Source organism: Bombina bombina, chromosome 1 (genome assembly GCF_027579735.1).
Source record: "Bombina bombina isolate aBomBom1 chromosome 1, aBomBom1.pri, whole genome shotgun sequence".
In the NCBI taxonomy this organism is placed as follows: Eukaryota; Metazoa; Chordata; class Amphibia; order Anura; family Bombinatoridae; genus Bombina; species Bombina bombina.
Genome location: NC_069499.1, coordinates 798,670,717 through 798,814,895, shown reverse-complemented (window position 1 = coordinate 798,814,895; position 144,179 = coordinate 798,670,717). Strand labels below are relative to the sequence as shown.

Sequence of the window (144,179 nt, the reverse complement as noted above, 5' to 3'; positions counted from 1 at the left end):
TTGTCGCAATAATAGATATACAGAGACAACAAAAGAACTACATAACAGGCGCAATTAGCAGCTAGCTCCCACTATTGTAACTTTAAAATAGTGATAGATTTCAAATAAATACATATTATACTCTGATTACGTTAAATTTGCAACTTATATGTGTGTATATAAATACTAAAATACGTATATACAATTTTGAAAATAACTCTAATTCCCTCTCCAATATGTCGCTACTTGCTATCTTTAAAAACTAATTTACAATATCTAGATACAATAATGTGCTGACGAGAAATGTGTTATGTTTGTGGACTGTACTGAAAAGATATAAATAAAGCTGGGAAAAGCCCGAATAGCTGCGACATCAATGACTGTTAGTTAACACCAGTCCGATCCTCTTCACACCGTACTTGACGCACATGTTTTTGACGGGTTTTTTGATAATTATGGAGAGCGTATTTAGATCCGCGGCCGCGATGTGTAGCGAAGTTTGGTGAGCGTATTGACGCCCGCGAATTCACTATAATTGACGCTTTGATAAATAGATGCCATTGTCTCTATCCTTTGAGACTCTTCTATATATTTTGGAGTACCTGTGTTCCTGTGTCCCTGTGTTCCAGTGCCTGTGTTACCATCATAACAGTAAGCTGGTTTGCTGCTAAATATCCAGCGTGTGCCTAATAGCACTGTCTGAGTGCTCTTCTTCACAAATGTGAGTATCCTGAATGAGAATCTACACTGATATCTTTTTGGTTTATTACTGGTACACACAGGCACCCTGTTTTGTCTTATCTTCTCCAGATTTGATGTCATTTTGTTCCTGCAATCAGTGAACTGGGTTGCTGTCAAATATCCAGCCTGTTTCCAATAGCACTGTCTGAGTGCTCTTTGCAAATGTGAGTATCCTGAATGAGAATCTACACTGATATCTTTTTGGTTTATTACTGGTACACACAGGCACCCTGTTTTGTCTTATCTTCTCCAGATTTGATGTCATTTTGTTCCTGCAATCAGTGAGCTGGGTTGCTGTCAAACATCCAGCCTGTTTCCAATAGCACTGTCTGAGTGCTCTTTGCAAATGTGAGTACCCCGATTAGGGCTCTTTGAAAATTATCATTTGGTTATCTACTGGTACACACAGGCGTCTCTCTTGTTTCTTTCATCTTCCTATAATTTATGCTTACCTGATAAAATAATTTCTTACTCCATTACTCCTGGGAATTATACTTCTGGCCACTAGGAGGCAGCAAAAATTCCAAAACTCCAAGAGCCCTTAAAACCCCTTCCACCTTACTGGAAACTATTCTATCGTATAGCCAAGCCAGAAAAGAAAAAGGCAGTAAGAGAAAATAAGAGCAATACAAAAAGGAGCAGGGAAAAAAGGTGCATACTTGAACTGTCGCCAGAAAAAAGCAACCACTGATAGAAAGTAATGGGCAGATGTCCGTGGACTCTCACCACCATAGAATAAATTAATTTATCAGGTAAACATATAATTTTTTTTCATACAAGTGGTGAGAGTCAATGATCCATTACTTCTGACAACTAATACCCAAGCTGTGGAGTCCAAAAGTAATCTGGGTGGGACCAGATTTATACAATTCCAATTAGGGGGTTAGAAAAGTGGAAAAAACATAATTTATGCTTACCTGATAAATTTATTTCTCTTGTAGTGTGTTCAGTCCACGGGTCATCCATTACTTATGGGATATATTCTCCTTCCCAACAGGAAGTTGCAAGAGGATCACCCAAGCAGAGCTGCTATATAGCTCCTCCCCTCACATGTCATATCCAGTCATTCGACCGAAACAAGATGAGAAAGGAGAAACTATAGGGTGCAGTGGTGACTGGAGTTTTAATTAAAATTTAGAACTGCCTCAAAAAGACAGGGCGGGCCGTGGACTGAACACACTACAAGAGAAATAAATTTATCAGGTAAGCATAAATTATGTTTTCTCTTGTTAAGTGTGTTCAGTCCACGGGTCATCCATTACTTATGGGATACCAATACCAAAGCTAAAGTACACGGATGATGGGAGGGACAAGGCAGGAACATTAAACAGAAGGAACCACTGCCTGTAGAACCTTTCTCCCAAAAACAGCCTCCGAAGAAGCAAAAGTGTCAAATTTGTAAAATTTTGAAAAGGTATGAAGTGAAGACCAAGTTGCAGCCTTGCAAATCTGTTCAACAGAGGCCTCATTCTTAAAGGCCCAGGTGGAAGCCACAGCTCTAGTGGAATGAGCTGTAATTATTTCAGGGGGCTGCTGTCCAGCAGTCTCATAGGCTAAACGAATTATGCTACGAAGCCAAAAAGAGAGAGAGGTGGCCAAAGCCTTTTGACCTCTCCTCTGTCCAGAATAAACGACAAACAGAGAAGAAGTTTGCCGAAAATCTTTAGTTGCCTGTAAGGAGAACTTCAGGGCACGGACTACATCCAGATTATGCAAAAGACGTTCCTTCTTCGAAGAAGGATTAGGACATAATGATGGAACAACAATCTCTTGATTGATATTCCTGTTAGAAACTACCTTAGGTAAAAACCCAGGTTTAGTACGCAGAACTACCTTGTCTGAATGAAAAATCAGATAAGGAGAATCACAATGTAAGGCAGATAACTCAGAGACTCTTCGAGCCGAGGAAATAGCCATCAAAAACAGAACTTTCCAAGATAACAGCTTAATATCAATGGAATGAAGGGGTTCAATCGGAACACCTTGAAGAACTTTAAGAACTAAGTTTAAGCTCCACGGCGGAGCAACAGTCTTAAACACAGGCTTAATCCTAGCTAAAGCCTGACAAAAAGCCTGAACGTCTGGAACTTCTGCCAGACGTTTGTGTAAAAGAATAGACAGAGCAGAAATCTGTCCCTTTAACGAACTAGCAGATAAACCCTTTTCTAAACCCTCTTGTAGAAAAGACAATATCCTAGGAATCCGGACCTTACTCCATGATTAACTCTTGGATTCACACCAGTATAAATATTTACGCCATATCTTATGGTAAATTTTTCTGGTAACAGGTTTCCGAGCCTGTATTAATGTATCAATAACCGACTCCGAGAAACCACGCTTTGATAGAATCAAGCGTTCAATCTCCATGCAGCCTCAGAGAAATTAGGCTTGGATGGTTGAAAGGACCCTGAATTAGAAGGTCCTGCTTGAGACAGAGACCATGGTGGACAGGACGACATGTCCACTAGGTCTGCATACCAGGTCCTGCGTGGCCACGCAGGCGCTATCAAAATCACCGATGCTCTCTCCTGTTTGATCCTGGCAATCAATCGAGGCAGCAACGGAAACGGAGGAAACACATAAGCCATCTTGAAACCCCAAGGGGCTGCTAGAGCATCTATCAGCACCGCTCCCGGGTCCCTGGATCTGGATTCGTAACAAGGAAGCTTGGTGTTCTGGCGAGACGCCATGAGATCCAGTTCTGGTTTACCCCAACGATGAATCAGTTGAGCAAAAACCTCCGGATGAAGTTCCCACTCCCCCGGATGAAAAGTCTGGCGACTTAGAAAGTCCGCCTCCCAGTTCTCCACTCCTGGGATGTGGATCGCCGACAGGTGGCAAGAGTGAGACTCTGCCCAGCGAATTATCTTGGAGACTTCTAACATCGCTAGGGAACTCCTGGTTCCCCCTTGATGGTTGATGTAAGCCACAGTCGTGATGTTGTCCGACTGAAATCTGATGAACCTCAGAGTTGCTAACTGAGGCCAAGCTAGAAGAGCATTGAATATTGCTCTTAATTCCAGAATATTTATTGGGAGGAGTTTCTCCTCCTGAGTCCACGATCCCTGAGCCTTCAGGGAGTTCCAGACTGCGCCCCAGCCTAGTAGGCTGGCATCTGTTGTTACAATCGTCCAATCTGGCCTGCGAAAAGTCATTCCTCTGGACAGATGAACCCGCGACAACCACCAGAGAAGAGAATCTCTGGCCTCCTGGTCCAGATTCAGTAGAGGGGACAGATCTGAATAATCCCCATTCCACTGACTTAGCATGCATAATTGCAGCGGTCTGAGATGCAGGCGCGCGAATGGCACTATGTCCATTGCCGCGACCATTAAGCCGATTACTTTCATGCACTGAGCTACTGATGGCCTTGGAATGGAATGAAGGACACGGCAAGCATTTAGAATCTTTGATAACCTGGACTCCGTCAGGTAAATCTTCATCTCTACAGAATCTATCAGAGTCCCTAGAAAAGGAACCCTTGTGAGTGGTAACAGAGAACTCTTTTCCACGTTCACTTTCCACCCATGGGACCTCAGAAATGCAAGAACTATCTCTGTATGAGACTTTGCATTTTGAAAACTCGACGCTTGTATCAGAATGTCGTCTAGGTACGGAGCCACCGCTATGCCTCGCGGTCTTAGTACCGCCAGAAGTGAGCCCAGAACCTTTGTAAAAATTCTCGGGGCCGTAGCTAACCCAAAGGGAAGAGCTACAAACTGGAAATGCCTGTCTAGAAAGGCAAACCTTAGGTACCGATAATGATCTTTGTGAATCGGTATGTGAAGATAGGCATCCTTTAAGTCCACTGTGGTCATATACTGACCCTCTTGGATCATGGGTAGGATGGTTCGAATAGTTTCCATTTTGAACGATGGAACCCTTAGGAACTTGTTTAAGATCTTTAGGTCCAAGATTGGTCTGAAGGTTCCCTCTTTTTTGGGAACCACAAACAGATTTGAGTAAAACCCTTGCCCTTGTTCCGTTCGCGGAACTGGGTGGATCACTCCCATTACTAAGAGGTCTTGTACACATTGTAGAAATGCCTCTTTCTTTATTAGGTTTGTTGATAACCTTGACAGATGAAATCTCCCTTGTGGAGGAGAAGCTTTGAAGTCCAGAAGGTATCCCTGAGATATGATCTCCAACGTCCAGGGATCCTGGACATCTCTTGCCCAAGCCTGGGCGAAGAGAGAGAGTCTGCCCCCCACTAGATCCGTTTCCGGATAGGGGGCCCTTCCTTCATGCTGTCTTAGGGGCAGAAGTAGGCTTTCTGGCCTGCTTGCCCTTGTTCCAGGATTGGTTGCTTTTCCAACCCTGTCTGTAACGAGCAGCAGTTCCTTCCTGTTTTGGAGCGGAGGAAGTTGATGCTGCTCCTGCCTTGAAATTACGAAAGGCGCGAAAATTAGACTGTTTGGCCTTTGATTTGGCCCTATCCTGAGGAAGGGAGTGACCCTTACCTCCAGTAATGTCAGCAATAATTTCTTTCAAGCCGGGCCCGAATAAGGTTTGCCCTTTGAAAGGAATATTAAGCAATTTAGATTTAGAAGTCACATCTGCTGACCAGGATTTAAGCCATAGCGCTCTGCGCGCCTGGATGGCAAATCCGGAGTTCTTAGCCGTTAGTTTGGTTAAGTGCACAACGGCGTCCGAAACAAATGCATTAGCTAGCTTAAGTGCTTTAAGCTTGTTTTTTTTTTTTTTTTTTTTGTTTTTATTAAATTTTTCAAAAAGAAAAAAAGTAAAATAAACAAGTACAGCAATTAGTACATCCAAAACGTACAGTTTCAATTGCAAAACAGACATGAAAAATAAATAAAGAAGTGCATTCTATACGTTAAGTATTCATAATCAGTAATTACATGACATGGAAACAGCCAGAAGGAAGTAAAAGAAAACAGAAGAAAAATATACGGTTTCTGTGACATTCGAAAGGCCGTTCTTAGGCCTTTTTAGCATCGACAGTAATGATGCTACAAAATAAGATGTACAAATATATATGAAAACAACTTTACAGTAGATAAGCGACTATCCCTCGAGGCTATCCAACAAATTGTTAATAAAATTCTTAGATATAAATGATACATCACTCTCATTGATTAGTCATACTATTCTTGGATATAAAATCATTATATATATAAGAGGAGGAAAAAGAAAGAACAATCAAAAAAGAAAAAAGAAAGAGAGCACACATAACCAAGCAAAGTTAGCTTTGCATTATGCTAGTTCAAGCTGTAACCTAAAATTACTACCAGTAGTTTTCTATATCAAATATTTATTTGAACTCAAAAAAAAATATTTATCGGCTAGTGTCTTCTAGTCATATTCAAGCTCAAGCCATTATAAAGACGGGCTTGGATCCCGGGGGGGGGATGGTGCCCGGCCGGAAAATAAGAAGGAAAAGGAGGAGAAAGAAGGGAAAAAAAAAAAAGAAAGAAGGGGGAGAAGAGATGGGGGAGAGATTTTTCAACTAGTTATCTGAACTGTTTCTGTAGCTTCTAATAAAATCTAACCACTTGCATTCAAATCTGTGCTGATGACTTATTCCATTATTAAAACTATCCAGCTGTTCTAATGTATATTGCGAGTGTAGCAGGTAGGTTAGGTTATTAATTGTTGGTGCTCTGCTGGATTTCCAGTTTTTCAAAATGAGGTATCGCCCCCCCAGAATTGCAGTGTTAATTAGCTCAATGTTAGGGGCATATTCTACTATGTCGTTCCGATCTACTAGAAAGATAACGTGTTGTAAATCCAGAACTAGATGGATATTAAGTACTCTATTCAACCAAAATTGGATTTTACACCAGAAGTGTTGGATCTTTGGACATCGCCAAATCATGTGGACCAGGTCGGCATCAGCTGAGCTGCAGCGAGGGCACAAGTGAGCTGAGTTTCCACGCCATCAATTTAAATTGGCCGGAGTTATATGGATACGGTTTATAAGTTTAAAATGTGACTCTCGCCATGACGCTGATAAAGTAGCGCGTTCCACCATTACTATGCTGTGTTTAATTGTAACAGGCTCTAAGGTTTGAATGTCTCTGCTCCATTTTAAATGAATGTCTGACAGATTTGTTTCACCGGACTCGAGAAGCATCATTTTATACCAGTAACTAATTGCGTGTTTGCCTGCCTTAAATAGGGCAAGACCCATTTTAATGCCTGGATGTAGATGATCTCTAGCTGGATCTTTAATGGTCTCAGTGTACCAGTGCCGCACTTGTAAGTACGCATAGAAGTCAGTATTTTTAAGATGATATTGATTTTTTAAAGTAGCGAAGGTGGATACCCCAAGCGTTTCTGGATCCCTAAGTTGTACTAAGTGTTTCAACCCCAATCTGGACCATCTACTGAATAATTTGTTCCTGATGCCTGGGATGAAGCACGGATTCCCTACAATAGGTACATATTCTGAGATTTGTGGGATGTCCATCATGCACATCCTAATAAATTGCCAGGCTTTGATAGTATGGATTATTGTAATTTTCGTTTTAACCTTATGTGGTAGGTCCTTGATAGGGCAGTGTAGCAGCGCCACTAGGTTGAATGGAGTGACTAGATTTTGCTCAATTTCATAGGAAGCAACAAATGATCCAGCAGTGAGCCAATCCATGGCAACTTTGGCCAAGCATAATTTATTATAAATCAGAAAACTAGGGAGTGATAATCCTCCGCTTTGCCTGGGGAGCGAAAGTTTTTGTAAAGTAATGCGTCTCTTGCCCGTACCCCAAATGAACAACCTGATAGCACTTTCCAGACGTTTTAGGTCGTGCTTTAAGCTTGTTCATGATCTCATCCAATGGTGCTGTGCGAATAGCCTCTTCTAGAGACTCAAACCAGAAAGCCGCCGCAGCAGTGACGGGCGCAATGCATGCAAGGGGCTGTAATATAAAACCTTGTTGAACAAACATTTTCTTAAGGTAACCTTCTAATTTTTTATCCATTGGATCTGAGAAAGCACAACTATCCTCCACCGGGATAGTGGTGCGCTTAGCTAAAGTAGAAACTGCTCCCTCCACCTTAGGGACCGTCTGCCATAAGTCTCGTGTGGTAGCGTCTATTGGGAACATTTTTCTAAATATCGGAGGAGGGGAAAAGGGCACACCGGGTCTATCCCACTCCTTGCTAATAATCTCTGTAAGCCTTTTATGTATAGGAAAAACGTCAGTACACACCGGCACCGCATAGTATTTATCCAGCCTACATAACTTCTCTGGGATTGCGACCGTGTCACAATCATTCAGAGCCGCTAACACCTCCCCTAGCAATACACGGAGGTTCTCAAGCTTAAATTTAAAATTTGAAATTTCTGAATCCGGTCTCCCTGGATCAGATCCATCACCCACAGAATGAAGCTCTCCGTCCTCATGTTCTGCAAATTGTGACGCAGTATCGGACATGGCTCTCGTGTCATCAGCGCGCTCTGTCCTTAACCCAGAGCTATCGCGCTTGCCTCTTAACTCAGGCAAATTAGATAATACTTCTTTCATAACATTAGCCATATCTTGCAAAGTGATTTGTAAGGGCCTTGATGTACTTGGCACCACAACATCACGCACCTCCTGAGCGGGAGGCGCAGGTACTGACACGTGAGGAGAGATAGGCGGCATAACTTCCCCCTCGATGTCTGGTGATAATTTCTTTACCGGTAAAGACTGACCTTTATTTAAAGTAATATCAATACAATTGGTACACATATTTCTATTAGGCTCCACATTGGCTTTTAAACATAATGAACAAGCAGATTCATCTGTATCAGACATGTTTAAACAGACTAGCAATGAGGCTAGCAAGCTTGGAAATTACTTAGCAATGTAAAAACGCTGCTGCGCTTTTAAAAACACAAAAAGACAATTACAGTTTAAATAACAATGATTAACCCCTTAATACCCAAAAAACGGATAATCAATTTAACAGTTAACGTTTTTATCACAGTCAAACACACTGTCACAGGTCTGCTGTGACTGATTACCTCCCTCAAATATAAATTTTGAAGACCCCTGAGCTCTCTGGAGACGTCCTGGATCAAGGAGGAAGAAACAGGAAGACTATGATTGAATTTTAACTGCGCAACAAGGCGCTAACAAAAAGCCCCTCCCACTCATATTACAACAGTGGGAGACCAGCTATAACGGTTTCTATGCAGAAATATACGTTAGCCATGTGGAAAAAATCATGCCCCAAGAGATTTATCACCAAAGTACCTCACAAAACGATTAACATGCCAGTAAACGTTTTAAAAAACAACATTTCAGATGTTGTGTAATGTTATCACTAAGCCTGCTCCCAGTCGCTTCTACTGCAGTTAAGGCTCATACAGTATTTCAGTATTAACAGTATTTTTTCAGTCAAATTCTATTCCCTAGAAAAAAACTCTACTGTGCATACATTTACCAGCCTGATACCAGTCGCTACTACTGCATTTTAGGCTGTACTTACATCATATGGGTATCGGCAGTGTTTTCTTAGTCAATTCCATTCCTAGAAAATATTTTACTGCACATACCTCATTTGCAGGGGACCCCGCATGCTATTCCCTTTTCTGAAGTTACCCCTCTCCTCAGAATGTGCGAGAACAGCCAGTGGATCTTAGTTACGTATGCTAAGATCATAGAAAACGCAGGCAGATTCTTCTTCTAAATACTGCCTGAGAGAAAAAACAGCACACTCCGGTGCCATTTAAAATAACAAACTTTTAATTGAAGAATAATTAAGTAAAAAACTCCTAACTCCTCTCACGACCTCCTTCTTTGTTGAGAGTTGCAAGAGAATGACTGGTTATGACATGTGAGGGGAGGAGCTATATAGCAGCTCTGCTTGGGTGATCCTCTTGCAACTTCCTGTTGGGAAAGAGAATATATCCCATAAGTAATGGATGACCCATGGACTGAACACACTTAACAAGAGAAAAAACACCCATACTTGCGCGCAAACCCAATCGCGTTTAACCACGCGCGCTAACCCTACAGGAAATATGAAGTCCAATATTCTTCACATAGCAGAATATGTTTCAGCCCTTATAACTTTTTATACAATATTTTTTTAAATAATTTTTATTACATGGTAATATGAGTTTAACTAATGTACTACATGTTTTGTAAAGCTTTTTAGTCAAGCGTAACAGCTAACCAAAGTTCTAAAGTTGCCCTAACCCAAAGAGCATAAACTGTGATTCCACTCACACGTTTGCATTTACTTTCAATTCGTCATACGCATGCTATCCGACATGGGCACAGAGTCGCAAAATAGCCCTTATAGAGCGCCACTCGTGATCTAGCCCTAGATTGGATTATTAGTTTTTTGTTTTTTTAATGCAGAAAAAATGTATACAAAAATATTTAATGCCCAGAAACAGCTGCCCAAAGGACTTTCCTACAAAAAGCTGCTTAAGAAGAAGTGGTAGATGGTAGATTTAAGAAAAAGCATGTAAGAAAGAGCATGTAGCTACCTTACAAATTTGATCATCCAATGATCCAAGGTCCAAGAAGTACCAACTGGTAGAATGGGCAGTAAATCCGTTTAGAAGAAGACTGACCTGTCTCCAAGTAAGCTTTATGAATCAAACGTTTCAACCAAGAGGCCAATAAAACACCCTTCAAGAGAGGCCAAAAACTGAAGGGTCCTGAGGGACTGCCTCCTGAAGTAACTAAACTTCCTGTGTTCTCTGGAACCCCAACACTGCACCCCAACCTGAAAGACTTGCATCTTTTGAGATCACTGTCTAAATTGGGCGGACAAAAGATGCCCCCTAGAACAATGGTTCAATGATTAATCCACCAGGAAAGGGGTTGTCTTGTTTTGGCATCGAAAAGAATCCCTTAACGAAGCATACAAATCTTCAGAGGCCGCATGTGAAACCAAGCAACAGAATAGCATCAAAGTCAGCTATTATCAGACCTAAAATGTCTATACAAAGAGCTACATAAGGAGAAGGAACTGGCTGAATATTTACACAAGCTAAGAGTAACTTCAGTCAATTATTACACAGAGAAAAGTAATCCTGGACTGAAGAGACAACTTTATGGAAAGTTTCTAACCATGCTCTTGAAGAAACAACAAAAGTCTATTGATATGAGAGACTGCTAAATGTAAAGATGGAGCCTGTACCAGGATATCATCCAGGTAAGGAACCACTGACACACCTTGAAGGATTATCAAATATTAGAGAGTCCCCAGAACCTTTGAAAAGATTCTGGGAGTGGTAGCAAGACCAAACGAAAGAGCAAAAAATTGAAAATGCTTGTCCAGGAATGCAAACCTTAGAAACTGATGATGACCCCTGTGAACAGGGATATGAAGATAAACATCCTTCAGAGCTATAGAGGACATGAACTGTCCTCTTTAAATAAGAGGAAGAATAGTCCGAATAGTTTCAATCTTGAAAGAAGGAACCCTAAAAAACTTGTTTAAAGTTTTCAAATCCAGAACAGGTCTGTAAGTTTCTTCTATCTTGGGAGCAATAAAGAGGTTGGAATGGAAACCCTGACCCTGTTCCAATTCCAAAACCGGAACTATTACACCCATAGACTTCAGATCTGAAATCGACTGAAAAAAGGCTCGTCTTTGCAGGATTCCTTGGAACATGAGACAGAAGACACCTTTCCCTGAAAGGCCATGATCTGAAACCTATTCTGTATCCTTGGGAAATAATGTTCAGAATCTGGATCGAGGGGCTGAATCTTCATGCAGCCTTGGTAGTGGAAAAAGGCATTTTGGACTATTTAGATCTGTTCCAATTAGGGGATGGCTTCCAGGGAAGGAACCATGTTTCTGTGAAGAGATGGAGGACTTCTGGTTCTTAGATTCGCGAAAGGAACAAAAATTGTAAGAAGCCCTAGATTTACCCTTAGACTTCTTATCCTGAGGGAGAAAAGCTCCTTAACCCCAGTCACCATAGAAATAACACCATCTAGACCAGACCCAAACACCTTTCCTTTTAAATAAGAGACAGAAGTCTAGATTTAGAAACCATGTAAGCAGATCATTTCAACCACAAGGCCCTCCTACTCAAAACTGCCAGTGCCATATTCTTAGTAGTGATCTTAATAATATCAACAATAGCATCACAAATGAAAGCATTAGTTGTCTTCAAGAGTTTCAATTGATTAGAAAACTCTTGAGTATCAGAATCCTCATAGAGTTGCTCAGATAAAAAAGCGCTAAACAAAAAGGCAACATGCGGATAAACCGATGCACACTAAGTAAAACTGAAAAACAAAAAAAATGACATACGCATAAGCTGACCCACGCTGACCAAGAAAGAGCACAAACAATAACCTAGTTCATTAAAAAAAACGTGCACAAACAAGCCGACACACTAATAAAAAATAAGCCCGAAAGAAAAACTACATGAGCTATAACTTTGATCTCAGTATAATCCCATAATATGTATCTCCACTTGAGGAAAGCAGACCGGCCAAATAAATAGCAAATTAATTACAATTATAAAAACAAGGACATACTATTACAGTGGTCACCAGAGGTGGGTCCAAGTCATTGGTTTGTAAGTCACAAGTAAGACTTGAGTCTTTGTATTTAAGTCATAAGTCAAGTCCTGAATCAAGACCGGCAGTTCCTGAGTCATGTCCTGAGTAAATACAAGCAAGTCCAAGTCAAGTCCTGAGTCAAGACAGCAAGTCCAAGTCTAGTCTCGAGTAAACAAAGGCAAGTCTAGGTCAAGTCCTCAGCTTTAAGCTTCAAGTGTTCAACAAGTCATTAGTACTCTTTCCAAAACATAGCTTTGGAGTATTAATTACTTTATATAATGTATACTAATTCATATCAGGAAGGTGTTTAAAATACAGTATGTTTATTTTTTCCCCAGTTCAATTTCATGTGAGATTTAAAATTTGAAATTTTGACATAAGGATAACAGTGGAAAAAACTGTATTTATTGGTAAATGAGAGTAACAAAATTATTATAGAAATAACACAACTGCCAAGTACCCAAAAACCAGAGAAACTGAAAAATGCTGTGCTGTCACACTTGGAGAGAGAGTCAATGTGTGTGAGGGTTCTTTTCTTTGTACCCTATAAGGCATTGCACTTGCAAAAGATTAAATTGGCCAAAAGTCTAACAGACATTTGTACACGATGGGGCAGTGGCAATATGCCTCCATGGCTGAAAACAAACTCCACCGGAGTACTAGAAGCAGGCACTCCCAAGACCCTGATGGCCACTTTAAATAGTGCTGGAAGAGTCTTCATGTTCATAGCCCAGAACAAGAGAGCATTCTGACCTTCAGATATGTCAAGGTTGTGACTTAGCTGATGTGCTGGAGTGGGCAGTCTGCAGAGGCTTAGATACAAGGTAATTACAGAGATAAAATGTGTATTATTATAACTGTGTTGGGTATGCAAAACTGGGGAATGGGTAATTAAGGAATTATCTATCTTTTAAAACAAGAAAAATTCTGGTGTTGACTGTCCCTTTAAGGCTGTTGAACCTCTTTCTTTTCATGCTCAAAACAAGAAGCAGCAGATACATCCTGAACAGCACCTTGCAAGATCAGTTACAGCAAAGAGTAAGCACAGCAGAAAGTAACAGACAAATAATACTATTACAACTAAAGATGCAGTAAGTTAAACTAAAATCTGTATGCCACTACGGGAAAAATGTTTAAAGGGATATGAAACCCACATTTTTCTTACATAATAGAGCATGCAATTTTAAACAACTTTCTAATTTACTCCGATTATCAAATTTTCTTTGCGCTTTTGGTATCTTTATATAAAAAGAAGGAATGTTAGTTTAGGAGCAAGCCCATTTTTGGTTCAGCACCTGGGTAACCAAAAACGGGCTGGCTCCAAAGCTTATATTCCTACTTTTAAAATGAAGACACCAAGGGGCCGATTAATCACGGCCCGAATGGGGCCGTATACACCCTTTTCCGCACGAGCCTTCAGGCTAGCCGGAACCAGGAGTTAAGAAGCAGCTGTCTTAAGACCACTGCTCCATAACTCGTCTGCCACCTCAGAGGCGGCGGACTGCAATCAGCCAGATCGGATACAATCTGGTTGATTGACATCCCCTGCTAGCGGCTGTTTGTCCGCAAATAGGCAGGGGGCGGCATTGCTCAAGCATTTCACTAGAAATTATTGTACAATGATAAATGCCGACAGCGTATGCTGTCTGCATTTATCGATGTACGGCGCACATGGTCCGCTGCACTTTGATAAAATCGGCCCTATGTACCCAGAGAACGAAGAAAAATAGCAGTAAATTAGAAAGTTGTTTAAAATTGCATGCTCTATCTGAATCATAAAAGAAAAAAATGGGTTTTATATCCCTTTAACCCTTTTCGGTCCTATGTATGAATGAATATGTATGAATATATCAGACAAAGGGTTTTACTGCTTGCGGTCCAATGTCGGATATATTCCGACATTGTACCGGAAAGGTGACGAAGTTCCCATTTACATTACCAGTGATCGGTGCACAGCTAGGCTAGATATGGCGCTGTGCACTGACCACTGCTACTAGACTGTCGGCGAAAGCACGGGGACCGATGCAGGAAGCGGAATGACCCAGACGGCAATGGTCAGCAGCCATCAGAGATTCCCCGCTGTCCTGGCTGAATGGGGCGAAATGAGAGGCAGGGAGGCGTCGGGAGGGAGGAGCCTGGCAGCACAACCCTGATGTGTGCAAGAGATTTGGATATGCTGAGCCTAATAATCTGTCAGTCTGTGGATATATATAGCTATAGCTAAATATATATATATATATATATATATATATATATATATATATATATATATATATATATATATATCTTCATTCATTACTATTGGGAATTAAGAACCTGGCCACCAGGAGGAGGCAAAGACACCCCACCCAGCCAAAGGCTTAAATACATCCCCCACTTCCCTCATCCCCCAGTCATTCTGCCTAGGGAACCAGGAACAGTAGGAGAAATATCAGGGTATAAAAGGAGCCAGAAGATGATAAAATTTAGGGCCGCCCAACGGAGATACAGGCGGGAGCCGTGGACTCCCTCCCCTCGATGGAAATGAAATTATCAGGTAAGCATAATTTATGTTTTCCATCTAAAGGGCTTCACAGCTTCATTCATTACTATTGGGAACATATACCCAAGCTCTAGATGACACTGAATGAAACTGGGAGGGCAAAAGGCGGGCCCTAATCTGAGGGCACCACAGCCTGTAAAATCTCTCTCCCAAAAACAGCTTCCGCAGAAACAAAACGTAAAATTTGTAAAACTTTGTAAGGAGGACCAGGTAGCCGCCTTACAAATTTGCTCCATAGAGGCCTCATTCTCGAATGCCCAAGACGAAGCCACAGCTCTAGTAGAATGAGCCGTGATTCTCTGAGGAGGCTTATGTCCTGCTGTCTCATAAGCCAAGCGAATCAAGCTCATCAACCGAAAAGACAAAGAAGCAGCAGAGGCCCTTTGCCCCTTGCGCTTCCCAGAATACACCACAAAAAGAGATGTAGACTGTCTGAAATCCTTTGTAGCCTGAAGATAGAACTTCAAGGCACGAACCACATCTAGGTTATGAAGTAACCTCTCCTTTGAAGAAGAAGGGTTAGGACACAAAGAAAGAACAACTATTTCCTGATTGATGTTACGGTTAGACACCACCTTGGGGAGAAACCCCAACCCAGTGCGAAGTACAGCCTTATCCGCATGAAATACCAGATAAGGAGGATCACTTTGCAAGGCAGCCAGCTTAGATATTCTGCATGCCAATGCAATAGCCAACAGGAAGAGAACCTTCCAGGACAGAATCTTAATATCCAAGGAATGCATGGGTTCAAACAGGACCCTCTGCAAAACCTTAAGGACTAAGTTTAAGCTCCAAGGCATAGCCGACTGTCTAAAGACAGGCCTGATTCTAGACAGAGACTGAACAAAAGATTGGATGTCAGGGAGCTCAGCGAGTCTCCTATGTAACAAGACTGATAATGCCGAAATCTGTCCCTTTAAGGAACCAGCGGCAAGACCCTTCTCCAACAAGTCTTGGAGAAAGGACAGAATCCTGGATACCTTCACCTTGTGCCAAGGATATCCATGCTTCTCACACCAGGACAAGTAAGTCCTCCACACCTTATGGTAGATACGACGAGTGACTGGCTTCCTTGCCTGAATTAGAGTATCAATCACACTTTCAGAAAAGCCTCTCTTGGCTTAGACTAGGCGTTCAATCTGCACACTGTCAGCCTCAGAGAATCTAGATTTCGATGTTGAAAGGGGGCCCTGTGAAAGCAGATCCCTGCAACAGGGTAACCTCCATGGCGGAGAGGATGACATCCCCACTAGATCAGCAAATCACATCCTCTGGGGCCATGAAGGAGCAATCAGAATGGCCGAGGCCCGCTCCTGTTTGATGCGTGCCACTACGCGATGTAGAAGTGGTAACGGTGGAAAAATGTAAGCTAGGCTGAATCCCCATGGAATCACCAAGGAATCTATCAGCTCTGCCTGGGGATCCCTGGACCTCAACCCGCATTGGGGTAGCTTGCAATTATGTCTGGACGCCATGAGATCTATCTCCACCGTTCCCCATCTGTGATAAATCTCCGCAAACACTTCGAATGGAAGGATTTTCTGCTGAGAAAGTGCACTTCCCAGTTGTCCACACCTGGAATGTGAATTGCTGAGAGCGAGCAGTCGTGGGACTCCACCCACTCCAAAATCCAAGACACCTCCCTCATCGTGAGGAGACTCCTCGTACCCCCTTGATGGTTGATGTAAGCCACCGAGGTAATGTTGTCGGTCTGGAATCTGATTAAACTGACCAACCCCAGAGAAGGCCATGCCCTCAGAGCATTGTAAATTGCTCGCAGTTCTAGGATGCTGATCAGAAGGAGAGACTCCTCCCTGGACCACTTTCCTTGTGCCATCCTGGCACCCCAAACAGCTCCCCATCCTATCAGACTGGCGTCTGTGGTCACAATCTTCCAGGACGGTCTCAAGGAGGATGTCCCTATGGACAGTTGCTCCGGACGAATCCACCAAGAGAGGGAGTTCCGAGTCTGAGCATCCATGGATATCAGCTGTGATAGATCTGAATGATCGCCGTTCCACTGTCTCAACATGCACAATTGAAGAGGTCTGAGATGGAACCTGGCGAATGGGATGACATCTATGCTTGAAACCATAAGACCTATCACCTCCATACATTGAGCCACCGACAGGCTTGTGGAGGACTGAAGTGCAAGACAAGTGGACGCAAGCTTCCTGCGTCGCTGATCTGCGAGAAATATCTTCATGGATAGAGTCTATTATCGTGCCCAGGAACTCCAGCCTGTTGCTGGGAACCAGGGAACTCTTTCCTTAGTTGATCTTCCAACCGTGAGAATGGAGCAAAAAAAGAAGAGCTCTTGAATGATCCTCTGCAAGGCTGATCGACAGCGCCTGAACTAGGATGTCGTCCAGATAAGGTGCCACCGCAATGCCCCTGGATTTGGCCACAGCAAGCAGTGCCCCCAGAACCTTCATGAAGACACTCGGGGCTGTCGCCAGACCAAAAGGAAGGGCCACAAACTGGAAGTGTTGGTCCAGAAACGCAAATCATAGGAACCTGAAGGTAAGCGTCCTTCAAGTCTACAGTTGTCATGAACTGTCCCTCTTGAACTAGGGGCAGAATAGATCTGATCATTTCCATTTTGAGCGATGGAACATTTTGAACGATGGAACCACAAAAAGGTTGGAATAGTACCCTAGACCCCTTTCTGCTAGGGGTACTGGTACTATAACCCAGAGAGAGGCGAGATCTCACACACACTCTAGAAAGGCCTCTCTCTTCTCTGGTCTTGAAGACAGGTTTGACAGGAGTTATCTGCCCTTGGGCGGATGGGATCTGAACCCTATCCTGTAACCCTGGGAGACAACTTCTAGAACCCAAGAGGTCCTGAACGTCCTGCAACCATGCGTCTGAGAACAGAGATAAACTGCCCCTACATGATCCGGAGACAGGTCGGGGGCCACCTCTTCATGCCGATTTCGTCTCGTGGGCTTCTTGCTCTGCTTAGACTTGTTCCAAGATTGAGCCGGCATGCAAGATCCCTTGGACTGGTCCGCTTTCGCAGTGGCTTGCTGGCGCTGGGCCACGAAAGGGACGAAAAGTAGATCCCTTAGGCTTAGCCTTCTTATCCTGCGGTAGGAAAGATCCCTTGCCTCCCGTAACCTTGGATATGATTGAATCCAATCCAGGACCGAACAGGATCTTTCCTTGAAAAGGCAGGGACAACAGCCTCGATTTAGAGGTCATGTCCGCTGACCAAGATTTTAGCCACAGATCCCTGCGTGCTAAAACAGAAAAACCTGACAACTTAGCATTCAGGCGAATAATTTGCATATTGGCATCACAAATTAAAGAATTTGCGACCTTCTCCTGTATCTCGTCGATGGACGTCTCCCCCTCAACCATTTCACACAGGGATTCACACCAATATGTCGCAGCTCCAGCGACCACAGCAACGGCCGCTGCTGGCTGAAAAACAAACTGTGTGCTGAAACATCTTTCTCAACATGTTTTCCAGCTTTTTATGCATGGGCTCTTTAAACGACGAACTATCCTCAAGGGGAATAGTCGTCCGCTTTGCGAGGGTAGAGATAGCCCCATCCACCTTAGGGATGGTCCCCCACAGCTCAAGCTGAAAGTCCGGAACGGGGAACAGTTTTTTTAAAGGAAGAAGAAGGGGGAAAGGAAGAACCTAATCGCTCCCATTCGTTCTTAATAATATTAGCCATTTTAAAGGGAACCGGGAAAGACTAAGGTAATACCCTGTCCTCGTATACCTTGTCAAGCTTAGGAATCGCAGGTTCCTCCGGTATCTTAGGTTCCAGAACCTCTAGAGTAGCAAGCACCTGCCGTAGCAGAAAGCTCAAATTCTCCATCCTAAACCTATAACAAGGCTCCTCCGCCGCCGGAGGTTTAGATGACACGGACTCCGACAAAAAGAAGGGGCCTCCTCCGAAGAGTCGTAGTGGGCCTCATCATCGTATAGAGTCTCGGGATCAACCATTGGCGAGGACAAACCCTGGGCCGGGTCGCTATGATAAACCCTACGCTTGGGCTTAGCAGAACGTGGTAAGGCATGGATCACTTTCGAAACTGCCAATTCCAGTTGGTCCGCAAAGTCTGACGGACAACGGATCTCTCCCGAAGGAGTAAAGGTTGGACCCCGTGGCGCTGCATGTGCAATCGGAGATAAATGTAGGGACCGCACCTCCCAGGACGAAGAACCTTCAGAGGTGGACGGCTCAGTAGTATTAGACATCCGTTTACATTTAGATGTTGTAACTTTATCAAGGCATGTGGAACATAGTTGAGCAGGCTGATCTACTAGAACCTCCTTACAATAAACACAGGAATGAGACTTTGTTAAGGAGGGAGAGCCCTCTAACGCGTCAGAGTCCTCCATCACTTGCGCTTTTGGGTAGACTAGGACCCGGACTACAGAAACCGTTATGTCCCCTGCGCCACAGACCAACAGAGGATAGACACACCCAGTCACGTGGAATGCCTGGCAGGACCACCCCTGCACTAGGGAAAGATGCACCAAAAAATGGCTACGCAAGATTCCCGCAAGTAACCTGAAAGTTCCACACATTGCCAGAGCATCATCTCGCACATAACGCAGCAACGATACAAACAATATCATGTATAAACTATCCCTGTTCAATAATCCCCCTTCCAGGAATATTATCCCTTGATTCTGTAGAGATAAAAAGGCGCAACACTGTGAGCCTGTCTTCTATGTTATTATTAATAAAAAAAAATGAAACAATCTTACCAGGAACACGGCCCTTCAAGTGTGATAGGTTAGTATCCTTGCTCCTGGCATGGCTCCTGGTATTTAAGCCTTTGGCTGGGGTGTTTTTACCTCCACCTGGTGGCCAGGTTCTTAATTCCCAATGAATGAATGAAGCCGTGGACTCTCCTCCCTTTTTGATGGAAACTTACCCTTCACTTTTTGTGCAACCACTTCTTTGACTTCAGGGCTGACAAGCACGCAATGCTCTACCCACTTCAGTGAAAAAGCTGGATCCAAGACAGCTGCTTTTAGGTAGATTGGGTCTGAAAAGGTGCAGTGCTTTCATATTTTTGTACTTGCCATTTTCACATTGGCAAAGATGGCAAGGAATCTTTTGGCCAGGGATGACTGCAGACTTCTGACCAGGCTAGTTAAGAAACATACATGAAACTTAAGCTTTTTCAAGTGGTGATTCAGAGCAAGAAGCAAATTCAGAGCCGATTGTCATGATTTTCTCCCCTGGGTCAAATCTGTTGCCTCTGCAAATGGCTTCAGGATGTCCCCTAACTCCTTCAATTGATGCCACTCCTTTGATGTAAACAACAGTTCCTTATGTCCAGACTTTTCCAGAAACAACAGACCTTTTGATGATCACATTCAAGTACTGCCCATTCCTGTCAGTGTTGAGTTTCATCTTGTGTTAACAGCAGCTGGAATGTTTCTGTCTCCAAATTCAAACTGAAAATTTTCTTTAAATTTTGAGCTTTCATAAAGCAATGAGCTGATTTTGGCGCATTTTGAGAGAGCCTGCAACATCACATTTGTTTCTTTCAAGCCGTCCCCAACTGCGAGCTGAAGAGTGTGGGAGAAATACAGAAGCTGTTGTTTACTTGCCATAGCAGCATCCAGGGATTGCTGCTCCTCTTGGCTTAGGTCATTCCAGATAAACAGTCACAGCATGTGTGTAAAGTGTTCACATAAGGGTCAGACTTTAACAAATAACCTTAGTTAGTGACATTCTGAGATTTTGTATAAACTTTTTGATTACTATTTTTTAGCTATCTCCTTCTCACTCCAAAAATAAAAACAACAAAAAAAGAAGATAAAAACGTGACACTTTCCAATGGCATTTTATCATATTTTATTGTTTGACCAAAAATAACTATCTTGGGATGTAATTAAAACAAAAGTGAGTTAGGTATTTTAAATATATTATTTTCTTTATCATTCTCCGAGGACTATCCTAGGTCACAACGCTGACCTTTAGAATGTATAAAGACTTGGCAAGTCATAGGGCTCAAGTCCAAGTCAAGTCTTGAGTCATTGCTGTCAAAGTCAAGTCACAAGTCTTCCTTGATTTTGTCGAGTCAAGTCACAAGTCATTAAATTTGTGATGAGTCCAAGTCATGCGACTCAAGTCTACATCTCTGGTGGTCATAAACGGAAGCTGTACTTATTAACACCATACACCAAGTTAAAAAAAAAATTAAAAAAAATTAACAATGCAGTTTGTAAGTAGAACAACAAAAACTACCTTTCTCAATCAATTCAATTTCAAAATGAATAAAAAGGAGAGTAATAAGGCAGATAAATATATGTTTTTGAGGGGATAACAATTTCTAGTTTATGGGGCATTACCACCAGTAGAAGAATTTAGAATTATGATCACTGGAAAAAAGACTGACAATTCTAACTGAGGTACAGAACACCTAATCGGTCATAAACAAGTGCAAGATTGTGATTTGACACATAATTACCTAGGGTCAGTAATGTTAAATTAATGTAATTAATTAGAGCATGATGTTTTTTATTGGACTGTCTTTTAATGACTTTAAGCATTCTCATTGGTAGCAGAGCATCATGGGTTACTTTTATAAAACTTGTCTTTCAGTTAAAAAAAAAAAACTATCAGCAGGACGGATCATAGCAAAGCCTAATAAACCAATTATATTTTCAGCATAGGCTTTTTAAGCAAATTACTTCTTTGTGATCACAAATCTCTGTAAAAAAAAAAAAAAGTTTGTTCCCCCCCATTTCCCTTGTATTTATACTATATAAAATGGACAGTAAAGTAAAAATTTAAATTTATTGCTTCAGACAGAGCATGCAATTTTAAACAACTTTCCATTATACTTCTGTTATCAAATTGTATTTGTTCTCTTGGTATCCTTTGTTAAAGAGCATATCTAAGAAGTCTGATATAAGTGTGCATGTTTCTTTAGCATATGGCAGCAGATTTTGCAACAATGTAGGATGTTGCTATAAACATTGTTGCAAACACTGCTGCCAAATGGCTAAAGACATGTGCACACTCCTGAGCTAGGATCACTCTTTAACCAAGGATACCAAGAGAATTAAGCAAATTTGATAAAAGAAGTAAATTATAAAGAGGTTTACAATATCATGCTCTATCCAATAGCAAGCCATCCGGATGGAGGGAGGGACTAATGGCACTATTAATGGCACACAACCCCTTAACGACCGGTAATGTACAGGGTACGTTGCGGACTCGTTAAGGGGTAAATTCTATTAATACATGGCACTTGACTTCCAGTTGCAATGATTTGGTGATATTGGGCTATTAAAGAGACAGTAAAGTCAAAATAAAAAACTTAAAGGGACACTGAACCCAAATTTTTTCTTTTGTAATTCAGATAGAGCATGCAATTGTAAGCAACTTTCTAATTTACTCCTATTATCAAATTTTCTTCCTTCTCTTGGTATCTTTATTTGAAATGCAAAAATGTAAGTTTAGAGGCCGGCCCATTTTTGGTGAATAACCTGGGTTAATCTTGCTGATTGGTGGATAAATTCATCCACCAATAAAAAAGTGCTGTTCAGAGTTCTGAAACAAAAAAGAAGCTTAGATGCCTTCTTTTTCAAATAAAGATAGCAAGTGAACAAAGAAAAATTGATAATAGGAGTAAATTAGAAAGTTGCTTAAAATTGCATGCTCTATCTGAATCACGAAATAAAAAAATTGGGTTCTTGCTGATTGGTGGATACATTCACCCACCAATAAACAAGTGCTGTCCAGTGTTCTGAAAAAAGAAAATAGCTTAAGATGCCTTCTTTTTCAAATAAAGATAGAAAGAGAACGAAGAAAAATTGATAATAGGAGTAAATTAGAAAGTTGCTTACAATTGCATGCTCTATCTGAATCACAAAAGAAAAAAATTGGGTTCTGTGTCCCTTTATGTCTTATTTTGACTTTACTGTCTCTTTAATAGCCCAATGTCACCAAATCATTGCAACTGGAAGTCAAGTGCCATGTATTAATACAATTTACCCCTTAGCGTTTTTTAATAGCGTGGTCTGGACTCGTGCTATTATTACAAAACAAAACAAAAAGTATTGTCGACATACCTTGTACGACGCTGGTCAATAAGGTTTTTTGTTTCTCATCTCCAGTCCTCAGGACCCTTAACAGGCCAGATATTCATTAAATCCCAACTAGAGCACAGGTGACATAATCATCTGATCAGTAACCAAGGTTACTAAGCTGTTCTCACCCTTCAGCTTATTATTACACCTGTGCTCTAGTTAAGAAATAATGAAAATCTGGCCCGTTAAGGATCCCGAGGACTGCAGATGAGAAACTGCTTTAAAGCATTATAGATCACTCTTCCACTGCTGATATTTATTGACCTGCCTTAACACATCTCTTCGCCAGTATCCCATTTCTCAGAAGACCAGATGACATCAATTTTTTTTTTTTTAAAACCAGGGGACGTATTAACAATAAATTACATACTCTAGTTTGCATTACTAATCCTAGTTTATTATGAGTCCCTCTCAATGCAGCACACAGGCATAACACAGGAGGGTCAGTTCCACGTAGCTATCAATCACAGTAGGCAGTGTCCTGCTCAGGGGGTTAAATGCATAGCAAGTCATTATTTTGCTTTAGTATGTTCCTTTAATTACAAGTTGACCTCTGTCTTTCCTCTTGCGCAGTATTTAAAAACCCCTCAATACCAATTGAAATCACAAGCTGAAATGCTTTTAGATCATTTCTGGACCATGTATTTTCTTTGGGTTGTATTCTATTTGTAATTTATTTATGTGTTGTTTTTTTTAAACAGGAGATTTAAAATCATGTTCAGGATAAATATGAATACATTGATATAAATAAAATCACATCAAAACATATGCATTAATAAATTATCAGGAAAAGTAGCCATGGCAAATCTAGAATAAGATCAGTTAAAAAGGTAGTAACCGCTACCTTCCAATTATATTAAAAAGTATATATATATATAAAAAAGAAAACAAATCTGGCTTCAACAGAATTTATTTTGATAAGTAAATATTTTACCAGATAATTTACAGGAAAAAAAAAATACACAAAAAATGACAAAGGCAAAAAATGTATCAGAAAATACCAACTTTGTACAGTTTTTAAAAGGGTATCCCTAAAACAGGGCATGATAAACCCAAAAGGTCATAGATTTTACTCCAGGCTTCTTGTTTATTACTATTGCACATATTATCATTATGCATAAACCATTGTCCAACTCCTAGGGAAAAAACTATCTACAATTTGAAGTGTATTAGTCTACCTCTGTTTTAAAGATACCCCTTAGAAACCAGGTTTCTATAGAAACAGCAACCAAATCATATTAAAGGGACAGTAAAGTAAAAAATTAAATCTTTACTATTCAGAAACAGAAAATGCCATTTTAAACAACTTTCCAGTTTAATTGTATTATCTAATATGCTTTGTTCTCTTGGCATCCTCTCTTTATAAGTATACCTAGGTAGGCAGCAATGCACTACTGGAAGCGATCTGCTGGTTGGTGGCTGCACTTATATACATGTCATTAGCTTGTAAAATGTGTTCAACTAGTTCCCAAAGTGCACTGTTACTCTTTCAACAAAGGATTCCAACAGAATGAATCAACGTAGATAATAGAATGTTAATTGGAAAGTTGTTTAAAACTGTATGATTCACGAAAGAAAAATGTTTTGTTTCATATCCCTTTAATTATACAAGCTTTACAACGTGGCGATAGTTTATTGTGCAAGTGAATTGTATAGCTGTTGGATGCTGCAGGCGCCTCCGACCAGTAAACCGGTATCTCTTCTACATTATGTTAACTTGGCACCGCTCCTCCAACACTTTAGAGGATACTGGACACAAGGCAGCAATAGGATTTAACTGAATCAGTATTTAATGGGTATAAAACAAATAGAATCTTAGTGCTCTACACATAAGATGGAGACCAGACAATCACTCTAGCTGCACACACTGCAGTTATCCATACTGCAGCCATACAGATAACAATAAAATGTAGTGTGACCAAGGCTGCAGATACTGGCTTGTAATGTTGCAGACTGACACATTTGCAGATTTTACCCATTAGTAAGAAGCTATACCTTTTCACCACTGAGCGTCACTTATGGCAATTAAGTTTTTTATAGAATCTATCAGGAAAATGAATTTCCAATTTAAGGCTTAAACAAGAAACACAATCCAAAATTAGCAACAAGTAAAATAATGGATAAAATCAAAATTGCTATAAAAGTAATTTCTACACCAATAAGATAGTTTCTGACAAAACATAGGGAAGGAAGTGCTTGTAATGAATACACAAAGGAAACGGAACAAAATGTTTTGTTATATACCCTGCCAAATTACATCTCCAGAGTGGCATTTCATGTGCTGGCTCAGTTGACCCATACAAAGTTATATTTTGAAGAATTGTTGAGCACACAAAGGCCTATGCTGAACATGATCAGTGTTTATATATTTCCTATTGAGGCTTCTTCAGTGTCTAATCCCAAATGCCATAATCCCCTGGTCCAGTGTGTGCTTAACTCATATGAAGTCAAGTCTTCCGAAGATACAATTAACAGATTCAAAGACAGGAAGTTCAGGGTAGAATAGGTTTCATTTGCACTTTAAATGGGGTTACATAGCACTGACAAAGAAATGCTGATCTTTTCTGCAGGATCGCAGATCCACCAATGGCAAGGGATCTGCAGTGAGACTAGATCCACCAATGGCAAGGGATCTGCAGTGAGACTTTGCCACAAGCTAGGCCAGCCTCCAGATCAAGCACTGCTGAGAAACCGTACAGCAGCAGAACAAGCCAAGGCTACAGCATCCTCCCATAACGGTATCTGAAGGCCACAGCGTGATAAAGTGACCCCAGCACTCCTGAAGTTCAAGAAAGGGGACTGAGCTGCAGAGTGTAGGTGTTTAATTCCTCAAAGCAGCCAACCTAAAAGAGAAGAAGATAAAGTGAGAGTGATATCAGATATCCATGCGCTACATTAATGAATAATAAATGTAAAATATCATTACTACATCACTATTATTACCACAATGTAACAACCAGTATTGCACATATCCTTCATGTTCTGATAGCATTAAAAGGACATTAAATAGCTGGGTGCAACTACAGCAGTATGGTTACTAGCTACTCACCATGTTATTGTTTTTCCTCCCGTACCTGCAGTTCTCTTTAAGAACTATGTCGCTGGTCTTTCTATGGCGATTGCATTTTTAATAGCGCTATTATAACCAAGAAAACCCTTAACGACCAGTAACATACAGGGTACGTCGTGGTCATTTTAGGGTTAAAACTACTCTTATTTTTACCCAATTACGGAAGCCATCTGGTAAAGCTCTGAATCTTTATACTGGGCGCTGCCATCTTGTTGCATCCTGTGACAGAAGCAGTGCACTTTCAAAGATCAGTGACATTGTACTCTGGATTATCTTGCTCAATACAAAGCAGAAGAGTTATATTTTTGCACTTTAACCCCTTAACAACCAAGGACGTGTCAGGTACGTCCTACAAAAAAAAATACAGTTAAGGACCAAGGACGTGCCTGACACGTCCTCTGGGGTTTCAAGCACTGGAAGCGATGGTGATCGCTTCCAGGTGCTTTCAGGGTATTGCAGTGATGCCTCAATATCGGGAGTGCGTGCCACATTTACATTAATATATTGTAAATGTATGGGAAGGAGGGAGAGGGAGGGGAAATAAATGTTGGGCAAGGGATCTGGGAGGTGGTAGGGTATTGAGGAGATACAGAAAATGTTTTATGGTGCATATAAAAAAACACATTTTTTTGGGCAAACTAGGTACTGGAAGACAGCTGCCAGTACCCAAGTTGGCGGCAAATAGGTAGAGGGGGGAGGGTTAGAGAGCTGTATGGGGGGGGGGGGGGAATCAGGGAGGTTGGGGGCTAAGGGGGGTTCCAACACTGCAGAATCAATATCAAAAAATAAAAAAAATGCTTTTTATTTTAGTACTGGCAGACTTTCTGCTAGTACTCAAGATGGTGGTGACAATTGTAATGTGGGGGAGGGAAGAGAACTGTTTGAGGAGGGTCAGGTGGGAGGCTGATCTCTACACTAAAGTTAAAATTAACCCTACAAGCTACCTAATTAGCCACTTAACTGCTGGGCATAATACAAGTGTGGTGCGCAGTGGCATTTAGTGGCATTCTAATTACCAAAAAGCAACGTCAAAGCCATATATGTCTGCTATTTCTGAACAAAGGGGATCCCTGAGAAGCATTTACAACCATTTGTGCCATAATTGCACAAGCGGTTTGTAAATAATTTCAGTAAGAAACCTAAAGTTAGTGAAAAAATAAAAATTTTTTATTTAACCGCATTTGGCGGTGAAATGGTGGCATGAAATATACCAAAATGGGCCTAGATCAATACTTTGGGTAGTCAACTAAAAAAAAAAAAATGTAGGTACAAGTGAAGGGTTATTCAGGGATTCCTGACAGATATTATTGTTACAATGTAACTATCGCTAATTTTGAAGAAAAAAAAAAAATGGTTTGTAAATAGCAAAGTGCTAGTTGTACTTATTGCCCTATAACTTGCAAAAAAAAAAGCAAACAACATGTAAACATTGCGTATTTCTAAGCTCAGGACAAAATTTAGAAACTATGTAGCATGGGTGGTTTTTAGTGGTTGTAGATGTTTAACAGATTTTGGGGGTCAAAGTTAGAAAAAGTGTGTTTTTTCCAATTTTTTTCATCATATTTTAACTTTTTTTTTTTTTTATAGTAAATTATATGATATGATGAAAATAATGATATCTGTAGAAAGTCCATTTAATGGCGAGGAAAATGGTATATGATGTGTGGGTAAAGTAAATGAGTAAGAGGAAAATTACAGCTAAACACAAACACCTCAAAAATGTAAAAATAGCCCTCACCTCTGCATCACTTATTTTTGATAAGTACCAGTCAAACACATACCATGGTTATTTCTAATGAAATAAAAATGTCACTGCACTGAAAATGTGGTATTTAAACATCACAGATTAATGTTATGACTAACCAATTGGCTGCCAAGGAAACTATAAAAGCATTGTATAGCAAAGCGCTAAAGCCCCTCTTGCAGTCAAAGGTTTACTAAAACTCTGCCACATTTCCATAATAGACATTTTAAATCCCATTTACCACGCTGCAACATTTGAAAGAAATTTGTACCAATATCTGTACAGTAACCCTCCTTATACATAATTAATTATTCTGTTTTAAATGGATATTAAACAGTATGAGATTGTAATATAAATGTTTATGTGTAGTTAAAAACTTTTGGAATATACTTTTATTATTTATTTTGTTCCTTTTTCCTGTAATTGAACGCTGAAAATTGTTTGTTTTCTAAATTAAACGATAAAGTAATGGGTGATTCCATGTTTGAACTTAAGCTGCCCTTTATCGGTTTCCCCTGCTGAAGACAATAAAAGGGACACTGAACCCAAATTTTTTCTTTCATGATTCAAATAGAGCATGCAATTTTAAGCAACTTTCTAATTTAATCCTATTATCAAATTTTCTTCGTTCTTTCGCTATCTTTATTTGAAAAAGAAGGAATCTAAGCTAAGGAGCCAGCACATTTTTGGTTCAGAACCATGGACAGCACTTGTTTATTGGTGCTGTCCAATCAGCAAGGACAACCCAGGTTGTTCACCAAAAATGGGCCGTCATCTAAACTTAAAACTTACATTCTTCCTTTTCAAATAAACATACCAAGAGAATGAAGAAACTGATAATAGGAGTAAATTAGAAAGTTGCTTAAAATCGCATACTCTATCTGAATAACAAAAGAAAAAATTTGGGTTCAGTGTACCTTTAAGGACAGATATAAAACAGGTAATCCATTACTTTATAGAAACTAAACCTTTACACTTATATGTTCAAAGAACTAAATACATCTACATATTATTCTTAGGCTAATCTTAGCTTTGAATACATCATTATGTCTAGCATGTATTTACTGTTTAACATCCTTTTATAATGTTTATATACAGAAACGTCTATTACAGCATAGTCCACAAAACTCCTAATCATAACATGTGACTAGAGCACACCCTGCTGTTGTTACACATTAAAGGGACACTATACCCAAACATTTTCTTTCATGATTAAGGTAGAGAATACAATTTTAAAAAACATTCCAATGTACTTCTATTACCTAATTTGCTTCATTCTTTAGATATACTTTAATAAAGAAATAGCAATGCACACGGTGAACCAATCACAGGAGGCATCTATGTGCAGCAACCAATCAGCAGCTACTAAGCATATCTAGATATGCTTTTCAGCACAGAATATCAAGAGAATGAAGCACATTAGATAATAGAAGTAAATTAGAAAGTTGTTTATAATTGTATGCTCTTTCTAAATCCTGAAAGAAAATAATTGGGTTTCATGTCCCTTTAAGGAAACCGTGAAGTCTCTTACCTGCGAGAAAGTTGGTCTTCCTGGGGGCGGGTGGAGCTCTCTCCCACTGAAGAAGCCCCTTCAGGGAGTTGGTTAAGCTGATCCATCACCTCCAACCCATTCTCTTCTGCTATCTGTACAATCAAGGAGTCAACTTGCTCCTGCGGTGTAGTGAGTGTCATTGCTGAACCCATTGAGTCCTCCATCACCTGCAGAAGAAAAGGAGAAGTTTTTTAGTCCAATGAGGTTGTGGGAGGGGGGGACCCAATATCAGGTGGAGTAAGTTTTAAGAACATTTTTTTCAAGCTCAAAGTATTCTTGAGCTATTCAGTTATTTCAGCATTGCTTAAGATCAACTCTGTAAGCTATTTTATGGAGTGTGCCAACTGCTTTATAGCATGTACAAAGAGGACCTACCCACTCTACATATTTATTTACATTGTAAAACCACTTACCGAGGTGTGGACATCCAAGTTCTGAACCTGTTGCTCAAATTTATCCATGACAGCCGACACTTTCTGAAGATCCATAGATCCCAGGGCTTTGTCCAACGCTTTTGTCACCTGAGCCATGTTTTTAGTCACCTGTTAAGACCATAATAAAATAAAAAGTACAAAATCAGATTTATGGCATAGTGTCAACAGGGCCATCCAAGTTGTGGAATACCAATACATTTCACTTTTTGCTGTCCTAGCGCTACAGACTAAATTTTACTATGCACTTTTTTTGTTTTTGTAATTTTGTTTAAAAATAAAAAGGTGAAAGGTTACAAAGGGTGGATTTGGTTGAAGTTATGCATTGAGCTGTGTTGGTAAATAGAGTTTATTAACTACAAAGTGTTTTTATTATATTATATGTATTCAAACCACTAGCTAGGTAAGTCTATAAAAATGCATTAAAGGTAAAAATACAGCATCATGTAAATTTAAAAATCACATTATTATAATCATTTAACAAGCCTGCTTAATAAATGATAAGTGTGTGGACTGCAATACACACCTTTTGCTGAATAATTGTTATAATTATTTACTTGTAATATGTCAGTAAATTATATAGCACTGTATACATTCTGAAGCCATTTGGAATATTAAGATGTAGAAGCAGACGAGTAAATAGAAGGAACTGTGTGTATACCTACAATTTCTTATATGCACAAGTGGCCAATTATAACTTTTGTGGTTGAATAGAAATTATTATATATTACCACTCTATAGCGGTTTTTGTGTCCTTCCCCAAAGTAAAAATTTAAGTTGAAAGAAAATTCCCATTATAAGTATCATTTCTCAATTGGTCATAAAAATGTACTGAATAAAAAAGTAATATTTCAGATTTCAAGGCTTTAAAAAGGAAGTTCTTTGGTGTCACAATATGCAGCTATGGTAAAACTGTGTTACACACAAAGCCAAACTGGAGCAATAATTTAGCTTGAAAAAAATTGATGAAAAAATTAGGTGGATCTAGAATTGGCTTCAATGAGATGGCTCTAGAATTGGCTTCAATTAGATGGCTCTAGATAACCTCTACAAGCTACGAAAAAAGAAAGCGCAAGCATTTTTTTCTGGATATATTTCTCAACAGAGTTTCATTTTTATATGCGTTTCTCAAAGCAAATGAAGGAAATACAACAGTTATCGGTTTTCAAGCAAGTGCTATAGGGGAGTTACTTGTACTAGAACATTATTACAGAATATGCAATAACTTGTTTTAGAAGCATTTTTTGCCAAATGTAAAAATCTCAGCTGGTTATAATGCATACATGTATTTACATTTATAGTGCACTAAGGGGTTAGCGATTAATGTAAAAATAAATAACTAAATGATCAAAAGTGTAGAGACTTTAAAGTGATGGTAAACTCCCCCCTTTTTAAAATCATATCTGGAATGTTAGTGATATTTAAGATGGAGTTTCATTCGTCAGTTGTAATGAAGACACTTCTCAAATTTGCTGTTAGCTACTATCCAGCTTTATATAATAGTGGATAAAGGTCATTAATTTACAGCAACTAAAGTGTTTATTTGCAAGACTGATTAGGTTTTTATTAGCTGCCACATACCCCCTTCATAGTGACTGCTGTCTGGACCTTGGAAGCCACTGCATCAACACGTGATGCCATCCGCAACCAGTTTAGACCCTCGTTCTTCTTTCGGATGGCATTCTCAGCGTATACTCTGGCAACATCCACATTCTTCTGCGTAAGAGCCTGAGCAGATTATATAAGAAATCTTATTAGCAATACATATACAGACAGACTGTTGTACACTGAATGTGCCATACTGAAAATTAAATAAATGCACAACATTTTGACAATCCTACACATTTTTCATCATTTCCGATTTAAATCTTGAGGATAAATGTGTGTGAACATTGAGAAACTAAAGCAAACCAGCTATTTAATATAGCTTCAAAAGAGAAAAAAAAAAAAGTCAGGTTTCAATATCATTTGTAAATTGTTAGTGTTTTCTGGTCATGTTTTTTTTTTTTTTTTTTTAAATTGTTCAGTACTAAGCACAAAACATTTCATGAACACGGCACACGTCTAAAATGCAGATAAATGCAGGTGAGAAATCATATCTCAAAACATTTGCAATAAACACATGAATAGTACAAATAATTATGTGTGTGTGTGTGTGTCCTTGAGCAAAAAATATTATGAGCAAAAAATGCCTAAAATAGGTGGGGGCAGCAGAATTCTGAGTGCCTAGGGCAGCACAAAACCTAAATACGCCACTGATCTGGCAATATGAATTCATATGGTAATGGAGCACAGATTGTTACCATGTGAAGGCAGATGCTGGAAAGCCACAAGTAGTATCGGTTGTCACTTGACAACCAAGACTGCTTGGGCTTCCTGAAGCTGCGATGTAGATCTAAGTTATGCGATACTCGACTATGTACTTCATGACATAGATCTAAGTTTTATTGGCTCAAGGGGTTAAAATTGTATGCTTTGCCTAAAACATGAAAGAAAACGTTTGTGTTGTATGTCCCTTTCATTGTGGATTTTCTAAATTCTGGATGAAGTGCATACCCCAGACTTCACAAACCTAACTATTACATTCTATTCCGTGATTACACGGTCGGTGTAGAAGCTCCTTAAAGAGACATTGTACACTAGATTTTTCTTTGCATAAATGTTTTGTAGATGATCCATGTATATCGCCCATCTCTGAGTGTTTTTGTAACGAAGCATACTTTTGCTTATTTTTTTTTTTAAATAACATTGTGCTGATTTACAGACTCCAAGCCCCAAAGTATCAGATGCAGACTCAATTCTAGATCCCTGCTTGCTCTTGTTTGTGTAATGAGTCTATTCATATGCAGGGAGGGGGTCTGATCTTACAGATTTCTCAGTCCATTCCAATGGGTGTACTAGCCTAGCCTCATCAACAGTGATAAACTGAGAGCTTCTAAGAAAGTTTTTAAAAGATTTTATACTGGATTTTAGATCAGTATCTGTGCATATTATTCTTTATAGCAGTGTCTATTATTATTATCAGTTATTTGTAGAGCGCCAACAGATTCTGTAGCTCTATAAACATAGGCTTGATATACAAGGAAACATTTATAAGGATCAAGTGGGTAGAGGGCCCTGCTGAGAGTTGCATTGTTGTATTCAGATCTTATGAAGGTGATCTACAAACAGCTAGGCTCATAGGCTTACATGCTAAGGGGGTTCAAGGGGATAACAAATGAAAGAAACTGAGGTTAGGAAAGGTTAGTTTAGGCTATATGCATCCCTAAACAGTAGTGTTTTTAAGAAGCGCTTGAAACTTTCAAAACTAGCGGAGAGCCTTGTGGAGCGAGGCAGAGTTCTCTACAACAGTGATTTTTAACCTTTTTTTTGCCGTAGCACACTTTTTTTACATTAAAAAATCCTGTGGCACACCACCATCCCAAAATTTAAAAAAAATCACACATTGTAGCCTAATACAGCATATATATATATACACATACACACAAACACACACATACTGTATGTATTGTGCTGTTATGCCATGCCTCCTACAAACTACCCCTGCACTGGGAGTAAAAAACAAGCAAAGTTTAAAAAATATGTCACACTGTTGTCAGTCTTCCGTGGCACACCTGAGGATCTCTCACGGCACACTAGTGTGCAACGGCACACTGGTGGAAAAACACTGCTCTACAAAATAAAGGCCAGTCTAGAGAAGTCCTGCAGATGGAAATGTGAGGAGGCAACAAGAGGAGAGGAGGTTGTAAGCAGAGTGAAGGGAATGGGAGGGAGAGTATCTGGAGATAAGGCCTGAGATATAGGTGGGAGCAGTGCAATTGAGGGCCTTGTATGTCAGAGTTAGAATTTTGTGTTTAATTATTGAGGCTAGAGGAAGCCAGTGCAGGGATTGGCAGAGAGGTGCAGCAGATGAAGAGCGAGAGTAAGGAAGATGAGCCTGGCAGAGGCATTCATTATGGATTGTAAAGGAGCTAGAAGGCTGCTAAGGAGACCAGATAGGATGGAGTTGCAGTAGTCAAGGCGGGAAAGGATGAGACTGTGTATTAAAATCTTAGTTCTGTCTTGTGTAAGGAAATGTTGAATTTTAGAGATGTAATTAAGGTTGAAGTGGCAGAACTCGGCCAAAGAATGAATGTAAGGAGTTAAAGATTTGAGTCAAGTGTCACCCCAAGACATCGGGCATGTGGGGTTGGGGTAATGATGGAATTATCAACAGTTATAGAAAAATGGGGAATGGAGATTTTGGAAGAGGGGAAAATAAGAAGCTCAGTTTTGGAGAGATTTATCTTAAGGTAGTGAGTGGATATCCTGGATGAGATATGAGAAAGAGTTAGTAAAACAGGTTAGCAAGGAAACAGATAGGTCTGGTAGATTTTGGTGTCATCAGCATAAAAATGATATTGAATTTTCATATTACATGCAGTTATATGAAAATTTGTGTATACTGTCCCTTTAATTGGCTTCAGCAGAGGAAATAAGATGAAATGCCTATAAGGGAATTTCTAGCAATGCAAAACTATGCAAGTTTTACTTAGTAAAGTTTTACATAGTAACATATTAGATGAGGTTGAAAGAAGCCAGAAGTCCATCGAGTTAAACCTATAGCGATCCTACCTGATTTCAGTAAGCAGCTCCTTTATTGTAACTTACATTAATACCTTTAGTACTTGCATTAATACAATTAGAAAGTTGATACATTTACCCAAGCAATCATAGCCAGAAATGTATCTAAGCCATTCTGTGAGTACCTTTAGGAATTGCAGCATTGCACTTCAGCACTGACAGGATACAGTGAGAATTTGGTTTGTACAAAGATACTTGATTAGCACCATTTTTCTACAGTCTATAATATTGATGAACATACTGTCAAATAAAGACTTGATTCTAACTGACCCACTAATTTAGTTATTTTGATTTGTTCTTTACCAAGGCAAAAATGTGCATCAGGACATAAATAAGGAGAACCAGTATATATTTTATTTATATTACTACGTCCCTGCTTCGTTGATTAATAGACTGGCACAAAATAATGTTCACTATCAGCCAGAGAGGAGCTACAGCATATAGACAAGGTAACATAGTGTAGCTAATTAATGCTCAATCTCGATTAGTCAACATGACATAAGACTTAAAGGGTCTGCAGACACTTTCTAATTTAGATTACCTTAATAGGTGTATTGAGGGATAGGGTCCAAGGGAGCCACCACTCTCCTTCACAATGACTGCCCCTAATAGTGATTATACATTTTACTATGGTGACATTTTCCCACTGTATAGTTACCTTTCAATACAATTACTAAAGTTACACAGTATTAGTGATTTTTACACCATTTTTAACGCACAACTATTTTTGCCACAAAATTTAATGCACTTGAGTCAGTACAGAATTTAAAATACAATTAGTATATCCTCTGTGCAGTTGTCCCCCTTCTTCTCACAAAAGTCAAAAACTATCATTGTCACCTTTTTCACTTTGGCTTGCTCTGTCTTGGAATCCTTCTCTGCCTTCTTTGCCAACTTTTCCAGCTGTTTTGCTGTGAACTGAAACACAAGGACAATTATTAGTCACCTCAACAAGCACTCACAACATTGTGATCAGCACTATCCACTAATTATTTGTTCCTGTAATTAATCAAAATATTGCTACTGTCATTTTATAGCATCCTACGGTTAACAAGTTACCTATTAGCTTTCTTTTAAAATAACATTGATCAATAATTCCCAACCCTGCCGTGAAGAAATCCAAAAAGAATAAGATTATGGACGTGGCCTGCTTCAGTACAAATGGTTTAATGGGACATTAAACACTAAATACATTTTATAAGTCTGCCTCCCTCTAGCCATGTTTAATGGCTTTCACTACATTGCAGTGCTGACAGGTGTTTGCACATGTGCAGCAACTCCTTCAGATATCTACAGTGAAACTTAGTTTACAAAATGGCAGCAACTATAATTAGAGGGAGGAGCATGTAATGTACTTTTTGTTTAATGTCCCTTTAAAGCAATTGCAGTCAGTTTGATTGAGTCATGAGGACTCAATAAAAATATACCGAGAATGCTGAATGTTGGTGGTCCCTGATACTGGTCTGGGAAAGTGCAATGTAAAAACAAACAAAATAGTTAAATAAAGTTGTTGGTTTTTTTTTAAAAAAAACAGATCATAAACCAGCTACTTTTGCTGGATGCATAGCTGGCTCAGTCAGCAATCTAAAAATATAGGGTCATTAAAATATCAACAAGATCATTCAGATCTGAAATCATAAAATGGATACCAGTGCTGGGATTAAATGGACTTTAAGTTATAGGTTTATACCCTTAGACTATACATTAATACAGCAAGCTTGTGAATAAATGCACAAAACATCCCAAGCGGAACATATATTGTGTGTGTACGCCCTTTGTGGGGGTTAAATACACAGAAGATTAAACCATGTCATTTTTCTACTATAACAGCTTTTTAATTCTACATTATAGGTACTTCCTTTCATGGAATTCTCTAAAGAATGATAAACATTTTAAGAAAAAAAAAGATACTTTACATTTGAGAATTAAAATAACCCAAGTACTTAAAAGAAAAATATTCTGTTTAATAATCATTTACACTCACCTTTAGCTGAAACAGGGTGTCTGCAAACAAGAGGGAATATATTAGTGATAGTATCATATTTGAATCATACAAACACAAATGACAGAACAAAAAATATACAGTGTATTATATAATCTAGGGTTGATGAATTTATACGGTAAAATACAATACACTACACATATATATATATATATATATATATATATATATATATATATATATATATATATATATATATATACATACATACATACATTGGATATAAAAAGTCTACACACCCCTGTTAAAATGTCAGGTTTCTGTGATGTAAAAAAATGAGACAAAGATAAATCATTTCAGAACTTTTTCCACCTTTAATGTGACCTATAAACTGTACAACTCAATTGAAAAACAAACTGAAATCTTTTAGGTAAAGGGAAATAAAAAAAATTAAAAATAAATAACAACTGGGGATGTAGCTGTGTTCAGAATTAAGCAATCATATTTAAAATCATGTTAAATAGGAGTCAGTACACACCTGTCATTTAAAGTGCCTCCGATTAACCCCAAATAAAGTTCAGCTGTTCTAGTAGGTCTTTCCTGACATTTTGTTAGTCGCATCCTACAGCAAAAGCCATGGTCCGCAGAGAGCTTCTAAAGCATCAGAGGGATCTCATTTTTAAAAGGTTGTTAAGAGGTTTTTCAGGAGAAGGGTACAAAATAATTTCCAAGGCATTAGGTATACCATGGAACACAGTGAAGACAGTCATCATCAAGTGAAGAAAATATGGTGCATCAGTGACATTACCAAGAACTGGATTTCCCTCCAAAATTGATGAAAAAACGAGAAGAAAACTGGTCTGGGGGGCTGCCAAGAGGCCTACAGCAACATTAAAAGAAGCTGCAGGAATATCTGGCAAGTACTGGCTGTGTGGTACATGTGACAACAATCGCCCGTATTCTTCATATGTCTGGGCTATGAGGTAGAGTGGCAAGACGGAAGCCTTTTCTTACAAAAAAAAAACATCCAAGCCCGGCTAAATTTTGCAAAAACACATCTGAAGTTTCCCAAAAGCATGCTGCAAAAGGTGTTCTGGTCTGATGAAACCAAAGTTGAACTTTTTGGCGCAAAAACAACACTGCATATCACCAAAAGAACACCATACCCACAGTGAAGCATGGTAGTGTCAGCATCATGCTTTGGGGCTGTTTTTCTTCAGCTGGAACTGAGGCCTTAGTCAAGGTAGAGGGAATAATGAACAGTTCCAAATACCAGACAATATTGGCACAAAACCTTCAGGCTTCTGCTAGAAAGCTGAACATGAAGAGGAACATCATCTTTCAGCATGACAACGACCCAAAGCATACATCCAAATCAACAAAGGAATGGCTTCACCAGAAGATTAAAGTTTTGGGATGGCCCAGCCAGAGCCCAGACCTGAATCCAATTCAAAATCTGTGGGGTGATCTGAAGAGGGCTGTGCACAGGAGATGCCCTCGCATTCTGACAGATTTAGAGTGTTTTTGCAAAGAAGAGTGGGCAAATCTTGTCAAGTCAAGATGTGCCATGCTGAAAAACTCATACCCAAAAAGACTGAGTGCTGTAATGAAATCAAAAGGTGCTTCAATAAAGTATTCGTTTAAGGGTGTTCACACTTATGCAACCATGTTATTTTAGTTTTTTATTTTTATTTCCCTTTACCTAAAAGATTTCAGTTTGTTTTTCAATTGAGTTTATAGGTCACATTAAAGGTGGAAAAAGTTCTGAAATTATTTATCTTTGTCTCATTTTTTTTTACATCACAGAAACCTGACATTTTAACAGGGGTGTGTAGACTTTTTTTTATATCCACTGTACATATATACACATACACATATATTTTGCGCGCGTGCGTAAAAGTAGGAAAGAAAAAAAAAAGGGGGATTTGCAATGTGTTATAAAATATTAATAAACTAACTATCCATACATATTTTAGGAGCCTATGTACTATTTTATACAGAAAAGTAAAACATAAAAAGTTAAAACAAACTTCCTTGTTCTAATACTTTTTGTGACATCATCAATGTCCTAACACAAAATCAAAGTCATACACATGGCACCACACATAACATGGCATAAATGGCATTGATGCTAACATGATAAAAACTATTAATTTAAAATGACTAAAATGTTATAACTAATATATTTTTTGGATAAGGAACATTATCAAACCATTTTAAACTCAGAAAATGTTGAATGAAAGCTACATTATACTACATAGCTATATTCTGATTTTTACATTAAAACAAATGAGAACAAGAAATATAAAAAATGTATATATGCTTACTTATTATTTATTATTATTTATTTATGACACCAGTTTATAGATATTTTTTTTTAAATGAATAAGAAATATGGAACTAAGTAACCTATTTATTGCTAATTGTCTGGCATCCTCAACAGACATACAAAAAAAAACATTTGAGGTCAATTTATTTTTAACACAAGGGGCGCCGTGTACTAAGGCGTCAATTTTTTCGCACAGACCGTATCGAAATAACCCGCCGGCATTCGCACCATGCGGATGGCACTTTGTTACATGAATGTACTAAAAACCAAGCCGTAAAATTTCGCGTCTATTGTGTGTCGAAGACAATCGGATTATTGATAACTTTGAAGCTTCGTTCGGCGCGAAAGAGCAAAGTTAAGAAGCAGTCTGCGACCTGATTGGTTTAGTTCTTTACCCACGTGACGTGAGCATCAATAACTTTGCTTAGGTGCCTCGAAAAAGCAGACTGGCGGATGCCAATTATAACGCTAGACACAGCTTGGAATGAACCGGTGGCAAAAAAGTGTAAGGCTGCCAACAGTTTTAATAGTCCGGGTATGGCTTGTGAATAGGTTCCAGGTATTCTGCTATTTCATAGTAAAGTTCCATAATAGTTTCTCTGTCCAAACGGAATCTCTGGATAATCTCTCGATCAGAAATGCTTTCCAAACCCATACGTGGAAGGAAAACTCTAGGGACTCTGATTCTTCTACCTCTCCTTCTTTGCAAGTTGTTAACCGGTGCCTGTATAGCCCTTCTTCCTCGTAATTGAATTAATCGGAAAAGAAACATGTGTAAAAGTGTCTCCATCTTCATTCACTGATCCAAAAACCAATAATGCTACAATAGTAGTCTAGTCCTTTCACTTAAGTACTTCTACCTGGCGTCAGGTTGATACCCCCTATAGTTTTCTATTGTATTCGCTACCTAAATGGTCACGAAGCAAATCACGCGAAGTTACAGTGAAAGTTGGAGCGGGCGGATTAGTTGTAACATTCATAATTTCCGATTACAGCGAATTTACGTGCGATCGAACATGTAGTAAGTGGAAAAAGGCTTCGGAACGATGAGTTGAGTAAAATTACGATCGCTGATGAAAATAGTGGTTTTTCGAGCAGATCGCAGATTGATACATACAAGAAGCAGATTGTGAGCGAATTTTGACGCGGAAATACAGACGGACGGTCACTTCGAAGCTTAGTACATGGCGCCCAAGGCCTGGATTGCAAGTGGAATGCAATATGGTTCTTATTACATAAACTGGCACAAAATCAACAGCATTGCTCTTACAAGTATGCATGGTCAAAATATGATGTTCCATAGTGCAGATGCCAAAACCCATTTCAGCAAACTATCCTCCCTCAGGTAATGGTCTTATATTATGGTGCTCACTAAGTCCATTTCTGCTGAGCAATGCAGATGCCAAAAGTCACTCTAGCTAGATACTTCAGTTTAGGTAATGGAGTAGTTGATATTTCTTTGCTATATGCTTTCCATATTAGTTTACTTGTACATGTGTAGATTTAAAGTGAAGGTAAACTTGCCTTGATCTCTATCTAGTATATGATTATTTGTTGCAAAATAAATAGGACTTTAATTCATCAAAAAAAAATTTTTAATTTGCATGTAAATCAAGTTATCAGCGTTATAAATCAATTTCTTAAGTTCCAAAAAATCAACCAGTATCTTTATTTATTTATTTTCTGTTTGGATCACGTTTTTCAGTAAACCAATTGAAAATCTGTCCGTTAGGCATCCGTAACCCCACGTTATCCGCCTCCTTGCACATATGCGCAAGTGGTATTCTTTTTTTCTGAAGCTATTAATCCAGGCTCGCTCCCGTTTTGCGCATTAGTATTTAGGTATTGGAAAGTTGTGAATGGATTCGCCGACTAGCCGTTGAACTACGCATGCGCTAATCAGCGATGTCACTTTCTTCTGCGCATGCGCAGTTCAACAGACGCATTGTGAACGCGCTTTTGAGAGAAGTAGATAGCGGGTAGAACCGCTCTATACGTCACAGAACACAAAACCAGGAAATAGGGGTTGGGAGGATTAAGAATATAAACGGTAGGGATATATAGATAGATATATATATATATATATATATATATATATATATATATATATATATCTCAATTTAAAATATGGGGAGGCGAAAAGTGAGTTTAAAATCCTCCACTAAAAACAAAATGTAAAGAAAATAACTCATTGTGTAAACTATTTACAAATCTAGACAAGTCAGAAGACTTGCAAGTCTTCTGACTTGTCTAGATTTGTAAATAGTTTACACAATGAGTTATTATATATATATATATAAATTCAGAATATTTTTTAAGAAGAAAAATATTATGACATAGCAGAACTATATGAGAATGCTATGTATAAAGTAGGGGGAAGCAGCACTCAGCAAAATCCTGATTTTGCCGAGTACTGCTTCCCCCTACTTTATACATAGCATAATATTTTTCTTCTTAAAAAATATTCTGAATTTATATAATTATTAGGGGTCTGCACCAGGCCTATGATCAGCCAATGCGATCTAGGCTTTAAATAATTATGTTTTCTACTTTTTAAACACCAGTATTCAGGTGTTTTAGAAAATACCAGTTTCTCTCCCTAACTTTATTATTATTGTTAATATATATATTGAAAAATAGAAAAAGTATTAGAAACAAAAACTTAGCTATTATCTTATGTTAATATTTGCAAATGCATTGATGTGTAACAAAGTTAAAAACTTTACCTTCACTTTAAAGGGACATTCAACACTGCCCACAACATTAATCTATGTTGAAAAACTATAAATAAAGATCAAGCTGCAACGTGCCCCCTTTCTCTTACTTCCTGCCTTCACTATTGAATCGTCTACGATAACTTCAAAATTGGTGTCCTGATATGGCTGCTTAACTCCCCCCACCGTGACGTATAGAGCTTCTTCTTCAAACTAGCTGCCAGTGATATCCCATCTCTCCTACTTCAATGCAAAGTGCGTTCACGGCCGTTAGCGCATGCGCGATACACTAGGAACACTAAAAGCGGAACCATAACAAGCCAATTTGTTTCCGTTCCACTTATATTACGCATAGTACTCTATTTCGTTCTATAAGGTAAAACCCGATCCGATAGGCAGCATCGCCCTCAAATGCCGGCGACGCTGAATTTTGCGCTGGTTTGGTATCCTATATACGGCGTAACCTAGAAGGTACGCCCGTATATTTCTGCCGTCGCACGTAGTTTTTTGGGCCATAGGCAGGTATACCAAACCTGCGCAGTTTGGTATCCAATATACAGCGTAAGGACTTACATGGCGAAAATTGAGAAATCTTACTCCATTTTCACCTCGCCACAAAAAGCAGCCGTAGTAAGCCTTACGCTGTCTATTGGAGCCCCGTAACTCCCTAAACTACCTGCCAAATAAACCTAACACCTAACGCATGCGCAATGTCTATCTACCTGTCAACCGCGATCCTCCGCCGCAATCCCTAATAAAATATTTAACCCCTAAACCGCCGCCCCCTACATTAACTACCCCCTAATGTGATCCCCCTACACCGTCGCCAACTATATTAAAATACCCCCTATTTACCACTAATTAATTACCACTAAACCTAAGTCTAACCCTACAAATAGCCCTGAAAAGGGCTTTTTGCGTGGCATTACCCCAAAGTAAACTGCTCTTTTACCAGCCCTTAAAAGGGCTTTTGGCGGGGCTTTGTCACAAAGTAAACTGCTCTTTTGCCTACAATCTAAATCCCCCTACACCGCTGCCACCTATAATAAATGTATTAACCCCTAATCTAATCCCCCTACACCGCCGCCAGCTATATTAAACACATTAACCCCTAATCTAATCCCCCTACACCGCCGCCAGCTATATTAACCCTAATTATATTAGGGTTAATATAGTTAATATAATTATTATATTATATATATATATATTAAGTATAATAACCCTATCTAACTAACATCCCTAACTAAACTCTTATTAAAATAGATCTAATATTAATATTATTAATGAAAATATTCCTATTTAAATCTAAATACTTACCTATAAAATAAACCCTAAGATAGCTACAATGTAATTAATAATTACATTGTAGCTATTTTAGGGTTTATATTTATTTTACAGGTAACTTGGTATTTATTTTAACTAGGTACAATAGCTATTAAATAGTTAATAACTATTTAATAGCTACCCAGTTAAAATAATTACCAATTTACCTGTAAAATAAATCCTAACCTAAGTTACAAATACACCTACACTATCAATAAATTAAACTACAAATATCTAAACTAAAATACAATTAAATAAACTAAACTACAAAAAACAAACACTAAATTACAAAAAATTAAAAAAAGATTACAAGATTTTTAAGCTAATTACACCTATTCTAAGCCCCCTAATAAAATAATAAAGCCACCCAAAATAAAAAAAAATTCCCTACCCTATTCTAAATTAAAAAAGTTCAAAGCTCTTTTACCTTACCAGCCCTTAAAAGGGCTTTTTGCGGGGCATGCCCCAAAGAAAACTGCTCTTTTGCCTGAAAAAAAAACACAATACCACCCCCCAACATTACAACCCACCACCCACATACCCCTAATCTAACCCAAACCCACCTTAAATAAACCTAACACTACCCCCCTGAAGATCTCCCTACCTTGTCTTCACCCAACCGAGCCGAACTCCTCATCCGATCCGGGCGGTCTTTATCCAAGCGGCAGCAAAGTCTTCCATCCGGCGGCATCTTCCATCAAGCAGCATCTTCAATCTTCGCTCCGCCTACGCGGAGCATCCATCCCGGCCGACGACTGAACGACGAATGAGATACCTTTAAATGACGTCATCCAAGATGGCGTCCATCGAATTCCGATTGGCTGATAGGATTCTATCAGCCAATCGGAATTAAGGTAGAAAGATCTGATTGGCTGATTGAATCAGCCAATCAAATTCAAGTTCAATCAGATTGGCTGAACCAATCAGCCAATCGGATTGAACTTGAATTTGATTGGCTGATTCAATCAGCCAATCAGATCTTTCTACCTTAATTCCGATTGGCTGATAGAATCCTATCAGCCAATCGGAATTCGACGGACGCCATCTTGGATGACGTCATTTAAAGGTATCTCATTCGTCGTTCAGTCGTCGGCCGGGATGGATGCTCCGCGTAGGCGGAGCGAAGATTGAAGATGCTGCTTGATGGAAGATGCCGCCGGATGGAAGACTTTGCTGCCGCTTGGATAAAGACCGCCCGGATCAGATGAGGAGTTCGGCTCGGTTGGGTGAAGACAAGGTAGGGAGATCTTCAGGGGGGTAGTGTTAGGTTTATTTAAGGGGGGTTTGGGTTAGATTAGGGGTATGTGGGTGGTGGGTTGTAATGTTGGGGGGTGGTATTGTGTGTTTTTTTCAGGCAAAAGAGCAGTTTTCTTTGGGGCATGCTCCGCAAAAAGCCCTTTTAAGGGCTGGTAAGGTAAAAGAGCTTTGAACTTTTTTAATTTAGAATAGGGTAGGGAATTTTTTTTTTATTTTGGGTGGCTTTATTATTTTATTAGGGGGCTTAGAATAGGTGTAATTAGCTTAAAAATCTTGTAATCTTCTTTTTATTTTTTGTAATTTAGTGTTTGTTTGTTTTTTGTAATTTAGTTTAGTTTATTTAATTGTATTTTAGTTTAGATATTTGTAGTTTAATTTATTGATAGTGTAGGTGTATTTGTAACTTAGGCTAGGATTTATTTTACAGGTAAATTTGTAATTATTTTAACTGGGTAGCTATTAAATAGTTATTAACTATTTAATAGCTATTGTACCTAGTTAAAATAAATACCAAGTTACCTGTAAAATAAATATAAACCCTAAAATAGCTACAATGTAATTATTAATTACATTGTAGCTATCTTAGGGTTTATTTTATAGGTAAGTATTTAGATTTAAATAGGAATATTTTCATTAATAATATTAATATTAGATTTATTTTAATAAGAGTTTAGTTAGGGATGTTAGTTAGATAGGGTTATTATACTTAATATATATATAATATAATAATTATATTAACTATATTAACCCTAATATAATTAGGGTTAATATAGCTGGCGGCGGTGTAGGGGGATTAGATTAGGGGTTAATGAGTTTAATATAGCTGGAGGCGGTGTAGGGGGATTAGATTAGGGGTTAATACATTTATTATAGGTGGCAGCGGTGTAGGGGGATTTAGATTGTAGGGAAAAGAGCAGTTTACTTTGTGACAAAGCCCCGCAAAAAGCCCTTTTAAGGGCTGGTAAAAGAGCAGTTTTCTTTGGGGCATGCCACGCAAAAAGCCCTTTTCAGGGCTATTTGTAGGGTTAGACTTAGGTTTAGTGGTAGGGATAGTTTAGTATTTTAGGGGTTAAATAATTTAATATAGGTGGCGGCGGGGTAGGGGGATTAAATTAGGGGTTAATAATTTTAAAATAGATGGCGGCGGGGTAGGAGCTCACTTTAGGGGGTAGGTAAGGTAGATGGCGGCGGTGTAAGGGGCTCACTTTAGGGGGTAGTTTAATATAGTTGGCGACGGTGTAGGGGGATCACATTAGGGGGTAGTTAATGTAGGGGGCGGCGGTTTAGGGGTTAAATATTTTATTAGGGATTGCGGCGGAGGATCACGGTTGACAGGTAGATAGACATTGCGCATGCGTTAGGTGTTAGGTTTATTTGGCAGGTAGTTTAGGGAGTTACGGGGCTCCAATAGACAGCGTAAGGCTTACTACGGCTGCTTTTTGTGGCGAGGTGAAAATGGAGTAAGATTTCTCCATTTTCGCCATGTAAGTCCTTACGCTGTATATTGGATACCAAACTGCGCGGGTTTGGTATACCTGCCTATGGCCCAAATAACTACGGGCGACGGCAGAAATATACGGGCGTAACTTCTAGGTTACGCCGTATATAGGATACCAAACCAGCACAAAATTCAGCGTCGCCGGCATTTGCGGGTGACGCTGCATATCGGATCGGGTTTTACCTAATAGAACGAAATAGAGTACTATGCGTAATATAAGCGGAACGGAAACAACTTGGCTTATTATGGTTCAGCTTTTACTGTTCCTAGTGTATTGCGCATGCGCTAACGGCCGTGAACGCGCTTGAATTTCAGTCCGAGGAATGGGCTATCATTGGCTGCTGGTTTGAAAAAGAAGCTGAATACGTCACGGTGGGGGGAGTTAGGAAGCCATGTTAGGACACCAATTTTGAAGTTATCGTAGACGATTCAACAGTGAAGGCAGGAAGTAAGAGAAAGGGGGCACGTTGCAGCTTGATCTTTATTTATAGTTTTTCAACATAGATTAATGTTGTGGGCAGTGTTGAATGTCCCTTTAAGACACATACATAAACACTAGGTTTACGGATATTAATAGGGCACACACAACCCTTGAGCTTCTCATATACCCCTACACCCACTTTTTTAACCCTTTGTTCATAATTTGCTTAATTTCTATGGTATTTTCAGATGTATTGAAAAACACAATATTTAAAATCAGGTTTTCAAAAGAATAAGGAAAGTGGTATTCTGGATAGTGCGCCCTGAACTACACTTATCCAGTGACTTGTAATATGTGTGAAAATGTATAGGGAATGCAAAAAAATGCTTTTTAACAATTTAACCAACAGCTTAGAATACCAGACCAAGCACTGTTGAGTGTGTGAGGCTGAGCATTTATGAGTTCACAAAATGCAATCAGCAACCCTTGACTTACAACCAAAACAGGAGTGGCTGTAATACATTTTAATTTTCCTGAATCCAAACTGGATACCACTTAAACCCAATAGGAAACACTATTGTGTGTATTTGTCTTTTTTTTTATTCTCTCTCATTTATTTTTACTTTTGTACCACCTTCACTCATTTTATGGATTTCTATTTTTTTTATTTGCACTACCTTCACTCATCATATACTTTTTCATTGAAGCTCCTAACCAATGTTATTCCATCACATGAAAAAAAAAACATTTTATAGTACAACACTTTTTACCTTTAGTAAATATATTTAGTTTGCAGTGTTTGGTTTGTTTGGTTTTTTTTGGGGGGGTGGGTGTTTTTTCCCCCCATTTGAAAAGGTTGGTATAAAATAAATTCACCGATACATTATCAGTTTCGAAAGTGTTATTAAATATATAGACACACCCAAAGCTGTCACAAGATGAGGAAGAAGGTGACATCAGCACTTAGTGACTTCATATGCATCATTACATAGAAACGTCTAATATTAAACAGAAAGGGCTGTGTCTGGAAATCTGTCAAGAGAACGGACCAGATGAGCTGCTTCTAGATATGATGCTTGTTTTTAATGTAGTAAATACTAGGTTAGAGCACAGGGTAAGAATAAAGCATTACAATAGTGAGATCATTTTGCTTATACAACGATTTATATTTGCTACAAAACTTTGGGCTCGTTTTGTACTGCGCATAGTAGCAGAGTCTGAGGCGCTGGAGGCAGAATCTAGACAAACAGTAAGGGACAGTAGGGTCTACACTTTTTGACGTGATACAGAAATAAGAGTTAAAAAAAAAAAAAAAAAGGAAATCATAGTTTATTCCAATAAAATACAATCTCATATTACACCCGGCATTTAATAATTTCCTTGTATAGATATAAAAAGATGGGCAGCACAGTGCCAGAAGAATGATCAGATATGCCAGGCCTTCTGTGTATGGGCTTTATTTTTTTTTATATGAGCTATTTGTCTACGCCCCACCAAGCACTTACCGTCCATGCTGCCCTCAGTAGGTATTACAGACACCGAACAACCGAATTGTGTGTGAACCTGACACTTCCGCGTCCTGACACCTGCAACAGCCCAACCCTCCTCTCGCAAAACCCAACCTGTGAAGCCAAGCTGGGCGCTGCCATGACAGATCATGTGATCCTCACTTACGTCATCAAGCGGTGTCACGTAAATAAACTCCGTGGTCAGAATACTACTTTAAACACTTTAGAATTGTAATTTAAAATGTTTAATTATGTATACTGATAAAATGCAGTTTACTTTAATTATTTCTTTTTTCCCTTTCCTGTAATTTAAAAATGTGCCCCCCCCCATTTCTAATAAATAATGGGTATCAGGCTGTCAGCATGTTGAAACCTAGGTTTCCATTATCTATTTTCTTCTGCTGAGGACAAAAAAGATACAGTGTGAAAATGATGAATGTGGGATATCGCAATATTAAAAGGAGTGGATGTTAAACCCTAATAAATAGTATTATTTTCTCAAATGCATATTATTTTACACAGACATTGCACCTTTTTATGTACTTAATTGACCTCAGCAATCAGAAGAGATCAGATATGGGAAAACTAGGTTTCAATATTGCGGTGCCCAATTTTTAATAGAAATGCAAGTAAAGTGATGTTTCATTACTTTTGTATTTTTAGAAATAAGTAGGCTTACCATAATTTTTAGAGGAGAAACTGGGACCACCTGGTGCGGTGCCAGTGGGGGTGTGGTCAAGGGGGCGTGGCAATTACCGGTCCTTTTAAATGAGTAGCTTTTATGTGTGTAATGTTTCGTGGATACTCTACCCTTCCTCAGTCAAACAAGTGAATCACACAGTTTAAATAGACCATAACACCACCCCCTAGTGAAAAAGGCACCATTACGTTGTCATGGTAAATAAATCATTAATCTAAATAATATCTGCAGTGTAATATGTGTTTTATGTGTCTAATTCAGTGTTTTTCAACTAGTGTGCCGTGAGAGATCCTCAGGTGTGCCGCGGCAGACTGACAACAGTGCGGGGGTGTTTGTGAATGAATGTCAATATGTCATGTATAATTTGTAGGAGGCATGGCATGGCATGACAGCACAGTACAGTGTATATATATATATATATATATCCTGTATTAGGCTACAATGTGTGATTTTGTAAAATTTTGGGATGGTGGTGTGCCACAGGATTTTTTAATGTAAAAAAGTGTGCCACGGCAAAAAAAAGGTTGCAAATCACTGGTTTAATTAAGGAACAGAGCCTAATACTGATAAGGCACAAATACAACATTGAATGAAAGTAAAAAAAGAAACACGTACCTGCTAAAGCTGTTTAAGAGGCTACTCTATACCATAATGCAGGAAGATTATAGCCAAAATGCTATCCTGCATGAAGTAAAGCAAGATCCAGGCCAAAAATTCTGCCTGTCTGCACTTCCTAGTTATACCCATATGATTCCCCTAAAGGTGTATCACCGGTGATGTCACCAGGGGTCGGGGGGTGTTAAATTCTTAGAAAAATAAACCAAGTAGTACTACAAAATTAAAAAACCCTATGCTGTTCACTCAGCCTGTATTACTAAATGTAAACTTTGAAGGACACGAACGTTAAGCTAAGCAGGGCTGTATGTAACAAAGTACCAGCATCCAACTATGCTGGAGAGCCACAGTCCAGTCATTTTGAATAATGTGTCTGGGTTTCAGGCGGTCTGAAACCTGGACACATGATATGAAACCTGGAGGTGGCAACCCTACTGGGACAGAATGAACAACCGGGTGGGACACTGGGACAGCGCCTCGAAACCGGGACAATCCCAGTAAAAGTGGGACTTCTGGTAAGCCTAGAAATAAGGATATTAACCCCTTAATGCATACCTCCCAACATTTCAAAATTCAAAAGAGAGACAACCCCCCCCCCCCCGCAAAAATTTTTTAAATGTGGTGGGCGGGGCTTAAAAATCATAAGACCAAAGTAATATAAATACAATTCTAAATAAATAGATTTTAATATACTTAGGCAACAAATCAAACACAAGCTCAAACCACTGGTATGGCTATGTGAGCTATGTATTGAATTATCCTTTGCAAATACATTGCTAAATATTTTTTATCTTAATTGGACATTTAATAATAAATTCTTTAAAACTACTCTCTGCATTCCCCATTAATATTCTAAATTCTGTCCTTTAAAGTCAGCAAAAATGCACAGTAGCACACTACATAGCATACACTTACACATGCAGATACACACACACACACACTACATAGCATACACTTATACACAGACATCCCAAGTCTCCCTGAAGTTCAGGGAGTCTCCCTGATTGTAATAGCGGCTCCCTGATGCCAGCAAATGGAGTGCAATCTCCCTGAAACTCCAAGTACTATGATCCAATGTGGCCCAAATCCAGAAAAGTGTTTCTTTAAGGAATGCCTTTAGTTGCTGGGACGTTATAGAACCCTCAAAGCATGCATCAGTAACCAAAAAGCACCCACTTATTTTAATAAAATAAAACACAAATACTACCTTATTTACTGCACGTAATTAAACTTCATATTCTAAAATATTTGAGCATTCAACAAGCATATGATGACTGGAAAATAGGTTTGTTGTATGTGGTTGAGCAATAAAGCAACTTTTTTTTATTGTGACTTTAGTGGGAAGCTACTTTAATGATAAGTCTCTATCTTAATTAGGGTTTCAAGGTGTCCAATATATAACTGGAAGTGGGGGCTGTGGCGGCGCAGTAGCGGGAGAAGGCACCTCCCTGAAATTAGTTTTTGCAGGTTGGGATGTCTGTATACATGCAGATACACACACTACATAGTATACACTTATACATGCAGATACACACACACTACATAGCATACACTTACACATGCAGATACACACACACTACATAGCATACACTTATACATGCAGATACACACACACTACATAGCATACACTTATACATGCAGATACACACACACTACATAGCATACACTTACACATGAAGATACACACACTACATAGCATACACTTACACATGAAGACACACACACACACTACATAGCATACACTTATACATGCAGATACACACACACTACATAGCATATACTTATACATGCAGATAGACACACACTACATAGCATACACTTACACATGAAGACACACACACACTACATAGCATACACTTATACATGCAGCATACACTTATACATGCAGATACACAGACACTACATAGTATACACTTATACATGCAGACACACACACACTACATAGCATACACTTATACATGCAGATACACACTTATACATGCAGATATACATACACACACTACATAGCTTACATTTATACATGCAGACACACACACACTACATAGCATAAACTTATACATACAGATACACACACAGTTATGGATACAGATAGACACACACACACACACTACATCACATATGGTTATCTGTTATTCATTGTATGGGGTCCTGGGGTTGGCAGACACATTAGCTGGCAGTCTGCGGCTGCCACTGTTCGTTACCCTGGTATTAGCACTGCTCATTGTATAAAACTGAAGGCATGCTAGTATTATCACCAGGGGTCAGACATCATCACTACCAGAGGTAGGTTAGAGAGGTCACCATTACCCATGGTCAGAGTGTATACAGCCTTCTTACTCCTGCTTAACCCACACACCATTCCTTTTCCACAGGGAATCTAACAGGTATCTTACCCTGTGAGAGCAAAGCCAGCTGCTTCTGAGTATGGGCCCAATATAATTTAATTTTTTTTTTTTTTTTTTTAATTCCTGGGGCAAATCGGGACAGATGGCTAGCAACCCGGGACAGGGGGACAGACCCCTAAAATCGGGACTGTCCCGCGAAAATCGGGACAGTTGGGGGTAGTGAGGTACCCTGTACACCCCTGTTCTTTCTATGAGTATTGTGTAATTAATAGCGTCCTCGCCATGCTATTTCCAGTGACCAGAAGGGAGGGTATATTAGTAACAATAAAACCCTTAACGATTGGCAACATAGATGGTATGTCGCGGTCATTAAGGGGATAGGCTTCTTCAGTGACAGTACATAGTTTATAAGCCAATTATTGCCTTTCTGTACTGTTAGATAATTTATCTATTGAGAATTATAAATGCTTAATGAGTGACTTATAGTACTGTGCAACTGACGTATATTTTTGTGTTTTATATATACCCTATAATTATTTTTCCTACATTGAACTCAAGAGTGGGGTTTTATTTTTGAGACTATATATAGTTTAGTATGCATTATAGAATTAATCTATGAGTCATTTACTTTCATTAGCAAAAATGCTTCAAGTAAAAGTTATTACTATTTCAAGCACATATGCTATGTGTGACTAAAGCATCAGGGTTAGGGTTGCCACCTTTTGCCCAGAAGATTCCTGGACACTTTCTAAATGGGGGTGGAGGGGGCGTGGCTTCTCGCGGCCTCAAATTCAATATGAAATCAAATTTATATATATTATATATATAACATAATTTATGTAAGAATTTTTTTTTTTTAAATCTTTTTTTTATTGGATTTTTCAAACAAACATTAAACATTAAAAAAAAGATCTCATTTACTGTTATTACATTTTTACCTTGAACAATACCATACAATAATAATATTCCAGCATACAAATCATATTATCATCATATCATTACAAGGGTTACTTAATTATCTTCAATCGTCTTGTATCTTGCAAGAGTAAGTTCTTCATCACATCATACAGTTTACAACAAACAATATTTTAGCTTTTGATTACCTATTATGATATACTCTTCAAGTGCTACCTCTTAATAGACAAGGAAGGAGGTAAAATAAGGATGGAAAGAAAGAGGAAAAAAAAAAGTCACATCATGAGGAATGGGCATTATCTTTACATTAAACCCCAAACTGAGCTATATCTATGTAATTTATGTAAGAACTTACCTGATTAATTAATTTCTTTCATATTGGCATACGTCATGAGCTAGTGACATATGGGCTATACAATCCTACCAGGAGGGGCAAAGTTTCCCAAACCTCAGAATGCCGATAAATACACCACTCACCACACCCACAATTCAGTTTAACGAATAGCCAAGTAGTGGGGTGAAAAAATAAGGATTAAAAAAGCATACAAAAAGAGGAACTGGAAACAAAATTGTGCTTTTTATACAAAATTTATAACCACCATAAAAAAGGGTGGGCCTCATGGACTCTTGTCAATATGAAAGAAATGAAGTTATCAGGTAAGTTCTTACATACATTATGTTTTCTTTCATGTAATTGGCAAGAGTCCACGAGCTAGTGACGTATGGGATAGAAATACCCAAGATGTGGGAGACCACAGAAGAGTCACTAGAAAGGGAGGGATAAAATAAAAACAGCTATTTCCACTGAAAAAATAAATCCACAAAAAATAAGTCTTTCTTATAAATTTCACATAAATGTAAAAAAAAAACTTAAATCATAAGCAGAAGAATCAAACTGAAACAGCTGCCTGAAGAACTTCTGAAGACTGCTTCAGAAGAAGTAAATACATCAAAATGGTAAAATTTAGTAAATGGATGCAAAGAAGACCAAGTTGCTGCTTTGCAAATCTGATCAACCGAAGCTTCATTCTTAAAAGCCCAAGAAGTGGCGACTGATCTAGTAGAATGAGTTGTAATTCTCTGAGGCGGAGACTGTCCCGCCTCTAAATAAGCCTTGTGAATCAAAAGCTTTAACCAAGATGCCAAAGAAATGGCAGAGGCTTTCTGACCTTTCCTAGGACCAGAAAAAAACAACAAATAGACTAGAAGTCTTCCTGAAATCTTTAGTAGCTTTGACATAATATTTCAAAGCTCTTACAACATCCAAGGAATGTAAAGATCTTTCAAGAGTATTCTTAGGATTAGGACACAAGGAAGGAACAACAATTTCCCTACTAATGTTGTTAGAATTCACAACCTTAGGAAGAAATTTAAACGAAGTCCGCAAAACAGCCTTATCCTGATGGAAAATCAGAAAAGGAGACTCACAAGAGAGAGCAGACAATTCAGAAACTCTTCTAAATGAATAGATAGCCAAAAGAAACAACACTTTCCAAGAAAGTAGTTTAATATCCAAAGAATGCATAGGCTCAAAAGGAGGAGCCTGCAAAGCCTTCAAAACCAAATAAAGACTCCAAGAAGGAGATATTGATTTAATAACAGGCTTGATATGAACCAAAGCCTGAACAAAACAGCGAATATCAGGAAGTTTAGCAATATTTCTGTGAAAAAAACCAGAAAGAGCAGAGATTTGTCCCTTCAAAGTACTTGCAGACAAACCTTTATCCAAACCATCCTTAAGAAACTGTAAAATTCTAGGAATTCTAAAAGAATGCCAAGAGAATTTCTGAGAAAAACACCATGAAATATAGGTTTTCCAAACCCGATAATAAATCTTTCTTGAAACAGACTTACAAGCCTGTAGCATAGTATTAATCAATGAGTCAGAGAAACCTCTATGACTAAGCACTAAGCGTTCACTTACCATACCTTCAAATTTAGCGATTTGAGATCCTGATGTAAAAACGGCCCTTGAGACAGAAGGTCTGGCCTTAAAGGAGGTGGCCAAGGTTGGCAACTGGACATCCGGACAAGATCCACATACCAAAATCTGTGAGGCCATGCTGGTGCTATCAGAAACACATGTGATTGTTCCAATATGATCTAGGAGATCACCCTTGGAAGAAGAACTAGAGGCGGAAAAATGTAAGCAGGTTGGTAAAACCAAGGAACTGCTAACGCATCCACCATCTCCGCCTGAGGATCTCTGGACCTGGACAGGTACCTGGGAATCTTCTTGTTTAGATGGGAAGCCATCAGATCTTTTTTGTGGAGACCCCACATCTGTACAATCTGACAAAATACATCTGGATTGAGAGACCACTCCCCTGGATGTAAAGACTGACGACTGAGATAATCCGCTTCCCAATTGTCTACACCTGGAATATGTATCGCAGAAATTAGACAGCAGTTGGATTCCACCCAAGAAAGTATCCGAAATACTACTTTCATCGCTAAAGGACTGCGAGCCCCCCCTTGATGATTGACATATGCCACAGTTGTGATATTGTCTGTCTGAAAACGAATGAATAATTCTCTCTTTAATAGTGGCCAAGCCTGAAGAGCCCTGAAAATAGCACGGAGTTCTAAAATATTGATTGGTAACCTCGCCTCATAAGGATTCCAAACTCCTTGTGCTGTCAGAGACCCCCAGACAGCTCCCCAACCTGTGAGACTTGCATCTGTTGAAATCACAGTCCAGGCAGGACGAACAAAAGAGGCCCCTTGAATAATCCGATGATGGACTAACCACCAGGACAGAGAGAGTTGAATTTTGGGATTTAAGTATATCAACTGTGATAACCGAGTATAATCCCTGCACCATTGATTCAGCATGCAAAGCTGCAGAGGTCTCATATGAAAACGAGCAAAGGGGATTGTGTCCGATATTGCAGTCATGAGACCTAAAACTTTCATGCACATAGCCACTGAAGGGAATGATCGAGACTGAAGGCTTCGACAGACAGAAACCAATTTCAATCATCTCTTGTCTGTTAAAGACAAAGTCATGGACACTGAATCTATCTGGAAACCTAAAAAGGTAACCCTTGTCTGAGGAATCAAGGAACTCTTTGGTAAATTGATGCTTCAACCATGTCTTACGTTTATTTAAAGGTGGTATAGCAGCCATAGCCTTCTGTATCGCATCAGCAATATCATTTTTCATATCAACAGGGATATCATGTACTTTAGATGTTGAAGGAACAACAGATACTGTACTAGCACTAATAGAAACCTTGTCTGCATTCAAAAGCTTATCATGATAACTGTTACATACTACAGCTGGAGATATAATCTCCACTATCTTACAACAGATACACTTAGCTTTGGTATACTTGTAGACTTGTGTTCAGGCAGCATGGTTCCTACAGCAGCTTCTGAGACAGGATCAGATTGAGAAATCTTGTAAAATGTAGAAAAACAAAAATAACATTAAACAGAAATGAAATGCAAATTCTAAAATTGGCAAAAAAAAAGCAAATAGCATAGCTCTCTGAGTATAAAGAAGGCAAGGAGCATATAGGAAGTGAGGTAAAATAAAACTACATTTTTTGGCGGCAAGTATGACGCACAATGAAAAAGGAAGTTGAGAAATGTTTTAGCGCCCACAAACATCCGGAAATGACGCAACTCATGTCATAACACAATTTCGCACCAAACAACTTAGCGTCAACTAAGACGCAGGAAATGACGAACTTGCGTCATGACAGACGCACATTCACGCCCAAAAAATGTATCGCTCCAAGAATGACGCAATAAATAACAGCATTTTGCGCCCAAGCAAAATTAATTTGCCCGCAAGTTTTCCAAGAAAGTCAAAGTGAAAAAAGACTATACCCCAGGTAAGACAAACTTTCTAAACATGATTCCCATAACGAAACTGCAGGACTGCAAAGGGAAATACACATAGACCTGACTCATGGCAAATATAAGTAAAATACATATATTTAAAACTTTATATTAATACATAAAGCGCCAAACCATAGCTGAGAGTGTCTTAAAATAATGATACATACTTACCGAAAGACACCCATCCACATATAGCAGATAGTCAAACCAGCACTGAAAGCTATCAGCAGAGGTAATGGTATGTAAGAGTATATTGTCAATCTGAAAAGGGAGATAGGAGATGAATCCGATAACAGAGAACCCTTGAAAAAATTTCCTGTGAGGAAAACCATAAAATCAAACAAGAGATACTCTTTTCACATCTCTCTGACAAACACTGTACTCTGAGAGGAATTGGGCTTCAGAATGCTTAGAAGCGTTTATCACAGAAGAAATCATAAAAATCAAGCATAAACTTACTTCACCCCCTCCATAGGATGCAAAGTTTGTAAAAACTGAATTGTGGGTGTGGTGAGGGGTGTATTTATAGGCATTTTGATGTTTGGGAAACTTTACCCCTCCTGGTAGGATTGTATATCCCATAAGTCACTAGCTCATGGACTCTTGCCAATTACATTAAAGAAATATATATTATATTATATATATTATGTATATATATATATATTATGTATTTACATATTTTATATATATATATATATATATATTTATTTTATAGCTATATATATATATATATATATATATATATATATAAAAGCCACAGCCAGTACATTACATGAGAACACCCTGACTTAGAGCACAATGTCACCCTGTAGTATAAGAAGCTAGTCTCCAGGTAACGGGTTTGTAAATTGTACCTCTGTGCTGTTAGTTACGAGACCGGCTGCACACACCTCTGCTGCGCTAATAAATCTGCGCATCACAGCTGCGCAGCGATGGATGGACGTGACCCTCCTCTTCCCCCCTTACTCCCACATACTCCAGGCTCCATCTTTCCTCCTGGGCTAAGAGCTTCCTTGGCCAGCTATTTATTTTTTTTAAATCTGTGCTCAATGCTGCGCCAGGAGAGCTCTCTTAGCCCGGGGCATTTGACGGTAGTTCCGGGACATGGGACAATCAATACAGTCCCAGACCGGGACTGTCTCGGTAAAACCAGGGCAGGGGGCAACCCTAATTAGGGTTCAAACAGCATGTATGCTCAGAGCGTTAGTGGTGGTGTGTATATTGTGTCAGTGAATACTTAAAAAAACATGAAACTCAACATATTTATTTAATTATTCAGACAGAGAATACAATTAAAAAAAAAACGAATTCCAATTTACGTCTTTTATTTATTTTACTTCATTCTTCAGATATCCTTTGTTGAAGAAATAACAATGCAAATGGGTAAGCCAATCAAAAGAGGTATCCATGTGCAGCAACCAAACAGCAGCTACTGAGTTTATTTAGATATGCTTCTCAACAAATGATATCAATAGAATTAAGCAAATTAGGTAATAGAAGTAAATTGAAAAGTTGTTTCAAATTGCATTTGCTTTCCACGTCATGAAACGTAAAGGGACATTCCAGTCAAAATATAAATGAACATAGATTTATTACATCTTTAAATAGAAACATATTTGCAATATACATGTATTGGCAAAAATGCTTCTAATACAAGTTATCACTGGTTTAGTGTTAAAAAAATTATCCGCACATGCACGAAAAGCATAGCTAGTTATTGTCACTGCACCCACATTTTAAATAATGCAGCTGCTCAGATCATCAGTGGGGCTTGTATCATGTCAGCAAATAACAAATTGAGTCATTACCAGATGGTACAAGCACCTTAGGCTCTCTGAGCAAGTGTTGTGTTTAAAATGTTGGTGCACTGTGCATACTTAAATATACTTTTGAAACAGCTATACCTTTTATTAGAAGCATTTTTGCTAATGCATATATATTACAAAATTTCTTCTGTTCAATACTGAAATGCACCCATCAGGTTTCCAATTTTGGCTGGAATATCCCTTTAAGAAAACAATTTAGGTTCCATGTCCCTTTGATTTGTGTCATACAAGCCACTGCTAATTCTCTGGTGTGGTGTTTGAGAACTGGCAGACAGGCCTCACCGCATATGTGTGTATGCTGCTTAAAAACAGTAATAACTTTTGCTTTAATATATATATATATATATATATATATATATATATATATATATATATATATATATATATATATATATATATATATATATATCATGCATATGTATACCATGTGTCTAATGAGCTCCCAATAGTGCATAGCTGCATCTTCAACATAGGATATCAGGGGAATGAAGCAAATGTGGCACATCCAAAAGTTTACAATGGCATGCTCCATCTGAACCATGAAGGAAATATGTGGGGTTTCATTTGCTTTTAAAGAAGCTGTTACTGTTCAGCAAGAGCTTCAACTGTACATGAGCATCAGACAGCATTTTTTACAGCATGGTTTCTTGTACAGGCATGAACTTATGGGGTCTTAAAAGGATGGTCGTATGCTGGGCCTGGGCTTTTTTGGCATCGTGTATATTTGCGGTGCGCAATTGCGCATCTCAGTGCTAATTCAGGAGCCCAACCAATAGGTGGCAATTAGAGACGTTGCACTGCTATTATGCACATACAGCACCTAGTACTATTAAAGTATTTATAAACATTGTTCATTGAGCTCGATCATTTGCTATCCAGCAGAAAATAAATAAAAAAAACTATATGATGTATATGGATATTTATATCCCTGTAATGGATATACACCTATTCAACTTTCTTTTGATTCGCAGCTTTTCAATCAATATTGTGTATTGTGTAATAAAAAGTATTTAGTACAAATTATCCGTTAGCTTCTGCTCAGTCTCTAATAGTCAGCAGTAATTTATTTCACAGCCAGCAGGGGGCGCGATTCGGCTATTCTCAGTACCTAGGCCTTACAGCCTCGGCTTTTCCTGTAAGCAGAGCCGGAGCTTTAGCTTCTAGAGTACCGACTCGGAAGTGGACGTCTACAAGGTGTCCTTAGGATCATGGCAGATGGCGGTGGTGAAGCCGAACAGGAGTTGGTGCAACTTCGCTTGAAGAGCATGAAGGAGGAGAAATTTATTTTGGTGCCTGAGGAGGACCGAGTGAGTCCCAAAGGCTGGGGATAGGCAGGCACTTTGCTGCATGAGACATTAGCAGAGTGTGGGTGCTGCTGCGTGTGGAATCAGATATGGTGTCCACAAATTTTGTTAGAGAAACTAGCTATTATATTAGCCACATACATTTAAATATATACAGATAAACATGTAATAATAATAATTAAAAAAAAATCAATGGATACAAAGTATGGAACGTCCTGATGCAGCCATATTATCTAAATTATAAGCTTTACAAATACGTTTCCCCCCAAAATCACATTTCCCTGAGACATTCCTAGCTTTCCACTACTGAAGTTATGGGTATGTCACAACATGGGTTCCATCTATCAAGTGCCAGGCGGACATGGTTCGCTAGTGACAGCCGGGCGGCATTGCACAATCAGAGAGGATGAGGTTCGGTATCACAAACCAAGTCCATAAATCATTGTTCGCTGCTTTTGCAATGCTGCGCAGCTGTCAATCCTAATTGTTCAGGATTATTGAAATCCGCCACACAGTCTAGTCAAAATTAAGCTTTCATGATTCAGATAGGACATGCAATTTTAAACAACTTTCCAACTTACTTTTCTCATCAAATTTGATTTGTTCTTTTGTCATTTTTTGTTGATGGCTAAACCTAGGTAGGCTCATATGCTAATTTCTAAGCCCTTGAAGGCCGCCTCTTATCTCAGTGCATTTTGACAGTTTTCACAGCTAGATAGCCTAGTTCATGTGTACTGTATAATATAGATAACATTGTGATCACTCCCATAGAGTTATTTATGGGTCAGCACTGTTTGGCTCAAATGCAAGTCTGTTAAAAGCACTGAAAATAAAGGGGCAGTGGAGGCTTAATCACTTGTAAAAAGTATATTAATATAACTGTGTTGGTTATGCCAAACTGGAGAATGAGCAATAAATGGATTATCTATCTTTTTAAACAATACACATTCTGGAGTAGACTGTCCCTTTGAAGTGGAGGAGAGGTTAAAGGAACATGAAACCCACATTTTTCTTTCGTGATTCAGATGGAAAATACAATTTTAAACAACTTTCCAATCTCTTCTTCTATTATCAAATTTGCTTAAAGGGACATGAAATCCACATTTTTTCTTTCATGATTTAGAAAGAGAATGCAATTTTAAACATCTATCTAATTTACTTCTATTATCTAATTTGTTTTATTCTCTTGATATTCTTTGCTGAAAAGCATATCTAGATATGCTCAGTAGCTGCTGATTGGTTGCTGCACATAGAAGCCTTGTGTGATTGGCTCACCCATGTGCATTGCTTTTTCTTCAACTAAGGATATCTAAAAAATGAAGCAAAATAAATAATAGAGGTAAATTGTAATGTTTAAATTTTCATTCTCTATATGAATCATGAAAGAAAGATTTTGGGTTTAGTGGCCCTTTCATTCTCTTGGTATTCTTTGTTGAAGGAGCAGCAATGCACTTCTGGAAGTTAGCTGAACATATTGAGTGAGCCAATGAAAAGAGGCAAATATGTGCAGCTACCAATCAACAGCAAGCTCCCAGTAGTGCATTGCTGCTCCAAAACCTACCTAGGTATGCTTTCCAACAAAGGCTACCAAGAGAACAAATAAAATGAGATAATATAAGTAAAGTGGAAAGTTGTTTAAAATTGGATGTATTGTCCTAATGATGAAAGAAACATGTTGCATTTCTTGTTCCTTTAAGTAGTATCGGTCTTAAAACCGCAGCTACTTAACTAGCATTTAAGGTTCCGAAGCTGCATTCCAGTGAGTTAATATTAGACGTGTGCGTTCGGCAGCTTTGTTAGCTTCCGAATGTGGAAGAAAGTGTCCGCTCTCGGGCTTGTTTTGGAGACAAATTTCTTCATGTGAAAGTTTAACACACAAGATCTGGATTTGCAGAGATCTTAGTGTGTTGCACTGCTGTAAACGTCCGCCGCCTTCTGCATTCGGCAGCTATCAAAGCTGCAGAATGCCCATGTCTAGTTAATATTAAAGGGACACTAAATTCATTGTAATTGGATTTTTTTTTCTGCAGTTTTGCTATAAAGTAACATACTAGATGATTGTGAAAATGTTTTGCAAGCATTAAAGGGACATGAAACCCAAAATATTTCTTTCATGATTTAGATAGAGAATACAATTTTAAACAACTTTCTAATTTACTTCTATTATCTAATCTGTTTTATTCTCTTTATATCATTTGTTGAAGGAACAACAATGCACTACTGGTTTCTAGCTACTAAACACATGGGTGAGCCAATGACAATCGGTATCTATATGCAACCACCAATCAGCAGCTAGAACATAGGTTCTTTGCTGCTCCAGAGATTACCTAGATAAATCTTTCAGCAAAGAAGATAAAAAGAGAAGGAAGCAAATTAAATAATATAAGTAAATTAGAAACTTGTTTAACATTGTATTCTCAATCTGAATCATGAATGAAAAATGTTGGGTTTCATGTCCCTTTAACATCATATTTGTTGCCTTTGTTTATCAATAGTTAAACCAACTCTCCTACAAGTAGGAATTTTATGAGGTATGTGGAATATTAGGGACTATTATGATCCTACTTTTTTGATACCTCACCCCTACTAAAATGTCAAAAAGTTGATAAGCTTAAAGGGACACTGAACCCAAATTTTTTATTTTGTGATTCAGATAGAGCATGCAATCAATTTTTCTTCGTTCTCTTGCTATCTTTATTTGAAAAAGAAGGCATCTAAGCTTTTGTTTGGGTTCAGTACTCTGGACAGCACTTTTTTATTGGTGGATGAAATTATCCACCAATTTGCAAGAACAACCCACGTTGTTCACCTAAAATGGGCTGGCATCTAAACTTACATTCTTGCATTTCAAATAAAGATACTAAGAGAATGAAGAAAATTTCATAATCGGAGTAAATTAGGAAGTTGCTTAAAATGTCATGCTCTATCTGAATCACGAAAGAAAAAAATTTGGTTCAATGTCCCTTTAATGCTTCCAAAGAGGTGAAAATGTTGTAGAGCTATATTGGTGAGGAAATGTTAAAGGGACATGAAAACCCCACAATGTTTCTTTCATGACTCAGATAGAACATACAATTTTAAACATCTTTCAAATGTACATCTATTATCAAATTATCATTGTTTTCTTGTTATCCTTTGTTGAAAAGCAGGACGGTAAGTTCAGGCGTGTGCATGCGTCTGCAGCACTGTGCAACATATTCTACATGTTATACATTAGCAAAAGCACTAGATGGCAGCACTATTTCCTGTTGTGTCGTGGTCTAGACGTGCACGCTACCTATCATACTTCTTCAACAAATAATAATTGATAATATAAGTACATTTAGAAACTTTTTTTGAATTGTAAAAAAAAAAATGTTTCATGTCCCTTTAAGTTCATATATGTGAACATTAAAAAATAAATTTACTGGGGTTAAAGTGAAAGTAAACTATACTGAACCTCTAAGTCACAACTGAAAGTACAAATCAATTAAGGTGGAGTTTAATTCATGAATTTCTTTTGTTATAATAAAACTATAATTTTACCTTTCGATCCGTTAATCTAAACCGCCGTCACTCCGCCTGGCTCTAAAAAAAATAATATTTTTACATGACGAAGATCATCTTCTACATTCTGATAGGTCCCCCAGTGGCGTCTGAATTCTAACTTTACGCCCCTAAATTAAAGTGCGCATGCGTGTCTCATTGAATTGAATGACAACAAACAAGTGCATTCATGAGACACGCATGCGCATTGCAGGTGGGGCCGCTCTTACTATTGAAAATGGAAAATCCGGAAATGAGTGGGTGGGTGGAGCAACATAAATATCGGTATGTTCATACAATACTAAATAAAAAATAAATAAGAAGGTATTTCTTTAAAAAAAAGGTAGCGATTATATAGAGGTTTAGGAGATGAATAGATGTTATTAAAGTTTAGTCTGAAAACTTACTTTCACTTTAAATTGACATAAAAGTTTAAAAAGAAAATATTGTAATGAGTTAGAGCATTTTATTATTGCACTATTGCTTGCTTATAACTATGTGTTCAAATAGTTAAAGGCCACTCTAGATTAGCAATGCAGTAATGGAACCTAGCTGAACACATCTGGTAAGCCATTGACCAGAAGCATATCTAGGTATGCTTTTTAACAATGGATGCCACAAGAAAAAAGTAAAGTTGATAATAGAAGTAAATTGGAAAGTCTCTTAAAATTGCATGCTCTATCTGAACCATAAACATTTATTGTTGATGTTCAATTTTAATTGTTATAAAAAAAATCTATGAAACGGCACCATGTCCCTATAGTTACAAATAAAAACTTATACACTCTCCAAATTGTTTTTCCTCCTAAACTATATTTATCTGGTTATCAATTTCGTTTTGTAGCTTGGTCGATGTCGAAGTGTAAAAGAATTTGAAAAATTAAATCGTATTGGAGAAGGAACATACGGTATTGTGTGTAAGTATCACATGGAGAGCCTAAGGAAATATGCTAATTTCTAAACCCTTGAAGTCCGCCTGCATTTTGACAGTTTCTCACAGCTAGACAGTGCTAGTTCATGTGTGTCATATAGGTACCATTACGCTCACCCTGTGGAGTTATTTATGAGAGGGCATTGATTGGCTAAAAATGCAAGTCTGTCAAAAGAACTGAAAGAAGGGGACAGTATTCAGAGGCTTAGATACAAGGTAATTACAGAGATAAAAAAAATGTAGTAATATAAACATGTTGGTTATGCAAAACTGGGGAATGGGTAATAAAGGGATTATTTATCTTTTTAAGCAATACAAATTCGTGAGTAGACTGTCCCTTTAAAGGAATACTGAACCCAAATATTTTTTTTTTCATGATTCAGATAAAGCATGCAATTTTAAGCAACTTTCTAATTTACTCATATTATACATTTTTCTTCTTTCTCTTGGTATCTTCATTGAAAAAGCAGGAATGTAAATTTAGGAGCTGACCCATTTCTGGTTCAGCACCCTGGGTACATTCATTTAACCATCAATCAGCAACCTTTACCCAGGTGCTGAAAATGGGCCGTCTCCTAAGCTTTCATTCCTGCTTTTTCAAATAAAGATATCCAGAGAATGAAGAAAATTGATAATAAGAGTAAATTAGAAAGTTGCTTAAAATCGCAGGTTCTATCTGAATCATGAAAGAAAAAATTTGTGTTTTGTATCTATTTAACATGCCTTTAAGTGAAGTTTAGTTTTTTTGTAAGAAGCAGATGAAGTGACACTCAGATACAGTTTGGAGTGTCCCAAGAACAATAATTGTTGTATATTTGTAAGATAACACAATACAATGTTCTCTCCAGACCCTTTTAAATGGGTATACAACACGGCTGATTTTAGTAACCACCAAGCAAACATTTTAGCAAAAATGAGCTAATATTACATTTTTTTTAATGTTTATTGCTCAAGTGATGATTAAATAAATGTATGCAAAATTATGCAATTTATTTGTGCTTTGGATAGCAGAATATGTTATAATATTATAAAGTATTACACTGCCTCAACCCAGCTACTTTATAAAGCTACCCGGCTGGCAACATTCTTTGTGGCGAACACTGCATGGTTCTGGAACAGTAGCGAGTCATATCCTATTAGCACAGAGCTTATCCTGTAAAAAAATAAAGGGCCTAAGTCTCTAAACCTTTCTGATCTAATATCAGTACAGTGAGATCCCTCAAAAAAATTTAGACAGGCAAATTTTAGCGCGAGAGCAGCTATTGATCTGGTTGTGCAGGTTCTGGATGTGAAAGAGAGATACCTACGTTACAAAATGCTGATTTCTCTTGATGCCGGCGAGTTTGTAATCATCAGCTCCTAAGTCATTTATATGAAATCATTCGTCCTCAATCATCCATCCATCCTTTTTTTTTTTTTTGTTAGAAATTAGCAACAATTTTAAGAACCTCCTAGCAGGAAACAGGTTTCAAGAATGTAAAATGGAAAGGAATGGGCGAAGAGCAGGTGCTTCAGAGCTTAACAACTTTTTTTTCTACTTTCAGATCGGGCCAGGGACACTAGAACCAATGAAATTGTAGCACTGAAGAAAGTGAGAATGGACAAGGAAAAAGATGGTAAGTACCCACAACCATTATACATTTTATTTAGGTTACTCTTAAAGGGATACTAAACCCACATTTTTTCTTTCATGATTCAGATAGAGCATGCCATTTTAAGAAACTTTCTAATTCTCTCCTATTATCAATTTTTCTTGCGGTGCCAAGCCGGATTTCTCGCAATGCTTTTGGCTATGAGGTGGAAACATCACCTCTTTGCTAGATAGCGAAGATAGCGTTCTGCCGTGGGCTGCCTGAGAAGCTCAGTGCAGTGATCGTTTAGAACAAATGATGAAAGTCCCCTTTATTTGTTCCAATGGTAAATCCTAGAGTTTCAGAAATGCTAGGATTTACCATCACTTTAAACACTAATTATTTTTTTCATGCTCCTCCCTCTATATGTGGGTGCTGCCATTTTGGAACCTAGGTTACACTGCAGGTATCTGAAGTAGAGTAGCCGCACATGGAAAAAAACGCATCATTATTAGAATGCAGTGACAGGTGCATTTCAACATGGTGGCATCCATGACCCATGGCAGGGCTTGACCTCAATACTATGGTTATAAAATGTATTTAGTGTTCAAAGTCCGTATTAAATGACAATTATCTGTTAAAGGGACAGTAAACACCAGAATTTTTGTTTTTTAAAAAGATAGATAATCCCTTTATTACCCATTCCCCAATTTTGCATAACCAACACAGTTATAATAATACACTTTTTACCTCTGTGATTACCTTGTATCTATGCCTCTGCAAACTGCCCCCTTATTTCAGTTCTTTTGACAGACTTGCATTTTAGCCAATCAGAGCTGTCTCCATGGTAAATTCACGTGCATGAGCTCAATGTTATCTATATGAAACACATTAACTAACGCCCTCTAGTGGTGAAAAACTGTCAAAATGCTTTCCAATTAGAGGCAGTCTTCAAGGTCTAAGAAATTAGCACATGAACCTTCTAGATTTAGCTTTCAACTAAGAATACCAAGAGAACAAAGCAAAACTGGTAATAAAAGTAAATTGGAAAGTTGTTTAAAATTACATGCCCTATTTAAATCATGAAAGATTTTTTTTTACTTTACTGTCCCTTTAAGTAGTGCGTCTGTCTCTAGTGTATCTCACCCTTGGCCAGATGTTAATTATAAGTTATCATTAATTAGCATTAGAAGCTTTTCAGATGATGAGCACTGAATTGTTTCTGTAATACTTTATTGGTAATATCACCTTTTATAAACAGAGTTCATTTTTATGAACACTATTCCACAGGTATCCCTATAAGCAGCCTGAGGGAGATCACGCTACTTTTAAAACTACGACACCCAAACATAGTTGAGTTGAAGGAAGTGGTCGTTGGGAATCACTTGGAAAGGTAAGAATTACACACATTTAACAATTAGTTGCCCATCATATTCATAACTGCACAGGAAAAGTATTAGACCATTATACTGCTTATTAATCTCCTCTCGTCTCTGTAATACACATAGATGTACTGTTATGGTTACAGAGTCAAGTGAGTAGACTAGGACAAGGTTTGGTTTTTTTTCCTCTCGCTAAAGATATTTTTTTTATTTATGTAAAACATATTTTTTTTACCTATTTTATATTTTTTTTAATTGATATGGACAATAGTAGACTAAAAAATAATCACAACTTGTATACAGACAAGGAAACTTGATGGTAAGACCAGTGAGGAGAAACTAAGTAGAAAAGTCATATAGGGTCTGCCTGCTTTGTCACCTATAATAGTCCTGCAGTTTTGATGCCAGTCCAGCAAATTGTATATTGTACCTGAACTTGTTAGAGATTTATAATGTGTCTTTGTTTTCAGCATTTTCCTTGTAATGGGATATTGTGAGCAGGATCTAGCAAGTTTGCTGGAAAACATGCAAACTCCGTTCTCAGAAGCCCAGGTATGGACTATTAAACCTGTTTGTTCCTTTCACTGTACATTTTCTTTTGTAGGGACATAAGTAGTTACCAGCTTGTTTTACCTAATATATATATATATATCAGATTTGTTATCTGGACAGGAACAGTCTTGTAGTCTTCCTGAGAGCAACAACTTATATAAATAAAACCAAAAGCGCTCAAAAAGCTTAAATGTAATCTGCAATATGGATATAATACATCTGTAAAGATTTATCATAACATTAAAGTAATAGTAAATCCTAGCATTTGTGAAACGCTAGGATTTACCAGTGCAACAAATAAAGGGGACTTTCAGTCATGAAGTATAAAATACTTAAAGTGAAAGTAAATCCTTGCGTTTTACAAACGCTAGGATTGACTTTTGAAACAAATAAAGGGGACTTTCATTCATGAAGTATAAGATACTTCATGTATAAAGCTCCTTTATTTGTTTTAATCAATCGCCGTTTTTAGCTGCTACAGCAGCCCACAGCTAAAAAAATTTTTTGCTAAGAGGTGATGTTTACACCTCTTAGCCAATAGCCGTGCAGTAAATCAGGCTTGGCGCCCATGGGAGCCGGATTTACCACACGGCTATTGGCCAAGAGGTAAAAAGTCACCTCTTGGCAATTTTTTTTTAGCCGTGTGCTGCTGTAGGAGCTAAGAATGGCGATCAGTTAAAACAAATAAAGGAGAGAAGTATCTTATACTTCATGAATGAAAGTCCCCTTTATTTGTTTCAAAAGTCAATCCTAGCGTTTGTAAAACGCTAGGATTTACTTTCACTTTAATGATGAAAGTTCCCTTATTTATCTGCAGCTTTTGCCTCAGGCTGCCCATGGCAGAAGCTATTTTGCAGTGAGGTGATCTTAGCCAATAGCATGCTAGCTATCCAGCATAATGCCAGCTGGCCTTCACGGCTATTGGCTAAGAGGTGGAAACGTCACCTCATTTAAAAAAATAGTGTTCTGCTGCGGGGGGCCTGAGGCACTCAGCATGGTGAACGTAGCAGAAAATAAAGGAACTTTCAGCATGAATTATTTTATACTTTATGACTGAAAGTCCCCTTTATTTGTTGCACGGGTAAATCCTAGCGTTTCACAAATACTAGGATTTACTATCACTTTAACAATATTACAAAAGTACATTTGAAAAAGGACATATTTCGTGTTCATTTGCGTACAAGTTAAGTTGAAAGTAAACGCTTAAGCGTAACTGAACTTAACGCTCATCGATTTAGTGCATCCTTAGAGCTGTGGTTAACTGTTTTGAGAAACAAAAAAGTGTCACAAAACACATCAAAATTACATGACAAAGTGCAGTTACACTCATAATAACACCATCTAATAAAAATTAATTAAAAAAAAAATTGCACCAAAAAGTTATATGGGCTCAAATATATGAGGTCTCAGGTGTTAGGAAAAAAAGCAGGCAAACCAAGCCCAAAGTTTTAGATGTATACTGATGTCTACAGATTCCTGCGGCTCCTGTTTGAATAATCTGTCTTTTCATATGCGGGGGAGGGGGGAGTATCTGCTCTTCATGTTTTCGCAGCCCCTTTTCACTGAGTATCCCAGCCTAACCTCATTAACAGTGCTAAACTGGAAGCTTCTAAGTAAGTTTTTAAAAGGTTTTATACTGGATTTTTAGATCAGTATCTGTGCATATTCTTTATAGCAGCGTCTATTACATGGATGTTATTTGAAAATTGGTGTACACTGTCCCTTTATATATTGATCAGGGCCCCTGGCTCCTGGGTTTGTCAAGCCCATATAAGAGGTCTTAGATTTTACAGGGTGGTATTTAGGTATACAAGATTAAATGGACGCCACCTCTGCTTCTAGCAGTAATAAGTAATTCCTTTAAAATATGCAGAAGATGCTCTCTTTTTTGTCATGTTGGTTTTTTGTTTGTTTTTTAGGTGAAATGTATCTGCTTCCAGCTGCTCACAGGTCTGAAGTATCTGCATGAGAACTTCATTGTACACAGGTTGATAAAAATATTTGTTTTAGTCATATAATGAAATATTTTAAATTTATTGTTGATAATTCACAAAAGAGAGAGAGAGAGAATTTAGCCAATTAGTGCTGTGTTGTGCTGACTCTTAAATAACTCAACGGGCGTGAGCACAATGTTATCTATATGGCCCGCATAAACTACCAGTTTCCTGTTGTGAAAAGCTAATAAAAAAGAATGTGATAAGAGGCTGTCTGAAGTGCCTTAGGAAGAGGCAGAAATTTAGAGGTTTAAATGTTATAAAGTATATTAATATAACAATGTTAGTTGTGCAAAGCTGGGGAATAGGTAGTAAAGATGTTATTTATCTTTTTAAACAATAACAATTTTGGTGTTGACTGCCCCTTTAAGAGGAAACTGAGAAACTGGCAGACTTGACACAAAACATAATACAAAGTATAATGCAAATAATGCTTATTAAATATATCTAATAATGGAAAAACTATCCAGGCCCTATAATAATTTGTATCAAAATATGGATGTAGCAGTAACAATAGATTGCCTTTTTGCACAAATGGTCAAGCAATTTAATGTGATTGATGCAGTTTTCTTTATCCCCCTTCAATCCTAACAGAATGGCCACTATAGTATTCAAACTTTCAGATATTTGTTTTCCTTCTCACTGATGTTTATCTTACCTCTCTAGTTCCTCTTTCCCTTACACTTGCTCTACTGCATCTCATGCTTCCTAACTCCATATAATTAATATGTTTAGTGCGGTTATTCACTATGTGTCATCATCCGGAAGGGGCTGTCATTTCTGAGCTAATCGCGCCCCCCACTCCCCTTGGTCTAGAGTTCTGGGAATGCATTTGTGTGGTGATATCATCAAGCCCTGGAAACCTGGAAGTGCCGGGCAGTACCAAAGGGCTTAAGGGAGCTTGATGGGGGCCATCAAAAAGGCCTAGATACCTCCAAGACCCCTTGTTTTGAAGCCTATAAGCGCTTATATAAGTTTTTATAGCCGGGTAATTACTGTGATCAGGCGTGAATAAAATGTGCATTTATTTGGATTGGGGCTCCTGTCCTTTTCTCTTAGGGATAAGTTTACATTACAGTAGAATCTACTTCTTTATCACCATTATGTCTTGTTTTCCTTATATTGTATCTGGTAATCTTTCTGTATGCTGCCTCCTCGTTGGAAAGAGATCTGAAGGTGTCCAACTTGCTGATGACAGATAAAGGCTGTGTGAAGATCGGTAAGTGATCAAGTTTAAAAAAAATATATAAATATAAACCCTTATGTCGGCGTTCTATCATTTAAAGGGACAGTCTACAGTATAATTTTTATTGTTTTAAAAGATAGATGATCCCTTTATTACCCATTGCCCAGTTTTGCATAACCAACACAGTTATATTAATATACTTTTTAGCTCTGTGATTACCTTTTATCTAAGAACCTTCTAACAGCCCCCTGATCACAAGACTGTATTTCTTATCTATTGACTTGCATTTAGTATTGTGTTGTGCTAAATCTTAAATAACTACTTGAGCGTTAACACATTGGCCCCAAGTTATTAAGGTCTGTCGGACCTGATCCGACAGTGTGGATCAGGTCCGACAGACCTCGCTGAATACAGCGAGCAATACGCTCGCCGTATTCAGCATTGCACCAGCAGTTCACAAGAGCTGCTGGTGCAACGCCGCCCCCTGCAGACACGCGGCCAATAGGCCGCCAGCAGGGGGGTGTCAATCAACTCGATCAGGTTGATTTCCGGCGATGTCTGTCCGCCTGCTCAGAGCAGCAGAAATTTAGAGGTTTAAATGTTCTAAAGTATATTAATATATAAATGTTGGTTGTGCAAAGCTGGGGAATGGGTAGTAAAGGTATTATCTAAATAATAATTTTAGTGTAGACTGTCCCTTTAAATTTGTAGACTATTTTTAAGGCAATTCAATTTAAGAGATCTTAAATTTCTCTACACCCTGCAATTTACCTCACTGTGCCTTCTCCTAACTACAAACAGTCTGTATTTTTTTATTTTGCCTCCCTGAAGCAATATATGTGCATCTTGCTTTCTTTATGATACTTGCATCTATTGCTACAATTTTATAGGAAATTGAGAAACATGTATAATAGTATTAATTATAGGTAACATAATGATCTGTTGCTATTTTATTTTACAGCTGATTTTGGTCTTGCTCGTGCATATAGCATCCCTCCCAAGGCTATGACTCCAAAAGTGGTGACACTCTGGTGAGCTATTATCAAAGTATGATTTAAAAGGAAGCCTTTATAAACTCAGGTTTTGCAATTTTTCCAGACTCATAGATTTCACATTTGAAAATAGTCTGTTAAAGGAACAAGAAACCCAAATTTTTTTCTTTAATGATTCAGATAGAGAATACAATTTTAAACAATTTTCTAATTTACTTCTATTATCGAATTTGTTTCATTCTCTTGGTATCATTTATTGAAGGAGCAGCAATGCACTTCTGGTTTCTAATTGAACACACGGGGGAGCCAATGACAATCGTTATATATCAGCAGCCACCAATCAGCAGCTAGAACCTAGGTTTTTTGCTGCTCCTGAGCTTGCCTAGATAAAGCTATCAGCAAATGATAACAAGAGAAGGAAGCAAATGTAATAATAGAACTAAATTGGAAAGTTGTTTAAGATTGTATTCTCTATCTGAATCCCGAAAGAAACATTTTGGGTTTCATGTCCCTTTAAGCACTTTAAAAATGTATTTCTTTCTAACCAAAGAATTGATGTCTACATGCACAATATATATACACAATGCACACTTGGATGTGAAGTGGAGATGCCTATGTAGGTATATGATATCAAACCAGTCTATCCAGCAAGTCTTGTGTGTAAAATATTTATTTATGTACTATAGCTGTTTCATACCAGATATTGATGGTCCTTATGAAACAGACATTAAACACTAAATACATGCTAAAATAATGTATTTGTTTCATTATTAAAAAATAATTGTAAAGTTTTAGAGATCATAAAGCAGTGGAAGCAGCCATTTTGTAACCTAGGTTTCCTTTATCTGATCTTCTCTGTGAATGTCAATCAGTGCTGATATAAATGGGTCACTAGAGTGTGCAACCAATGACTGTGTGGAATATATCAGTGTTAAATCTCGAGTCTGCATGTCTGGTTCTAAAAGGAATTAGAAAGCCCACACTTTACAGAATTAAATTAAAGGGACAGTCTAATTGAAAAGTGTTATTGTTTAAAAAGATAGATTATTACTTTATTACCCATTTCCTAGTTTTGCATAACCAACACTCTTATATTAAAGGGACATTAAACCCAAAGTTTTTCTTTCATGATACAGATAGAAAAAATAATTTTAAACAACATTCCAATTTACTTCCATTCTTTTCTTTTCTTAATGCTTCAGATATCCTTTGTTGAAGAAATAGCAATGCATGGGTGAGCCAATCACACAAGGCATCTATGTGCAGCCACCAATCGGCAGCTACTGAGCCTATTTAAATATGCTTTCTTTCATGTAAATAGCAAGAATCCATGAGCTAGTGACGTATGGGATATACATTCCTACCAGGAGGGGGCAAAGTTTCCTAAACCTCAAAATGCCTATTAATACACCCCCACCACACTCACACCTTAGTTTTACAAACTTTGCCTCCTTTGGAGGTGGTGAAGTAAGTTTGTGCTTAATTTCTATGATTTCTTCTATGATAAGCATTCTGAAGTCCAATTCCTCTCAGAGTACACTGTTTGTCAGAGGGACGTGAAGAGAGTTTTGCTTGTTGATTTTTTATGGTTTCACTCATGGGAAATCTTTTCAAGGGTTCTCTGTTATCGGTCGTAGGGATTCATCTCCTACCTCCCTTTTCAGATCGACGACATACCCTTATGTACCATTACCTCTGCTGTTAGTTTTCAGTACTGGTTTGGCTATCTGCTATATGTGGATGGGTGTCTTTCGGTAAGTATGTATCATTATTTAAGACACTCTCAGCTATGTTTGGCGCTTTATGTTTTAATATAAAGTTCAATATATGTAAATATATTTTCCATGAGTCAGGTCTATGTGTATTTCCCTTTGCAGTCTAACAGTTTCAGTATGGGAATCATGTTTTAGGAAGTTATTATTTTTTTTTTACCTGGGGTTTAGTCTTTTTTTTCCAATTTGACTTGCTTTTTCCTATTTTTGCGGGCAAACTAGGCTCGTGAGGGCGCAATAATGGTATTACTTATTGCGTAATTTTTGGTGCAAAACTTTTTTTGGCATGAATTTTCGTCTACAGTGGCACAAGTTTCATCATTTCCTGCGTCTTTGTTGACGTTAGGTTGTTGGCGCGAAGTCGCGCTTGTTATGACGCGAGTTGCGTCATTTATGGCAAAAAAAAAATTTTCTATTTGCGGCGTGCGTCCTATTTGGTGCCAAATAATATTAGTTATTTTACCCCACTTCCTTTATGCTTTTGCTCTCTTTATATTCTAGAGAGCTATGCTGTTTGCTTTTCTGCCTATTTAGCATATGCATTTTTTCCCATTCCTGAAACTGCTATATGAGAAAATTGGATATTTGTTTAAATGTTATTTTTTCTTTTACATTTTGCAAAGATGTCTCAGTCTGATCCTGCCTCTGCCTCAGAAGCTACTGTAGGAACCATGCTGCCTGAACACTGTTCTACCAAATCTAAGTGTATCTATTATAAGCTAGCTGAGACTATATCTTCGGCTATACTATGTAACATTTGTCATGATAAGCTTTTGCATGACGATAATGTTTCTATTAGTACTAGTACAGCACCTGTTGTTCCCTCAACATCTAATGTACATGATATCCCTGTTGATATACAAAATGATATTGCTGATGCAATACAGAAGGCTATGTCTGCTATTACACCTTCTAAAAAACGTAAAAGATCTTTAAAAACTTCTCATAAGTCTGATGAAATTTGTATTGACCGACAACATACTGAAATATCCTCCTCTGATGAGGATCTCTCTGGTTCAGAGGATCCTACTTCAGACATTGAAATTGATAAATCTTCTTATCCTTTTAAGATTGAATATATTCGTTTTTATTGAAAGAAGTATTGGTTACTTTGGATATTGAGGAGTCTGATCCTCTTGATAACAAATCCAGTAAGCGTTTAAATTGTGTTTTTAAACCTCCTGTGATTACTCCTGAAATTTTTCCTGTTCCAGATGCTGTTTCTGATGTGCTTGCTAAGGAATGGTCTAAGCCTGGTGCCTCTTTTAATCCTTCTTCTAGGTTCAAGAAGTTTACCAGTGGCTAAATTGGAGTTTTGGGAAAAAGTCCCTAAGGTTGATGGGGCTATTTCTACTCTTGCCAAACTACAACTATTCCTATGGAAGATAGTACTTCTTTTAAGGATCCTTTATATAGGAAGATTTAATCTTATCTAAGGAAAGCTTATTTACATTCTGGCTGTATTCTCAGGCCTGCCATTTCTATGGCTGATGTTGCAGCTGCATTAACTTTTTGGTTGGATAGCTTAGCACATCAGTAAGCAGATCCTGATTTGTCTAGCATTATTCGTTTGCTTCAACATGCTAATCATTTTATCTGTGATGCTATTTTTTATATCATCAAGATTGATGTTAAATCCATGTCTTTAGCTATTTAAGCTAGAAGAGCTTTATGGCTTAAATCTTGGAATGCTGACATGGTATCTAAATCTAGATTATTATCTCTATCTTTTCAGGGTAATAATTTATTTGTTTCTCAGTTGGATTCTATTATTTCCACTATCACCGGGGGGGAAGGGAGTTTTTTTGCCTCAAGATAAAAAATCTAAGGGTAAATCTAAAGCTTCTAATCGTTTTAGCTCCTTTCGTCAGAATAGAGAACAGAAAACCACTCCTTCACCTAAGGACTCTGGTTCCAATTGAAAGCCGTCTTCAAGTTGAAATAAATCCAAGCCTTTTAAGAAAGCAAAGCCAGCCCCCAAGTCAGCATGAAGGTGCGGCCCTCAATCCAGTTCAGCTGGTGGGGGGCAGATTGAAATTATTTCAAGACATTTTAGCAGATTCTGTTCAAAATCAGTGGATTCAGAGCATTGTCTCTCAAGGGTATCGAATAGGTTTCAGAGTAAGACCTCCTGTGAGAAGATTCTTTCTCTCTCACGTTCCAACAAATCCTGCTCAAGCTTTTCTGAAGTGTGTTTTAGATCTGGAGCTTTCAGGGGTAATTATACCAGTTTCGCTTCAGGAACAGGGTCTAGGGTTTTATTAAAATCTATTCATTGTCCGAAAGAAAGAAAATACATTTAGACCAGTTCTAGATCTGAAGTTTTTATATCGTTTTGTAAGGGTCCCAACTTTCAAGATGGTGACTATAAGGACTATTCTACCTTTTGTTCAGCAAGGTCTTATAAATGTCCACAATAGGGGTGTGCATCTTCACTGGTCTCACGATTCGATTTGATTATGATTATCCTGTCAACGATTCGATTCCGCGATGCATCACGATTACTGCACATGATTTTCATGAGCTTGTTCTATTCCATTTTATATATATATATACACACAATATATATATATACACACACAAAATATATATATATATATATATATATATATATATAAACTATATACAATTGATTTACAGTACAGAGCACCCAAGACAGAGAAGAGGTGAACTAAACTGCACTGTATAAAAAGAGAGAACTTATAGCAGACAGTGCCAGTCTGCCCCATAGAAAAACAAGACACTTTATAAAACCTCAAAGGTAGATAACTGTGGGAGAGTAGTAGCTGTGGGAGAGTAGTAGCGGAGGGAGCCGCAGATATGCTGGGACTCAGCGTAGGAGCGGTGGCTAAGTCTCCAAAGCAGCCATCCTTGGTGTCTTACCTGACCCCCGCGGTATGTGAGGAAATGGAACACTCTGGTCTTGTACTGTCAGTTTCCTGTTTTACAACTTGACTAATGTACTGGAGCCACAACATAAGCCTTTCCAAGCTGCCTCCTACCCTGTATGTTAGTGCGTTTATTCTTTTATTGCAAGCAGCCATCCTTGGTGTCTTACCTGACCCCCGCGGTATGTGAGGAAATGAAACACTCTGGTTTACTCATCGCTCCGTTTTTAAACTTGACTGTTGTTCTGGAGCCACAACATAAGCCTTTCCAAGCCGCCTCCTCCCCTGTATGTCAGTGCGTTTATTTTTTTATTGCAAGTACTGTAAATTTGCCCTCCCTTCACTGACTGCTGCTTTATTTAATACTATTGGTAGTACTAGCAGTCAGTGTCTATCGCTGTTCTACGTAGTGCAATATTGTGCACGTCAGAGAGAGGCTCTCGGTAGCCAGTGTCACAGGAATTCATATAATCCCTCTGAATTAGCTGCTGGTGATAACGTTTAACAGCGATAGACACTGACTGCTAGTACTACCAATAGTATTAAATAAAGCAGCAGTCAGTGAAGGCAGGGCAAACTTACAGTACTTGCAATAAAAAAATAAACAAACTGACATACAGGGGAGGAGGCGGCTTGGAAAGGCTTATGTTGTGGCTCCGGTACAACAGTCAAGTTTAAAAACGGAGAGATGAGTAAACCAGAGTGTTGCACCTCACATACCGCAGGGGTCAGGTAAGACACCAAGGATGGCTGCTTGCAATAAAAGAATAAACGCACTGACATACAGGGTAGGAGGCGGCTTGGAAAGGCTTATGTTGTGGCTCCAGTACATTAGTCAAGTTTAAAAATGGAGCAATGAGTAAAACAGGAAACTGACAGTAGGAAAACAGCACTAACTGAAAATCCCCTTCCCATGACGTCACTGACCCGGAATCGATTCAGATTGTCACTGCATCAATGCAGAATCGTTCACTGCTGCATAGTGATGCATCGGGGTGACGATTATTTTCAACATCCCTAGTCCACAATAAACTTACAGGACGCTTATCTTCATATTCCGATTCATCCAGATCATTATCGGTTTCTGAGATTCTCTTTTCTAGACATGCATTACCAATTTGTCGCTCTTCCATTTGGCCTAGCGATAGCTCCAAGAATCTTTTCAAAGGTTCTCTGTGCCCTTTTATCTGTAATCGGAGAGCAGGGTATTGCGGTGTTTCCTTATTTGGACGATATCTTGGTACTGGCTCAATCTTTTCAGTTAGCAGAATCTCACACAAATCAAGTAGTGTTGTTTCTTCGAAGACAAGGTTGGAGGATCAATTTACCAAAGAGTTTCTTGATTCCTCAGACAAAGATCACCTTTTTAGGTTTCCAGATAGATTCAGTGTCCATGACTCTGTCTTTAACAGACAAGAGACAAATGAAATTGGTTTCAGCCTGTCGAAACCTTCAGTCTCGATCATTCCCTTCAGTGGCTATGTGCATGGAAGTTTTAGGTCTCATGACTGCAGCATCGGACGCGATCCTCTTTGCTCGTTTTCCTATGAGACCTCTGCAGCTTTGCATGCTAAAACAATGGTGCTGGGATTATACTCGGATATCACAATTGATATACTTAAATCCCAACATTTAACTCTCTCTGTCTTGGCGGTTGGACCATCATTGGATTATTCAAAGGGCCTCTTTTGTTCAACCTTCCTGGACTGTAGTCTCGACAGATGCAAGTCTTTCAGGTTGGGGAGCTGTCTGGGGTCTCTGACAGCATAAGAGGTTTGGAAACCTCAAGAGGCGAGGTTACTATTCAATATATTAGAACTCCGTGCTATTTTCGGAACTCTTCAGGTTTGGCCTCTATTGAAGAGAGAACTTTACATTCGTTTTCAAACAGACAATATCACAACAGTGGCATATGTTAATCATCAAGGAGGGACTCTCAGTCCTTCAGCAATGAAAGAAGTATCTCAGATTCTTTCTTGGGCGGAATCCAACTCTTGTCAAATATCTGTGATTCATATCCCAGGTGTAGACAATTGGGAAGCAGGTTATCTCAGCTGTCAGACTTTACATCCGGGGGAATGGCATCTACATGCATATGTGTTTTTTCAGATTGTACAGATGTGGGGTCTTCCAGAAATAGATCTGATGGCTTCCCATCTATACAGGAAACTTCCCAGATACCTTTCCAGGTTTAGGGATCCCCAGACTGAGATGGTAGAGGCGTTAGCAGTTCCTTGGTCTTACCAACTTGCTTATATTTTTCCGCCTCTAGTTCTTCTTCCAAGGGTGATTTCCAAGATCATAATTAAACAATAACATGTGTTTCTGATAGCACCAGAATGGCCTCACAGGTTTTGGTATGCAGATCTTGTCTGGATGTCCAGTTGCCAACCTTGGTCAGTTCCTTTAAGGCCAGACCTTCTGTCTCAAGGGCCGTGTTTCCATCAGGATCTCAAATCTCTAATTTTGAAGGTATGGAAATTGAATGTTTAGTGCTTAGTCATAGAGGTTTCTCTGACTCAGTGATTAATATTATGTTGCACGCTCGTAAGTCTGTTTCAAGGAAGATTTATTATCGAATTTGTAAAACCTATATTTCATGGTGTTCTTCTCATAAATTCTCTTGGCATTCTTTTAGAATTCCTAGAATTTTACAGTTTCTTCAGCACAGTTTGGATAAAGGTTTGTCTGCAAGTACTTTGAATGGACAAATCTCTGCTCTTTCTGTTTTATTTCATAGAAAGATTGCTAAACTTCCTGATATTCACTGTTTTGTTCAGGCTTTGGTCCGTATCAAGCCTGTTATTAAGTCTATTACTCCTCCATGGAGTCTTAATTTGGTTTTGAAGGCTTTGCAGGCTCCTCCTTTTGAGTCTATGCATTCTTTGGATATTAAAATACTTTCTTGGAAAGTGTTGTTCCTTTTGGCTATCTCTTCTGCTAGAAGAGTTTCTGAATTGCCTGCTCTCTCTTGTAAATCTCCTTTTCTGATTTTCCATCAGGATAAAGCTGTTTTGCGGACTTCGTTTAAATTTCTTCCTAAGGTTATGAATTCTAACAACATTAGTTGGGAAATTGTTGTTCCTTCTTTGTGTCCGAATCCTACAAATTCTCTTGAGAAATCGTTACATTCTTTGGATGTGGTAAGAGCTTTGAAATACTATGTTGAGGCTACTAAGGATTTCAGGAAGACTTCTAGTTTATTTGTTGTCTTTTCTGGTTCTATGAAAGGTCAGAAAGCCTCTGCCATTACTTTGGCATCTTGGTTAAAGCTTTTGATTCACAAGGCTTATTTGGAGGCGGGACAGTCTCCGCCTTAGATAATTACAGCTCATTCTACTAGATCAGTTGCCACTTCGTGGATTTTTAAGAATAAAACTTCAGTTGATCAGATTTGCAAAGCAGCAACTTGGTCTTCTTTGTATACATTTACTAAATTTTACGATTTTGATGTATTTGCTTCTTCTGAAGCAATCTTTGGTAGAAAAGTTCTTTAGGCAGCTATCTCAGTTTAATTCATCTGCTTGTATTTTAAGTTCTTTTTTTCTTGAAATTTATATAAAAACGTATTTTTTTGTTTGGATTTAATTTCACAGCGGAAATAACTTTTTATTTTATCCCTCCCTTTCTAGTGACTCTTCTGTGGACTTTCACATCTTGGGTATTTTATCCCATACGTCACTAGCTCATGGACTCTTGCCATTTACATGAAAGAAAACATAATTTATGTAAGAACTTACCTGATAAATTCATTTCTTTCATAATGGCAAGAGTCTATGAGGCCCACCCTGTTTTTGGTGGTTATATCTTTTTGTATAAAAGCACAAATATTATTTTCCAGTTTCTCTTTTTTGTATGCTTTTTTACTCCTTTTTACCTCACTACTTGGCTATATGTTAAACTAAGGTGTGAGTGTGGTGGGAGGTGTATTTATAGGCATTTTTAGGTTTGGGAAACTTTGCCCCCTCCTGGTAGGAATGTATATCCCATACATCACTAGCTCATGGACTCATGGACTTATGTTTTTATCAAAGGATATCAAAAGAATTAAGCAAATTAGATAATAGAAGTAAATTGGAAAGTTGTTTAAAATTGCATGTTCTTTCTAAATCACAAAAGAAAAAATGTGAGTTTTATGTCCCTTTAACCCCTTAGTGACCAGACCATTTTTCAATTTTCTTACCCTTAAGGACCAGGGCTATTTTTAAATTTTTGCGGTGTTTGTGTTTATCTGTAATTTTCCTCTTACGCCGAAACATGTCAACCAGTTGGTGCTACGCCTTCTTATGCACCTTGTACCTGTAATCAGTGATGGTTTCAGCATAATACTTTTAAACTTTTGATGCCAAATAAAGAATTGTTTATTTTATCCAGTGAGACTTCTTCATCCTTTTTTAAACATCTACAAACACCAAAAAACACCCATGCTAAATAGTTTCTAAATTTTGTCCTGAGTTTAGAAATACATGTTCTTTGCTTTTTTTGCAAGTTATAGGGCAATAAGTACAAGTAGCACTTTGCTATTTCCAAACCATTTGTTTTCAAAATTAGCGATAGTTACATTGTAACACTGATATCTGTCAGGAATTCCTGAATATCCCTTGACATGTATATATATTTTTGTTTTAGTAGACAACCCAAAGTATTGATCTAGGCCCATTTTGGTATATTTCATGCCACCATTTCACCACCAAATGCGATCAAATAAAAAAAATCGTTCACTTTTTCACAAACTTTAGGTTTCCCACTGAAATGATTTACAAACCGCTTGTGCAATTATGGCACAAATGGTTGTAAATGCTTCTCTGGGATAACCCTTTCTTCAGAAATAGCAGACATATATGGCTTTGGCGTTGCTTTTTGGTAATTAGAAGGCCGCTAAATGCCGCTGTACACCACACTTGTATTAGGCACAATGTTGTGGTTTGAGGGCCTGGTCGCCTCGTTAAGCAGCTTGTTCGTGGTCATGTTGGTGCTCACCCCTAGTCCTCTGCTCTCATGCATCTCGGTTTGCGCCTTCTTTTTGCTGCTGGTAACAACCAGGTACGATCCTGTCCCGGAGGAACGGGCACTGCAGGTGCTGAAGCCCCAGGGACGGGTGTCGGTTATTGCCCACCGAGGAGGAGGACACGATGCTCCCTAGAACACACTGGTAGCCATCAGAATGGTATCTGTCACTGTACATTAGGTTTGATATATCTTTATAACATGCCACATGTGTGAGCCCTAGAAATGCCCTAGTGCCTTATTAGAATTGGCACAGTAAATATACCATGTGTGAGAGCCCTTTGAAGATATGTATCCGACCGTTTATTGGTCATTCTCTCAATGTATTTGTTACCGGCAATATCTTTGTCTACCACAGCATATTTGTCTTTCTAGATGTGTGTATTGGTTTAGTATGTGTTTAACCACCGTGTGCTTGAGGGAACATACTAGTGACTACTTGTGGCATGAGCTCTTAGTCATGTATATAGAACTGAGGGTACATATGTATTACCTGCACATCAGGTACCTGTGTGTGTGATATATATATATATATATATATATATATATCTCAAAATAACAAGAGTATTGCATTGAGCAATGATACTTTTTTATTGGACTAACTATACATTTATAAGATGACAAGCTTTCGGAAGAATGTCTTCCTTTTTCAAGTCTGAAGCAATACTGACCAATTGATGGAATTTACAGATTATATATTAAAACACAGGCTAAAAAGACAAAGTGTTACAGAGGTCTGAATGCAGGGGGAGGAGGGGGTGTCGTAAAATCATGATGGGGGTTTAGGAGACAGAGGTAGACAGTGTCCAGTGAAGGATAACAGACAGGGGAAATATATAGTTATACACAAAGCATATACTGACATAAAGCTTTATATCAACATAGAATCAATATGTATAAAGATGTGACATAAGGTATACAGGGGAATATAAGATAGTCAAAAAAGGAGAAAAGAAAGAAAGAAAGAAACGGGAATAATAATAATGACAAAAGTGTGGACATATGCTTACCTGTGTACCTTTGCATAGAGAGTGTGGAATATACAATGTAATTGACTACAGTATATGAAAGTACATTACAAAAAATTTTGATAATGGGTTAAGAAACCAGAGTCCACATTTAGTCCAGAATATAGCAAGTTGAAGTGCATTATCATTTTCAATTTAAATGTTTTTCTTTCCATTGTGTTTTTGAAGTTGCCTCTGAGAATCTTGATTTTGAGATTTTGGATGGAGTGGTCAGGTTGGGTGAAATGGTGACCAACAGGGGTACAGTATTTTGTTTCACAGTGGTTTTTGATTGAGTGCCTGTGTAAGTTCATCCGAAGGTGCAGTTTTTGGCTTGTTTCTCCAATATAACATCCCACTTCACATGCAGTGCAATGTATCATGTATACCACATTTGCAGATATACATGAATATGCCCCTTTAATGTTATAGGATTTGCTTTTGTGATTAGCTGTGCTGCTTTCACAAATGTGTTGACATATGGCTAGATTACGAGTTTTGCGGGAAGGTGAAAAAGCAGCGTTAACAGGTCCTAACGCTGCTTTTTTACGCCCGCTGCTATTACGAGTCTTGCAAGTTTAGGGGCACCGCACACTTTTTTGACCTTACCGCAAACCAACTTATGTAAATTTCGTAAAGGCTTTTTTCAATGGGACTTGCATAGCGCCGGTATTACGAGTTTGTCCTGGGAGGCCAAAAAGTGAGCGGTAGACCCTCTCCTGTCAAGACTGGTACCGCATTTTAAAGTCAGTAGTTATCAGTTTTACGCTACAAAGCTGTAGCATAAAACTCATAACTAAAGTGTTACAAAGTACACTAACACCCATAAACTACCTATTAACCCCTAAACCGAGGCCCTCCCGCATCGCAAACACTAAAATAAAATTATTAACCCCTAATCTGCCGCTCCGGACATCGCCGCCACTAGAATAAACATATTAACCCGTAAACCGTCACACTCCTGCCTCGCAAACACTTTTGAAATATTATTAACCCCTAACATGCTGCCCCTAACATCGCCGCCACCTACATTATACATATTAACCCCTAATATGCCGCCCCTAACATCGCCGCCACCTACCTACATTTATTAACCCCTAATCTGCCGTCCCCAACGTCGCCGCCATTATTCTAAATGTATTAACCCCTAAACCTAAGTCTAACCCTAACACCCCCTAACTTAAATATAATTAAAATAAGTTACACTAGTAATAGTACAATTTATAACATAAACTGTTCAAATGTAACTTTTATTGATATATTCACATTAAAACGACAGCAAAAAAACACTTCTGCTGCCCTACTTGTGTTTAAAAACACTACATCACTTGAAACTGTGAATGATATAAGTGCTATTCTAAATTGTTGCTTCTCAGATTAATAAACACACATTGTCTTAGTTAAAGGAGACAGGGGGGAATTGTACTATTTCTTCTGTTAAGTGTGATCAGTCCACGGGTCATCATTACTTCTGGGATATTACTCCTCCCCAACAGGAAGTGCAAGAGGATTCACCCAGCAGAGCTGCATATAACTCCTCCCCTCTACGTCACTCCCAGTCATTCTCTTGCACCCAACGACTAGATAGGATGTGTGAGAGGACTATGGTGATTATACTTAGTTTTATATCTTCAATCAAAAGTTTGTTATTTTAAAATAGCACCGGAGTGTGTTATTATCTCTCTGGCAGAGTTTGAAGAAGAATCTACCAGAGTTTTTGTTATGATTTTAGCCGGAGTAGTTAAGATCATATTGCTGTTTCTCGGCCATCTGAGGAGAGGTAAACTTCAGATCAGGGGACAGCGGGCAGATGAATCTGCATAGAGGTATGTAGCAGTTTTTATTTTCTGACAATGGAATTGATGAGAAAATCCTGCCATACCGATATAATGTCATGTATGTATACTTTACACTTCAGTATTCTGGGGAATGGTACTTCACTAGAATTACACTGTATGAAATACATAAAGCTGTTTAATAACTAGAGATTATGTTTAACGTTTTTGCTGGAATGTAAAATCGTTTTCATTTGCTGAGGTACTGAGTGAATAAATGTTTTGGGCACTATTTTTCCACTTGGCAGTTGCTTAATCTGTTTTCTGACAGTTTCTGTTCTCCCTCACTGCTGTGTGTGAGGGGAAGGGGCCGTTTTTTGGCGCTTTTACTATGCATCAAATATTTCAGTCAGCAACTCATTGTATTCCCTGCATGATCCGGTTCATCTCTACAGAGCTCAGGGGTCTTCAAAACTTATTTTGAGGGAGGTAATTTCTCTCAGCAGAGCTGTGAGAATTATAGTTTGACTGAGATAAAAAACGTTTATTCTGTAATTTGTTTCCTGCTTTCAGAATTTGTTATCTTTGCTAATGGGATTAAACCTTTGCTAAAGTTGTGTTGTTTACAAGGATTGAGGCTATAACTGTTTCAATTTATTAATTTTCAACTGTCATAGATCTTCTGTGCTTTTTAAAGGCACAGTACGTTTTAATATTATTCTAATTGAATTGTATTTCCAAGTTGCAAGTTTATTTGCTAGTGTGTTAAACATGTCTGATTCAGAGGATGATACCTGTGTCATTTGTTGCAATGCCAAAGTGGAGCCCAATAGAAATTTATGTACTAACTGTATTGATGCTACTTTAAATAAAAATCAATCTGTACAAATTGAACAAATTTCACCAAACAACGAGGGGAGAGTTATGCCGACTAACTCACCTCACGTGTCAGTACCTACATCTCCCGCTCAGAGGGAGGTGCGTGATATTGTAGCGCCGAGTACATCTGGGCTGCCATTACAAATCACATTACAGGATATGGCTACTGTTATGACTGAGGTTTTGGCTAAATTACCAGAACTAAGAGGTAAGCGTGATCACTCTGGGGTGAGAACAGAGTGCGCTGATAATATTAGGGCCATGTCAGACACTGCGTCACAGGTGGCAGAACATGAGGACGGAGAATTTCATTCTGTGGGTGACGGTTCTGATCCAAACAGACTGGATTCAGATATTTCAAATTTTAAATTTAAACTGGAAAACCTCTGTGTATTACTAGGGGAGGTGTTAGCGGCTCTGAATGATTGTAACACAGTTGCAATACCAGAGAAAATGTGTAGGTTGGATAAATATTTTGCGGTACCGACGAGTACTGAGGTTTTTCCTATACCTAAGAGACTTACTGAAATTGTTACTAAGGAGTGGGATAGACCCGGTGTGCCGTTCTCACCCCCTCCGATATTTAGAAAAATGTTTCCAATAGACGCCACCACAAGGGACTTATGGCAAACGGTCCCTAAGGTGGAGGGAGCAGTTTCTACCTTAGCTAAGCGTACCACTATCCCGGTGGAGGATAGCTGTGCTTTTTCAGATCCAATGGATAAAAAGTTAGTTGTGGTTCCCAAAAAAGAGGGAACTTTCAGACCAATCCTGGACTTAAAGATCCTAAACAAATTCCTAAGAGTTCCATCGTTCAAGATGGAGACAATTCGGACAATTTTACCTATGATCCAAGAAGGTCAGTACATGACCACTGTAGATTTAAAAGATGCTTACCTTCACATACCGATTCACAAAGATCATTATCGGTACCTAAGGTTTGCCTTCCTAGACAGGCATTACCAGTTTGTGGCTCTTCCATTCGGATTGGCTACAGCTCCAAGAATCTTCACAAAGGTTCTGGGTGCTCTTCTGGCGGTACTAAGACCGCGGGGAATCTCGGTAGCTCCATACCTAGACGACATTCTGATACAAGCTTCAAGCTTTCAAACTGCCAAGTCTCATACAGAGTTAGTGCTGGCATTTCTAAGGTCACATGGATGGAAGGTGAACGAAAAGAAAAGTTCACTCGTTCCACTCACAAGAGTTCCCTTCCTGGGGACTCTTATAGATTCTGTAGAAATGAAGATTTACCTGACAGAGGACAGGCTAACAAGACTTCAAAGTGCTTGCCGCACCCTTCATTCCATTCAACACCCGTCAGTGGCTCAATGCATGGAGGTAATCGGCTTAATGGTAGCGGCAATGGACATAGTACCCTTTGCACGCTTACACCTCAGACCACTGCAACTGTGCATGCTAAGTCAGTGGAATGGGGATTACTCAGACTTATCCCCTTCTCTGAATCTGGATCAAGAGACCAGAAATTCTCTTCTATGGTGGCTTTCTCGGCCACATCTGTCCAGGGGGATGCCATTCAGCAGACCAGACTGGACAATTGTAACAACAGACGCCAGCCTTCTAGGTTGGGGTGCCGTCTGGAATTCTCTGAAGGCTCAGGGACAATGGAGTCAGGAGGAGAGTCTCCTGCCAATAAACATTCTGGAATTGAGAGCAGTTCTCAATGCCCTCCTGGCTTGGCCCCAGTTGACAACTCGGGGGTTCATCAGGTTTCAGTCGGACAACATCACGACTGTAGCTTACATCAACCATCAGGGAGGGACAAGAAGCTCCCTAGCTATGATGGAAGTATCAAAGATAATTCGCTGGGCAGAGTCTCACTCTTGCCACCTGTCAGCAATCCACATCCCGGGAGTGGAGAACTGGGAGGCGGATTTCTTAAGTCGTCAGACTTTTCATCCGGGGGAGTGGGAACTTCATCCGGAGGTCTTTGCCCAAATACTTCGACGTTGGGGCAAACCAGAGATAGATCTCATGGTGTCTCGACAGAACGCCAAGCTTCCTCGTTACGGGTCCAGATCCAGGGATCCAGGAGCAGTCCTGATAGATGCTCTGACAGCACCTTGGGACTTCAGGATGGCTTACGTGTTTCCACCCTTCCCGTTGCTTCCTCGATTGATTGCCAGAATCAAACAAGAGAGAGCATCAGTGATTCTAATAGCACCTGCGTGGCCACGCAGGACTTGGTATGCAGACCTGGTGGACATGTCATCCTGTCCACCTTGGTCTCTACCTCTGAAACAGGACCTTCTGATACAGGGTCCCTTCAAACATCAAAATCTAACTTCTCTGAAGCTGACTGCTTGGAAATTGAACGCTTGATTTTATCAAGACGTGGGTTTTCTGAGTCAGTTATTGATACCTTAATACAGGCTAGGAAACCTGTTACCAGAAAGATTTACCATAAGATATGGCGTAAATACCTATATTGGTGTGAATCCAAAGGTTACTCTTGGAGTAAGGTTAGGATTCCTAGGATATTGTCTTTTCTACAAGAAGGTTTAGAAAAGGGTTTATCTGCTAGTTCTTTAAAGGGACAGATCTCAGCTCTGTCCATTCTGTTACACAAACGTCTGTCAGAAGTTCCTGACGTCCAGGCTTTTTGTCAGGCTTTGGCCAGGATTAAGCCTGTGTTTAAAACTGTTGCTCCACCATGGAGTTTAAACCTTGTTCTTAATGTTTTACAGGGCGTTCCGTTTGAACCCCTTCATTCCATTGATATAAAGTTGTTATCTTGGAAAGTTCTATTTTTAATGGCTATTTCCTCGGCTCGAAGAGTCTCTGAATTATCAGCCTTACATTGTGATTCTCCTTATTTGATTTTTCATTCGGATAAGGTAGTCCCGCGTACTAAACCTGGGTTCTTACCTAAGGTAGTTACTAACAGGAATATCAATCAAGAGATTGTTGTTCCTTCTTTATGCCCAAATCCTTCTTCAAAGAAGGAACGTCTACTGCACAACCTGGATGTAGTCCGTGCTCTAAAATTTTACTTACAGGCAACTAAGGAATTTCGACAAACGTCTTCTCTGTTTGTCATTTACTCTGGGCAGAGGAGAGGTCAAAAAGCTTCCGCTACCTCTCTTTCTTTTTGGCTTCGTAGCATAATTCGTTTAGCTTATGAGACTGCTGGACAGCAGCCTCCTGAAAGAATTACAGCTCATTCTACTAGAGCTGTGGCTTCCACTTGGGCCTTCAAGAATGAGGCCTCTGTTGAACAGATTTGCAAGGCTGCAACTTGGTCTTCGCTTCATACTTTTTCCAAATTTTCCAAATTTGACACTTTTGCTTCATCGGAGGCTATTTTTGGGAGAAAGGTTCTTCAGGCAGTGGTTCCTTCTGTATAAAGAGCCTGCCTATCCCTCCCGTCATCCGTGTACTTTTGCTTTGGTATTGGTATCCCAGAAGTAATGATGACCCGTGGACTGATCACACTTAACAGAAGAAAACATAATTTATGCTTACCTGATAAATTCCTTTCTTCTGTAGTGTGATCAGTCCACGGCCCGCCCTGTTTTTAAGGCAGGTAAATATTTTTTAATTTATACTCCAGTCACCACTTCACCCTTGGCTTTTCCTTTCTCGTTGGTCCTTGGTCGAATGACTGGGAGTGACGTAGAGGGGAGGAGCTATATGCAGCTCTGCTGGGTGAATCCTCTTGCACTTCCTGTTGGGGAGGAGTAATATCCCAGAAGTAATGATGACCCGTGGACTGATCACACTACAGAAGAAAGGAATTTATCAGGTAAGCATAAATTATGTTTTTGTTTCAATTATTTATTAATATAGTTATGAGACGCAGCGTGAGTTAACATCAACTAGATACATTTAAATCAAACATATTCTTCCTTTTAATTAGTATTAAAGGGACACTGAACCCCAAAAAATGATTTTGTGATTCAGATAAAGCATGCAATTTTAACCAACTCTCTAATTTACTCCTATTATCAATTTTTCTTCGTTCTTTTGCTATCTTTATTTGAAAAAGAAGGCATTGAAACTTTTTTTTTTTTTGGTTCAGTACTCTGGACATCACTTTTTTATTGGTGGATGAATTTATCCACCAATCAGCACGAACATCCCAGGTTGTTCACCAATAATGGGCCGGCATCTAAACTAACATTCTTGCATTTCAAATAAAGATAACAAGAGAATGAAGAAAATTTGATAATAGGAGTAAATTAGAAAGTTGCTCAAAATATCATGCTCTATCTGAATCGCGAAAGAAAAAATTTGGGTTCAGTGTCCCTTTAAAGGTACATGAAACCCAAACATTTCTTTCATGATTCAGATAGAGAATATATATATATTTTTTTTTTATAACTTTTATTTACAACCAGCAGTATATACAAAAGAAAAAAGTTTAAATCCACATCTTGCGCCACACAGGGCCCGATGTTTCCAAAGTAACATGGCATACAATAAACCAAATAATACTGAGAGAAAAAAGTAAAATATTAATATTATCAATATCTCACAAGGTTATGTCATTACATCAAAAATAACATATATATTGCTGGGGATTTTTGAATTTTTATCCCTTAGACATCTCAACAAAAACTAAGAACAATCAAAATATAACTCATCAAAACCATATATACAAAACTAAAAAAAATAAAAATAAAAAAAAAATAATAAAAAAAATAATAAAGAAGACCGTTTAATCTCCGCCCCTCACCCCCTCTACCAAATTCCTAAAAGAACAATCTCTGAGTTTTTAAAGGGGAAAATCAAATAATCTATTTCTGTCTCCTGAAGTGTCTTTATGAATATTGCCCATTTATTGAAAAAATTCCTTATATCTATTTCCTTATCAATATTAGTATCTTTTTGTTCCAGTACACATTGCTTTTTTAAGTAATTTCTGACTTCAGGAATCGTCGGCAAGGCTCTAGACTTCCATTTTTTGCAAATCAAATATCTGGAAGCTAAAATGGAAAGATTTATTATTTTTTCATTAGTCTGGAAGTTACCTTCTGTCGGTAGACAGAATATGATTTGATACAGTGATAGATTCAGTGTTTCTATCTTTAATATCGTTTTAAGCCAATATTCTATTTTTTTCCAGAAGTCTCTTATTTTTGGGCAATGCCAGAACATGTGCGTCAGATTTGCCGCAGGGTAAGAACACTTAGGGCATTTATTAAATTCTTGATTGTGGACTCTGAGACCTTTCTCCGGGGTGAAATATGCTCTATGAAGAAGCTTTAGATGTGCCTCCCTCCAAGTGGCTGATAACGTAGTTCTTGCTACTTTATTAATTGATAATTGAAGGATTTTTGACTCAATGTTATTCTGGGAGACTAAGGTATTCCATGCCCTTGCCATGTTATCCAGAATAGGGGCGCCTTTGCTGGCCCCAAGTATGTGATAACATGGGGCAATGGACATGCATCCAATTTTATTAAGAGTTAACCAGTTTTCCAGTTGACCCAGCTCCCAGCACCATCCTGCCTCTCCAATTATTTCTGTAATGAAATGCCTTATTTGCAAATATGCAAAAAAATCTTTATTAAGGAGGTTAAATTTTGCTTTTAATTCCGCAAATGTCCTAACACATTTTCTGTCTTTTTCTATTAAATAATGCACTCTATCGAGACCGCTATTATGCCACCTGTTAAAGACTTCTGAGTTTATACCTGCTTGAAATCGCGGATTCCCTATCAAGGGGAGGTAATTTGATACAGTAGTGGTTAATGAGAGAAGCTTGGAAAGTTTCCACCAAGCCTTCATCGGGTTCAGTATAGTTTTGAGACCTTTAATCTCTGATGGGATATCCTTAGGTGAAGAGTGTATCATAGCTGCAGGGAGATATGGTTTGCATATGTTTAGTTCAAGCTCATTATTTAATATATAATTTTTGGTAAAGATCCAATCAGCTACTATACGAGCTAAAAAACTAAAGTTGTAGAATCTGATATTTGGTAATGCTAAACCTCCATATTCTCGTGGTGTGACAAGTTTCGCAAGAGATATTTTGTTTTTTTTCCTTTGCCATATAAACTGTCTAATTGCAGTATTGAGTAAACGGACGTCTTTTTATAATAGAATTAGTGGTACATTTTGTAGAATATACAAAAGTTTCGGGAGGAGGGTCATTTTGAATAATTCTACTCGGCCTGATATTGATAGGGGTAAGTCCTGCCAGAGCTTAAGTTTCTCCTTGATATAAGTTAGCATAGGAGATATGTTAATTTTATAAAGGTCCCCTATATTGCTTGGTATATGAATACCTAGATATTTGAAGGAGTCTGTGACTACCTTAAAAGGAATATCTGAAATGGAGGTATTGTTTTTTCTGAGCCAAAGTATTTCGGATTTTGACTTGTTCACCTTGTAACCTGAAAAGGAGCCAAAGTGGTCAATTATTTGAATAAGTTTTGGTATGTTTAGCTTGGAGTTGGATAGATAGATCAAGAGATCGTCAGCATACAGTCCAACTTTCATCTCACACTTACGAATTTTTATGCCATTAAGTGATTCCCTTATCATAATTGCTAATGGCTCGATGGCTATGTCAAAAAGAAGCGGAGAGAGAGGGCAGCCCTGGCGCGTGCCTCTGTCTATAGCAATCGGGAGAGAGATGATATCATTTATTATTAGACTTGTGTGAGATTGGTTATGTAGGTTTTCTATAAATTTAAGAAAATTGCCAATGATCCCGAATTTTGTTAAAGAAGTTGTTATATGGCTAAAAGTTACCGAATCAAATGCTTTTTCTGCATCAATTGATAGTACGGCCAAGTCCGGGAGGCCCTCTTTCTCCGCCGATGGAGGGGATGAGTTCTGAATATAATCTAAAGTGACAAGGAGCTCTCGGATCTTTGCCGCAGAGTTACGTTTATTTAGGAATCCTGCTTGGTCCGTGTGTATTATTTTTGCTAAAATGGTCTGTAATCTATTTGCTAAGATGGAAGATAGAATTTTATAATCTGAATTTAATAACGCAATTGGTCTATATGACTCTTTTTGCGTTGGATCTTTCCCTGGTTTTAAGATCAAAGTAGTATAGGATGAAGAAAAAGAAGGTGAAACTGGTTCGTTATCAATATAGATCTTGTTATATAGATTACCTAAGTAGAGTGCTATATCTGTTGATAAAATCTTATAGAATTCGTTTGGTAGTCCGTCCGGACCAGCTGCTTTGTTAGTGGCAAGTTTAAGAATGACTCTCTCTATCTCTTCCTTTGTAATAGGAGAGTTGAGGCTAGTAATTTCTTCAGCCGAGACTATTGGATGTATAATTTGGCTCCAGAAGTCAGAGGCTTTCTCTATGTCATAACCTTTACATGTATATAAGTCTTGGAAATAATTTAAAAATAAATTAGAGATTTGCTCAGGCTTCGAAAGTTGTTTCCCTTTATCTTGGAGTTTTTCAATAGAAGGTTTTTTTCCTTCGTTTTTAACCAATTTAGCCAACATTTTTCCGGATTTATTACCAAATCTGTATAGTTTGGCCTGGAGTCTAAGGTCCTTGTGAGTTTCTTGAGTCATTATAAAGGTATCTCTGGCGCTTTTAGCGCGAATATATTTTGCCCAATTTAGGGGAGACTTTTCGAGTAAAAAGCGGTTATAAGAGCTAATCAATGAGTTGATCATTTCTCTTTCTCTTGTTCTCATTTTCTTAGTTAAAATAGCTATATAAGAGATAATTTCACCTCTGAGCACTGCTTTTGCAGTTTCCCAGAATATATTTGGGCGCTGTATATAGTCACTATTGAAATTAGCATATTCAAGGAGCTTATTTCTCAGCCAGTTTTTAAATTTTAAATCTGTGGTTAGATAGTAAGGGGAAAAAAATCGTGAGAGTTTGGGTTTTGTGTGATCTAAATAATAGAGAATATAATTTTAAACAACTTTCCAACTTAGTTCTATTATTTAATTTGCTTCCTTCTTTTGTTATCCTTTGCTGAAAGGTTTATCTTGGCAAGCTCAGGAGCAGCATAGAACCTAGGTTCTAGCTGCTGATTGGTGGCTGCATGTATATACTGATTGTCATTGACTCACCCATGTGTTCAGTTAGAAACTAGTAGTGCATTGCTGCTCCTTCAACAAATGATACCAAGAGAATGTAACAAATTATATAATAGAAGTAAATTAGAAAGTTTTATTCTCTATCTGAATCATGAAAGAAAATGTTTGGGTTTCTTTCTAATTTATCTAGTTCAGGGTTCTTCAAACTACGGGTCGGGACCCATTACTGGGTCGCAACACAATGTTTACTGGCTCGAGACTTGTGTCTGGTGTGTGTGTGTTTATATAAGTGTGGGTGTGCGTTTTATATAAGTGTGTGTGTGGTATGTGTGCTATTTTAGTGTGTGTGTGGTATGTGTGCTATTTTAATGTGTGTGTTATTTGGGGTGTGTGGTGTGTGTTTGTGTTATTTGAAATTGTGTGTAAAGGTATTATTATTATCAGGTATTTGTAGAGCGCCAACATATATTATTATTATGGCACTGGGTCTTGGGGAAAAAAGTTTGAAGAACCCTGATCTAGTTGATGTTAACACACACTTTGTATCAATTATCAATACATAATTAATGCAAAGTAGTACTATTCCCCCCTGCCTCCTTTAACTAAGACAATATGTGTTAAGAGAAGCAACAATTTAGAGTAACATTGATATCAATCACAGTTTCAAGTGATGTAGTGTTTCTAATACAAGTAGGGCAGCAGACTGTTTTTTTGCTGTTGTTTTAATGTGAATATATCAATAAAGTTTGTTATAAATTTTACTATTTTTCTCATTGTGCATAAATGCATTCTTTAGTTTACCTATCCTTACGGTCCACATATACTCTATGTTTTTGTACTTTTCTGTTAGAGGACAACAAAGACCAATTTTTCTGTGTATCTTTTAATAAACACATTACCCTTTTTGTATTTTGTTCTGTGAGATAGACCTTACAATTTTTATCTCTCTGTCACAATGCTCATGTCAATTCTCTAAGCATCCTACACCTGCAGATCTAACTGATTTATCTATCCAGCTATATTCAGGTGATGTTTATTTAATGTTCGCAATACACTTAACTGAAATAAAAGTAATATATACTTAACTACAGGAAAAAGCAAGTAAAACTATAGTAAAACCATTTCAGTTTAATTTGCATTTGCTGAACGAAAACTGAGAATTTATATCAGTGCCAGGTACTCCCCTATTAACTTCACACTCTGAGAGATGCTCTATCCCAGATAGCTTCATTATTTTCTATGGGAGTCAGCTCTCATCTCTCGGACTTCCAGATTCCGCCCTTTTTCACAGTAGATTTTCCAATTGTTAATCATGCTTTTCTATGCTGTTAAAACGCATGGAAGAAGTGAATCTTTATAATTTAATTTAGTTAAACTAAAATTCTCAATTATATATTATCGGTTGATAGTTTTTTTTTTTCTGATTGAATGAGTGATAATTTGAATTTGTAGTCTTCATGTTGTCTGATAAAGAAGTTACTGAATGTCACTGAATGATAGGTTCATACTGATATCTGGTATATGTAATTACGATTTATCTGAAATCAGTCAGCTCAGTTTTCCATTGCATTGAATTTTCAGGTATCGTGCCCCTGAATTGCTGTTGGGATGCACAACACAGACTATAGCTATAGACATGTGGTAAGTATAAGTGTATATTCCATTTCTTCTATAAGGTACGACGAGTCCACAGATTCATTCTTTACTTGTAGGATATTATCCTCCTGTTAACAGGAAGTGGCAAAGAGCACCACAGCAGAGCTGTCTATATAGCTCCTCCCTTAGCTCCACCCCCAGTCATTCTCTTTGCCTACTCTAAGTACTAGGAAGGGTAAAGTGAAAGAGGTGATAAAATATTAGTTTTTAATTTCTTCAAGCAAGAGTTTTTTTTTTTTTTAAATGGTACTGGCGTGTACTATTTACTCTCAGGCAGCAGATGGATGGAGACTTCTGCCTGGAGGATGATGATCTTAGCATTTGTCACTAAGATCCAGTACAGTTCCCACAGAGGCTGAGGAGTGCAGGAAACTTCAGTGTGAGGAACGTTTTCATGGCATTTTTTCTGGAGAGACTGTGTATTTCAGAAAGGCTGACAGTATCCCCATGAGGGTAAGGGTAAGGGTAAGCAGTAATCCCAAGAGCTATAGAAGGGCATTACTAAGCTTGCAATAAGGGGCTAATTAAAAAAATGGTTGACACTGAGTTTTTGAATGTTTGTGGGCAAACGTTTTATAATTGGGAGTGCTTTTAACGTTTTGTGGGCAATAACGTTTTTTGGGAAACTTTATTGAGGGTACACTTGGCTTATTTTTTGGGTCTCAGAACCCACATGGCTAGTTTAAAACCGCTGTGGTGCAGTTCTTTGAGGCTGTAGAGACATTGAGTGAGATTTGCGGGGCATATTTTCGTGCCTCAGATGCGCAGTTGTTTTCACTCAGCAAGCTCCAACTCCTGAGGGTCCTTGTGAATGTTTTGGGCCAAATCGAAGCTTTAACCCCATATTTACTATCCCTGAGGGCAGGTAGGCGCTGGGGGTGTTTTTTTTCCGGATTTAGGCCTTATTTCAATCCGGTTTGCACATTAAACGGTTAAATGTTTTAATTTCTTGTGGGGCAAACTTAACTGCACAAATTGAGTCTGCTATCAAAAATTTGGAAAGTTTGGTGTATTTTAAAGCAGTTTTGCAGAATGTGTATGCTTTTTTTCTCTTAAAGGCGAAGTACCGTTTTTTAAGATTGTTGTTTTTTCACTAAATAAAGTGTTTTTCAAGCTTGTCTGTAGTCATTACTAGCCTGTTCAACATGTCTGACATTGAGGAAATTCAAATTCCATATGTTTAGAAGCCATTGTGGAACCCCCACTTAGAATGTGTCCCTTATGCACTGAAAGGTCAATAAATTGCAAAGAACATATTTTAACTACTAAAAGTATGTCGCAGGATGATTCTCAGTCAGAAGGGAATCAGGTTATGCCATCTACCTCTCCCCAAGTGTCACAACCATTAACGCCTGCACAAGCGACGCCAAGTACTTCTAGTGCGTCTTAATTCTTTCACCCTGCAAGATATGGCCGCAGTTATGAATACTACCCTCACAGAGGTTTTATCTAAGCTGCCTGGGTTGCAGGGGAAGCGCAGTAGGTCTGGTGTGAGAACAAATGCTGAGCCCTCTGACGCTTTATTAGCCATATCCAATATACCCTCACAATGTTCTGAGTTGGGGGTGAGGGATTTGCTGTCTGAGGGAGAGATTTCTGATTCAGGAAAGATGTTCCCTCAGACAGACTCGGATATGACGGCTTTTAAATTTAAACTAGAACACCTCCACTTGTTGCTCAGGGAGGTTTTAGCGACTCTGGATGATTGTGACCCTATTGTAGTTCCAGAGAAATTGTGTAAAATGGACAGATTTCTAGAGGTTCCTGCCTACACTGATATTTTTCTGGTCCCTAAGAGGATTTCGGACGTTGTTACTAAGGAGTGGGATAGACCAGGTATTCCGTTCGCTTCCCCTCCTACTTTTAAGAAAATGTTTCCCATATCAGTCACCATGTGGCAGACGGTCCCTAAGGTGGAGGGAGCTATTTCTACCCTGGCTAAGCGTACAACTATACCTATTGAGGACAGTTGTGCTTTCAAAGATCCTATGGATAAAAAATTAGACGGTCTCCTTAAGAAAATATTTGTTCATCAGGGTTTTCTTCTCCAACCTATAGCGTGCATTGTTCCTGTAACTACTGCAGCTGCATTTTGGTTCGAGGCTCTGGAGGAGGCTCTTCAGGTTGAGACCCCATTAGATGATATTCTGGATATAATTAAGGCTCTCAAGCTAGCTAATTCTTTCATTACAGATGCCGCTTTTCAACTGGTTAAATTAGCGGCAAATAATTCAGGTTTTGCCATTTTAGCGTGTAGAGCGTTATGGCTTAAGTCCTGGTCTGCTGATGTGTCATCAAAATCTAAGCTTTTAGCCATCCCTTTCAAAGGTAAGACCCTATTCGGGCCTGAACTAAAAGAGATCATTTCAGACATCACTGGAGGGAAAGGCCATGCCCTTCCTCAGGATAAGACAAATAAGATGAGGACCAAACAAAATAATTTTCGTTCTTTTCGAAACTTCAAAGGTTGTCGCTCTACCTCTTCCCCTGCTGCAAAACCAGAGGGGGATTTTGCTCAATCCAAGTCAGTCTGGAGACCTAACCAGACTTGGAACAAAGTTAAACAGGCCAAGAAGCCCGCTGCTGCCACCAAGACAGCATGAAGGGGTAGCCCCCGATCCGGTACCGGATCTAGTAGGGGGCAGACTTTCTCTCTTTGCTCAGGCTTGGGCAAGAGACATTCAGGACTCCTGGGCTTTAGAAATCGTAACCCAGGGGTATCTTCTAGATTTCAAAGATTCTCCTCCAAGGGGGAGATTCCATCTTCCTCAATTGTCAGGCAAACCAGACAAAAAGAGAGGCGTTCTTACGCTGTGTAGAAGACCTATATACCATGGGAGTGATCCGCCCAGTTCCGAAAGCAGAACAGGGGCAGGGGTTTTACTCCAATCTGTTTGTGGTTCCCAAAAAAGAGGGAACCTTCAGACCAATTTTAGATCTCAAGATCCTAAACAAATTCCTCAGAGTCCCATCCTTCAAGATGGAGACCATTCTGACTATTTTACCAATCCAGGAGGGTCAATATATGACCACCGTGGGCTTAAAGGATGCGTATCTACACATCCCTATCCACAAAGATCACCCGTTCCTCAGGTTCGCCTTTCTGGACAAGTATTACCAGTTTTTGGCTCTTCCCTTCGGGTTGACCACAGCTCCCAGAATTTTCACAAAGGTGATAGGGTCCCTTCTGGCGGTTCTAAGGCCGCGGGGCATAGCAGTGGCGCCTTATCTGGACGATATCTTAATTCAGGCGTCGACTTACCAACTAGCCAAGTCTCACACGGACATCGTGTTGGCTTTTCTAAGATCTCACGGGTGGAAGGTGAACGTAAAAAAGAGTTCACTTATCCCTCTCAGAAGAGTTCCATTCCTGGGAACTCTGATAGATTCGGTGGACATGAAAATTTTTCTGACGGAGGTCAGGAAATCAAAGATTTTAACCACCTGCCGAGCTCTTCATTCCATTCCTCGGCTGTCAGTGGCTCAGTGGACTGAGGTAATCGGACTAATGGAAGCGGCAATGGAAATAGTTTCGTTTGCTCGCTTGCATCTCAGAACACTGCAACTATGCATGCATAATCAGTGGAATGGGGATTATGCAGATGTATCTCCTCAGATAAATCTGTATCAAGAGACCAGAGACTCTCTTCTTTGGTGGTTGTCTCAGGATCATCTGTCCCAGGGAATGTGTTTCCGCAGGCCAGCATGGGTCATAGTGACGACGGACGCCAGCCTATTAGGCTGGGGTGCAGTCTGGAATTCCCTGAAAGCACAGGGTTTGTGGTCTCAGGAGGAGGCTCTCCTGCCGATAAATATTCTAGAACTGAGAGCGATATTCAACGCGCTTCAGGCGTGGCCTCAGCTGGCTTCTGCCAGATTCATAAGATTCCAGTTGGACAATATCATGACTGTAGCATATGTCAATCATCAGGGGGAACAAAGAGTTCTCTAGCGATGATAGAGGTTACCAAAATAATTTGATGGGCAGAGACTCACTCTTGCCATCTATCAGCAATCTATATCCCAGGAGTGGAGAACTGGGAAGCGGATTTTCTAAGTCGTCAGACTTTTCATCCGGGGGAGTGGGAACTCCATCCGGAGGTGTTTGCACAATTGATTCAGCAATGGGACACACCAGAATTGGATCTCATGGCATCTCGTCAGAACGCCAAACTTCCTTGTTACGGGTCCAGGTCAAGGGATCCTCAGGCAGTACTGATAGATGCTCTAGCAGTACCCTGGTCGTTCGACCTGGCTTATGTGTTTCCACCATTTCCTCTCCTTCCTCGTTTGATTGCCAGAATCAAACAGGAGAGAACTTTGGTGATTTTGATAGCACTTGCGTGGCCACGCAGGACTTGGTATGCAGACCTGGTGGACATGTCATCCTTTCCACCATGGACTCTGCCACTGAGACAGGACCTTCTGATTCAAGGTCCGTTCCAGCATCCAAATCTAGTTTCTCTGTGGCTGACTGCTTTGAGATTGAACGCTTGATTTTATCCAAGCGGGGTTTCTCTGAGTCGGTCATAGATACCTTGATTCAGGCTCGAAAGCCTGTCACTAGGAAAATTTATCATAATATATGGCGTAAATATCTTTATTGGTGCGAATTCAAAGGCTACTCATGGAGTAAGATCAGGGGCTATCAGCTAGTTCCTTAAAGGGACAGATATCTGCTTTATCAATTCTACTGCACAAGCAGATGTTCCAGACGTTGTCGCCTGTGTTTAAAGGGACAGTTTACTCAAAAAATTTCTCCCCTTTAATTTGTTCCCAATGATCCACTTTACCTGCTGGAGTGTATTAAATTGTTTACAAGTAGCTCCTTTACCCTTATATTGGCATTTGAAATGGTTGATTTAGCATGTGGTATCCCCACCTATTCTGAAAGTTTGTGGCCGCGCGTACCAGCTATAGATAAGCTTTGTAAACACAGCCAGCAGAAGAAATTACACTTCCAGTTGGATATAGCAGAGATAAGGTAATACAATGTTGATTTTCCATTGTTCTCTCAAGGTACTGGTGATTGTTTTATGGACAGATATAAGATAAAGAAGCATGTATACGTGCACAATGTGATACAGTAATGAGATCTGATTATACCTACAAGCTCAACCCATTGTATTAGAGCAGTGGCTTCCACATGGGCTTTTAAAAATGATGCTTCTGTTGAACAGATTTGTAAGGCTGCGACTTGGTCTTCGCTTCATACCTTTTCCAAATTTTACAAATTTGATACTTTTGCTTCTTCGGAGGCTATTTTTGGGAGAAAAGTTCTTCAAGCAGTGGTGCCTTCTGTTTAACCATCTGTCTTGTCCCTCCCGTTCATCCGTGTCCTGTAGCTTTTGTATTGTATCCCACAAGTAAAGGATGAATCCATGGACTCGTCGTACCTTATAGAAGAAAAGTAAATTTATGCTTACCTGATAAATTAATTTTTTCTATGGTACGACGAGTCCACGGCCTGCCCTGTCATTTTAAGACAGATTATATTTTTTTATTTTAAACTTCAGTCACCTCTGCACCTTTTAGTTTCTCCTTTTTCTTCCTGTACCTTCGGTCAAATGACTGGGGGGTGGAGCTAAAGGAGGAGCAATATAGACAGCTCTGCTGTGGTGCTCTTGCCACTTCCTGTTAACAGGAGGATAATATCCCACAAGTAAAGGATGAATCCGTGAACTCGTCGTACCATAGAAGAAATTAATTTATCAGGTAAGCATAAATTTACTTTTTATTCACCAAGCTCTTTACAGTATGTGATACAGTGTTTGAGGCTGATAACTATTGTAACATAGTAGATGAGGTTGAAAAGACAGAAGTCCATTCAACCCATACAAATCTTAATATACTTACAATAAAAGCTCCAGTTGAGTTTAAATTAATCCCATTAAAAAGGTGACCCATTTAACACACGCAATCATATCCCTAAATTCTGTTTCTAGACAGAAATGTATCTAAACCATTTTTAAATGTATATAAGGTATTGGCATTTGCTACCTCCTTAGGTAATGAGTTCCACAATTTAATTGGTCTTACAGTGAAAAAACCTTTACGTTGCTAGAGATTAAATCTCATTTCCTCCAACCTTAAATTGTGACCTCTTGTCACAAACAATTTTCTTGGAATTAAGAGCTTCCACCATCTCTGTATATGGGCATTGAATATATTTATATAAAGTATATTGGCGCTCAGATCCTTTTTCTTTATGAAATTGATCAATGAGAGACTACTAGACTAACGTTTGTGTGTGTTCTTTTTCTTTACAAAGAAGCTGGAAATTTAGGTTTAAGTCCTAACGTCAGACCAGATTCAACTTCAGTAAAAGTCTGTTTTGTTCTCCTTATACATTAACTTATGCAAATATTCAATCCCAAACCAGTCCGTCTATCTTTAATAATGATTTTGGGATTCTCTTTTCCTCCGTAGGAAAAAGATTGTACAGTGTTAGTCAATAGAATACAGGTGAAAGCAAGCAATCTTTTGTGATAAAGAATATAACTAACAACCGTGCTATTAAGGAGATCCCTTTACTAGCTAATCATTAATAAAGAAAATATATTGAAGTACATTCTTAAGCCATAATTAAGAAATTAAGCACATATAGGGCCAGATTACAAGTGGAGCGCTAATTAATGCTATGTGCAGAAAATTGGAATGTGAAATAGTTACAGTAAATACTCAAACACTTAATTAAAAATGAATATTGCATAAATATGTTCATGTTTTCATCTACTTAAAGGGACATAATACTCATATGCCAAATCATTTGAAACTGATGCAGTATAACTGTAAAAAGCTGACAGGAAAATATCACCTGAGCATCTCTATGTAAAACATGAAGATATTTTACCTCACAACTTCCTCAGCTCAGCAGAGTAAGTTCTGTGTAAAAGTTATACTTTAGCTGCTGTCCAGCTGCAGTTAAAAAAAATTTAAAAAAAATTAAGTAGTGAACAGCAGCCAATCAGCATCAGCAGTGCTGAGGTCATGAATTCTTTTAATGTGATCTCATGAGATTTCACCTAAAGGGCCATAATACCCAAATGTTTAAACACTTGAAAGTGATGCAGTAGCTGTAAAAAGCTGACTAGAAAATATCACCTGAACATCTCTATGTAAAAAAGATAGATAAAGATATTTTACCTCAAAAGTTTCTCAGTAGCCACATCCCATTGTAAAGGACTTCTAAGCAGCATATCAGTATGTCTGTCCCGGGACAGCACTCTCATGTTATTTCCCTATTCAGTGTAAGGAAGTTTACAATGAAATCTCATGAGAGTTAAGTCAAATCTCATGCATACATATGTATTTATGTGTTTATATGTCTTTTGCCTAATTTTAGTTGCCAATGTTTCAATGGCACAGGAAAAACAAGAGTGGAGGAACTGAAGCATTTTTTCAGTTTTAATTTAAATAAAATTATAAAATCTAATTTATAAAAGATACAGACACACACACACACACACATATATATATATATATATATATATATATATATATATATATATATATATACAGACACACACACAGTATGAGCTTCATTTGTAAAAGTTACACAGAAACTGTGAAGGCATAATCAGAATTTGAAAAATAACAATCCTAAATACTATGCTGTATACAAGATAAAATACAAAATAGCAAAGTTTAAATGTAATAACATTTAATCTGAAGTGTAAATTGATATAAAATAGAAAGCACAAAGTGTATATGCAGCAGAGTTTTTGTCATACAGTGCTACATTGCACTGGGCTTGTCTCTCCTTCACATATAGAAATGCAGGGAACGTCCCTTAGAAAAGCAAAGCAAAATCTGCCTTTTGAATATTTCACTAGGGATCTCGCAGTGCTGAAGAATCATTTTAGAATATCTCACCTGAGCGGAGAGGTTTTGAATATCAGGGCCTGCAAAGGGATTAAGCACACAGGTGAAGTATTACTTGGGACCCACAGTGCTTTGTGGGTCCCAAGCAGAACCCGCCACTGATCCAATCAGCAGCACTACTAGCACATCTGAGTCATGTGACTAGTACAGCCTATTTAATCAGCGGCATGGTTCCAATTAGGACCGGCAGTGCACCTCGGGTCGTGAACAGCAACACTTCTATTGTGTGTTTAACCGCTTTGCGGGGGTTAAATACACAGTAGAGCAGGGATGATAGTCGTAAAAATTACATGCTCTAACGGATTAGAGCATGTCATTTTTCGAATATTATGGCCCTTTAATGGTGATACTGGAGGGAGCATAAAGTAACTTAATATAACAACATTTAGGGAGTAGAGTATGTGTGTATAGGATACGTATCTCAGTTCCATCTATATAGCCCTTTATGTTGTTACTTGATGTAACAAAAGTCGTGATCGTTAGATATTCAGATGTCACAGTATCATAGTCAACAATACAATGTCGATGTCTTTGTTTCATAGTATGTACATCATTCAGAAGCATGTACAAATAAATAAGTAAATAGTTACTCACCCTGTTGCTGCTTTTATCTCAGTGTCCTGCATCGACTAGTTTGCTGTTTTGGAGCCAAAATATTTTTTAGTGGGTATTAGGCATCCGTGTATGTGAACGCGATCAAGTAACGGTTACACATGTAAAGGTCAGAAACAGCGTGAGTGACCAGGTCATCCAAACATGTTGGATGTGCACAACATAACTTTATATTAGATTGTGTTCACTGGCTGTGACGTTATATACATACATTGAGCCATTTGCTGCATTTTATTTGCAATACGAATAAAAGTTAAATTTTAACGGTCAATCCAGTCTCCATTCATCTGGGACTTTTTCTTATTGGTTTTCTTTATGAACAGTTTGTTTCTTTGTTTGAGGTTTCTCCCCATCACCAAATGGATGATTATTAACCCAGTTGTTTAGAGTCATCTCCTGCTCCATGTACTGTCACCCATAATATAAAGAAAAGCACAACAATTCTATCACCTTTTCATCAATCTGGCCAGTTCTTTATCACAAAAGAGGTAGTTCTTTTATTCCTTTATAAAAGTACCATGGTTAAAATGTCATATTATATAATGTATGTGTCTAGAGGAAATCTCTCTTCTGTTACTCCTCTCTCCCATTCTGTGATAGTAACACTTCTTTCCCTTTCAGGGCAGTGGGTTGTATCCTAGCTGAGCTCTTGGCTCACAAGCCTTTGCTTCCAGGAAGCTCAGAGATTCAACAGATAGACCTGATCATACAGCTGTTGGGAACACCAAGTGAAAATATATGGCCTGTAAGTTTATTGTTATCTAATATTCTCCACTGTGTCTTTTACATATGATGGTTTTATCTCACACCATTGTGACTGCATATGTCTGCTAGTCATTTGGATAGAGTTTAAAGGGATATGAATCATAGTCTGTTTCATGGTAAAATAAACACTAAGCAGTGGGTTAAACTTATTAGAAATAATTAAAAATATGTATTATTTATCATTTAAAATGATTTTATGGGTTTTTTTAACTTTATTTGTGCAGGGTCAATTATTTCTTGTCACAGCCTCACAAGGGGGCTGGGGGCTCTACAGAAAGGCATATCTAGCTTGATGTCATAAAATTATCATGAGCTTGCTTAATGTTTAGTAAATGCTAAAAAAAAACAGGACAAAAAAGTAGTTTTGGCTATGCTCAGAAGAGGCAGAATACAACTTAAGTTCTCAGCATGTCTGCTCCCTCATGTTACTATAGGCAGTGGCTACACTTATCATTTCTAAGTGCTTGTTTTGCAAGACAACAAGTAAGTTTTGTTTTTTTGTTTTTTAAACATATTTTTATTGTGTTACCTTGTTTTACATACAGTTAATATTCGGCTAGATTATGAGTTATGTGCTATAATGGGTGCATAAAGAACGCACTAAAATGAGCTGTACCGCACTTTCCATAGCGCTGCCATTACGAGTTACTGAAAAACTTCCTTGTGCTGTGCGTTATTGTGTGTTAAGCTCCATAACGCACAAAACTAACACTTGCGATCGTGGAATGGCAAGTCGCCGTAACGCAACCCCATTGATGTCTATGGGGAAAAGAAAATTAAGTTTAAACCCAACATAAACCCCCGCTTCCTGACTTTGCCGACACTAAATAAAGTTATTAACCCCTAATCCGCCGCTCCCTGACACTAAATAAAGTTATTAACCCTTATTCCGCCGCTCCCTAACATCGCCAACACTAAATAAAGCTATTATCCCTAAACCGCCGGCCCCCCTCATCACAAAACACTAAATTAAACTATTAAACCTAACACCCCCTAACTTTAAATTAAAAGTTACAATATAACTATCTTAAAATAAATAAAAACTTACCTGTGAAATAAAAAAAAAACTAAGATTAAACTAAATTAACCTAACATAACTATTCTAATAAAACTACGAAAAAAATAAAAAACCTAAATTACAAATTTTAAAAACCTAATTTCTTTTTATGACATGATGAGTCCACGGATCATCTCAATTACTAATGGGATATTCACCTCCTGGTCAGCAGGAGGCGGCAAAGAGCACCACAGCAGAGCTGTTAAATAGCTCCTCCTCTCCCTCCCACCCCAGTCATTCTCTTTGCCTGCGTTAGTGATAGGAAGTGGCAAAGTGAGGGAGTTCCTTAGCGATGAGAGAGGTATCCAAGATAATCCAGTGGGTGGAGACTCACTCTTGTTGTCTGTCGGCGATCCACATCCCAGGGGTGAAAAACTGGGAGGCGTACTTCCTGAGCAGGCAGACTTTTCATCCGGGGGAGTGGGAACTCCATCCGGATGTGTTTGCAAGCCTGATCCACAAGTGGGGTCAGCCGGAATTAGATCTCATGGCATCGCATCAGAATGCCAAGCTCCTGAGATACGGATCGAGGGCCAGGGATCCCCAGGCAGAAATAATAGTTGCCTTGGCGGTTCCTTGGACCTTCAGTCTAGCTTACCTGTTCCCTCCGTTTGCGCTTCTTCCTTCAGTGATTGCTCGAATCAAGCAGGAGAAGGCATCGTTGATACTCATTGCACCGGCCTGGCCTCTCAGGATTTGGTATGCAGATCTGGTGGACATGTCATCTCAACCACCTTGGAGTCTTCCGCTGAGGAAGGATTAATTCTGTTTACGCTGGGTTTTTCTGAATTGGTCATTGAGACCATGATCCAGGCTCGTAAACCTGTGACCAGAAGGATTTATTATAAGATATGGCATAAATATCTGTTTTGGTGTGAATCCAAAGGTTACTCATGAAGTAGAGTTAGGATTCCTAGGATTTTGTCTTTTCTCCAAGAAGGTTTGGAAAAAGGATTATCGACAAGTTCTTTGAAGGGTCAAATCTCTGCTTTATCTATTTTGTTGCATAAACGTCTTGCATTCAATCTTTTTGACGTTCAATCTTTTTGTCAGGCCTTGGTTAGGATTAGATTGTGCAAATGGAGATTACCACTGGAGATTACCACTGGCACTTATAAGGTAATAAGATAGGATTTATACTACCGTAACAAAGTGCAACTTATCTAAGTGTATTGTATAAAGAATTTTCTTGCGTGGGTCAAACGTGTTAAGTCTCTTAAAGGTATGTTGAATAAGTGAAAAAATATATGTAGAGAAAATATCTATAGAGGTGTATCAATGTGTTCAATAGATAAGTCTGTATATGCAGACAATATAACTGGTGTCCGTAAAATAAGAAGATAGATGTGATAGATAAGTCTGTATATACAGACAATATAAATGGTGTCCGTAAAATAAGGAGATAGATATGATATATAAAAATACCTTATTTAATTATCTTAAAACATATAAAAAACGATATACATATGAATTAGAACATAGGGACGTCTCCCTATAAGGACTAAGCAAGTTTATAGATAGTCACTTAGCCTTACAAGAGTTTAAGGCAATGAGAAGTTAAAACTTGATCAATATCGCCACTTTTAGGTGTGTAACAGTCATATTATGCAAACCGTAAGGTACCTTACAAATGTCTGTTGAAGATCGGAGACACTTCTGAGCTGGTGTACCACTTCTTTAAGCGTCCTTGTGTGTTGTACTCTTTCGCGGCTTGATACAAAAACGCAAGCCTCCGATGCTATTGGCTGTTGGAAATCACACCTCTCTTTTGATAGGCTGTGAGGGTGCACGCTGGATTTTATGCGTGTGAAGGTATTAGATGGTCTTTAACAAGATGTTTGGATGCAGCTTCGGCAAGCTTAAGCAAAGAAACTGGCAATATTTGGAATCCGCTGTTGTAGTAATGAAGTTTTATATCCAGTCATTAGCTGATCAGATCCTTGGTCCTCAATGTGGCTTTTGCTCCTAAATCATAGAAATTATAGAGTCCACTTGAGTGGCTGGATCGCAGCTTATAAGTGTAGAATGAATATAGGTATATCCAAATGTTGAAGTAAAAAGGTCTGGAGTAAATTCTATGCGTTTCACCCTCTGAGGGCTTTATCAAGATACTCCAGACAGGTTAGGTGCACCCTTATAAAGGTGATTCTTGCATTCTGGTTGGTTGAGTAATCAAGGCGGTTTGATAGATTCCATAAAGGCAACACCTTCTTCAATTTAAGGTGGACTTTTAATTTAAAGTCCACAGGTTTTATTTATTTTAAGATAGTTCTATTGTAACTTTTAATTTAAAGTTAGGGGGGGTGTTAGGTTTAGGGGTTGTTTAATTTAGTGTTTTGCGATATGGGGGGCTGGGGGATTAGGGGTTAATAGGTTTATATAGTGTTGGCGATATGGGGGGCCGGCGGATTAGAGGTTAATAGGTGTATATAGTGTTGGTGATCTGGGGGGCCTGCGGTTTTGGGTTAATAGGTTTATTTTAGTGTCGGCAGATTAGGGGTTAATAGGTTTAATATAGTGTTTGCGATGCATGAGGGTGGCGGTTTAGGGGTTAATAGGTAGTTTACGGGTGTTAGTGTACTTTATAACATTTTTGTTTTGCAAAATCCCTAACTACTGGTCCCAGATAGCGGAATGGATCGTGTTGGTATAGGCTGTAACGTAGGCATTTTAGCCAGAACGCACAACCTGTAATACGGTGCTATGGAAAATCCCACACTCAAACAGAATTTTTTGAGTGCGGAATGGAGGGTTGTGTTAAGGCTAAACTGCTTGTGTTACAGCCTATACCGCTGCGACTCGTAATATGCAATACCTGCCATGCCACGCGCAATGGCCAATTTTTCAGCGGTATAGATGTACCGCACCGTAACACACAACTCGTAATCTAGGTGATTGATAGAAAAGAACAATGGTTGTACATTTCAGAAATGAATAGTAGGACTTGTGTATATCATAAATGGCTTGTGGGCCTTACTTCATAAAGTCTGGTTATCAATTATATTTCTCTTAGCTATCGGGTATATTGAAATAGTGTCCATCGATTCAACTCTCTCCTTTTAAGGTTTAGGAAGTTGTGTCCTCTTGGTATAGTGATGACTTAAATAATAGTCCTTTTCTATTAGGTGACATTAAAGATTATCTCTGTATAGTGAAGTCTGGGAATATTACTTCCTCTAAGGAAAGTGCTATCTGATTCTTGCATACAGTGCTAAGCCAGTGGTAGATCATATGCCAGAATTTCTGTAGAAGTGCAGGTGTTGGCTGTTGACATTTTTTACAAGTTTGAGGTTCGCTGGATCCCTATTTCTGGTAGTCTTTGGGAGTGATGTATGCATTGTGTATGAGTTTCATATGTGATTCCCTTATATCCATTGAGAGGGTAGCTTTCCTGACAGTCTCAAGGCTACTGATAATTTAGGTGTCTATGATAGTTGATTCTAGTCTATTCGACCACTCTGTTGCCAATTTGTTTACCATTGTGGTGCCCAGTGTTTCTTGAAGCAGCCTATAGATGGGTGTTATAGAGCCAACGCCTTGTTTAGCCCAGTTAACTATCCTATCTACTTTTGTTGAGTGTGGTCCTATTTCATGTGAGTCAATTAATTCTCGTATGTAGTGTTTGACTTGTAGGTAGGCAAAATAATGTTGATGCGGTATGTCATATTTGTTTGCTAGTTCTGTGAAAGGTAATATTGCAGTATTGTCTTGTGTTAGTAGATGATGAATTTCTTTAATTCCTATTTCCTCCCATATTTTGAAGGGCTTGGTGGTAAGTCAGGGCCTAAAATTCGGGTTACCCCTAAGCGGTAAGTATTTAGACTTGTGTGGTGAGATAGATAAGTGTTAACATAATTTCTGCCAAGCCCTAATTGGGCCTGTGAATGGGGGAAGTCCTTGTATTTTTGGGTCTAACTTGTTTGTTGGTAAGTGTGGAAGGAGGGCTAGTGACCAGGGTTTGATAATCTCTCTTTCTAGTTCTAGTTCCGTGAATGTTTCAGTTTCTAACCACCAATCTATCACATATTTAGATTGTGCTGCCCAGTTATAATATTGGAGGTTAGGGAGGCCCAAGCCCCCCGTTCAAGAGGAAAACAGTTAATTTTTTTACTCCTATATATTTTCCCTTTCCATACAAAGCTAGTGATGGAGGAATTTAGTGTCTGTAAATCCAATTTTGTCAGTGGTTCTGGTATCATTTGAAACAAATAGAGTATTTTGGGGAATATTAACATTTTGATAAGGTTTACTCTCGCTGAGACAGCTAGAGGAAGGGGATTCCAAGTATTAAGTAGGGACTTGATTTCTAATATTAGTGGTTTGTTATTTAAGTCGTACCAAGAATCTATGTTGTTTGATAATTTAATTCCCAAATATGTAAAGTTTGTGGTTATTTGTTTTTAATCAAAGTTTCCAATTTTTTCATAGTGCTGTGTGGTGAGCCAGAGGAGTTCCGGTTTGGTTTTGTTTATTTGGTATCCTGAAAATTTCCGCAAAAAACGAGAGGTGTAATTCTGATTTTCCTATTTGTAAGGTAGTGACCCTGTTTCTAATCTTAATGGTCAATGGTTCAATTGCAAGGTCGAATAATAGGGGGGATAGTGGGCATCCCTGTCTGGTACCTTGTTAAGTGAAGAGGAAGGGGTTGTGTTTCTGTTTGAGTATTGACGTTGTGGGGTTTGTATAAATGGCCTTCATGGCAATTGTGAACTGGTCTCGAAATCCACATTTTTCTAGAACGGTGAATAAGTGGTCCCAAAAGACCTTATCAAAAGCTTTTTCCGTATCGAGCATTAGTAGGCATGCTTCCAGCAAGTCTCTCAGGTTGCCTTCTTTTTTCATTTTCCATAGTAAGACATAACCTATTGAAGTTTGCGCATATTACATACCGACAAACTATATTTCGCAAAGCCTGTTTGATCAGGGTGGATTAGGGTTGGTAATATTGGGGCTAGTCTGTTTGCTAGGAGTTTAGTTAATATCTTGTAATCGGTGTTGAGCAGTGAGATGGGTCTGTATGAGCTGGGGAGTTGCGGGTCTTTACCCGGTTTTGGTATAATGGTTATGGTGGCTTCTGCAAATCTATTGGAAAGTCAAGTGTCTACCTGCATGATACGATTGAATAAGTTAACTAGTGTGTCACTGATTTCTACCAGTAGTATTTTGAATAGTTTTCCTGGCATACCATTAGGGCTTGGGGTTTTCTGAGTCATAATGTTTTTGATAGTGTTAAGGACTTTGGTTAGGGTTATGGGTGCGTTTAGGGTGTTTATCTGATCTTCTGTCATGTGGGGCATGTGCAGTCCTTCTCAAAAGTTTTTGCGTTTCGTCTACAGGTTGGTCATTGTACAATTCTTTATAGTAATTGGCAAATACTGTCTGTATGTCTTTTTCACTTGTTACTGTCTATAATCGCCAAAATTGTGGTCTGTGCAAGAGTTTTGTGATATTTACCAGATATTTACCTTTTACGGTTTCTAAACCTATAGAATTTGGCTTGAGAGCGTGAGAGGGAGTATATTGCTTTTTGATTAAGAAAGGTGTCTCTGTTCATTTTTAGTTCTTTATATTTGAGTCTGTTAGAGTTAGTCGGGCACCGTAAATATTTGTTGTACGCATTTTTCACTTGTTTTAAAAGCAAGGCCTCCTTAAGTTTGGTCTTTTTGTTAATCCCTGCCGCGTAAGAAGTGATCACTCCTCTAAGTACTGCTGTGGCCTTTTCCCAAAAACACAAGTGGGTCGTTGTTGTGTTGGGCATTGACAGTTTGGTAAGTTTTGCATATGTAAATATGACCCTGGGGATAGTCTCCCTATGGGTGATGGGGGAAACCAGACGTGAACTCCTTGCCCAATGTGCTTAGAGGAATATGGCTGCACCTCACTGACGAGGCCCACAGAATGCCGAAACGATCGTCTGGGGTTGCCTTTTCCTTGTTCAGAGGAGCATTGCCCGGTATTTCAGGGCTGGACTGACCTTGTCGGCGGGATCAGACTGATATACTACAGGAAAGTTTTCCTCTGTGAAAAGCACAATTGGGCAGAAAGAAGCTACTTCCAGGTGGTAACCGGGCCATAGAACAAGCTATTGATGCTGCTGTTCGTTCCTAGTAGACTGCTTCTCTTTCTGTTTTGCAGTTTGGTAAGTTTGCCAATGTTGTGTTAGATATCTGAGGAGGTTGACGTCCTTATATAGATAATTAGGGAATCTCCACCTCACAGTGTAAGAGATGTGATTAGTTGAAATTGAGTGATATAGGAGCATGGTCTGAGAGGGTGATGGGGTGTATTTTAGTTTCTCTAATTCTAGCGCTAAATTAAGCCAAGAGCTTTTTTATCGTTGGTGTCGTATACTCCTACCATCACCAATGCGGGTTTTCAACCGTTAAGTGGGCAATAATAAAACGTCCCTCAGGGTCACTTTCTCGTTTAGTTATCGTGTAATTTAGATTTCTCTTGTTAAGTGTAGTCAGTCCACGGGTCATCCATTACTTATGGAATATATCTCTTCCTAACAGGAAGCTGCAAGAGGATCACCCAAGCAGAGCTGCTATATAGCTCCTCCCCTCACATGTCATATTCAGTCATTCTCTTGCAGCCTAACTAAAGATAGGTCGCTGTGAGAGGTCTGTGGTGTTTTTTAACTTAGTTTATTTCTACAATCAAAAGTTTGTTATTTTAAATGGCACCGGAGTGTGCTGTTTATTCTCAGGTAGCATTAGAAGAAAAATCTGCCTGCGTTTTCTATGATCTTAGCAGACGTAACTAAGATCCACTGGCTGTTCTCATCTGAGGAGTGAGGTAACTTCAGAGAAGGGGAATAGCATGCAGGGCCCCCCTGCAAATGAGGTATGTGCAGTAATTATTTTTCTGAGGAATGGAATTGACTGAGAAAATACTGCTGATACCAATGTAAAGTAAGTTCAGCCTTAAATGCAGTGATAGCGACTGGTATTAGGCTGATGAGTGTGTGTACACTGAATGTATTTTTCTAATGAATGGAATTGACTCTGAAAATACTGTTAATACTGAAATAATGTATGAGCCTTAACTGCAGTAAAAGCGACTGGTAGCAGGCTTATTAATAACAATTCATAACTTTTCAAATGTATGTTTAAAACGTTTACTGGCATGTTAATCGTTTTTTGTGAGGTACTTGGTGATAAAACTTATTGGGGCATGATTTTTACCACATGGCCATCTTTGTTTTCTGCATAGAAACAGTTTTCTGAGCTTCCCCACTGTTGTAATATGAGTGGGAGGGGCCTATTTTGCGCTTTTTTGCGCAGTAAAAATTCAGTCACAATCTGTCTACTTCATCCTCCATGATCCAGATCGTCTCTAGAGAGCTCAGGGGTCTTCAAAATTCATTTTGAGGGAGGTAATCAGTCACAGCAGACCTGTGACAGTGTGTTTTGACTGTGAGAAAAACGTTAATTATTAAATTGTTATCCGTTTTTGGGTATTAAGGGGTTAATCATCCATTTGCTGGTGGGTGCAATCCTTTGCTAACTTAATACATTTACTGTGAAAAATTGGTTGCTATAACTATTTTGGTTCATTGTTATTTCAACTGTGACAGCTTTTTGTGCTTCTTAAAGGCACAGTAGCGTTTTTTATATTGCTTGTAAATTTATTTAGAAAAGTATTTCCAAGCTTGCTAGTCTCATTGCTAGTCTGTTTAAACATGTCTGACACAGATGAATCTCTTTGTTCACTATGTTTAAAGGCCAATGTAGAGCCCAATAGAAATTTGTGTACTAATTGCATTGATGCTACTTTAAATAAAAGTCAATCTTTACATGTAAAGAAATTATCACCAGACAACGAGGGGGAAGTTATGCCGACTAACTCTCCTCACGTGTCAGTACCTTCGCCTCCCGCTCAGGAGGTGCGTGATTTTGTGGCGCCAAGTACATCAGGGAGGCCCTTACAAATCACTTTGCAAGACATGGCTACTGTTATGACAGAAGTATTATCTAAATTGCCAGAATTAAGAGGCAAGCGCGATAGCTCTGGGTTAAGGACAGAGCGCGCGGATGAGGTGAGAGCCATGTCAGATACTGCGTCACAGTTTGCAGAACGTGAAGACGGAGAGCTTCATTCTGTGGGTGACGGATCTGATCCAGGGAGACTGGATTCAGAGATTTCTAATTTTAAATTTAAGCTTGAGAACCTCCGCATATTGCTAGGGGAGGTATTAGCAGCTCTGAATGATTGTAACACGGTTGCAATTCCAGAAAAATTATGTAGGTTGGATAGATACTATGCGGTACCGGTGTGTACTGACGTGTTTCCTATACCTAAAAGGCTTGCAGAGATTATTAGCAAGGAGTGGGATAGACCTGGTGTGCCTTTTTCCCCTCCTCCCATATTTAGGAAAATGTTTCCTATAGACGCCACCACACGAGACTTATGGCAGACGGTCCCTAAGGTGGAGGGAGCAGTTTCTACTTTAGCTAAGCGTACCACTATCCCGGTGGAAGATAGCTGTGCCTTTTCAGATCCAATGGATAAGAAATTAGAGGGTTACCTTAAGAAAATGTTTGTTCAACAAGGTTTTATCTTACAGCCCCTTGCATGCATTGCGCCTGTCACTGCTGCAGCGGCATTCTGGTTTGAGTCTCTGGAAGAGGCCATTCGCACAGCTCCATTGGATGAAATTATGAACAAGCTTAAAGCACTTAAGCTAGCTAACGCATTTGTTTCTGATGCCGTCGTACATTTAACCAAACTTACGGCTAAGAACTCCGGATTCGCCATCCAAGCGCGCAGAGCTCTATGGCTTAAATCCTGGTCAGCTGACGTGACTTCTAAATCTAAATTGCTTAATATTCCTTTCAAAGGGCAGACCTTATTCGGGCCCGGCTTGAAAGAAATTATAGCTGACATTACGGGAGGTAAGGGCCATGCTCTACCTCAGGACAGGGCCAAATCAAAGGCCAAACAGTCTAATTTTCGTGCCTTTCGTAACTTCAAGGCAGGAGCAGCATCAACTTCCTCCGCTCCAAAACAGGAAGGAGCTGTTGCTCGTTACAGGCAGGTCTGGAAAGTTAACCAGTCCTGGAACAAGGGCAAGCAGGCCAAGAAACCTGCTGCTGCCCCCAAGACAGCATGAAGAGAGGGCCCCCTATCCGGAAACGGATCTAGTGGGGGGCAGACTTTCTCTCTTCGCCCAGGCTTGGGCAAGAGATGTCCAGGATCCCTGGGCGTTGGAGATCATATCTCAGGGATATCTCCTGGACTTCAAAACTTCTCCTCCACGAGGGAGATTTCATCTTTCAAGGTTATCAGCAAACCAAATAAAGAAAGAGGCGTTTCTACGCTGTGTACAAGACCTCTTACTAATGGGGGTGATCCACCCAGTTCCGCGGACGGAACACGGGCAGGGATTCTATTCAAATCTATTTGTGGTTCCCAAGAAAGAGGGAACCTTCAGACCAATCTTGGACTTAAAAATCCTAAACAAATTTCTAAGAGTTCCATCATTCAAAATGGAAACTATTCGAACCATCCTTCCCATGATCCAAGAGGGTCAGTACATGACCACAGTGGACTTAAAGGATGCCTACCTTCACATACCGATTCACAAGGATCATTATCGGTACCTAAGATTTGCTTTCCTAGACAGGCATTACCAGTTTGTAGCTCTTCCCTTCAGATTAGCTACGGCTCCAAGAATCTTTACAAAAGTTCTGGGCTCACTTCTGGCGGTACTAAGACCGCGAGGCATAGCGGTGACTCCGTACCTAGACGACATTCTGATACAAGCGTCAAGTTTTCAAACTGCCAAGTCTCATACAGAGATAGTTCTGGCATTTCTGAGGTCGCATGGGTGGAAGGTGAACGTGGAAAAGAGTTCTCTATTACAACTTACAAGAGTTCCCTTTCTAGGGACTCTTATAGATTCTGTAGAGATGAAAATTTACCTGACAGAGGCCAGGTTATTAAAACTTCTAAATGCTTGCCGTGTCCTTCATTCCATTCCACACCCGTCAGTAGCTCAGTGCATGGAAGTAATCGGCTTAATGGTAGCGGCAATGGACATAGTACCATTTGCGCGCCTGCATCTCAGAACGCTGCAATTGTGCATGCTAAGTCAGTGGAACAGGGATTACTCAGATTTGTCCCCCCTACTAAATCTGGATCAAGAGACCAGAGATTCTCTTCTATGGTGGCTTTCTCGGCCACATCTGTCCAAGGGGATGACCTTTCACAGGCCAGATTGGACGATTGTAACAACAGACGCCAGCCTTCTAGGCTGGGGCGCAGTCTGGAACTCCCTGAAAGCTCAGGGATTATGGACTCAGGAGGAGAAACTCCTCCCAATAAATATTCTGGAATTAAGAGCAATATTCAATGCTCTCCTAGCTTGGCCTCAGTTAGCAACTCTGAGGTTCATCAGATTTCAGTCGGACAACATCACGACTGTGGCTTACATCAACCATCAAGGGGGAACCAGAAGTTCCCTAGCGATGTTGGAAGTCTCAAAGATAATTCGCTGGGCAGAGTCTCACTCTTGCCGCCTGTCAGCGATTTACATCCTAGGCGTGGAGAACTGGGAGGCGGATTTTCTAAGTCGCCAGACTTTTCATCCGGGGGAGTGGGAACTTCATCCGGAGGTCTTTGCTCAACTGATTCATCGTTGGGGCAAACCAGATCTGGATCTCATGGCGTCTCGTCAGAATGCCAAGCTTCCTTGTTACGGATCCAGGTCCAGGGACCCGGGAGCGGTGCTGATAGATGCTCTGACAGCCCCTTGGGTCTTCAACATGGCTTATGTGTTTCCACCATTCCCGATGCTTCCTCGTTTGATTGCCAAGATCAAACAGGAGAGAGCTTCGGTGATTCTGATAGCGCCTGCGTGGCCACGCAGGACCTGGTATGCAGACCTAGTGGACATGTCGTCCTGTCCACCGTGGTCTCTGTCTCTGAGACAGGACCTTCTAATTCAGGGTCCTTTCAACCATCCAAATCTAATTTCTCTTAGGCTGACTGCATGGAGATTGAACTCTTGATTCTATCAAAGCGTGGCTTCTTGGAGTCGGTTATTGATACCTTAATACAGGCTAGGAAGCCTGTTACCAGAAAAATTTACCATAAGATATGGCGTAAATATTTATATTGGTGCGAATCCAAGAGTTACTCATGGAGTAAGGTTAGGATTCCTATGATATTGTCCTTTCTACAAGAGGGTTTAGAAAAGGGCTTATCTGCTAGTTCGTTAAAGGGACAGATTTCTGCTCTGTCTATTCTTCTACACAAACGTCTGGCTGAAGTTCCAGACGTTCAGGCTTTTTGTCAGGATTTAACTAGGTTTAAGCCTGTGTTTAAGACTGTTGCTCCGCCGTGGAGCTTAAACTTAGTTCTTAATGTTCTTCAAGGCGTCCCATTTGAACCCCTTCATTCCATTGATATCAAGCTGTTATCCTGGAAGGTTTTGTTTTTGATGGCTATTTCCTCGGCTCGAAGAGTCTCTGAGTTATCTGCCTTACATTGTGATTCTCCTTATCTGATTTTTCATTCAGACAAGGTAGTTCTGCGTACTAAACCTGGGTTCTTACCTAAGGTAGTTACTAACAGGAATATCAATCAAGAGATTGTTGTTCCATCACTGTGTCCTAACCCTTCTTCAAAGAAGGAACGACTTTTGCATAATCTGGACGTAGTCCGTGCCCTGAAGTTCTATTTGCAGGCAACTAAAGATTTTCGTCAAACTTCTTCCCTGTTTGTCGTTTACTCTGGACAGAGAAGAGGTCAAAAGGCTTCGGCTACCTCTCTCTCTTTTTGGCTTCGTAGCATAATACGTTTAGCCTATGAGACTGCTGGACAGCAGCCTCCTGAAAGGATTACAGCTCATTCTACTAGAGCTGTGGCTTCCACCTGGGCCTTTAAAAATGAGGCCTCTGTTGAACAGATTTGCAAGGCTGCGACTTGGTCTTCGCTTCACACCTTTTCAAAATTTTACAAATTTGACACTTTTGCTTCTTCGGAGGCTATTTTTGGGAGAAAGGTACTTCAGGCAGTGGTTCCTTCTGTTTAATGTTCCTGCCTTGTCCCTCCCTTCATCCGTGTACTTTAGCTTTGGTATTGGTATTCCATAAGTAATGGATGACCCGTGGACTGACTACACTTAACAAGAGAAAACATAATTTATGCTTACCTGATAAATTTATTTCTCTTGTAGTGTAGTCAGTCCACGGCCCGCCCTGTCTTTAAGGCAGATCTAAATTTTAATTAAACTCCAGTCACCACTGCACCCTATGGTTTCTCCTTTCTCGTCTGCTTTGGTCGAATGACTGAATATGACATGTGAGGGGAGGAGCTATATAGCAGCTCTGCTTGGGTGATCCTCTTGCAGCTTCCTGTTAGGAAGAGATATATTCCATAAGTAATGGATGACCCGTGGACTGACTACACTACAAGAGAAATAAATTTATCAGGTAAGCATAAATTATGTTTTTTGCGAATTAGTATGGCTGCCCATCGCTCTCTGTGCATTTTATATGCGGTGTGAATTACCTCTGCTACCCACATCTGTGGTGTTCTCGTGTGTTTAAGTGCATTTCCTCTAGTATCGCTTTGTCAGCTCTTTGAGATTTCAGGTAGTTTGGAATGGCTTTTCTCTTTATGGGGGAGGTGATACCTCCCACATTCCATGCCATCACCTTAAGTGCTCTGTCATGGGATGGGATAGGGTGCTGTGTGTATGGTAATATGGGTGTCACAATGTATGTCATAAGTTGTGGTGAGACTTACATCTGGAGGAAATAGCATCACTATCTGGGGATCCTCAGCTAGTAGTCGTTGTGTTGGGGGCTCCAAGGACCAAAGTGTCGGATGAATAGATTACTATAAGGTAAGAGAGAAATGTGAGTAAACCAAATATTTTGCAGGGTACAGAAAGAAAAAAACAACAACAAAAATAACCAAAACAACATTTAAATAACAATTACTGAGGGAACCTTGTGTAGAGGGTATGTACTCTTTTCCATCTTGATGGGAGGAGAGTCCAGTGCTTCATTCATTACTTGTGGGAAATAAGAACCTGGCCACCAGGAGGAAACAAAGACACCCCAGTCAAAGGCTTAAATACCTCCTCCACTCCCCTCATCCCACAGTAATTTTTTGCCTTTCGTCACAGGAGGTTGGCAGAGAAGTGTCGGAAGATTTGGAGTAGTCTCTTATGGAGGGTAGTACTCTTTGAAATGGGACTGGAGTTTTAAGTAATCCTGTCAGCCTCTCAGTGAGAGCATGGATGAAAATTAGAGTCCGGAGATGCATCTCTGCGAAACCATCCAGGCTCATGTTAACAGCTCCTTGGCAATCAGCGTTGATGAGTTTCGCTGCCTGCCTTTATTAACTCAAGTCCATGTCAGGAGCAATGCTGCTAACCTGTCACACCTAAAGGGCCATGTTCCTGTTACACGGCATAGATCTGGTATTCATTTATACACATATGATAACGCAAGAAGACAGGGTCACAGTGTGTCTCCTTTTATCTGTATAGAATCATGGGTTATTATCCCTGAAAATGGGATTATTGAACAGGGGGGATTTATGCATAATATCTTTATTGTGTTAATGCTACGTCATGTGTGATATGAGGCTCTAGCAATGTGTGAACAGTCAGGTGAAGATTGGCATGTTTTCTCTATAGTGCAGGGGCGGTCCTGCATGACATTCCATGTGACTGGGTGTGGCCTCTCTAACTTCCTCTTTCCTGATCGGCATATGCGGGAGACATAACGGTTTTTCCATGGTTCGGGTCATAGGAGGTGGTGAGTGCCCCGGCCATTGGTGTATAAAGGTGCCATTTAATCTATCAAAGTCCGTATTAAATGCGCAAGCTATGGAGGACTCTGATATGTTAGAAGATACTTCCTCTTTAATTAAATCTAATACCTGTATTTATTGTGAGGAGGTACAGGTTGATCCGCCTGCTCAACTGTGTTCGATATGCTTTGATAAGCTTGCAATATCTAAAAAGAATAAGATATTTAGTACTACTGAGCCGTCCACCTCTGATGGTTCTCTGTCCCGCGAGGTGCGTTCCCAACATTCATCTCCGACTACACATGTAGCTCCCCAAGGCCCTACTTATCAGGGCCTCGTGGCCGCCAGATTTCGCTGCCCAGTTGCAAGAGGCAGTTTCTGCGGCCTTCCATGCCCTACCACGCCCTGCGAAGTGCAAGCGAAGGGAAATACATAGCCTTCCGTTCCAGGGGTCATCTACTCCGTTGGATGTCTCCCTGCGAAGCGCAAGCGAAGGGAAATACATAGCCTTCCGTCCCAGGGGTCATCTACTCCGTTGGATGTCTCTTAGAGATTATCCGATAAAGAGGACGCCTCCGACTCGTCGGAGGGCGCTCTCTCTGGGACGGAAACGGCGTCTTCTAGACCTCCGGCTACGGAGGAGCCAGATTTTACGTTTAAGATGGAGCATTTGCGCTTTTTACTGAAAGAAGTGCTTACTACGTTGGAGGTTCCGGAACCGAAACTTCCGGAAGAACCTTCGAGGACAGGGTGGTGCCTCAGACCTTCCCAGTTCCCGTGAAGATGGCTACGATTATTAAGAATGAGTGGGAGAAACTAGGCTTGTCCTTTTCTCCATCTACCTCTTTTAAAAAGCTGTTCCCCGTTCCGGACTCTAAGCTTGAGCTATGGGGGACATTCCTAAGGTGGATGGAGCTATCTCCACGCTCGCTAAGCGTATGACTTCCCCCTTGAGGATAGTTGATCGTTCAAAGAGCCCATGGATAAAAAGTTAAAATCTATGTTGAGAAAGATGTTCCAACTCATGGGGTTTGTTTTCCAACCGGCAGCGGCTATCGCTGCAGTGGCTGGAGCGGCTACCTATTGGTGTGACGCACTGTCAGCTATGGTTGAGGTTGAGACTCCCCTCGAGGAGATACAGGAAAATATTAAGGCCTTAAGGGTCGCAAATTCTTTTATCTGTGATGCAAATATGCAGGTTATTCTCCTAAATGCTAAGACATCAGTTTTCTCTGTTCTAGCCCGTAGGGCTCTGTGGTTAAAGTCGTGGTCTGCGGACATGACTTTCAAGTCTTGATTACTATCCCTTCCGTTTCAGAGGAAAGTTCTTTTTGGTCCAGGCCTGGACTCTATCATATCCACGGTCACGGGAGGCAAGGGTGCTTTCCTTCCGCAGGATAAGAAGAATAAGCCTAAGGGCTCTACTATTCGTCCCTTTCGTACGGACAAGTCTCAACGCCAGCAGGATCCTTGAGTTCTGGAGGTTATCACCCAGGGTTACAGGATAGGGTTCAAGACTCATCCGCCCAGGGGCAGATTCCTCCTGTCAAACCTATCATCAAGACCAGAGAAGAGAGACGCCTTTCTAGAGTGTTTGAGGGATCTCTCATCTCTCTGAGTAATCGTCCCAGTACCTCTAGCAGAAAGAGGTCTATGGTACTATTCAAACCTTTTCATGGTCCCAAAGAAGGAGGGCACGTTCCACCGAATTCTGGACCTAAAGTGCCTAAACAAGTTTCTGTCAGTCCCATTGTTCAAAATGGAGATGATCAGATCGATTCTGCCCCTAGTTCAAGAGGATGACAATAGACTTGAAGAATGCCTACCTTCACGTGCCAATCCACAAGGACCAAGTCAGGCTCCTAAGATTCGCATTTCTGGACCAACACTTTGTAACCCTACCATTCGGTCTGGCGACTGCCCCAAGAGTCTTTACGAAGGTTCTGTGGGCGCTGCTCGTGGAAGCCAGAGGTATTGCGGTGGCTCCTTATCTGGACGATATTCTGGTCCTGGCTCTGTCCGGCAGTCTCACGGAGGACCACTCGAGGGCTCTTCTCCTTTGATCCCATGGATGGAAGATAAATGAAGGAAAGAGCTCTCTGGTTCCCAGCAACAGGGTGAAGTTCCTGGGTACAATAATAGATTTGTGAGGTAATAATAAACCTAGTAAGTGGATCACAACTGCAGACAACAAATAGAGAGTTATAGTATAGGTCTTTATATGGTATTCACAGTTCTTTAGTTGATGGCTTGATTTGTTTGTTACAGGAGAGAGATTCGTCAAGGTCCTGTATTTGGATGCACAATGAAACTGTGGTTAGGTCAGAGCTATGGGAGTGGAATCCCTTTTATTAGATGAGATGTTTAAAGTCCGTTTTATGTGACAGACAAGTAGTTCTTTTTTGGCACTGAGCGAACTAGGAGAATTACAGCTGATATGTGTGTTGCTTACACGTAGTTCCTGCAACAGAGGCAAAATACAGTGTAAAGAGATTGCTCCGTGAGATCCGCTATGACGCAGTGCTGGGGGTGTGTGAGGATCTACCAATTGGATGCGCTGAACTGCTGACAGTCTTATATTGGAGGATGAGCAACCAGAGTTTTACGGGTTATGCAGCTGTTGAGCTGTGTGATTCAAGGCAATAGTAAGAGATGATTCTTGAGTCCTGGAGTACCTTTATATGTATTTCTATGCGGTACCTTATGTTGGGATCTCTGCTTAGGAAACCGCTATGGCGGTAAAGTCTGGTTGTCAAACAGCTGCAGTGCTGCAGGAATAACGTGCATGTTAGCCGAGTTTATAAAGTCCCGAGAAAGCTGTAGGAAAGGTATCCGGAGACGAGCAGGGATTATCAATCAGTTCAGTAGGTGATATCCAGCAGGAATTATCTAAATCTTACGAAAAAGACAGATTAGAACAGTAAAAGCCAGGAGAGTTTAGGGAAGAGCTTGTTCAGACAAACGTTAACTCTACTCTGCTAAACAATTAATTGCAAGGTCTGTGAGGGAGGTGCAAGGTTTTGTAGGGAAGGTTTACAGGTGTATACACCAGAGCAAAAGTTCCTGACAAGATTCCATATCTATGAAGATATTCTTGACAGATCAGAGACGTTCCAAGATTGCGTCCAGCTGTCTTGTCCTTCAGACCTCCTCAAGGCCATCTGTGGCCAGGTGTATGTAGGTGATCGGGCTCATGGTTTCCAGCATAGATGTCATTCCTTTCGCCAGATTCCATCTCAGACCTCTGCAGTTATGCATGTTGAGACAATGGAATGGTGATCACTTAGATCTATCCCAGCAAATATCTCTAGACAATCGAGCGAGGGAATCCCTCTCTTGGTGGGTCTGTACAGGACAGCTGTCCCAGGGGACATCCTTCTTGAGACCATCCTGGAAGATTGTGACCACGTATACAAGTCTTTCAGGTTGGGGAGCTGTTTGGGGTGCCAGAAGGGCACAGGGCAGGTGGACTCAGGAGGAGTGGACCCTACCGATAAATATCCTGGAACTAAGAGCAATATTCAACGCACTGAGGGCTTGGCCCCTCTTGGAGTCGTTCTGCTTCATCAGATTCCAGTCGGACAACATTACCTCAATGGCGTACATAAACCATCAGGGGGGAACGAGGAGCTCCCTAGCCATGAGGGAGGTGTCTCGGATTCTGGAATGGGCAGAGACCCACAGCTGTTCGCTCTCAGCGATCCACATTTCCTCAGCAGGCAATCGTTTCACCCCAGGGAATGGTCTCTCCATCCCAAGGTGTTTGCGGAGATCTTCAAAAGATGGGGGACACCGGAGATAGATTTAATGGCGCCCATACTCAACTTCAAGTTACCCAGATACGGGTCGCGGTCCAGGGATCCCGAGGCAGAGCTGATAGATGCCTTTGCGGTTCCTTGGGAGTTCAACCTGATTTACATTTTTCCCCCATTGCCACTTCTTCCTCGAGTGGTGGTCCGCATCAAACGGGAGCAAGCTTCGACCATTCTGATTGCTCCGTTGTGGCCATGGAGAAGGTGGTTTGCGGATCTGGTGGGAATGTCGTCGTCTCCTCCATGGAGGTTACCCTGTCACAGAGATCTGCTGGTTCAGGGTCCTTTTCTCCACCAAAAACTCGAATCTCTGAGGCTGACTGCGTGGAGATTGAACACCTAGTCTTGGCCAAGAGAGAGTTCTCGGAGAGAATGATTCATACTCTCATTCAGGCCAGGAAACCGGTCACTTGTCACATCTATCATAGGGTGTGGAGGACCTATTTATCCTGGTTTGAGGAACATGGATATCACTGGCACATAATTCCAGGATTGCGGCTTTTCTTCAAAATGGTCTGGATAAGGGCCTTGCCACCATTTCCTTTAAAGGGACAGATTTTGACCTTATTGGTTCTGTTACAAAAGAAGCTAGCGGAGCTTCCTGATATTCAGTCCTTTGTTCAGGCTTTGTCCAGAATCAGACCGGTATAGACCTTCTGCTCCTCCTTGGAGCTTGAACTTGGTTCTTAATGTTTTGCAGAGGGCTCTGTTTGAGCCTATGCATGCACTTGACATTAAGATTCTTTCCTGAAAGGTTCTATTTCTTCTGGCTATTGCATCGGCTCGCAATCTGAGCCCCCTTACCTGTTTTTTCACGCTGATAAGGCTGTGCTTCGCACTGGATTGGGATTTCTTCCCAAGGTGGTGTCAGATGGTAACATCAATCAGGAGATAGTAGTTCCTTCCTTGTGTCCTAACCATTCTTTGTCTAAGGAAAGGTTCCTGCATAACTTGGATGTGGTTCGAGCCTTGGAGTTTTAGCTTCTGGCCACGAAAGATTTCAGACAGACATTGTCCTTGTTTGTTGTGTATTCAGGGAAGCGTAGGGGGCAGAGGGCCTCTTCCACTTCTCTGTCTTTTTGGTTGAGGGGCATTATCCGTTTGGCCTATAAGACAGCGGGACATAAGTCTCCTCAGAGGATTACGGCTCACTCAACTAGAGCTGTGGCCTCTTCTTGGGCCTTTAAGAACTAGGCCTCTGTGAAGCTGATTTGTAAGGCGGCTACTTGTTCTTCCTCACATACTTTTACATAGTTTTACAAATTTGATGTTTTTGCTTCGGCGGAAGCTGTTTTGGGAGAAAGGTTCTGCAGGCTGTGGTGCCCTCAGTATAGGGTCTGCCTCCTTTTACCCTCCTGTTTTTGTTCATTCAGTGTCCTCTACAGCTTGGGTATTTGTTCCCACAAGTAATGAATGAAGAAGTGGACTCTCCTCCCATTAAGATGGAAAACATAAATTATGCTTACCTGATAATTTAATTTCCATCTGTGGGAGGAGAGTCCACTGCTCCTGCCCGTTTGCTCAGGTGGGCGGACCTAAATTTAATATTATTCTTCTGGCACCATTTATACCCTGATATTTCTTCTACTGTTCCTTGTTCCCTTGGCAGAATGACTGGGGGATGAGGGGAGTGGGGGAGGTACTTAAGCCTTTGGCTGGGGTGTCTTTGCCTCCTCCTGGTGGCCAGGTTCTTATTTCCCACAAGTAATGAATGAAGCAGTGGACTCTCCTCCCACAGATGGAAATTAAATTATCAGGTAAGCATACTTTATGTTTTTTTCATTTTACACATCAAGTCCCTCTCCATAAGAGTAGAGGGAATCTTTTATCTTTAAGGTATATATGTGATAAATACTTCCCTCTGTTTGAGGGGAGGTTTTTAGTCTTTATCTCCTATTGAAAGTAGGGATTTTGTCCTCTTAATCAGGTAGCGTTAGATTCTGCTGATGATCTCTTTCCTTCTTCCATCTCTTCTTTAGCCAGGTAAATATGTAAGCTTTTCGTTGAGTCAAAGAATTTGGGTCCTCAAGAGGTTTGTAACTTCAGCTTTGCTGGAAAGAGTAAAGACACAGAGAGCCCCTTCTCCAGAAGTTGTCTGCAATATGGAGAGAATTCTTTCTGCCGTTTGGCTATTTCTGCAGAGTAGTCCTGGAACAGGTAGACACGTTTACCCTCATATTCCAGGGCTGGTGATTGTCTGTATACACTAAGAATCTGGATGTTGTCCTTGAAGTTCAAATATTTTACCATCACCTATCTTGGCGGTCCATTTAGGTTGATTTGACGTCCTGGCAGTCCCACTCTTTCCACCTCAAAGGGGGTATTTTCTTCAGGTATTTTTAACAGGCGGGGTAGAATGTTCTCCACAAAGTTCAAAAGAGCAGTATTGGGTATGGATTTGGGTAGGCCCACTATTCTCAGATTATTACGACTGACCAATTTTCTAAGTCATCCACTTTATCCATGAGAATTTTATTCTGTTTCTGTAGGTTTGTGAAACTAAGCAAAGTTTCCTGTTGTCTGTCCTCTTTGCTCTGCTTGGACCAATCTTGTGTTGAATGCCTTAAATTCTGAGTTTAGTGAGTCCACTCCAGTCTGGAGTCTTTACATTTGTGGCTTGAAGAGGGCTGAAAGTTGTGACACTATGGGCGTGTCTTGGGGTTCTTGGTTATAATTTTCTGATGTGGGGCGCTCCGATCCTGATGTTTCAGGTTGATGTTTAGATTTCCTCTCAGTCTGCTTCTGTCTGTGCGACATTCTGTCCGTCTGTTTATTATACGTATCGTAATACTTAAAGGGACATGGTCTGTAAGGAATATCCACATGGATATGGAGTCTATTATAGTACCCAAGAAAAAACCCTGGTACTAGGAACAAGAAAAAACTCCTTACCAAATAAATCTTTCATCCATGAAATCAAAGAGAAACCCGAATGTCTGCTGCCAGACTACAGGATGGTGCTTGAACCAGAATCTAGTCCAAGAATGGAGCTACAGCTGCACCTCAGGTTCAGGTAACTGTAAGCATAACCCCTAGAACCTTCCGAAATAATCTTGGAGCAGTAGCTAGACCTAATGGAAGTGCAATAAGCTGGAAGTACTGGGCCAGGAACGCAACCCTTAGGAACTTGCCATGTTCCCTGTAGGTTGGAACACGAAGGCAAGCAGCCTTCCAATCTATAGTAATCGTGAATGTCCCTCCTGAACTAAGGGAGGGCTGAACCTTATCGTCACCCACTGGAACTAGGAGACAGATAGGAATTTGTTTAAGCACCTTACGTCCAGAAAATGGGCGGAATCCTACCATTGATATAAGAGGATGAATTACTATCCCCAACCCTCCTTACGAGAGTTACTGGGACAAAACTCTGAAGGAGAATAAAACCTGCCTCTTACTTGCAAAGGCTTCCCTCTCTTTGTAGGAAAATCTGCCCTTGAAAAGACTTAAATTTGAAGCATAGCTATGACCTCTAGGACCCATAGATCCTGCATGTCCCTGAATCAAGCATCTGAAAAGAGCAATAGAGCTGTCCTCAACGCGATCCAAGACAGGACCTGCGACTGGCCTCTCCTGAAAACCTAGGTACGGCTGCCTCTGCTCTGCTTGGATTATTCCAGGACTGAGACGGATTACAAGAACACTTGGATTGCTCCGTGTAGCGAAGGTCTCTGACTCTGGGCTATAATAATAAACAATATGTTGTCTTTCAACAACGGTATAAATTAGGCATTCTGCCTGACAGGGCTGTGAAGGATGTGAACCCATGACTCTGTGTTTACTGTTCTGTTTGCTGATGTGAAGAATCACAGTCGGCTTCTCTGAACTGTCAAATCTTCCCCTCAGCAGAAGGCAAGATTAGGAAACAGAGGTTATTTCTGTCATAGGCATCCAAGGCCTGAAACTAAGTCCTAGCTTAGGGGCTGGGAATCTGTGACAGACACAGAAAAAAGAATCGGAAGCTCTAAATCCCTAATTCCTACTCTAAAATATCGAGGGAACAACACCTTGAATTGAGACAGAGATGCTTCAATAGAAGCCTCCCGAAAAAAGCATAAACTAAGTTTTTAGAATGAAAACATCCTTCAGAAAAGAGTTCCCACTATACAAGAGCTCTGAAACTAAACTATCCCAAACGGAATAGAACAAAATTAGACAAGTGCACAAAAAGTGATAGCCAAGTAGGGAAGTGGAAACACACAACCCCCACTAGAGCCCGGAACTGGGAATCTTAAAAACAAAAAAGAATAAACGAAAAGCATAGAAGCTTTATCGTTCTCCACCCACTTAATCAAATTTGATATCTGACTTAGGGCTCTGAGATTCGACTTGTAGATCAGTATGAGGAATCTCTAATACTGTCAAAACTTCTCTTAGACGCAAGCGCAGACGTGCTATTCTGAGTCGAAAAGCGAGATCCTCCTCAACCGGAGGACAAGAAGCATCCGACTCCGACCCAGAAGGCCTCTCCGCAGTCTCAGGGAGAACTGCATCTCTGGATGATTGATCGGATACAACCGTCATCTTACATGATGCTCCCTGATTAGGGGTGCATGGATTAAACCTTTGTTTGCGCGTAGCCGTATGAAGCAAAACGGCTAAGGCCGCAGACAGTGCCATATAGAACTGCGCAGTAAAGTTTGGTGGAAAAAGACCCCCTCCAGGCGGAGGAGCAGTAGTGTAAGGGGAAACTGTATGTGTAGGATCAGCTGAATGCAGGGAACACGCCTCGCGGGACGAAGGCTCCTCAGAGGCGGACGGCTCAGCAGCATCTGACCTCTCCACACTGGTAGATGAAAACACCCTGTTGCGGCATATGGAACACAATTGAGAGGGCTGGACTACCCGGGCCTCCTCACAATATACACAGGTATCAAATTCTGACGTAGAGGGAGCCCCCTCTAAAGATTCAGCATCCTCCATAACTAGGTAACTTTTAATGAGATAAAGTAACAGTAGGCACCATTACCCCCCAATGGCTGGGGCACTCACCACCTCCTATGACGCAGACAGATTAGAGACAATTCGTTCCTCTCCGTAGTCACTCAGTCAAGAACAGGAAATGGAAAACATGACCACACCCGGTCACACGGTGCGCAGCGCAGGAACCGCCCCTGCTAAGGAAAAGTGCGCCAAGTCAATAAAACTGTGCAGCTCCCAAAATAAAATTTCAACCTGTACGTTCCATATCAGCCTATGAGCCCAAAGCATCTCACACATAAAGCAGCATAAACCACATAACCAAATATGATTAAACACCCTACTGTTCAATAATCCCCCTAAGGAAATATTAACCCTTGATTAAATAAAGATAAAGGAGCCACACTGTGATCCTGTCTTCTAGCGTTAACATAAAAGTAAAAAAAAAAAAAAATTAAATGATCTTACCGGAATCTACAGTATGTCGTGGAACAGAAACACGGTCCTTCAAGTGTGACAGACTGTAGCATCGCTTCTGACATAGACTTGAGTGATGAAAAGCAGGCAGCGAAACTCGTCAACGCTGATTGCTTAGAAGCTGTTAATATGAGTGTGGATGGGTTCGCAGAAAGACTCTCCCTGCATCTCCAGACCCTAACTTTCATCAATGCTCTTACTGAGAGGCTGACAAGACAGGGCAGATATCCTTCCTAAGGAACTACTCCGAATCTTCTGACACTTCTCTGCCAACCTCCTGTGACGAAAGGCAAAGAATGACCGGGATATGAGGGAAGTAGGGGGAGTATTTAAAGGGACATTAAACACTAAATACACGCTAGATAGAATGATGCATTCAAAGAAAAGATTAGTCCATGAGTAACATGTAGATGTATTTTTTAAAGTTTCATTAGTTGTTTAAAAAGTGACAAAATAAGTGTAAAGTTTTAGTATCTATAAAACACTGGGAGCTGCCATGTTGTAACTTGTGTTACCTTCTCTGCTGTGGCCAATTAGGGTTAGTTATAATTAGGTCACTAGAGTGTGCAGCCAATGGTTGTGCTGGATTTAACAGTGTTCTGCACTTCCATTTCTAACATGAGCTGAAAAGCTCACAATTTAAATTACAGGCAAAGAGGACAAAAAAAATAATGAAAGTATATTGCAGAGTTGTTTTATTATATACAATTTATCATTTTATATTACCATCTCAAAGTGTTTAATGTCCCTTTAAGCCTTTGGCTAGGGTGTCTTTGCCTCCTCCTGGTGGCCAGGTTCAGTATTTCCCAACAGTAAGGAATGATGCTGTGGACTCTCCTCATATTAAGAAGGAAATACTAAGAGAACAAAGCAAATTTGATGATATAAGTAAATTAGAAAGTTGTTTAAAATTGCATGCCCTATCTGAATCATGAAAGTTTAATTTGGACCTTACTATCCCTTTAAGGGATACAATGTTTAGCTAAACTTCTACAAGATGCCATGTGTAGCTGCCTTTTGTGATGTGTAATTGATCTCTAAGTAACATTTTTATTCTCTACCCATACAGGGCTTCTCCAAGCTCCCCCTAGTGGGTCAGTACACAGTGCGGAAGCAGCCGTACAATAATCTGAAGCACAAGTTCCCTTGGCTCTCTGAAGCTGGTCTTAGGCTTCTCAACTTCCTGTTCATGTACGACCCAAAAAAGAGGTAAGATGGGAAATCTGGAATAATTTGAATAAGGATAGCTTGATAATTAAATAAGCTTAGTGGAGAATAAGTATAAAGCGCCTGAAAAGGCTGGGTAATAACTGGCCCAACGTACTGACCAGACTTCAGTATAGTATAAAAGCCCTTAATACATTAAAATGACGTAAAAAAGCCCATAATCGGGGATTAAATGTTAAAATCTTGATTTATTACAAATAATAATGACATAAAAATAGATATAAAACCAAAATAAAATACAATGATAATGAGATATATAAAATCCGGATCTAGTAAGTCTCCTAAAATGTTCAATGAATATCCAAAAAGCTATCCTATGGGTAAAATCCAGAAAATACTTTGAAAGTCACATAGTCACAAAGGGTATGTCCTCCAAATGTTGAAAATGGCAAAACTGAAGTGATGCAAACGATGAGAAAATCAAAACTGAAGTGATGAAAAAAATCAAATGTAAAAGGTATGTGAAAAAATGTGAAAAGATATGAAAAAATAAGAAAAAAGGCAAAAATAAGTGACTATATATATATATATATATATATATATATATAAAAACAAAACAAATGGTTAAAAGTATTAGTGTAAAAAAGTGATGAAAAAATGTGATGAAAAAATGTGATGAAAAAATATGATGAAAAAATATATATTAGTCAAAAAGTGTGTTTAGCCAAAAAGTGTGAGAAAAAGTGAGACCAAAAAACACAATCCTCCAGAAATGGTCCTGATATTGGTTATGTCTGTAAATCCTATTTGATGTAGTGTCCCAGTATCAATCCTATTTGATGTAGTGCCCTATAAACAATAAAATAACATAGTGTATTCCGTATAGATAAAATAACAATCATTAGATTTTTGCTTACCCAGTATCGACGCGTTTCGGCCCCTATGAGGCCTTTTTTCTTATTTTTTCATATCTTTTCACATTTTTTCACATACCTTTTACATTTGATTGTTTCATCACTTCAGTTTTGATTTTCTCATCGTTTGCATCACTTCAGTTTTGCCATTTTCAACATTTGGAGGACATACCCTTTGTGACTATGTGACTTTCAAAGTATTTTCTGGATTTTACCCATAGGATAGCTTTTTGGACATTCATTGAACATTTTAGGAGACTTACTAGATCCGGATTTTATATATCTCATTATCATTGTATTTTATTTTGGTTTTATATCTATTTTTATGTCATTATTATTTGTAATAAAAGATTTTAACATTTAATCCCCGATTATGGGCTTTTTTACTTCATTTTAATGTATTAAGGGCTTTTATACTATACTGAAGTCTGGTCAGTACCTTGGGCCAGTTATTACCCAGCCTTTTCAGGCGCTTTATACTTATTCTCCACTATTTTGACAGTCCATTTGAGGCCAGCTAGGAGGCCTCACGTATAAAGCATAAGGGTAACCACCTGTGGTGCTTATCTATTTGTCTTATCTCAATTAAATAAGCTTGCATATCAGAATGAAATATGAGCAGTCTGGAGGGGTTTGCTGGATCTTATGCACCATTAATATCTGTGTTTCTTAGAGATTGCATGTTTTCAGTAGAGTTTGTAGAGTTTCAATGCGGTGCCACAGTTATCTCATTCATTCTGCTTTTGTGCCTGTTTCAGAGCCACAGCCGAAGACAGCCTAGCAAGCTCTTACTTCAAGGAGAAACCTTTACGTGAGTGTTCTAATTCTTCCTCTGACAATTTTGATGGGTATTATAAAAAGTAGATGTGCAGATTTCTATGTTCAAATATGGCAGCAGACAGTGGTAGTCTGCTGTTTTCGTGACCAGGTTTATTTTTGTAATAGTGCAACACACACAAAGAGTTGATCTTTTACATATATTTGTGTGTTGCACTATTACATGAAAAAAATCTGGCTTTGAAATGACGCTTCCTGCTGCCATATTTGACATTCGCTTTCACAAACAAACGCCAAATGTATAAATCTGCACGTCTAATAAAAAGTTCTAGCATTCTGTAATATGTTATTGCAAGCTGAAATGGAACACTTCCACAGCTGATACCTTGTTCATTAGAGACAATAGAGACTGTCACAGGCAGCATTGGTTTTTGGGACATAAAATTCAGAATTAAACTTCCATGGCTCAGATAGAGTAGGCAATTTTAAGAGATTTTTCAATGTAATTATTTTATTACATATACTTTGTTCTTTTGGTATGCATTACTGGGAGCTAGCTGCTGATTGGTGACTGCAATAGATGAATCTTGTCATTGGTTCACTTGATGTCTTCAGCTAGGTCCCAGTACTGCAATGCTGCTCTGAAACTGACTTTAACTGTGCGTGTTTCTCCCTTTGCAGGGGTTAAATACACAGTTATAATCAAGTAATTCTGCAATAATAAAATGCTCTAACACATTAGGACATTTTCTTCCTTCACTTTTTTTTTAAAAAAAGGGGGAAGGCAGGATTTATCTAACAGGGAAGTCTTTCATTACAAGTTTTGTAAACAAAACGGACTATTAAACGACATTAAGGAAATGTTCTGTGCTAGAGCGTTTTCTTTTTGCACTATTGCTTGCCTATATTTGTGTTTAAACCACAGCAAAAGTTACAGTAAAAGTCCACTCCGGTGTGACAATCTACTTCCCCTGCTTGTAATTGGCTAACAGGCCTGTATTTAGCTTGTGATTGGCAGTACATGACTGCTTAGTAGCTGACTTTTATGTGTAGGATCAGCTGAATGCAGAGGTAACAGTTTTTCAATGCAAAAATTGAGTGATTAAAGGGCCAGTGCATGACCCAGCTGTGCAACTAGTAATGCTGATTTTATCAGTGGCAGTTTCCATGTGGGACCAGCAGTGCTCTTCAGAATATTGCAGAAAGACAGTTGATAATTGGGTTGAGTAAAGAGGAGAGATAGATTTGGGTATCAACATATATGTGTCACTTGAACTCAAAGGAGTATATACATTTTCCAATAGAGGATGAAAAGATAGAAAAAAGCAAGAGCCCTAAGACAGAGCCTTGTGGCACTGCTGGGAGAAGTAAAGAACTAGAGGATATGCTTTTAAAGGATACTAAACAAGTGGTTTGAGAGATAGGAATGGGCTGTGTCTCAGAAGCTAAAATAATTTAGAATTTGTAAGAGTTGAGTATGGTTAACTGTGTTGAAGCAGCAGATAGATCCAGAAGAATTCGTAAGGAGTGGTGTCTCTTTGTTTAGCTGATAATGGATCATTTGTTACTTAAGTAAGAGCAGTTTCTGTTGAGTTTTTTGGGCAGAAACCAGATTGTAGGGGATCAAGTTAAGAGTTAGTTGAGAGAAACTGAGTTAGATCATTATAGACCTATCATTCCAATAATGTGGTGGTAAAGGGATGTAAGGAGACTAGACAATAGTTAGAAGGGGTCAATCTAGGGCTTTTTTTAGGATTGGTGTGATTAACGCACACTTGAAATATATTAATCTTTAAAGATATGAGTTAGGGCAGGGGTTAAGGAAGCAGAGAGAGAGGGGAGAAGTTGTGAAGGAATATTGTTAAGTGGACACTTTGTGAGATGAGAAGAAAATAGGAGTGTGAAGACTTTTTCCTCTGTTACAGAATGGGAGGGTAGAAGGGCAGGGCTTTGAGGGGTATAAGAGAGAGAGATGTCTTATCTAATTTTCTAAATATTATTTTTGACCATTTGTTTACATGTTGCTGATGCGTTATAGTTCAAACAAACAAAAAACACTTTGCTACAATGTAAAGCAGTGAGTGTACAGCCTGTATAACTGTGTAAATTTGTTGTCTCCTCAAAATAACTCAACACACAGCCATTAATGTCTAAAGCATTGGTAACAAAAATTAGTACACCCCTAAGTGGAAATGTCCAAATTGGGTCCAGTTAGCCATTTTCCCTCCCTGGTATTATGTGACTTGTTAGTGTTTCAAGGTCTCAGGTGTGAATGGGGAGCAGGTGTGTTAAATTTGGTGTTATCGCTCTCACACTCTCTCATACTGGTCACTGGAAGTTCAACATGGCACCTCATGGCAAAGAACTCTCTGAGGATCTGAAAAAAAGAATGGTTGCCCTAGATGGCCTAGGCTATAAGAAGATTGCCAATACCCTGAAACTGAGCTGCAGCACGGTGGGCAAGACCATACAGCGGTTTCACAGGACAGGTTCCACTCAGAACAGACCCCACCATGGTCGACCAAAGAAGTGAGTGCACGTGCTCAGCGTCATATCCAGAGGTTGTCTTTGGGAAAATAGACGTATGAGTGCTGCCAGCATTGCTGCAGAGGTTGAAGGGGTGGGAGGTCATCCTGTCAGTGCTCAGACCATACGGCGCACACTGCATCAAATTGGTCTGCATGGCTGTCGTCCCAGAAGGAAGCCTCTTCTAAAGATGATGCACAAGAAAGCCTGCAAACAGTTTGCTGAAGACAAGCAGACTACGGACATGGTTTACTGGAACCATGTCCTGTGGTCCGATGAGACCAAGATAAACGTATTTGGTTCAGATGGTGGCAATAGTGTGTGGTGGCAACCAGGTGTAGAGAACAAAGACAAGTGTGTCTTACCTACAGCCAAGCATGGTGGTCGGAGTGTCATGGTCTGGGCCTGCATGAGTGCTGCCGGCACTGGGGAGCTACAGTTTATTGATTGAACCATGAATGCCAACATGTACTGTGACATACTGAAGCAGAGCATGATCCCCTCCCTTCGGAGACTGGGCAGCAGAGCAGTATTCCAACATGCTAACTACCCCAAACACACATCCAAGACGACCACTGCCTTGCTAAAGAAGCTGAGGGTAAAGGTGATGGGCTGGCCAAGCATGTCTTCAGACCTAAACCCTATTGAGCATCTGTGGGGCATCCTCAAACGGAAGGTGGGGGAGTGCAAGGTCTCTAACATCCACCAGCTCCGTGATATCAGCATGGAGGAGTGAAAGAGGACTCCAGTAGCAACCTGTGAAGCTCTGGTGAACTCCATGCCCAAAAGGGATGAGGCAGTGCTGGAAAATAATGGTTGCCACACAAAATATTGAGACTTTGGGCCCAATTTGGACATTTCCACTTCGGGGTGTACTCACTTTTGTTGCCAACGGTTTAGGCATTAATGGCTGTGTGTTGAGTTATTTTAAGGGTACATCAAATTTACACTGTTATACAGGCTGTAGCAAAGTGCCATTTCTTCAGTGTTGTCACATGAAAAGAAATAATAAAATATTTACAAAAATGTTAGGGGTGTACTCACTTTTGTGGGATACTGTGTGTGTGTGTGTATGTATATATATATATATATATATATATATATATATTTATTTTTTAAATAGCCTATTTTGCAGCAAGCTGGGTACTGGCAGACAGCTGCCAGTACCTAAGATGGCCACAAATAGGTAGAGGGGGGAGGGTTAGAGAGCTGTTTGGGGGGATCAGGGAGGTTGGGAGGTAAGGGGGGATACTACCCTGCAGTAACCTTTGGGGGTGGGGGAGGTAGGAGAGCTGTTTGAGAGGGGTCAAGGGTGGGATGTTTCAGGTGGGAGGCTGATCTCTACGCTAAAGCTAAAATTAACCCTACAAGCTACCTAATTAACCCCTTCACTGCTGGGCATAATACAAGTGTGGTGCGCAGCGGCATTTAGCAGCCTTCTAATTACCTAAAAGCAATGCCAAAGCCATATATGTTTGCTATTTCTGAACAAAGGGGATCCCAGAGAAGCAAAATGGGTCTAGATCAATACTTTGGGTTGTCTACTAAAAAAAAAATATATAGTTTTGATAGGTAAAAAAAAAAAAAAAGGCTCTATTTCTGTTTAAATGTAGTGATTGCAAAAATGCTAAAAATGCTCTGGTCTTTTGGGGAAGTTTTTGTCTGAAGTGCCCGGTCCTTAAGGTGTTAAGTATGCTCTTTATAGTTTTTCCTTTATTCCCTTATTAACAAGTTAATAATAAAAACAATTCTAAAAGTAGCAGATGCTGATAATTACCATAAAATTAAGGATTTTTGTTTTCTAGTGAAGAAACCAGTGGTATGAACTATGTGTATTTTAAATTTTGAATGTATAACCAATGGCACTGAAATCTTTAGTCTATTTAAAGGGACACTGTAGTGCAAAAATGACATGTCATTTTTCATTACTTTTAGTGGAACTCTGTTTAACTCCTTTGCGAGGGTTTGATCAAGCTCATTCCCCTCAGCTGCTGATCTTGCCCATAAAACATCTGGTTAGACAAATAGTAACAGAAGATGCCGCCAGTTACCAGCTCTAACAAATTAGAGCGTTTCATTTTTTTTACTGACACTGTCCCTTTAAGGGATACCAAAGATATTTTCAATTATCTCTATAGTAAGTAATCGTGAGCTTTACAGATTGTAACCGTATTTACACTAACTACTCAACTATATAGCATATTTTTGAAGATCTCTGCATTAAACTATTTTCAGAGTTGCACACCATTCAGAGAATTGCTGTGAATATGTTGTAAGAAGTATTACTACCTGCCCACGCTCCAGATTTTATTACGTCATTTCATGTAGAATACCAGAAAACTTTGAAATGATAATTCTTAAAAAGTATTTAATATCTAAATATAATAGATGTGTGATCACCTCTACAATCCAGTATACACTAAAATAATAATTTAGAAAACACATAAAAGAATAAACATACTATATAGAGTTTAATACTGCCAGTCTTAAGATTTTTTGTTTACGAAAATGAGTATTCTAAGAATCTCCCTTCTGAAGTAATGGGGAAATATTTCCCACATCTATTGATATGGAAAAAATGGCTTCATTAAAGGGACACTGAACCCAAATTTTTTCTATTGTGATTCAGATAGAGCATGCAATTTTAAGCAACTTTCTAATTTACTTCTATTATCACATTTCTTCATTCTCTTGGTATCTTTATTTGAAAGGCAAGAACGTAAGTTTAGATGCCGGCCCATTTTTGGGCCGTTCTTGCTGATTGGTGGATAAATTCACTCACCAATAAACAAGTGCTGTCCAGGGTCTGAGTCAAAAATTGTCTGGCTCCTTAGCTTAGATGCCTTCTTTTTCAAATAAAGATAGCAAGAGAACAAAGAAAAATTGATACTAGGAGTAAATTAGAAAGTTGCTTAAAATTGCACACTCTATCTGAATCCCAAAAGAAAAAAATGGTTTCAGTGTCCCTTTAAAGTATTTGGATCTCTTTGGCTCACATGACAATGTGTATCACATATATCCATTGCACATGGACTGCAAGAAAGATTTACCATAATATACTAAAGACCAAACATCTGTGGTATTCTTAGCAAGCAAAATTGAACCTCTGTTAAACTGCTTTAAGGTTTTGATCATTTAGACAAACGTTCTGATTTGTTATACCATGTTGTGCATCCAAGTATTACCTCATATTAGAATAAAGCTGTCTACATTTTTACGCATCAGTCAAAAGATTGTAATACCATCTTTTTAGTTACAAAAAAAATCCATGAGCTGTGTATACATTATTAGAGAGAGTACTATTAAAGCTATTTTACAAATCTTTTTTTTTTTTTTTTTTTTTTAAATTTCTGTTACTTTGTTCTCTCCTCACCTGCAATTGCCAGGTATATAAAGGAAGCTGCAATATTTATCTTCTGAGCCCATTGGGATTTATAGACTGAGGTGGCGAGGTAAACTGCTTAAGCAGCAGTTCAGGGGATACATTGTGTAGTGTAGATTAGACGTAGCCGCATGGTATGGTGAGAAATGGTACAAGTAGGTGTGGCTGTTTACTTTCTTTACTTGATATGTATAAGACATAATGATAAGAAAATAAGTTTACCTTTAATTTTAATTTTTTTGTTCAAATTAGTAAAATAATGCATTATTTTTTTATTTTTCTCGGTTTCTAATACTGGCTCTTATGCATGTTATAAGTTTGTATGAGACAAAGAGGAGGAGGATAAAACAGAATTTATGTTTACCTGATAAATTACTTTCTCCAACGGTGTGTCCGGTCCACGGCGTCATCCTTACTTGTGGGATATTCTCCTCCCCAACAGGAAATGGCAAAGAGCCCAGCAAAGCTGGTCACATGATCCCTCCTAGGCTCCGCCTACCCCAGTCATTCGACCGACGTAAAGGAGGAATATTTGCATAGGAGAAATCATATGATACCGTGGTGACTGTAGTTAAAGAAAATAAATTATCAGACCTGATTAAAAAACCAGGGCGGGCCGTGGACCGGACACACCGTTGGAGAAAGTAATTTATCAGGTAAACATAAATTCTGTTTTCTCCAACATAGGTGTGTCCGGTCCACGGCGTCATCCTTACTTGTGGGAACCAATACCAAAGCTTTAGGACACGGATGAAGGGAGGGAGCAAATCAGGTCACCTAGATGGAAGGCACCACGGCTTGCAAAACCTTTCTCCCAAAAATAGCCTCAGAAGAAGCAAAAGTATCAAATTTGTAAAATTTAGTAAAAGTGTGCAGTGAAGACCAAGTCGCTGCCTTACATATCTGATCAACAGAAGCCTCGTTCTTGAAGGCCCATGTGGAAGCCACAGCCCTAGTGGAATGAGCTGTGATTCTTTCAGGAGGCTGCCGTCCGGCAGTCTCGTAAGCCAATCTGATGATGCTTTTAATCCAAAAAGAGAGAGAGGTAGAAGTTGCTTTTTGACCTCTCCTTTTACCAGAATAAACAACAAACAAAGAAGATGTTTGTCTAAAATCCTTTGTAGCATCTAAATAGAATTTTAGAGCACGAACTACATCCAAATTGTGCAACAAACGTTCCTTCTTTGAAACTGGATTCGGACACAAAGAAGGCACGACTATCTCCTGGTTAATGTTTTTGTTAGAAACAACTTTCGGAAGAAACCCAGGTTTAGTACGTAAAACCACCTTATCTGCATGGAACACCAGATAAGGAGGAGAACACTGCAGAGCAGATAATTCTGAAACTCTTCTAGCAGAAGAAATTGCAACCAAAAACAAAACTTTCCAAGATAATAACTTAATATCAACGGAATGTAAGGGTTCAAACGGAACCCCCTGAAGAACTGAAAGAACTAAATTGAGACTCCAAGGAGGAGTCAAAGGTTTGCAAACAGGCTTGATTCTAACCAGAGCCTGAACAAAGGCTTGAACATCTGGCACAGCTGCCAGCTTTTTGTGAAGTAGCACAGACAAGGCAGAAATCTGTCCCTTCAAAGAACTTGCAGATAATCCTTTCTCCAAGCCTTCCTGAAGAAAGGATAGAATCTTAGGAATTTTTACCTTGTCCCAAGGGAATCCTTTAGATTCACACCAACAGATATATTTTTTCCATATTTTGTGGTAGATTTTTCTAGTTACAGGCTTTCTGGCCTGAACAAGAGTATCAATGACAGAATCTGAGAACCCTCGCTTCGATAAGATCAAGCGTTCAATCTCCAAGCAGTCAGTTGGAGTGAGACCAGATTCGGATGTTCGAACGGACCTTGAACAAGAAGGTCTCGTCTCAAAGGTAGCTTCCATGGTGGAGCCGATGACATATTCACCAGGTCTGCATACCAAGTCCTGCGTGGCCACGCAGGAGCTATCAAGATCACCGATGCCCTCTCCTGATTGATCCTGGCTACCAGCCTGGGGATGAGGGGAAACGGCGGGAATACATAAGCTAGTTTGAAGGTCCAAGGTGCTACTAGTGCATCTACTAGAGTCGCCTTGGGATCCCTGGATCTGGACCCGTAGCAAGGAACCTTGAAGTTCTGACGAGAGGCCATCAGATCCATGTCTGGAATGCCCCACAATTGAGTAATTTGGGCAAAGATTTCCGGATGGAGTTCCCACTCCCCCGGATGAAATGTCTGACGACTCAGAAAATCCGCTTCCCAATTTTCCACTCCTGGGATGTGGATTGCAGACAAGTGGCAGGAGTGAGTCTCCGCCCATTGAATGATTTTGGTCACTTCTTCCATCGCCAGGGAACTCCTTGTTCCCCCCTGATGGTTGACGTACGCAACAGTCGTCATGTCGTCTGATTGAAACCGTATGAACTTGGCCTTTGCTAGCTGAGGCCAAGCCTTGAGAGCATTGAATATCGCTCTTAGTTCCAGAATATTTATCGGGAGAAGAGATTCTTCCCGAGACCAAAGACCCTGAGCTTTCAGGGGTCCCCAGACCGCGCCCCAGCCCACCAGACTGGCGTCGGTCGTGACAATGACCCACTCTGGTCTGCGGAAGCTCATCCCCTGTGACAGGTTGTCCAGGGACAGCCACCAACGGAGTGAATCTCTGGTCCTCTGATCTACTTGTATCGTCGGAGACAAGTCTGTATAGTCCCCATTCCACTGACTGAGCATGCACAGTTGTAATGGTCTTAGATGAATTTGCGCAAAAGGAACTATGTCCATTGCCGCTACCATCAAACCTATTACTTCCATGCACAGCGCTATGGAAGGAAGAGGAACAGAATGAAGTATTTGACAAGAGTTTAGAAGTTTTGATTTTCTGGCCTCTGTCAGAAAAATCCTCATTTCTGAGGAGTCTATTATTGTTCCCAAGAAGGGAACCCTTGTTGACGGAGATAGCGAACTTTTTTCTACGTTCACTTTCCACCCGTGAGATCTGAGAAAGGCCAGGACAATGTCCGTGTGAGCCTTTGCTTGTGGAAGGGACGACGCTTGAATCAGAATGTCGTCCAAGTAAGGTACTACTGTTTGTGAAAATTCTTGGAGCAGTGGCTAATCCGAACGGAAGTGCCACAAACTGGTAATGCTTGTCCAGAAGATAACCTTGGGAGACTATTTCTAGTGCCCAAGGATCCAGAACATCTCTTGCCCAAGCCTGAGCGAAGAGAGAGAGTCTGCCCCCCACCAGATCCGGTCCCGGATCGGGGGCCAACATCTCATGCAGTCTTGGTAGCAGTGGCAGGTTTCTTGGCCTGCTTTCCTTTGTTCCAGCCTTGCATTGGCCTCCAGGCTGGCTTGGCTTGAGAAGTATTACCCTCTTGCTTAGAGGACGTAGCACTTGGGGCTGGTCCGTTTCTGCGAAAGGGACGAAAATTAGGTTTATTTTTTGGCTTTGAAAGACCTATCCTGAGGAAGGGCGTGGCCCTTGCCCCCAGTAATATCAGAGATAATCTCTTTCAAGTCAGGGCCAAACAGCGTTTTCCCCTTGAAAGGAATGTTAAGCAATTTGTTCTTGGAAGACGCATCCGCTGACCAAGATTTTAGCCAAAGCGCTCTGCGCGCCACAATAGCAAAACCAGAATTTTTCGCCGCTAACCTAGCCAATTGCAAAGTGGCGTCTAGGGTGAAAGAATTAGCCAATTTGAGAGCATGAATTCTGTCCATAATCTCCTCATAAGAAGAAGAATTATTATTGAGCGCCTTTTCTAGTTCATCGAACCAGAAACACGCTGCTGTAGTGACAGGAACAATGCATGAAATTGGTTGTAGAAGGTAACCTTGCTGAACAAACATCTTTTTAAGCAAACCTTCTAATTTTTTATCCATAGGATCTTTGAAAGCACAACTATCTTCTATGGGTATAGTGGTGCGTTTGTTTAGAGTAGAAACCGCCCCCTCGACCTTGGGGACTGTCTGCCATAAGTCCTTTCTGGGGTCGACCATAGGAAACAATTTTTTAAATATGGGGGGAGGGACGAAAGGTATACCGGGCCTTTCCCATTCTTTATTTACAATGTCCGCCACCCGCTTGGGTATAGGAAAAGCTTCGGGGGGCCCCGGGACCTCTAGGAACTTGTCCATTTTACATAATTTCTCTGGAATGACCAAATTCTCACAATCATCCAGAGTAGATAACACCTCCTTAAGCAGAGCGCGGAGATGTTCCAATTTAAATTTAAATGTAATCACATCAGGTTCAGCTTGTTGAGAAATTTTCCCTGAATCTGAAATTTCTCCCTCAGACAAAACCTCCCTGGCCCCCTCAGACTGGTGTAGGGGCACTTCAGAACCGATATCATCAGCGTCCTCATGCTCTTCAGTATTTTCTAAAACAGAGCAGTCGCGCTTTCGCTGATAAGTGGGCATTTTGGCTAAAATGTTTTTGATAGAATTATCCATTACAGCCGTTAATTGTTGCATAGTAAGGAGTATTGGCGCACTAGATGTACTAGGGGCCTCCTGAGTGGGCAAGACTGGTGTAGACGAAGGAGGGGATGATGCAGTACCATGCTTACTCCCCTCACTTGAGGAATCATCTTGGGCATCATTTTCTCTAAATTTTGTGTCACATAAATCACATCTATTTAAATGAGAAGGAACTTTGGCTTCCCCACATACAGAACACAGTCTATCTGGTAGTTCAGACATGTTAAACAGGCATAAACTTGATAACAAAGTACAAAAAACGTTTTAAAATAAAACCGTTACTGTCACTTTAAATTTTAAACTGAACACACTTTATTACTGCAAATGTGAAAAAGTATGAAGGAATTGTTCAAAATTCACCAAAATTCCACCACAGTGTCTTAAAGCCTTAAGAGTATTGCACACCAAATTTGGAAACTTTAACCCTTAAAATAACGGAACCGGAGCCGTTTTTATATTTAACCCCTTTACAGTCCCTGGTATCTGCTTTGCTGAGACCCAACCAAGCCCAAAGGGGAATACGATACCAAATGACGCCTTCAGAAAGTCTTTTCTATGTATCAGAGCTCCTCACACATGCATCTGCATGTCATGCTTCCCAAAAACAAGTGCGCAATAGAGGCGCGAAAATGAGACTCTGCCTATGATTAGGGAAAGCCCCTAGAGAATAAGGTGTCCAATACAGTGCCTGCCGGTTATTTTACATAGTTCCCAAGATTAAAATAATTCCTCAAGGCTATGGGGTATAAAATATGCTTATATATAAATCGTTTTAGCCCAGAAAATGTCTACAGTCTTAAAAGCCCTTGTGAAGCCCTTTTTTCTTTATGTAATAAAAATGGCTTACCGGATCCCATAGGGAAAATGACAGCTTCCAGCATTACATGGTCTTGTTAGAATGTGTCATACCTCAAGCAGCAAAAGTCTGCTCACTGTTTCCCCCAACTGAAGTTAATTCCTCTCAACAGTCCTGTGTGGAAACAGCCATCGATTTTAGTAACGGTTGCTAAAATCATTTTCCTCTTACAAACAGAAATCTTCATCTCTTTTCTGTTTCAGAGTAAATAGTACATACCAGCACTATTTTAAAATAACAAACTCTTGATTGAATAATAAAAACTACAGTTAAACACTAAAAAACTCTAAGCCATCTCCGTGGAGATGTTGCCTGTACAACGGCAAAGAGAATGACTGGGGTAGGCGGAGCCTAGGAGGGATCATGTGACCAGCTTTGCTGGGCTCTTTGCCATTTCCTGTTGGGGAGGAGAATATCCCACAAGTAAGGATGACGCCGTGGACCGGACACACCTATGTTGGAGAAAAGTAATTTACTTATGCTTAGCTTGTTGGTCTGTTGATTCTATGTATTTAATAATGTTTCTAAGACTGAATAACTGTTTATGTATCTCTTGTTTGTAGCCTGTGAGCCTCAGCTTATGCCGACCTTTCCACACCATCGTAACAAGCGGGTGAGCAGCACAGGGGCTGAGAGTCAGAGCAAGCGTTGCAAACCGTGACCTGCTTCCTGCTGCTAATTGTTTTAAGAGAAGAGATTCCGTCACCACTGTTAAGTCCAGTGTATGTGAATAGATATTGGAGTTTATGCTAAGTGCACTGAACAAAGGGGATGGAGCACAAATCCCTTAGACAAGCTTCAGCCATGATTTGCTCATGAATCTGTGATTCAGACACCGGCATGGGCAGTTTTTTTTAGTTATCTCAAAAAGATACACAGGTGCTGGTACAGTACTGTGTTGCATGAGTAATGTGAGTATACCAGAGTCATGTAAATACTTTTATTGTAAATGAACTTGGGAAAATATAAAAATTTGTTTGATGTTAAATAAAAGAATAAATATTTTTTTTTAAGTTTGTGTATGGAATATTTTTTTTTTTGTTATCCAATAATACTGGAACATGTAAGCACTGATATGTATAAAGTTGCAAGGTGTTGGTTATGAAGTGTGGGAAAAACTAAATTTATGTTTACCTAATAAATTCATTTATTTGATGGTGGTGAGAGTCCACCAGCCATCACATGTGGGATTCAACTCCAATCCACTAGACGGCAGGCAAAAATACCAAACACATCAAGAGCTTTTAATCATTCCCACTTCCCTGTATACCTCAGTTTAGTGTATAGTAGACTTGTGCAATCTGGTCCTTCATTTGTATCTGAATGCACAAGTAAGCGATATTTAGCTCTTTTCAGAGCCGGACTGATTCTGGTGCAAGATCAGTACGTTAAAATTTGGATTTGCACAGATCTGAATGTGATGATCGTGCACCAGAATCAATCTGGCTCCAAAAAGAGCAAAATAGAGCTTGCTTGTTTCATTCGGATACAAACGAAGGATCCGAATGCACAAGTCTAGTGTATATCCAAGAAAGGGAGAATAACAGAAAAGCAGCAAAGGACAAAACAGGATAAATGAAGTGCAAACTAAAACTGCTGGCAACTGAACATACAAAATAGGCGGGTCTCATGGACTCTCACCACCTTCTGAAAGAAAACAAAATGTATGCTTCTTGAAGTACTTTACTGCCAAAAGCAAACTCAGAAGAGGCAAATAAAAAAAAAAAAATATTTTTTCAAAGGTAAGACCAACTTGTTGCCTTTGTTCCACTGAAGAGTTATACCTTAATGGCAGTCTACCCCACTACCAGCCCTTATAATTAGCTGCTTTAACATTGAGGCTAAAGAAAAAACTCTAGCGGGTGGGGGCGGCCCATCGCTGGAGGAGGGGGGAGTGGGTGGGACCGCTACGCCAAGTAACACATTGGGGGGGGGAGTGCCAGGGAAGGAGGGAGGAAGGGCAATGAGGGGGATCCTATGTGGGATTCATTAAGGGAAAGGGATCTGGGAGGGGGGGCAGCTACACTACAGAAAAAAAGGGTATTTCTCCAACATAGGTGTGTCCGGTCCACGGCGTCATCCTTACTTGTGGGATATTCTCTTCCCCAACAGGAAATGGCAAAGAGCCCAGCAAAGCTGGTCACATGATCCCTCCTAGGCTCCGCCTACCCCAGTCATTCTCTTTGCCGTTGTACAGGCAACATCTCCACGGAGATGGCTTAGAGTTTTTTAGTGTTTAACTGTAGTTTTTATTATTCAATCAAGAGTTTGTTATTTTAAAATAGTGCTGGTATGTACTATTTACTCAGAAACAGAAAAGAGATGAAGATTTCTGTTTGTATGAGGAAAATGATTTTAGCAACCGTCACTAAAATCCATGGCTGTTCCACACAGGACTGTTGAGAGCAATTAACTTCAGTTGGGGGAACAGTGAGCAGTCTCTTGCTGCTTGAGGTATGACACATTCTAACAAGACGATGTAATGCTGGAAGCTGTCATTTTCCCTATGGGATCCGGTAAGCCATGTTTATTAAGATCGTAAATAAGGGCTTCACAAGGGCTTATTAAGACTGTAGACTTTTTCTGGGCTAAATCGATTCATTATTAACACATATTTAGCCTTGAGGAATCATTTAATCTGGGTATTTTGATATAATAATATCGGCAGGCACTGTTTTAGACACCTTATTCTTTAGGGGCTTTCCCAAATCATAAGCAGAGCCTCATTTTCGCGCCGGTGTTGCGCACTTGTTTTTGAGAGGCATGACATGCAGTCGCATGTGAGAGGAGCGCTGATACTTAGAAAAGACTTTCTGAAGGCGTCATTTGGTATCGTATTCCCCTTTGGGCTTGGTTGGGTCTCAGCAAAG

The 144,179-nt window shown here is 39.4% G+C and overlaps 2 protein-coding genes across 2 annotated transcripts; one reads left to right on the top strand and one right to left on the bottom strand.

The window, feature by feature from the left end:
- Positions 1 to 23,722: 23,722 nt before the first annotated feature.
- Positions 23,723 to 47,384, bottom strand: CHMP1A (charged multivesicular body protein 1A). The gene is made up of 7 exons (XM_053699364.1): positions 47,238 to 47,384; positions 36,233 to 36,252; positions 35,089 to 35,166; positions 31,207 to 31,353; positions 29,608 to 29,736; positions 29,174 to 29,361; positions 23,723 to 25,671 (listed from the first exon to the last, which is right to left on the bottom strand). Exons 1-7 carry the CDS (start codon positions 47,242 to 47,244, stop codon positions 25,650 to 25,652), a joined length of 591 nt encoding a protein of 196 aa, XP_053555339.1. The 5' UTR covers positions 47,245 to 47,384; the 3' UTR covers positions 23,723 to 25,649.
- Positions 47,385 to 58,593: 11,209 nt separating this feature from the next.
- On the top strand, positions 58,594 to 142,322 carry CDK10 (cyclin dependent kinase 10). Its single transcript, XM_053699363.1, has 13 exons — positions 58,594 to 58,797; positions 63,164 to 63,236; positions 64,795 to 64,866; positions 66,112 to 66,214; positions 66,674 to 66,755; positions 68,675 to 68,742; positions 69,916 to 69,968; positions 70,897 to 70,966; positions 93,832 to 93,891; positions 103,024 to 103,147; positions 128,273 to 128,412; positions 130,043 to 130,095; positions 141,873 to 142,322. Exons 1-13 carry the CDS (start codon positions 58,699 to 58,701, stop codon positions 141,968 to 141,970), a joined length of 1,095 nt encoding a protein of 364 aa, XP_053555338.1. The 5' UTR covers positions 58,594 to 58,698; the 3' UTR covers positions 141,971 to 142,322.
- Positions 142,323 to 144,179: the final 1,857 nt, after the last annotated feature.

Bases quoted from the DNA above. Each gene is read 5' to 3' on its own strand.
- CHMP1A (XM_053699364.1), bottom strand. The intron at 31,354-35,088 runs GTGACAATGATA...TAATCTGCTCAG, and splicing joins AGCAAGCCAAAGTGAAAAAG to GCTCTTACGCAGAAGAATGT. The intron at 29,737-31,206 runs GTATGTGGCAGC...TGGTCTTAACAG, and splicing joins CAGCAGTCACTATGAAGGGG to GTGACTAAAAACATGGCTCA.
- CDK10 (XM_053699363.1), top strand. From the start codon at position 58,699: ATGGCAGATGGCGGTGGTGAAGCCGAACAGGAGTTGGTGCAACTTCGC. The intron at 58,798-63,163 runs GTGAGTCCCAAA...TTCGTTTTGTAG, and splicing joins TGGTGCCTGAGGAGGACCGA to CTTGGTCGATGTCGAAGTGT. The intron at 130,096-141,872 runs GTGAGTGTTCTA...TCTTGTTTGTAG, and splicing joins CTTCAAGGAGAAACCTTTAC to CCTGTGAGCCTCAGCTTATG.